Source organism: Coregonus lavaretus, assembly GCF_964263955.1.
Source record: "Coregonus lavaretus genome assembly, chromosome: 16".
Taxonomy (NCBI): Eukaryota; Metazoa; Chordata; class Actinopteri; order Salmoniformes; family Salmonidae; genus Coregonus; species Coregonus lavaretus.
Genome location: NC_140003.1, coordinates 31,031,733 through 31,142,748, shown reverse-complemented (window position 1 = coordinate 31,142,748; position 111,016 = coordinate 31,031,733). Strand labels below are relative to the sequence as shown.

At 44.5% G+C, this 111,016-nt stretch overlaps 2 protein-coding genes and 1 long non-coding RNA gene across 9 annotated transcripts; 2 read left to right on the top strand and 1 right to left on the bottom strand.

Moving 5' to 3' along the window:
- Positions 1–12,950: 12,950 nt before the first annotated feature.
- Positions 12,951–13,307, bottom strand: LOC311143487. The gene is made up of 2 exons (XR_014614416.1): positions 13,223–13,307; positions 12,951–13,119 (listed from the first exon to the last, which is right to left on the bottom strand). It is a non-coding gene; the product is annotated as an uncharacterized lncRNA (long non-coding RNA).
- Positions 13,308–36,704: 23,397 nt separating this feature from the next.
- LOC311143758 (GRIP and coiled-coil domain-containing protein 2-like) lies at positions 36,705–72,558 on the top strand. The gene is made up of 24 exons (XM_084179636.1): positions 36,705–36,902; positions 44,503–44,559; positions 44,661–44,745; positions 44,876–44,943; positions 45,085–45,189; positions 45,298–45,657; positions 45,791–45,948; positions 46,073–47,837; positions 48,191–48,251; positions 48,480–48,679; positions 49,418–49,537; positions 50,029–50,193; positions 50,504–50,608; positions 50,913–51,075; positions 51,276–51,376; positions 51,550–51,627; positions 51,951–52,088; positions 52,684–52,805; positions 52,906–53,082; positions 53,251–53,459; positions 57,170–57,388; positions 59,220–59,359; positions 59,493–59,694; positions 70,200–72,558. The coding sequence occupies exons 1-24, from the start codon at positions 36,897–36,899 to the stop codon at positions 70,271–70,273; spliced, it is 4,878 nt and encodes a 1,625-aa protein (XP_084035762.1). The 5' UTR covers positions 36,705–36,896; the 3' UTR covers positions 70,274–72,558.
- Positions 72,559–73,165: 607 nt separating this feature from the next.
- On the top strand, positions 73,166–107,871 carry LOC311143329 (LIM and senescent cell antigen-like-containing domain protein 1). Of its 7 annotated transcripts, XM_084179164.1 has the most exons (11): positions 73,166–73,415; positions 74,854–74,895; positions 95,772–95,931; positions 97,729–97,795; positions 99,391–99,511; positions 101,151–101,300; positions 103,137–103,287; positions 104,870–104,962; positions 105,678–105,726; positions 105,838–105,913; positions 107,291–107,871. In XM_084179164.1, exons 1-11 carry the CDS (start codon positions 73,378–73,380, stop codon positions 107,403–107,405), a joined length of 1,062 nt encoding a protein of 353 aa, XP_084035290.1. In that variant the 5' UTR covers positions 73,166–73,377; the 3' UTR covers positions 107,406–107,871. The 7 variants fall into 7 exon arrangements, with proteins under 7 accessions (XP_084035290.1, XP_084035291.1, XP_084035293.1 ...); XM_084179165.1 differs by lacking the exon at positions 74,854–74,895; XM_084179167.1 differs by lacking the exons at positions 73,166–73,415; positions 74,854–74,895 and adding an exon at positions 78,342–78,838.
- The last annotated feature ends 3,145 nt before the right edge of the window (positions 107,872–111,016 follow it).

The following is a 111,016-nucleotide window of genomic DNA, read 5'->3' as shown; positions in this document are numbered from 1 at the left end:
AAGGGGCAGCACCGGGCTAAGGGGCAGTACCTGACTAGATGGCGGATCCTGGCTGGCTGGCTCTGGCGGATCCTGGCGGGACGGCTCTGGCGGATCCTGGCGGGACGACTCTGGCGGATCCTGGCGGGACGGCTCTGGCGGATCCAGGCTGGACGACTCTGGCGGATCCTGGCGGGACGGCTCTGGCGGATCCGGGCTGACCGGCTCTGGCGGATCCTGGCTGGCCGGCTCTGGCTGATCCTGGCTGGACGGCTCTGGCGGATCCTGGCGGGACGGCTCTGGCGAATCCGGGCTGACCGGCTCTGGCGGATCCTGGCTGGCCGGCTCTGGCTGATCCTGGCTGGACGGCTCTGGCGGATCCTGGCTGGCCGACGGATCTGGCTGCTCATGGCTGACTGACGGATCTGGCTGCTCATGGCTGGCTGACGGATCTGGCTGCTCATGGCTGGCTGACGGATCTGGCTGCTCATGGCTGGCTGACGGGTCTGGCTGCTCATGGCTGGCTGACGGGTCTGGCTGCTCATGGCTGGCTGACGGATCTGGCTGCTCATGGCTGGCTGACGGGTCTGGCTGCTCATGGCTGGCTGACAGATCTGGCTGCTCATGGCTGACTGACGGATCTGGCTGCTCATGGCTGACTGACGGATCTGGCTGCTCATGGCTGGCTGACGGACCTGGCTGCTCATGGCTGGCTGACGGGTCTGGCTGCTCATGGCTGGCTGACGGATCTGGCTGCTCATGGCTGGCTGACGGATCTGGCTGCTCATGGCTGGCTGACGGATCTGGTTGCTCATGGCTGGCTGACGGGTCTGGCTGCTCATGGCTGGCTGACGGGTCTGGCTGCTCATGGCTGGTTGACAGATCTGGCTGCTCATGGCTGGCTGATGGTGCTGGCTGGGAGGCTGGCGGTGGAGGCGGACCCCAGCCTCGGATAGCAGTCATCACCTCCAGCAGGGCGGCTCCCATCTGCAGGATCTGCTCTTTCTGGTCCCGAACCTGAGCTTCCAGTCTAGTATGGGCTGCGCCGGCTCCTGCTGATTCCATAGCAGGTGTCTGATTCTGTCTGGCGGACGGCTCTGCAGGCTCATGGCAGACGGACGGCTTTGCAGGCTCAGTACAGACGGGCGGCTTATGCAGCGCTTGGCAGACGGGCAGTTCAGACGTCCTAGGACAGACGGCAGACTCTGGCCGGCTGGCGACGCACATCGTGGACCTGGTGCGTGGAGTAGGAACAGACCGGCCCGTACCGGGAACACCCACCACTGGCCTTAACTGGGGATCAAGAACGGACCGGACCAGACTGGGAACACACTTCAGTCTCTCATGCCGTGCCACAACAACTTCCCCCTTTCCACTCGCCAATGGCTCCCGTAATCCGAATGCCTTCTCTCCAGCTCTACCTGTGGCAGCCTCCTGCTGCCCAGGCGCCCAAGCCATGTGCCCCCCCCCAAAAATTTTTTGGGGAGTAACCACGGGCTTCCAGCCTTGACTCCGCGCTGCCTCCTCGTACCACCTCCTCTCGGCTGCAGCCGCCTCCAGCTCTTCACGAGGGCGGTGATATTCCTCCATTTGTGGCCAAGGACCCTTTCCAGCCCGTATCTCCTCCCATGTCCATGAATCCGTTGGAGGTAGGTCCTGTTGCCGCTTGTTACGCTGCTTGGTCCTCTTTTGGTGGGTTATTCTGTCACGATCGTCTACATATGAAGAAGCGGACCAAAGCGCAGCGTTGCGAGTGAACATGATTTATTAATTAACGTACTCACGAAAAACAAAACAAACAAAGACGATGCGTGAAGTCCAATAAACAGATACACTGGAACATGGAACATTTGGAACAATAACCCACAACTAACACCAGAAAACCTACATCTTAAATATGGCTCCCAATCAGAGATAACGAGCCGAACAGCTGACACTCGTTACCTCCGATTGGGAGTCAATGAATACAAACAAGGAAACACAACACCAACCTAGAAATAGACACAACAGAACTCCTCACCTAGAAATAAACGTGACAGACCTGCAAACATAAAATACACCCAAAACCCAACAAACAACATACACCCTGGCTCAAATACACAAGTCCTGGAGCCAGAGTGTGACACAGACAGTGTCGAAGTAACAAAAGTTTATTACAAAAACAGGGGGCAGGCAACTGACAGTTCAAGGGCAGGCAGAGGTCAGTAATCCAGATCAGAGTCCAAAAGGTACAGAATGGCAGGCAGGCTCAGGACAGGCAGAATGGTCAAAACTGGGAAAACAGGAACTTGAAAAAGACAGGAGCAAGGGGAAAACCGCTGGTAGGCTTGACGAAACAAAACGAACTGGCAACAGACAAACAGAGGACACAGGTATAAATACACTGGGGATAATGGGGAAGATGGTCGACACCTGGAGGGGGGTGGAGACAATCACAAAGACAGATTAAACAGATCAGGGTGTGACAGTATGCATTGATCAGTTTAGTGAAGTATGGAACTGGAGAATTCTGACAGCGGCCTGTGCGTGTCATGGGAGGGTTCTGTTTGTGGCTGTTGCGGGTAGCCCATCCAGAAACCTGTTGTCTGGTTGGGGGGTGCCAGTCCGCAAACTGGGAGTTCTGCAGGGATTTAACAAATGTCAAGCAGATCTGTTCCCGTCTGCTCTCCAGGGACATGATTCCCAGGGTTTCGATGTCTTCCCAGTAGCTGGTGTAAGGGATAGTGCACCCAAATTACAAAATTACATAATTCCTTACCCTGTTAGCAGTCTAGGGACAAGTATTGACAGCAATCCATGTTTTGGTTTAGTTTCTCTGGCACTGTTTCCAAATGCTTACGTTTTAGCATTTGTGGCACAAATCCAATTCAAGTCATGGGACCGATATGAGCAATTTTCACACATCATGTCCAAATCATCCAAAAGTATCGTAAAAATGTGCCAGCCATTGCCAGGGAAACTAAACCAAAGCACGGATTGCTGTTATACCTTGTAAATAGACTGCTTACAGGGTAAGGAAACCAATGTGTAATTTTGAAATTTGAATGAACTATCACTTTAAGACTGGATTGAGATAATACTGGGAATATACTACACACTTTATACTGGACAGAAATACACCACAATACTGGAAATATACTACACACTTTATACTGGACGGAAATACACCACAATACTGGGAATATACTACTCACACTTTAGACTGGGAGAGGCAAAAGTATAATTACAGTATATTACATAGAGCAGTTCACAGACTAATGTGATCCAAAACAGGTTCGACAATGATGCTGTGCATGCATTATCTCTATCTCTGTCTATAGGCATTATCCAGAGGATAATCAAGGCAGACTATAACACCTCTTGTTAGAATGAGGAGGACCAGACCTCTAGCTCTCATTAGCCCAGCAGAAGGAAGGGCCTAATTAGATTTACAATCCTACCTGGAACGTCAGGTCAGTCAAGTCTCATAGTGTCAGGTTCCGCAGTGTCATACTGGCATGATGGAGCCTAAGGTATACAACCAGTTGTATTAGCCAACCAGCCACTGGAGAGCTGGTGTGTGCGTGCTGTGTGTGACGTATCGGCGGCTGTGTTTGTTTCTCCAGGCTGTCTCAGCCTGACAGCTCTCCTGCTAGACATCAACCCTAAAGGCTCCCTGCCTGTCACAAACAGAAACTGCCTATTGTCTCACTACTCATCTGGGGGAAAACTCAATTTGTAAAATCCACTCTACGCTTCTAATTTGAAGGCATCATGTCAGCATAGTCCACCAGATATTATGACTTTATATCTTTACTGCTACATGACCTTTTCTTACCCAGAACACCCTGTGTTTGTGTGTCAGCCTGTTCACTTCCTGTTCGATGCAGTCATGTCATGTGAAGGCTCAAGGCTGCTTGTATTTCCTTCTATGACACATGATTGACAGTTGGCCTCTTGCCCACTCCACTAATATTAATCACTTATTGATTTCCTATCACTGACTCTCACACGCTGTGAGTTACAGACCTGGAGGAGAAGACAACCAACACACACACTGTGGCAGAGAGAGGTTTTGATGTGTCTGTTTAGCTGGAAACAAATATTTCGACGAAAGCAACATCTTCCTGTTGGCTTAATGTTGATGCTAAAACACATACAGACCATAAACCAGTTGAAATGAGAAATGTCTATGTTCTACTGAGTGTTCTTCTAAATAACAGTGTCTTCCTAATGAATTCTGTACCGGTGTTTATTACCTTTATATGCATTGATTGTTTTAAGCAGTGGTGGTGTATCGAGCTGCGGTAGAGGAGTAATGAATATGGTGTGTCCAGCCGTGGTCCTACCATTGATCTCATCAATACTAAGTGGCCTGGGGCATATTTAGACCTGATGAGGAGGAGGAGGAGAGGAGAGGAGAGGAGAGGAGAGGAGAGGAGAGGAGAGGAGAGGAGAGGAGAGGAGAGGAGAGGAGAGGAGAGGCTTACTTTGAAGAGATCGTGATTGGGTCTTGTCACGACTTCCGCCGAGGCTGCCTCCCCTCCTTGTTCGGGCAGGCTTTGGTGTTCGTCGTTACCGGCTTACTAGCCACTGCCGCTCCATATATCATCATTCCATTTGTCTTGTCTTGTCAATTACACACACCTAGTTCTTATCCCCTCATTAGTCTGTGTATAAGTGTTCCCTCTGCCCCCCTTGTCCTTGTGGGTGATTGTTTATTTGTGAGAGTAGTGTAGCTCGGTGGAGCTACTCGTACATTGTTATTGCCGGGGTAGATATTTCCCCTGTGCCTGTTATTGTTGGAGCTACCGTTACCTTGTATTGCCAGGGTAGATTTTCCCCTGTGCCTGTTTCGTTTGTCGCTATCCAGCGCTATTTGTGTACGACGGAATAAACTCTGCATTCGGTGATTACCCTCCTGCGCCTGACTCCTTCTATCACACTCATCACATAATCACCCACCCACTATGGAGTCAGCGGGAGAAGAGCGCATGCCTGGAGTCGTGGAGAGGAGAGGACTCGATCTGTCGAGACCAGCTGGGCAACCGGATCCAGCCACCTACACCCCAGCACCCAGAGGGATCCAGATATCCCGACCACGGGCGTTCGACGGGACGGCGGCGCTCTGCCAAGGATTCCTCCTCCAACTGGAGCTTTACTTCTCCAGCATCAGGCCGGCGCCATCGGAGCGGGAGAAGGTGTCCGTCCTTGTTTCCTGCCTCTCGGGGAAAGCCCTGGAGTGGGCCAACGCGGTTTGGAACGAAGGAGGACTACGCGAATCGATCACCCGCCCGAGGGTCGAGAGGCGGGCGAGCGGCTGGTCCACCTGAGGCAGAGGACGAGGACCGCACAGGACTTTGCGTTGGAGTTTCGGACTCTGGCAGCGGGGTCCGGGTGGAACGAGCAGGCCCTGATCTACCATTTCCGGTGCCATCTGCGGGAGGACGTCCGACGGGAGCTAGCCTGCTGGGACACGAAACTGGTGGACATGGCCATCCGTTTGGACAACCTGCTGGCAGCCAGAGGACGTCCGGGTAGGTGTCTGCCCGTTTCCACCCCGGACGACTCGGATCCCGAGCTGATGGAGCTGGGTGGAGCCACCGTCCGAGAGAGCGGAGGACGACAGCGACAGTGCCACTCTGGTGGCACGAAGGGACAGTACACCACACGTCGTAGTCAACGCTCTTTTGGGCCTGGAGGCGGCAGGCAGGGCACTCTCGCATCACCCCAGGTATCGAACACCCACACTCGTTTAGAGCCCTCTGCTGTGCACTGTACCCTACCTATCCACTTTCCCGATCACATGGTAGTTCCCCAGTGTAAGGCGCTAGTCGATTCAGGCGCAGCAGGGAACTTTATGGACAGGGCATTCTCACGCCGTCAAGGCATTTCATTGGTTCCCCTATCCATTCCACTCCCCATCAGAGCACTTGATAGTCGACCATTAGGGTCCGGGTTTGTAAAGGAAGTCACTGTACCAGTCACCATGATCACCCAAGAGACTCATTGTGAGCAGGTTACTTTTTCGATTATTGAGTCTCCTGCTTTCCCTGTGGTATTAGGTCTCTCTTGGCCAGCACTCCACAACACCACCTTCTCATGGCCGCAGAGGGTTCTCACGGGGTGGTCACGAGAGTGTCAGGGTAGGTGTCTAGGTGTTTCCGTTGGTGCAACCACGGTGGAAATGTCACGCCCTGGCTCTGGGGACTCTTATATGTTGAGCCAGGGTGTGTAGGGTCTATGTTTTGTGTTCTATGTTCAGTTTCTAGTTCATGTGTTTTCTAGGTTGGCCGGGGTGGTTCTCAATCAGAGGCAACGAGAATCAGCTGTTGCTTGTTGTCTCTGATTGGGAACCATACTTAGGCAGCCTGTTGTGCACTTGTGATTTGTGGGATCTTGTTCCGTGTTGGTTTGTGTTGTTAACCGAGGACTTCACGTTTCGTTTGGTTGTTTTGTATTTTGTATCGTGTTGCCAGTACACTATTAAAAAGATGTACGCATATCACGCTGCGCCTTGGTCCAATCATTATGACGATCGTGACAGGAAAGTCCAGACGGTACCTCCACCGTGCGCATTCCCCCCGAATACCATGATCTGGCGCACGTGTTTTCTAAGACACAGACAACAAAATTACCACCTCATCGGGCGGGGTAAACCTTTGGGTAGATGCTGTACCTCCCAGGAGTCGTGTGTACCCCCTGTCGCAGGCTGAAATGGAGGCTATGGAAACATATGTCACCGAGTCCCTGGGCCAGGGGTATATACGTCCCTCCACTTCACCTGCCTCCTCGAGTTTCTTCTTTGTGAAGAAGAAAGACGGCGGTCTGCACCCGTGCATTGATTATCGATCACTGAACAAGGAGACTATAAGATTTAGTTATCCTCTCCCCCTCATTCCTTCAGTGATTGAGTCAATGCATGAGGGGCGCTTCTTCACTAAATTAGATCTCAGGAGTGCATACAACCTGGTGCGTGTTCGGGAGGGAGATGAGTGGAAGACAGCGTTCAGCACAACCACGGGGCATTATGAATACCTGGTGATACCCTACGGTTTGATGAATGCTCCATCCGTCTTCCAGTCCTTTGTGAAGGAGGTGTTTTGGGATTTTGGGACATGCTTGGTTGCGGTGTGGTGGTCTACATCGATGATATCCTGGTGTGTTCTGCTACGCGCGCCTACATGTGTCCCTGGTTCGCAAAGTGCTGGCCCGACTGTTGGAAAATTACCTTTATGCCAAGGCAGAGAAGTGTATGTTTTTCCAGCAGTCCGTCTCCTTCCTCGGATACCGCATTACCACCTCAGGTGTGGAGATGGAGGGAGATCGCATTTCAGCCGTGCGTAATTGGCCGACTCCAACCACGGTTAAGAAGATGCAGCGCTTCCTTGGCTTCGCCAACTACTATCGGAGGTTTATCCGGGGCTTTGGCAAAGTCGCAGCTCCCATTACATCACTGTTGAAGGGTGGGGCATCCCGGCTCTGCTGGTCTGCTGAGGCTGACCTGGCCTTCAGCAAACTGCGGGGTCTGTTCACCTCAGCACCGGTACTGGCCCACCCCGATCCATCACTACCATTCGTAGTGGAGGTGGATGCGTCCGAGGTAGGGATAGGCGCTGTCCTGTCTCAACGCTCGGGCACGCCACCCAAGCTCCTCCCCTGTGCCTTCATCTCAAAGAACCTCAGCCCAGCGGAGGAGAACTACGACGTTGGTGATCGGGAGCTGTTGGCTGTTGTCCGAGCTTTGACCGTGTGGAGGCATTGGCTCGAAGGGGCGAAACACCCTTTTCTCGTCTGGACGGACCACCATAACCTGGAGTATATCCGGGCAGTGAGGAGGCTGAATCCTCGCCAGGCCAGGTGGGCCCTATTCTTCACCCGGTTTGATTTTACACTGTCATACATTCCGGGTACGAAGAACTTGAAGGCAGACGCACTGTCCCGGCTGTATGACACAGAGGAGAGGCCCAGAGACAACACCCCCATACTCCCGGCCTCCTGCATTGTGGCGCTGGTGGTATGGGCGATGGATGCGGATATAGAGCAGGTATTACGCACAGATCCATCTTCACCTCAGTGTCCAGCTGGGCTGCGGTATGTGCCTGCTCTTATCCGTGATTGTCTGATCTACTGGGCACACACGTCACCCTCCTCTGGTCACCCAGGTATCGGTCGTACAGTGTGCTGCCTGACCGGAAAGTACTAGTGGCCTACCTTGGCTAAGGACGTGAGGGTGTGCGTCGTCAGAAGGCCAACGCTGACCGCCACCGCATTGAGGCCCCGGTCTTCGTACCGGGGGATTGGGTCTGGCTCTTGACCCGGAATCTGCCCCTCCGCTTGCCCTGCCTGAAGCTGAGCCCGCGGTTTGTGGGGCCGTTCAAAGTCCTGAGGAGAATCAACGAGGTCACTTAAAGGTTATTACTTCCCCCTGATTACCGTATTAACCCCTCGTTTCATGTGTCTCTCCTCAGGCCGGTGGTGGTTGGTCCGCTCCAGGAGTCTGAGGTGCGGGAGGTTCCTCCACCTCCTCTGGACATCGAGGGGGCCCCGGCGTACTCTGTCCGTTCCATCCTGGATTCGAGGCATCGGGTGGGGGGCCTTCAGTACCTTGTGGAGTGGGGGGGTATGGTCCAGAGGAACGGTGCTGGGTCCCGGTGAGGGATATCCTCGATCCCTCCCTGTTGCAGGATTTCCACCGTCGCCATCTGGCTTGCCCTGCTCCGCGTCCCTTCTGGCCGTCCCCGCTGCTGGAGCTGGCCGTCCCCGCTGCTGGAGCTGCGCGTCAAGGGGGGGGGGTACTGTCACGACTTCCGATGAGGCTGCCTCCCCTCCTTGTTCGGGCAGGCTTCGGCGTTCGTTGTCACCAGCTTACTAACCACTGCCGCTCCATATATCATCATTCCATTTGTCTTGTCTTGTTAATTACACACACCTGGTTCTTATCTCCTCATTAGTCTGTGTATACGTGTTCCCTCTGCCCCCCTTGTCCTTGTGGGTGATTGTTTATTCGTGAGAGTAGTGTAGCTCGGTGGAGCTACTCGTACCTTGTTATTGCCGGGGTAGATTTTGCCTGTTATTGTTGGAGCTACCGTTACCTTGTATTGCCAGGGTAGATTTTCCCCTGTGCCTGTTTCGTGTGTCGCTATCCAGCGCTATTTGTGTACGATGGAATAAACTCTGCATTCGGTGATTACCCTCCTGCGCCTGACTCCTTCTATCACACTCATCACAGGTATCAATAGGCATTTGGTGATTGGGAGGCTAAATTCATTGTACTTCTCTTTAACTGCCATTTCCCGAAAGTCAGACTCTTCCCACACTCCATCAAATTTTTCTCAGCTTCAGAAGCATCTGCATTCACAACATTTTGTGTGGTTACCCTTAGATATATTCTCCAGACTTGTGTTGAGGGAATTGTTGATATATTGTCAGATTTTGATTCTGGATAACATTTTATTTGGAAATATGCGCCAAAAATACTGTTTACGTACATGTCTTTAGTATTTTACAGATAGAAAGATGAAAAAAGTATACTGTATCCTCAATCTGCTCTATGAATGTCCGGTCCTCGAGTGTCTTAACAAAATGAAACCCAAATACTTAGGCTGACTTCATCCAGTGTCCAGATTTGTGGTATATGCAAATATGCACATATTTAATGAGATAAATATGGGATGGAGAAAACACACAATACAATATTTCAAAAAAGTTGTAATAAAAAAAGTATTATATTGCTGTCTGTATTCATCTGGTTCATTGTGATTTGATTAAGGGGGGAAAATGACCCTATTTGGGTGTGGTGCCTCTCGTATTTTTCAATGGGTTGAGGTTTTATTTAGCATTGTAAATATATGAATGTTTTAAACATCCACTGTGTAGATTAATACAATGAAAACTGATGCAAATAGTGAGCCTCCCTTTCAGTACAATAAACTCAACCATTGAAAGAAAAACACTGAATCGTTAACACTAGTTGAAATAAACATACATCCCCATATCATCAGTTTCTGTTTCCATCTCCAACAGGCGCTGACTCGTCACGGCAACAACAGTAGCAAGAGTAATGACTCGCCATGGTACTGAAATCAGCTGACCTTCAATGCACAAATTACATTACGCAGGAGAGAGGAGGGGGCGGCCATCTTGGAGAGTGATTTAGGTAATTCCCAGCAGCAGCTCAACTGGGAGGGGAGGGGAGGAGAGGGGGAGGTTGAGGGGCAGGCCTTGGAGCGATGCCTGAGACATAGTGTTGGGAAGGAGTCTGTAGTAAATCAGATCTCTTTTCCACCTCACTGATTCTGAGAAAGAATATAGCAGTTCTGGCAGCCAGGGGAATCAACCCATTACCAGGGAATGGGTTAAATGTTTCCTAAAGAGGGGGTCAATTTCTTCTTAACTAACTCTATACTATCAACAATAATAACAACACACAGATGAGTCTCTCACACCGTTGACACATCTCGCTCTGTCTCTTTCTCTCTCCTTCTTCTAACTCTCTTTCTCTTTCCTTCCTCTCTCTCATTACTCTCCCTCTTTCCTCTTTGCTCCCCTATACTCACCCTCTCTTTCTCTCTACAGTTCCAGGAAAGAAGAGAGCACCTGTTGCCCAGGTCGCTGTCTGTGTATTTACCTGCATCTGTAACTGATATTGGCTTCCTAGTCATTCTGTTCCAGGGGAAACACATTGTGAGAAAGCCTCATCCGTCACACTAACAAACCCCTGGCAGCAGCACAGCTCTCCGCGTGCCCATAATGCTTTACGACATTGTCATTTAAAGATGACACATGATAGGGAAGGATTTAGCTGGCCAATATTCCCCTACACACTCACACAAGCACGCATGCACACACACACACATACACACACACACACACTGTTGGTGCTGCAGACGAGGCAGAGGCAGGCAGAGATGGATGGGCAGCTGCGGAGTGTGTGTGTGTGTGAGTTTGTGTGAGTTTGTGTGTGGACTGTGTGTGTGTGCGTGTGTGTGTGTGTGTGCCCTGACCATTATAAGTGTGAAAAAGCTTAGTGTATTTCACACTGTGAGCTTTTTTACATGACAACCGGCACTGGTTATTTATTTGATTATTTGAGCAGTTTTTACGTTCTCCATGAAGATCTGTCAGTACTTAGAGAGAGGGAGACAGAGAGAGAGACAGACAGAGAGAGACAGACAGAGAGAGAGACAGACAGAGAGAGAGAGAGAGATGGAAGGAGAGAGAGAGATGGAAGGAATGAGGGAGATGGAAGGAGAAAGAGAGATGGAAGGAATGGGGGAGATGGAAGGAGAGGGGGAAATGGAAGGCGAGAGAAAGATGGAAGTAGAGAGAGAGATGGAAGGAGATAGAGGTACAGAGAGAGACAGAGACAGAGACATAGTCCGTAGGACTGACCAGAGGTCCATAAGTCTTTACTGTGCTACCAGAGAGGACATGTTGGCTCTAACTAACAGGACATCTGCTCCTCCACCTCTCATTTACATATCTGACCATAATTAAGCTTTAAGAGACAGCAGAGTTAACGGCTGATACCAGCTCTGCTCTGGAGAGGAGGACTGTTTTCATTTGTCATTGTGGTGTCAGAGGAGACAACTACGCAACTAGCTGGATTTATATGAAACAGAAAGTCCCAAGTCAATCTCTGTTTGATGGCTAAGGGCTATTGTCTACAACTAGCTTTCACAGTCTCAGTCAGAATTAGACGTTCATCCATGTTTCTTAAACGTCAAATTTTGAAGCTCTTCCAAACGTCAAATTCCAAAGTGTTTAAGGTTAAGTTTAGGCATTAATTCTGAATCTCTAAAATCTCAAAACAACTTTCTATCGCTGGATTCGAACATGCAACCTTTGGCACCAGAGGCAGATGCTTAAGTTTAGTCAATAACTCAGAATTTTTAAGGTCAGTGTTATGTTTAGGCATTAACTCCAACATCTTAAGGTTAGGCATTAACTCCGAATGGTTAAGGTAAGGGTTAACAAAAATCTCAAAAACAACTTTCTATCGCTGGATTCGAACACCAGAGGCAGATGCTTACGCCTCACTGTTGCCTATAGTGGCCGGTTTCCACGTCATCTCCAGATGTCCTCCGACATGGATGGACGTTGAATGATGACTTGGTTGTCTAAGGTCCATTCAGGTGAGCTCTAGTAAGGTGTGTGTTTGTGTATGCGTGCGTGGGTGGGTGTGTTTTTAATTGTATTATCCTTGTGGGGACCACTAGGAAAATGGCTATTTTAGAGATATTTTAGGGTTAGGGTTAGAATTAGGGTTAGGGGTTATGTTAAGAGTAAGGAGTTAGGGCTAGGTTTAGGGTTAGGGTTAAGGGGTTAAGGTTAGGGTTAGGGTTAAGGTTAAGGGTCAGGGTTAGGGAAAATATGATGTTGAATGGGAATCAACTGTTTGGTCCCCACAAGGATAGTAAAACAAATGTGCGTGTGTGTTTTGGATGTGGGTGTGCACGTGCGCATGTGTGTGTGTGAGTGTATTAGGGGCCCCTATGAGGGAATATTTCAGGTCCAGCTGCAGTGAAACATCTCACCCCCTGGCCCTCCTGGCCCCACGGCCCCAATTAATGAGAGGAAACAGAATCCAGAGGCACAACACAGTAACACACACTAATTATAAAGCTAAGCTGGAGGGAGACACAAGGCAGGTAGCCTAGCGGTCAGAACGTTGGGCCAGTAACCAAAAGGTCACTGGTTCAAATACCCAAGCCGACAAGGTCAAAATTTGGCGATGTGACCTTGAGCAAGGCACTTAACCCTCATTTGCCCGAGGGGTGTTGTACTACTATGGCTGACCCTGTAAAACACCACATTTTCAATGCACCTCTCTGGTGTATGTGACAATAACACATATATATATATATACACTCAGACAGACTTATAGATACTGTAAACGTAGCCTATGTATGCCAACTGTATTGCTGCCAATAGGTATTTTGTCACGATTCTCTAAAGCGGAACCCAGAAGCAGACCAGGACAAGGTGAGTTGAATGAAGGTGAGTATTTATTTAAAGACTTAAATGTGGAAGCAGGAGAATCCAGGTGACGGAGCTGGCAGTGGAGGTGAGTTGGTGGGAGTGAATGGGCAGATCCAATGATGTTTCTGAAGCCACAGACGACCAGGCAGAGGTGGAGTGAATATTCTGGGAGAGTAACTGTAGACAGAGGAAACGAAGGTGAGTTCACAGCAAGCAAAAAGTAACAGAACAGCAAAACTAACTTTTAGTAATCTGAGGCTGATACGCAGGCACAACATACTGTTCATGGCTAACGATCCGGCAGGGAATGGATGGCAGGTCAGAGCTTATGAAGTGGAGAGGTGATGATCAGAACCAGGTGTGCAGATAGCTGATGAGATGCAGGTGCGGGTAATGGAGAGATCTCCCGCCTTGCTTCATCGCCCGGCAACCAGACAGGGTGCGTTCAGGAAACTCAGGAAAAAAAACTCCAGGACAGAAAACAGGCAACTCAGGCAGAAACCGACTCAGGAAGCGGGATTCATGACATCTTTATGGCATAGTTGGCAGTTCACATGTCCCATGAACACAGTCGCTGGTTCAACTACTGGGGTCTGAGGCTAATACATTTTAATATGGCATGTTCGTGAAAGCACTACATTTGCAAAACTTCTATAACCAAAATCCTTGACCTCACTATAATAGGGAATAGAGTCATGCTACTGTCTTATATAAGGCCCAGTTAGCTTGTAGGGTAGAGAGGAGGAGAGTAAGAGGACATTAGTGCCAGCCTGACCTGCTCCACTCAGCTTCTTACTCTGACACTGCCAGGAAGAAAGTACCAGCTATGTAACAGTCCGTGACTGAAATGACACCCTATTCCCCATGTAATGCTCTTCTTTTGACCAGAGCCCATACAGCCTTCACAAACATTATACAGCCCTCTTCAGCCAAAGTTCCTCAATGTCATAACACAGGGGGAGAGTGTATCTAAAGTGGTGCAGTAACCATCCATTTTATTAAGACAGTTTTCTGCCTGGTATAAAAGCATATGGATTCAGAGCCATCTCATTCTGAGAAGCGGCCCACGCAGGGATGGAGAAAATATTTATGGTTTCCTTCAGTGATGTCTCCTATAATGTAATTACTGCATGGAGAGATAGAGATAGAGAGAGAGATGGAGAGAGGGAGAAAGAGAGAGAGCGACAAAGAGAGAGAAAAAAGAGAGAGAGGGGGTGGGTGGGACAGAATAGTTTGCACACTCATGCCTTCCACTCCTCTCTCATTAATCTCTCTCTCTCCTTTCGTTTGTGCCCATACAGGAAGCCATGGATGTTAATCTGATTGCTGGTTTTGAACACAGAGAGATAATTCAATCTAACAGGGGCTAACCCAGTTACACGCACTGTTACGTATTGGAATAGCCTCTAGTCTGGCAGGTACATGCACACACACACATGCAGAGGAATGGCTGTTGTCGCGTGTGTCTGAAGCAGAGGGGGACGCTGTAGGGGTGTGTGTGTGGTGTGTGTGTGTGTGTGTGTGTCTGTGTGAGAGAGAGAGAGAGAGAGAGAGAGAGAGAGAGAGAGAGAGAGAGAGAGAGAGAGAGAGAGAGAGAGAGAGAGAGAGAGAGAGAGAGAGAGAGAGAGAGAGAGAGACAGACAGAGAGAGAGAGAGAGACAGAGAGAGAGAGAGAGAGAGACAGAGACAGAGACAGAGACAGACAGAGACAGAGACAGAGAGAGAGACAGAGACAGAGACAGAGACAGAGAGAGAGACAGAGACAGAGACAGAGGACAGAGACAGAGACAGAGAAGAAAGAGAGAGAGAGAGAGAGAGAGAGAGAGAGAGAGAGAGAGAGAGAGAGAGAGAGAAGAGAGAGAGAGAGACAGAGAGAGAGAGAGAGACAGAGACAGAGACAGAGACAGAGACAGAGACAGAGACAGAGACAGAGAGAGAGAGAGACAGAGAGAGAGACAGAGAGAGAGAGAGAGAGAGAGAGAGAGAGAGAGAGAGAGAGAGAGAGAGATGGGGGGAGGGGGTCAGTACACACACATCTTAGTGCAGTGTGTGTCCAGGATGGGGCTGCCCTAGATTTCTGCCTGTAGGGTTCTAATATTTGATGATATGTAGATAATGAGTACAAAACGACAAAGACTGGAAACCAATTTAGGATATTTAATAAGGACCGGTCGTGGAACAGAGCACTAACAAGCATAGAGTTCAACATGCTTTTGTTTCAACACACTATCTGAGCAGAGCCCTATAATCCCAGGTAGTTATGACCTAGTAAAAAGGGCACTGACATCTTCACCTCAGAAACCCACCATAGACAGGTTAATATTGGACTGACAGGTCTGCTTCATATAAACAGGGTGTGTGAAGACGACAACAAATGTCTTCAAACACACAGAGAAGAGTATTTACTGTCTCAAACCTTGTTATCCAAAGGAAGAAGTGAATCAAGTGAAAGGGAAAATGTGCTTGGTTTCCAGAAGCAGAGTGATACATCAACCAAATTGAATATATCATAAAATCTACTTCAGTGTTTCATCGGCCGGTCAATGATTTTAAACTCTTTAATAGATAAACATGTCTTCTGAGCATTGATTGATTTGACAAAAAGACATCAAGGAGAGAAGGATGATGTTACGTAATAGCTGGGTGATAGAAAAAGATGGCAGTATAATTCACACAGTACACACACTTACCATGCATAACAGAGGGAACGAATGAGGAGAGAAGAGAAGAGAAGAGAAGAGAAGAGAAGAGAAGAGAAGAGAAGAGAAGAGAAGAGAAGAGAAGAGAAGAGAAGAGAAGAGAAGAGAGGAAGGGGCAATCAAAGACATTGTTCCAGGACTAAGATAACACTGGGAGCCAATGGGACTCCTTACTGAATGAAACTGAATGGAACTCAATGAAACTACTTGACCAGTTGGCTCCGATGTCTACTTCCTGGTCTCTTTATGACACTACCTACTGTCCAATCCCTCTTCGTATAATTTTAGCCCAGGCCAAAGTAACACAGACTCGGTTGCGTCAATGAAAACATCAGTATGGCGCTCTTAGTATGACACTCTCTCTCTCTCTTTCCCTCACCAATGCGAAATTAAAGGGGTTCCTTGAGAAAGGTGGAAGAGCTATTAGTCTCTCAGTCTAAAAATCACACGCACACACAGAGACACACACACACAGGCTATTTGTCTCTCAGTCTAAAGAGGCAGAGCAGGACTAGAAGATCAATACAGATATCTTTAGGCTGCTAATCGGCCTCAAATATATTATGGATGGTAATTCTCACTGGATTAGATGATTTGGGCTGTGTGTGCGCAGCGGTTTCTCTCAATCACAACACACTGGGGAGACGGTTGGTTAGGGATACACTCTTACAGGAAGCCTTATGACTCATATACAGCAGAGAGGCAGATAGTTATTATGGGTTACACTGAATGGCATGCCAAGATGATATATTGCAGGTATTATAAAAATGACTGATTTGTTCAATTGTTCAATGAGAGTGAGCCTGGTCGCGCAAATCAACATTTCAGGAGCAAGCAGCCTTCCATGAACACAAAATCTGCTCACAGTACAGTGGTGCCACATGTGGGGAACCGTATACAACACATCCGCTTTCTCTCCTCATCTTTACCTGAGTGAAACAGTAACTATAATTCTCTTCAATAGGACAAATTTGGTGGTAAATTAGACCAGACAGAGGACACACACACAATTAGAAGACACAGTAATATACTGAACACAAATATAAACGCAACATTTTCAAAGATTTTACTGAGTTACAGTTCATATAAGGAAATCAGTCAATTGAAATAATCTCATTAGGCATTAATCTATGGATTTCACATGACTGGGCAGTGGTGCAGCCATGGGTGGGCCTTGGAGGGCATAGGCCCATCCCCCCCCCCCCCCCACACATTTCTGGGATTTGTTATTTCAGCTCCTGAAACATGGGACCAACACTTTACATGTTGCGTTTATATTTTTGTTCAGTGTAGATAGATTCAGTGAAGGGAGAGCTCTGTTCAGCTGCTGCGTATCGTTGGCTGTTCACGCTAATTGGTGTTTCTGCTCAAGCACATTCAGACAAACACAATAAGGAGAGGACATCATTATTTACCCCACACTAAGGTTCTCTTACTGACATTCACTGGTGCTAAGCAAATTCTCTGCATTAGATCATTCTGGAATCTATCTGTCCAACTACTACCCATGATCACATTGGATTACCATTACACAATGAGTCACAACAGATACTGTATATTGAGAATGTTTTAAGGAGGACTGGTTTTCACTCTCCCTCCCTCTATCCATCTCTCTCTCCATCTCTCTCTTTCTCTCTCTCCCTCTCTCTCTCGCTCTCCCTCCATCTCTGTCTCTCTCCATATCTCACTCTCTATCTATCAGGGTAATTTCTCTAATGGAAAGGTTTGTATTCAGGCCAGATTCCTGCCAGCCAGTAAGCGATGCTCCTTAACTGCTTAAAGAAATATTTAATCCTTCTCCTGCTGAGGGGAAGTATACAGCTGTAGAAAAGTGGTGCAGGACCTTATAATTACAACTCGGTTATACCCCTGTACTTCCTGGTGGGGGTCTCGAAGGGGTCGTGGTGTGTGTGTGTGCATGCGTGAGTGACTATGAGAGAAGTGGTGCCTGCTGCATTAGTTACCAAGCAACACTTTGGTGGAGAGCCATTGGCCAGGAGAGCCACTGGTCAGGAGAGCCACTGGTCAGGAGAGCCACTGGTCAGGAGAGCCACTGGCCAGGAGAGCCACTGGCCAGGAGAGCCACTGGTCAGGAGAGCCACTGGTCAGGAGAGCCACTGGTCATGAGAGTCACTGGCCAGGAGAGCCACTGGTCAAGTGAGCCACTGGTCAGGAGAGCCACTGGTCATGAGAGCCACTGGCCAGGAGAGCCACTGGCCAGGAGAGTCACTGGCCAGGAGAGCCACTGGTCAAGAGAGCCACTGGTCAAGAGAGCCACTTGTCAGGAAAGCAACTGGTCAGGATAGCCACTGGCCAGGTGAGTCACTGGTCAGGAGAGCCACTGGTCAAGAGAGCCACTGGTCAGGAGAGCCACTGGCCAGGAGAGCCACTGGCCAGGAGAGCCACTGGTCGGCCACTGGTCAACCACTGGTCAGCTAAGGTCTCAGTCTGATGAAGTGCCTTTAGCCAGCCAGACCAGCTGGATATACAGTATAAATAGCTTCTGAATCATAAATAAAATGTGTGTATGGAACTCTTCCAACACAACACCCACTCACATCCACATCCTCTGCTAATGTCTGTCTGTTCAACAGTAAATCTTGGCTGGCAGAGTCCATTTCTATACAAGAAGGATGGTATGGGGGCTTCCTTAGGCAGCTTACTGGCAGCATTTGGTTGGGGGGTGGGTCTGGTCTAGGCGAGGGGGGCTGGGAGGGGGGTACTGGTGTTACAGAGACTGAAGTGAGTGGGTGCCAGCGGCTCCATTAACTCTGATTGAAGGTGAGGCAACACAGATTACATTTTCAGTGAAGGTGAAGAGTTTCTCTCTGAGCTCATCAGACAGACAGACAGACACACACACACACACACAAAAACACAAACACTCAGCTTGTCACACACACATGCGGCAGACAAACACAGAGTTATGGGCCGACGATCACAGGCCAGCGCTTCACTGGATTGATGAAGAGCGAGAGAGAGAGAGAGAGAGAGAGAGAGAGAGAGAGAGAGAGAGAGAGAGAGAGAGAGAGAGAGAGAGAGAGAGAGAGAGAGAGAGAGCGATGAAGAGAGAGAGAGAGAGAGAGAGAGAGAGAGAGAGAGAGAGAGAGAGAGAGAGAGAGAGAGAAAGCGATGGAGAGAGTGAGAGAGAGAGAGAGAGAGAGAGAGAGAGAGAGAGAGAGAGAGAGATAGAGTGACAGTGAGAGTGCGAAAGAGAGAGAGAGCGAGAGAGAGAGAGAGAGAGAGAGAGAGCGAGAGAGAGAGAGAAAGAGAGAGAGAGAGTAAGAGAGAGTGAGAAAAACATGTCAGGGAGGATGAAATACTATACAGGGCACTCAGCGCATTACAGCCACAGATATCTGAATATATTGCATGTATGGTAAAGAACATGGGACAGAAAACTTGTTCACAATTAATCCGTCGTAAGAGTCAAACGAGGAAAAAATAGCTAATGTATTTGTGGAACTAACGGTTCTGTCCATTCTAGCGTGGCCAAATAGTGACAACCAATTGATCAACAGTAGTGTGTGAGAGTGGTGAGAGGATACAGACAGAGTGTAATGGGATCCTTGCAGTGATCCTGTACCTGGGTTAGACTACTGAGACTCACAATAGATACGGTGACTCATGCCTCCATCACACTGTGCACTGGACAGCTGTGTCACTAGAGGCTAACAGAGGGATCAGACTGTAAATGGAGAGAATAGAGAATGAAGGAAGAGGGGAGAATGGTGGATGAAGGAGGGGAGAATGGTGGATGAAGGAAGAGGGGAGAATGGTGGATGAAGGAAGAGGGGAGAATGGTGGATGAAGGAAGAGGGGAAAATGATGGATGAAGGGAGAGGGGAGAATTGTGGATGGCGGAGAAAATAAGAGGTAGGTAGGAGGAAGAAGAAGAAGATGGTAAGAAGAAACCAGGCAGTGTTTTTTTTACAATCAGGAAAGGGAGAATGGAGAATGGTGTGTGTGTGTGTGTGTGTGTGTGTGTGTGTGTGTGTGTGTGTGCGTGTGTGTGCGTGTGAGAGAGAGCGCGAGAGAGAGTGTGTGCGTGCATGTGTGTAACACTCCAGTACTGCCCTAATTTGTTTACAGAGGTGTCCTGCAGACCATACGTCACAGTTATGTCTGGCTTTAGCTATTCACATGTCAGTGGAGGCTGGTGGGAGGAGCTATAGGAGGATGGGCTCATTGTAATGGATGGAATGGAATGGGACCACGTTTCACTCCGTTCCATTAATTCCATTCCAGCAATTACAATGAGCCTGTCCTCCTATAGGTCCTCCCAGTAGCCTCCACTGTCACACATAGACAGTCTAGAGTTGATATAGCTGCTACCTTCCTTCTCCCAAATAGGTGAATGCAGGATTTTTTACGGTTAAGTTCAGACAGTAATTCTGATTGGTTAAGGTTTAAGGTTTGGGATAGGGTTAAAACTAAAACAACAAGACGGTTAGGTTTAGGCATTCATTCCGAATGGTTAAGGTAAGGGTAATAAAAAAACTGCACAAAAAAAAAATAACTGTGCAGAGCACTGGGATTGAACCCACGATCCTCGGAGCCGGAGGTCGCTGCTTACACCCATCCGTCATCCCCATCCGCAACACCTTAGCAAGATGTGAGCCTACTTGATGGTAATAGTGCTCACCGTTGCCCCTAGTGGCCGGTATTGAAATAATCTCCCAACATCCTGGGGACCTGGACAAACCTCAAATATTGCATTGGATCTGGAGTGAGTGGCCTGGCTGGAAACATGGGGGTATTACACTGGTAGTGGATGAGGTTTTCATCCCAGAGGGCTGAGATGGGGCGATGATCAACTAACACTCAGATTAAAAGGTGAATATGTATTTTTATTTCTAAACCCCACCTGAGAGGATCCTCAATAATGAGGGGGGACAGAGAGGATGCAGCTAGTTGCCAGACTACTGCCCTGTGGAAGGCCTCACTTGTGGTCACTTCTAACACCTTCGTTTCACATAGAGAAAAAAAGAGAGAGAGAGCTCTTTCTCTATCTCTTTATCTCTCTCCCTCTCCTATTTCCTCTAACTGCTGCTGACCTTCTGCCTTGCTTATTAATAAGACCAACTGAATGGATCTTTAGAATTAGGATCTATTAGCAGAGCAGAGATGAGATGCAGATATTCCAGTAGAAGACCATCAGGAGTCTCCAGGGAGGGACATTGTGATCATTCATTACAGTAACATTCTCTCAGAGTGGCTATTGTGGGACATAAACCGTCTGAGTGGTTCAATTCCCCAGAAATACATTAAAATGTCAGGACATAGCCTATTGGTTATTAATGGTCCTGCCAGGCGCAGGAAGAAAAATGCCAAGCTGGGAATAAATACAGAAGGCTTCAGAAATAAAAGCAGACTGAGTATTCAAGGAAAGTTTAATGCTGCCATAGTGGGTAATAGGGTGAATGATGTAGCCTGGTGTTGCTGTACCAACACAAGTGAGTCTTTGGATTTTTGTCAAATTGACTACCAGTCTCAGTAAGATAATGTTGTATTTCAACATGTAAATTAAAGATAGGCCTGCTGGTATAATCAAGGTTGACCTTATTGTAGTCAACAGCAACTCAATTACAATTAACCAAATTAACAATTAACCTAAAGTCAATTAGGCTAATTTCTCATGGCTCACCATAAGAAAATGATATTCAATGTCACGAATACCAACCTAAGAAAGGTTAGTACACACTTACTGATTAACACTACAATCAGTGGATTGTGTGTGTTTGTGATTGAGCCCCCTGCTAAGAAGAGTTGTTCCAATCACACAGTGTGGGGTCTACTGTACCTTCTCAGTAAGAAAGGGCTAGGGGCAGTGGGCAGGCCTAGGTGGGGTACAGAGAGGACAGGGTCATGGCTCTGCTGAGACAAACTAACAATTGAGCAGAGAACCCAGGAGAGCGAGAGAGAGTGTGTGAGTGAGTGAGTGAGTGAGAGTGAGTGAGTGAGTGAGTGAGTGAGTGAGTGAGTGAGTGAGTGAGTGAGTGAGTGAGTGAGTGAGTGAGTGAGTGAGTGAGTGAGTGAGTGAGTGAGTGAGTGAGTGAGTGAGTGAGTGAGTGAGAGTGAGAGAGAGAGAGAGAGAGAGAGAGAGAGAGGTACATGGAGTTCCAGATGAAGGATTGTTGGAAACTGACAAATGTTTTGTAACTGACTAATTGACTTGAGCAAGTTTTTAGTATGTTTATAACTATATAAGTGGAGCAATTAATGTGTTATGGGTTAGATGGAATGATTTATGTGCAAATGTTTTTGGAGTCCTGAGTCCTGAGTCCTGAGCGAAAGGGACCAACGCCGGCCCGGAGTAGAGGCCCAGAAGAAGATGGTCATCGTGGAAGGAGAGCCCTACTGGGCCCTGGGTTGGGTCCGGTTAAGTGGTAACTTTACAATAGCATTGATAAGAAAGACTATGACCAAACAATGTGCCCTAGACCATATTCGGGAGATCTCTAGAGCCTTAGAGAAAATTGGCAATGCTAAAAGAATTGCGTAAATTGGGTCTGCAAAACAGAGAGGCTCTTGACTATCTTTTGACAGGTCAAGGAGGCACTTGTGCCATCATTGGCGATGAATGTTGTACTTTTGTCCCAGATCATTCTTCTAATATGACTGATCTCGCCGAATACATGTGTTGATGGTATCCTAAATGAAATGATAAAATATACAGACCACAAATTCCAACTGGCTATACTTAAACTCTTTAACATCATTCTTAGCTCTGGCATCTTCCCCAATATTTGGAACCAAGGACTGATCACCCCAATTCACAAAAGTACACAAACAACAAGTGTGCGGTTAAAATTGGCAAAAAAAACACACACACATTTCTTTCCACAGGGCCATTGGGTGAGACAGGAATGCAGCTTAAGCCCCACCCTCTTCAACATATACAGTACCTTACAAAAGTATTCATCTCCCTTGGCGTTTTTCCTATTTTGTTGCATTACAACATGTAATTTAAATTGATTTTTATTTGGCTTTCATGTAATGGACATACACAAAATAGTTCAAATTGGTGAAGTGAAATGAAAAAAATAACATGTTTCAAAAAAATTCAAATAAATAAATAACGGAAAAGTGGTGCGTGCTTATGTATTCACCCCCTTTGCTATGAAGCCCCTAAATAAGATCTGGTGTAACCAATTACCTTCAGAAGTCACATAATTAGTTAAATGAAGTCCACTTGTGTGCAAACTAAGTGTCACATGATCTGTCATCTCAGTTTATATACACCTGTTCTGAAAGGCCCCAGAGTCTGCAACACCACTAAGCAAGGGGCACCACCAAGCAAGCGGCACCATGAAGACCAAGGAGCTCTCCAAACAGGTCAGGGACAAAGTTGTGGAGAAGTACAGATCAGGGTTGGGTTATAAAAAAATATCAGAACCTTTGAACATCCCACGGAGCACCATTAAATCCATTATTTTAAAAATGGAAAGAATATGGCACCACAACAAACCTGCCAAGAGAGGGCCGCCCACCTAAACTCACGGACCAGGCAAGGAGGGCATTAATCAGAGAAGCAACAAAGAGACCAAAGATAACCCTGAAGGAGCTGCAAAGCTCCACAGCGGAGATTGGAGTATCTGTCCATAGGACCACTTCAAGCCGTACACTCCACAGAGCTGGGCATTACGGAAGCGTGGCCAAAAAAAAGCCATTGCTTAAAGAAAAAAATAAGCAAACACGTTTGGTGTTCGCCGAAAGGCATGTGGGAGACTCCCCAAACATATGGAAAAAGGGACTCTGGTCAGATGAGACTAAAATTGAGCTTTTTGTCCATCAAGAAAAACGCTATGTCTGGCGCAAACCCAACACCTCTCATCACCCCGAGAACACCATCCCCACAGTGAAGCATGGTGGTGGCAGCATCATGCTGTGGAGATGTTTTTCATCGGCAGGGACTGGGAAACTGGTCAGAATTGAAGGAATGATGGATGGCGCTAAATACAGGGAAATTCTTGAGGGAAACCTGTTTCAGTCTTCCAGAGATTTGAGACTGGGACAGAGGTTCACCTTCCAGCAGGACAATGACCCTAAACATACTGCTAAAGCAACACTCAAGTGGTTTAAGAGGAAACATTTAAATGTCTTGGAATGGCTTAGTCAAAGCCCAGACCTCAATCCAATTGAGAATCTGTGGTATGACTTAAAGATTGCTGTACACCAGCGGAACCCATCCAACTTGAAGGAGCTTGGAGCAGTTTTGCCTTGAAGAATGGGCAAAAATCCCAGTGGCTAGATGTGCCAAGCTTATAGAGACATACCCCAAGAGACTTGCAGCTGTAATTGCTGCAAAAGGTGGCTCTACGAAGTATTGACTTTGGGGGGGTGAATAGTTATGCACGCTCAAGTTCTGTTTTTTTGTCTTATTTCTTGCTTGTTTCACAAGAACAAATATTTTGCATCTTCAAAGTGGGAGGCATGTTGTGTAAATCAAATGATACAACCCATTTTAATTCCAGGTTGTAAGGCAACAAAATAGGAAAAATACCACGGCAGGTGAATACTTTCGCAAGGCACTGTACATCAACAAATTGGCGAGGGCACTAGAACAGTCTGCAGCACCCGGCCTCACCCTACTAGAATCTGAAGTCAAATGTCTACTGTTTGCTGATGATCTGGTGCTTTTGTCACCAACCAAGGAGGGCCTTCAGCAGCACCTAGATCTTCTGCACATATTCTGTCAGACCTGGGCCCTGACAGTAAATCTCAGTAAGACAAAAATAATTGTGTTCCAAAAAAGGTCCAGTTGCCAGGACCACAAATACAAATTCCATCTAGACACTGTTGCCCTAGAGCTCACAAAAAACAATACATACCTCGGCCTAAACATCAGCGCCACAGGTAATTCCACAAAGCTGTGAACGATCTGAGAGGGCCTTCTATGCCATCAAAAGGAAACATAAAATTCGACATACCAATTAAGATCTGGCTAAACATACTTGAATCAGTTATAGAACCCATTGCCCTTTATGGTTGTTAGGTCTGGGGTCCACTCACCAACCAAGAATTCACAAAATGGGACAAACACCAAATTGAGACTCTGCTTGCAGAATTCTGAAAAAATATCCTCTGTGTACAACGTAAAACACCAAATAATGCATGCAGAGCAGAATTAGGCCGATACTGCTAATTATCAAAATCCAGAAAAGAGCCGTTAAATTCTACAACCACCTAAAAGGAAGCGATTCCCAAACCTTCCATAACAAAGCCAACACCTACAGAGAGATGAACCTGGAGAAGAGTCCCCTAAGCAAGCTGGTCCTGGGGCTCTGCTCACAAACACAAACAGACCCCACAGAGTCCCAGGACAGCAACACAATTAGACCCAGCCAAATCATGAGAAAACAAAAAGATAATGACTTGACACATTGGAAAGAATTAACACAAAAAAACTGAGCAAACTAGAATGCTATTTGGCCTTAAACAGAGAGTACACAGTGGCAGAATACCTGACCACTGTGACTGACCCAAACTTAAAGAAAGCTTTGACTATGTACAGACTCAGTGAGCATTGCTATTGAGAAAGGCCGCCGTAGGCAGACCTGGCTCTCAAGAGAAGACAGGCTATGTGCACACTGCCCACAAAATGAGGTGGAAACTGAGCTGCACTTCCTAACCTCCTGCCAAATGTATGACCATATTAGAGACACATATTTCCCTCAGATTACACAGACCCACAAAGAATTTGAAAACAAATCCAATTTTGATCAACTCCCATATCTAATGGGTGAAATACCACAGTGTGCCAGATTTGTGACCTGTTGCCACAAGAAAAGGGCAACCAGCGAAGAACAAACACCATTGTTAATACAACCCATATTTATGTTTATTTATTTTCCCTTTTGTACTTTAACTATTTGCACATAATATGACATTGGAAATGTCTTTATTCTTTTGGAACTTTTGTGAGTGTAATGTTTACTGTCAAAACATTTGTTTTTGTTTATTTCACTTTTGTTTATTATCTATTTAACTTGCTTTGGCAATGTAAACATGTGTTTCCCATGCCAATAAAGTCCCTTAAATTGAAAATGGAGAGAGAGAAAGCGAGAGAGAGAGATAGAGATAGAGATAGAGAGAGAGAGAGAGAGAGAGAGAGAGAGAGAGAGAGAGAGAGAGAGAGAGAGAGAGAGAGAGAGAGAGAGAGAGAGAGAGAGAGAGAGAGAGAGAAGGAGAAGGAGAGGAAAGGTATATATTTACTGAAGCATTGAAAGATACTACCAGTATGCTACAGTCTCAACTCTCAGCAGTATAAACACACTGCTTTACTACTCACAGCAGTGTACTGTCTGCCTGAAGGGCTGCTTCTATTCCTCCATCTGCCTGAGCCTCTTCACTTAGAGAGGAAGTGTAGCATACTATGATGTTAGACACATAGCTGTTTGAGGAGACTAAAGTACATCTCAATCTAAGCTGAAACGACTTCAATGCTGCCACTACTGCTGAGTGAGGAGCAGAGAGAAGCACGTAGAGTAGAGTGTCTGCTGCTATGGCTCATAGAGCCAGGCACTACAGGCAGGGCTCTTCATTACACTCTAAAGACACACACTGTCACTTCTATCACAGCCGACCACAGCCTGACTGAGTGGAGAGAGAAAAATGGCACCAAAACATTATGAGTTCCCTGGAGAGGGTGGAGAGGGGTGGGAGGGAGGGTAGAGAGGGATGGGGGAGAGCGGGGCTGTGATGGATGGCTGTGTGACCCAGGCGGACGGGGTGAGAAGAGGAGAGGAGGGGGTGAGGCAGCCGTGGGCTTTTATAGTTGAGAGCCCACACACACACACAACGACACCACCTCCTGATCCACCGACCAGAGCGTAGCGAGAATGAACACACACACAGAGAGCGAGACCATGCAGTCCAGTCGTGTCAAGCTGAGAGCGGCTCACTAAGGAGGTTCCGTCAGTGCTCCTTCGCCTCCATGTCAAAACAGACAGACTCCATATTCAACAGATAAAGAAAGCTGCCACGCTACGGGAATACACAAGCAGAGCCGACCTGCCAATCTACCCAATTTAGTCCAAGATTTTTCCAGCCATGCAATTTCATCCAAAATAATCAATGTGATGATGTTGAATCAACGTGGAAAACTGATTGGATTTGCAAAAATTCCGCAATTTAAGGGCATTTCGTATTTTCTTCCCCAAACCTTTAACCTGAAATGTTTTGTTGATTTTACATTGATTTTACATTAGTTGAAAAAACAACCAAATGTAAATCAAAACTAGATGTTGAACTGACGTCTGTGCCCAGGGGGATGCTTATTACCAAGCAGCATCATATTTGAGAAACAAATAGTTTGAAACACTAAATGCCTTAGTCAACAGAGGCCAGAGGGAACATCATCTCTCTGCAAGACAAAAGGAATAAAAAACTAAACCAAACATTAAAAATGTCCGCAGTGTTTGAGAAACAGTTTATATTGCAGACTGTTCAAAGGTATGCTTTGTTTCCATCATAAGAATATATTAATACTTAGTTCCTGGAAGGTGTGATGATTTTTAGGTACAGTAAATAATCTGGGCAGATTGTTCATTGTTGTTGGGGATGGTTGTTATATGGAATGTGGGGCTGGTTATCACCTTCAACTCCATTATAATTTCAACACCATTATAATAAATCCAGTGGTGTAGTGTAGGGTAAACGCAAATAAACGCAGTTTACCCACTTTTTTTTGGGCCCAACAGTTTACAAAACTTTTGCAACAAAATGCATTAAAAGTATAGGAAGCTGAACTTTTTTCACCGTGACCGGCGATCAGAGTTTACCCACCGATTTTTTACCACTACATTACTGATTAAATCCCAAGCTCTTTTGTGCTTGTGCTCCCTTCGTTGCCTCTCTCTCTCACACACATATTCCTTCTGTCACACGCCCATGCACGCACACATGCATGTGCAAACACACGCATACACACGCAAAATGTCATATGTTATCGTTTGATCAAAGAATGACCTAGCTATTTCTAAGACTGTATGCAATATTGCTTCATTTCCTCTTACAAAAGGAATAAGCTACTAGCAAACATTGTGACAACCAATACCATACTGTGTGACATCCAACCCCGCGATGGGGCTGGTTGTCACAAGTGGACAGAGTGTGTGCGATAGCATAAAGAGTGAAAATAGAAAGTCTATAACCTCTTGAACTTTTCTTCACATTTTGTTGTCAGTGCCTCAGAGTTTCATGCATTTAAAGAAGGACTTTTAAGGGGAGTTTCTTTTTGTTGAAAAAAAGTATACATAAAAAATACAACACTGAAATAGTCTCGAGTTATTACTTGGTGGAAGTACCTTTTGCAGAAATTACAGCTGTCTGTTGGGATAGGTCTCTACCTACTTTGCACACCTAGATTTGACAATATTTGACCATTCTTTACAAAACTGTTCAAGCTCTGTCAAGTTCCTTAGGGAGCGTTGATGGACAGCAATCTTCAAGTCATCATGCCACACACTTTCGATTGGATTTAGGTCAGGGCTCTGACTGGGCCACTCCTAACTTTTACCAATTTAATCCCTAAAGCACCCAACAGACTGTACGTTTTTAGCCATTTAAGGAGAGGACAACATTCCACAGGAAACAATCAACAACCTAATGAATTTATTTAAATCAACTGATTTTCCTTATATGAACTGTAACTCAGTAAAGTCTTAGAAATTGTTCCATGTTGTGTTTATATTTTTGTTCAGTGTAAATTCATTAGGCCCTAATCTATGGATTTCATATGACTGGGAATACAGATATGCATCTGTTGGTCACAGATACCTTTAAAAAAAGTAGGGGCGTGGATCAGAAAACCAGTCAGTATCTGGTGTGACCACCATTTGCCTCATGGAGCGCGACACATCTCCTTCGCATAGAGTTGATCAGGCTGTTCATTGTGGCCTGTGGAATGTTGTCCCACTCCTCTCTGCGAAGTTGCTGGATATTGGCGGGAACTGGAACACTCTGTTGTACACGTCGATCCAGAGCATCCCGAACAGGATCAATGTTTGACATGTCTGGTGAGTATGCAGGCCATGGAAGAACTGGGACAGGAATTGTGTACAGATCCTTGAGACATGGGGCCGTACATTATCATGCTGAAACATGAGGTGATTGCGGCGGATGAATGGCACGACAATGGGCCTCCAGGATCTCGTCATGGTATCTCTGTACCTTTAAATTGCCATCGATAAAATGCAATTGTGTTCATTGTCCGTAGCTTATGCCTGCCCATACCATAACCCCACCGCCACCATAGGAATCACAACGTTGATATCAGCAAACCGCTCGCCCACACAACACCATACAGGTGGTTTGCGGTTGTGAGGCCCGGTTGGACATACTTCAAAAACATCTCTAAAACGAAGTTTGAGACAATTTAATGTTAATTTCTCTACCATAAACTATCTGGCAACAGCTCTGATGGACATTCCTGCAGTCAGCATGTCAATTGCACGCTCCCTCAAAACTTGAGACATTGTGGCATTGTGTTGTGTGACAAAACTGCACATTTTATTGTCCCCAGCACTAGGTGCACCTGTGTAATGATCATGCTGTTTAATCAGCTTCTTGATATGCCACACCTGTTAGGTGGATGGATTATCTTGGCAATGTAAACAAATCTTGGCAATGTAAACAAATTTGTGGAACAAAATTTGAGAGAAATAAGCTTTGTACGTATGGAAAATGTCTGGGATCTTTTATTTCAGCTCATGAAACATGGGACCAACACTTTACATGTTGCGTTTATATTTTTGTTCAGTGTAAATATATATATATATATACACACAGTGCATACGGAAAGTACTCAGACCCCTTGACTTTTTCCACATTATGTTACATTACAGCCTTATTCTAAAATAGATTTTCCTCATCAATCTACACACTATACACTCAAACATTTTTGGTAAATTGTTGTTCTTTTTAAAAATGAAATATCACATTTACATAAGTATTCAGACCCTTTACTCAGTACTTTGTTGAAGCACCTTTGGCAGCGATTACAGCCTTGAGTCTTCTTGGGTATGACACTACAAGCTTGGCACACCTGTATTTGGGAGTTTCTCCCATTCTTCTCTGCAGATCATCTCAAGCTCTGTCAGGTTGGATGGGGAGCGTTGCTGCACAGCTATTTTCTGGTCTCTCCAAAGAGGTTCGATCGGGTTCAAGGCTGGGCTCTGGCTGGGCCACTCAAGAACTTTCAGAGACTTGTCCCGAAGCCACTCCTATGTTGTCTTTGCTGAGTGATTAGGGTCATTGTCCTGTTGGAAGGTGAACCTTCGCCCCAGTCTGAGGTCCTGAGCGCTTTCATCAAGGATCTCTCTGTACTTTGCTGCGTTCATCTTTCCCTCGATCCTGACTAGTCTCCCAGTCCCTGCCACTGAAAAACATCCCCACAGCATGATGCTGCCACCACCATGCTTCACCGTAGGGATGGTGCCCTTCTCCCCCGATTGCTCAGTTTGGCCGGGCGGCCAGCTCTAGGAAGAGTCTTGGTGGTTCCAAACTTCTTCCATTTAAGAATGATGGAGGCCACTGTGTTCTTGGGGACCTTCAATGCTGCACACATTTTACCCTTCCCCAGATCTGTGCCTCGACAAAATCCTGTTTCGGAGCACTAGGTACAATTCCTTCAACCTCATGGCTTGGTTTTTGCTCTGACATGCACTGTCAACTGTGGGACCTTATATAGTGTGTCTTTCCAAATCATATCCAATCAATTGAATTTACCACAGGTGGACTCCAATCAAGTTGTAGAAACATCTCAAGGATGATCAATGGAAATAGGATGCACCTGAGCTACATTTCAAGTCTCATAGCAAAGGGTCTGAATACTTATGTAAATAAGATATTTATGTTTTTTTATTTTTAATACATTTGCCAAAATGTAAAAAAACTACTATTATGGGGTATTGTGTGTAGATGAGAGAAAAAAAGTAATTTAATCAGTTTTAGAATAAGTCTGTAACTTAACAAAATGTGGGAAAAATCAAAGGGTCTGAATACTTTCTGAATGTACTGTATACAGGGGGTACCGGTACCGAGTCAATGTGCGGGGATACAGGATAGTCTAGGTAATTTGTACATGTAGGTTGGGGTAAAGTGACTATGCATAGATAATAAACAGCGAGTAGCAGCAGTGTAAATAGTCCGGGTGGCCATTTGATTAATTGTTCAGCAGTCTTATGGCTTGGGGGTAGAAGCTGTTAAGGAGCCTTTTGGACCTAGACTTGGCGCTCGGGTACCGCTTGCCGTGCGGTAGCAGAGAGAACAGTCTATGACTTGGGTGACTGGAGTCTTTGACAATTTTTTGGGCCTTCCTCTGACACCGCCTATTATATAGGTCCTAGATGGCAGGAAGCTTGGCTCCAGTGATGTACTGGGCCGTACGCACTACCCACTGTAGCGCCTTACGGTCGGATGCCGAGCAGTTGCCATACCAGGCGGTGATGCAACCGGTCAGGATGCTCTCGATGGTGCAACTGTAGAACTGTTTGAGGATCTGGGGACCCATGCCAAATATTTTCAGTTAATTAAAACAACGCTTTAATTTCACAGAAGGTATTCATGTACAGCAGAGAATGGTTGGCTGTGAGATGTTGAACAATGATAAACCGGTCCTAATGCTGTCCAGAGACACTTTCAATAAGATTATTGCAGATGGGATGTGATATAACATGACTCAGTATACATACTATACTGGAAACCCACAGTTAGCATGGGATGAGGTGAAGCTAGAATATGTGAAAATGCTTTATGCGCACGTTGACCTTCCCCTTTGCATAAAAAACATTGAAGATTTTCCTGGAGAGAGAAAATTACATTGTGATGCGTAAAGTGCGTCCCATAATCAGACTCAGAAAGAAAGCCAAGTCTGGAGGGCTCCATGTGAGCTGTCTGGCGTTTGGTTTTTAACCACGACACATCAACCTGAACCTGCTGATTGACGGCCAGCCAATAACAGAACAGGAGCTGACAGGGGGGCAGCTGCTGCCCAATGTAGATGGGGCGTACCAGCTGAGGTCATTGCAGAGGAACTGAGAGAGAGACACAACTATACCTGCACTGTCTCCCACCTCAGTCTGGACAACAAGCTGGATGTCAGCTGGGTACCTGAGCCAGGCAGAGACAGAGTCAGCCTAGCTGTGCTTTCAGTTCCACTGACTATGATGGTGGTGATAACTATTCTGCTAAGCTTTGTTGTTTGTGTCAGGAAGAGGAGACACTAGCTCTGAGACATTGTCACAGCTTGCCAAAGTCAATGCCCAAGTGACTGAGCAAATTAGCCTATCTTCAGATTCTGGGACCTGATATATTTGCTGTTGCCGTTAATTAAACTGTTCTTTATACTACCAAACTCATGTCATTTTGGACCCATGTCCTTTTTTTCTCACCTTGTTTTTGATATAACCACAGCCCCTCCTTCTTGATGTACTTATTTCACAAGTTCATAATTTGTATGGATGATTGTAAAGCAAATACTGTATGATATGTATGTTCTGAATGTTTCTGTATGTCTTTTAATGAACTTGTTTTAAATGGTGCAGAGCACATTTACAGGTGTGTTCATGTATGGGAGTTGCTTGATGTTGGGACAGAGATGACTGAGATGAGTGTGCTATTGATCTACGTCTTGGCAGCCCTTCCTCTCTGCCAGGTTCTGACCCCTTTTAATCTTCCTTAGTGCTTCCTCTCTTCCTGGAAACGTAAAGACATTTTTAACATTTCCATATATTCTGAACACTGGTGTCAGTGGTGTCCATCCATGGTCAGAGGGGACAGAGGGGTCTCTGTTACAGCTACATTATATTGAACATTTAGGTACGTCATTTTTTTAAGCTACAGATACTACTATCCTTTTATCACACTGTTGTCAAAGAATGATGCCTCTCAATATCACAGCACACAGGCCTATACAATCAAGAATATATATATTTTTTCTTCCATTAGTTGTTTTAGCAGCAGTAAGATGACCATAGTGACCCTTATGGTAGTTAATCATTACTCTAATGCCCTTTGGTTATACTGTTAGGCCCACTCATGCTCTCCATCCCAACAGGAATCTCATTTACAACCAGCCCTCTCTCTCGCTCTACCTAGCAGCCATGCAGGGTTAATACACTGTATTAATACTCAATGATTAAAACACACTGAAACCATCTCAGGCCACTCTCATAGCTTTTCTCTGTGAATGGATAACACTAACCTTTTCCTGTATGGGCTATCCGGTGGTAATACCCACTGTGTTGACTGGATCGAGTAACTTCACTCCTGGAGCCTGCTGAATAGCGTGTAGGGAATGACAGACAGACGGGTAATGATTTAGTAGCTACATGTACCAATGCTGTCTAGCCTGAGAAACAAATCTGAGGCAGGGCAGGCCCTTTTTTTCATTTGATTTGCGTTACCTAGTCCAGTCTACAGAACATCAATAGTTTCTCGCATCCCACACAATCCCACACCTTGACTGATTGACTTAAAGTCGTTGGTGTATGTAATGGAGATATTTAGGATGTATATGTTTAGCATATGTACACTGCTCAAAAAAATAAAGGGAACACTTAAACAACACAATGTAACTCCAAGTCAATCACACTTCTGTGAAATCAAACTGTCCACTTAGGAAGCAACACTGATTGACAATAAATTTCACATGCTGTTGTGCAAATGGAATAGACAACAGGTGGAAATTATAGGCAATTAGCAAGACACCCCCAATAAAGCACTGGTTTTGCAGGTGGTGACCACAGACCACTTCTCAGTTCCTATGCTTCCTGGCTGATGTTTTGGTCACTTTTGAATGCTGGCGGTGCTTTCACTCTAGTGGTAGCATGAGACGGAGTCTACAACCCACACAAGTGGCTCAGGTAGTGCAGCTCATCCAGGATGGCACATCAATGTGAGCTGTGGCAAGAAGGTTTGCTGTGTCTGTCAGCGTAGTGTCCAGAGCATGGAGGCGCTACCAGGAGACAGGCCAGTACATCAGGAGACGTAGAGGAGGCCGTAGGAGGGCAACAACCCAGCAGCAGGACCGCTATCTCCGCCTTTGTGCAAGGAGGAGCAGGAGGAGCACTGCCAGAGCCCTGCAAAATGACCTCCAGCAGGCCACAAATGTGCATGTGTCTGCTCAAACGGTCAGAAACAGACTCCATGAGGGTGGTACGAGGGCCCGACGTCCACAGGTGGGGGTTGTGCTTACAGCCCAACACCGTGCAGGACGTTTGGCATTTGCCAGAGAACACCAAGATTGGCAAATTCGCCACTGGCGCCCTGTGCTCTTCACAGATGAAAGCAGGTTCACACTGAGCACGTGACAGACGTGACAGAGTCTGGAGACGCCGTGGAGAACGTTCTGCTGCCTGCAACATCCTCCAGCATGACCGGTTTGGCGGTGGGTCAGTCATGGTGTGGGGTGGCATTTCTTTGGGGGGCCGCACAGCCCTCCATGTGCTCGCCAGAGGTAGCCTGACTGCCATTAGGTACCGAGATGAGATCCTCAGACCCCTTGTGAGACCATATCCTGGTGCGGTTGGCCCTGGGTTCCTCCTAATGCAAGACAATGCTAGACCTCATGTGGCTGGAGTGTGTCAGCAGTTCCTGCAAGAGGAAGGCATTGATGCTATGGACTGGCCCGCCCGTTCCCCAGACCTGAATCCAATTGAGCACATCTGGGACATCATTGTTGCACCACAGACTGTCCAGGAGTTGGCGGATGCTTTAGTCCAGGTCTGGGATGAGATCCCTCAGGAGACCATACGCCACCTCATCAGGAGCATGCCCAGGCGTTGTAGGGAGGTCATACAGGCACATGGAGGCCACACACACTACTGAGCCTCATTTTGACTTGTTTTAAGGACATTACATCAAAGTTGGATCAGCCTGTAGTGTGGTTTTCCACTTTAATTTTGAGGGTGACTCCAAATCCAGACCTCCATGGGTTGATGAATTTGATTTCCATTGATAATTTTTGTGTGATTTTGTTGTCAGCACATTCAACTATGTAAAGAAAAAAGTATTTAATAAGATTATTTCATTCATTCAGATCTAGGATGTGTTATTTTAGTGTTCCCTTTATTTCTTTGAGCAGTGTATATATTTTCCCTTTCTGTAATACACATGATTTCCAGTGTTCTGTTTGTAACACTCAGGTCGATGGTCACTAGACCAGATGTGGTATGTTATGAATTAAACTCATATGTTTATACTAGTTATTTATGCCACAGGGTCCCCTGTAGCTCAGTTGGTAGCGCATTGCGCTTGCAACGCCAGGGTTGTGGGTTCGTTTCCCACGGGGGGCCAGTATGAAAAATGTACGCACTCACTAACTGTAAGTCGCTCTGGATAAGAGCATCTGCTAAATGACTAAAATGTAAAAAAAAAAAAATATGTATAAGTACCCAGGAGGACACACATATTATTATTGTATTCTATAGCAGCTGACAAAGTCAGTGCCTTTTGTTTTGACTTCCTACAAGCCTCTTGGCTGGTGATTACAGTATTATTTTGCTGTCGGATTAGGATATAATGGACCTGTCTCCAAGGGGCCAGTTAGACATTTTCTCTGCTTCTGTGATGGAGGTTAGTGCTGGAGGTGTCTCCCTCTTGCAACTTGTAATTAATCTGATTGATTTATGATTTACTTTATCTGCAACTGCTCTTCTATTTTGTTCACCTGGAAATGGCTATTACAGTGTATAAATAACTCATGTTACTTTGAAATTCTGCACTTTTGACTATTGGATAGTCTGAAGTCTGGTAGGCACTATCGAGTAGGCCTACGGCTGTCAGTTTGGGTTACTCAAGAGTCATGAGAAGAAGCTCAGGTATGAAGGTGAAACTTGACTGATTTGTAGAAGTTCAGATATCCCCCTTGTACTGCTATTTCAAGCACATTAGATGTGAAAATCAATGTAATGCCAATACACAATCATTGATCTGGTGGGAAGATGGCGGAAGTGGATGCTGAGTTCGAATCAAGCGGCGCGTCGAGCAAATTTGGTGAAGACGAATGTTCTGAATGGACAACAGTAGCATCAAAAGCTGGAGGAGAAAAAAAATGAAATTGTCTAAAATTGGAGTGGAGGATACATGTGTGAATTATAATGAATCGCTTCTTGTTGGGATGCATTTGTTGAGTAAGGATGCATATGTGGGAAAACCGTTTGAGGTGTCGAAAATGGTGAAGTGCGCGCTTGGAAAAGTGGAGTCTGTCAGAGTGACCAGAAGTGGTCTTATTTTGATTCATTGTATTTCTGAAGAACAGAGGAAGATTGCAATGAGCCTCAAAAGAATCCAGACAACAGAAGTGTTTTTAACTTCAGAGTAGAGCACCCGTCAAAGGAGTCATCTCAGGGGTGACGACAGATGTTCAGGTTGAATACCTGAAGAGAATTCCTGGTGTGGTTGTTGTCTGGCGTCTGACCCGCTGGGTGAATGGAGAAAAATAAGAAAGTCTGTCGGTCCTGTTGTTTTTTGATAAAGAGCAAATACCTACTCATGTGAAGCTTGGTTATGTAAGATACGCCGTAAGAGCTGTAGGGATCATGATCCTGGATTGAGGTGGCAAAAGTTAGAGCGGTCAATCGAATCTCCTATGCGGAAGCGATTAAAAGCATTGAGAAAACAAGTGAAGCTAGTGAAGATATGGTAGTGGATACACCACAGCCTGTAGTACATGTTTGCTTCCAGACAAAATATACCCTGTGTGTTAAAAATATGGATTTTGTTGCGTTCATTGCCACAGTTATAAACTGTACAGCACAAGTCTCAAAGAAGTCTAAGAAACTGGACATTGTTGTGGCTGCAGCAGAAAGGTATTTGGGATTTAAGGATTTTACATCTGAAGATTTGCAAGGGGTACTGGCGCAGGAAGAACCACCCTCCCAGGTTCCCCTAGAGCCTGTGTAGGGATCAGATGTGTTTGATTTTTTTATTTAGCTTATTTTATTTATTTATTTTTTGGTCGTTTTTTCGTTGTTCAGTTTTTGGGGGAATCCTGTTTCCATCCCGAATAGTCGGTGGCGGGGTTCACATTAAATTGTGTGATCTATATAGTGACGTACGTACGGTTGGTTGACGAAGCGGAAATGAGCTGAAGCTTAGCATTTGGAGCGCATCAAAATATTGAAATCCTTTAGTTTTCAAATCGTACAGTAACCAAAGGAACTGTGCAATATAAGAACATATATCAGATATTTAGTTACAGACTACCGATTCCGTTAACGATTGGGTACTTACATTGCGTCGATCAAGATGGAGGTAAGTTTGGTCCAACGACGTCTCCAAGGAAGTGATTGTAGCATGTCTGGCTAGCTGGCATAGCTAACGTTAATACTAGTAATGACAACTAAATCGCCATTGTAACAATAAATTATAGTTAAGTCATACATCTTGCCAAAGTTACTGGTGTAGTTAGCTAGCTATTAAGGTACTGTAATGTTAGCCATGGACAACTAGCTAGCTTTTTCCTTATCCAGAAGAATTCACATGCTTCCGTATCACTAGCTATCTAGCTAGATGAGATTAGCTACGTGATACCTACTCATCGCTTTTGTAGTGTTTACCTAGGCTGCAAAGGTGAGATTGTTGCCTAAGGAATTTGCTATGCATGATGTTTCCGCGCGCGTGTGTGTCAGTGGAGGCTGCTGAGGGGAGGATGGCTCATAATAATAATATGCCATTTAGCAGACGCTTTTATCCAAAGCGACTTACAGTCATGTGTGGATACATTTTTACGTATGGGTGGTCCCGGGGATCGAACCCACTACCCTGGCATTACAAGCGCCATGCTCTACCAATTGAGCTACAGAGGACCACATGACTGGAATGGAGTGAGTGGAATGATATCAAACACATGGTTTTCATACGTTTGATACCATTCCATTCACTCTATTCCAGCCATTACACTCCATTCCAGCCATTATTATGAGCCGTCCTCCCCTCAGCAGCCTCCACTGGTGTGTGTGTGTTGCATTGTTCGAGAGCAGCTTAAAATCCGTGATGCATTGTAGTTAAATTATAACTGACTGATTTAGAAAGTAATAATGAGTAGCTAGTAATGTATGATCATATCAAACTTTATTTGTCACATTCGCCGAATACAACAGGTGTTTACCTTACCGTGAAATGCTTACTTACAAGCCATTAACCAACAATGCATTTCAAGAAAGAGTTAAGAAAATATTTACCAAATAAACTAAAGTAAAAAATAATAAAAAGTAACACTAGAAAATAACAATAACAAGTTTATATACAGGGGGTACCAGTACCGAGTCGATGTAATTTGTAAATACATAGATAATAGACAGCGGGTAGCAGCAGTGTAAAAACAAATGGGGTATTTTATTACTTGTTTTTTTATGCATGAATATAATGGCTCACTGTTCATTGTTGGCATTTCCTGCCTAAGTTTCTGCCTAATGTATGTAGTTCTGTCCTTGAGCTATTCTTGTCTATTAATGTTCTGTAAAAACAAATGGGGTATTTTATTAGGATCCCCATTAGCTGTTGCAAAAGCAGCAGCTACTCTTCCTGGGGTCCACACAAAACATGAAACATGACATAATACAGAACATTAATAGACAAGAACAGCTCAAGGACAGAACTACATACTTTTTTTTTAAGGCACACACAGCCTACATATCAATACATACACACAATCTATCTAGGTCAAATAGGGGAGAGGCGTTGTGCTGTGAGGTGTTGCTTTATCTGTTTTCTGAAACCAGGTTTGCTGTTTATTTGAGCAATACGAGCTGGAAAGGAGTTCCATGCAATAATGGCTCTATTTAATACTGTACGCTTTCTTGAATTTGTTCTGGATTTGGGGACTTTGAAAAGACCCCTGGTGGCATGTCTGGTGGGGTAGGTGTGTGTGTCAGAGCTGTGTGTAAGTTGACTATGCAAACAATTTGGGATTCAGCTTAACTAGGTCTTTCCTTGCAGCACTGGACCACACAACTGGACAATAATCAAGATTAGACAAAACTAGAGCATGCAGAACTTGCTTTTTGGAGTGTGGTGTCAAAAAAGCAGACCATCTCTTTATTATGGACAGGCCTCTCCCCATCTTTACAACCATTTAATCTATATGTTTTGACCATGATAGTTTACAATCTAAGGTAACGCCAAGTAATTTAGTCTCCTTAACTTGTTCAACAGCCACACCATTCATTACCAGATTCAGCTGAGGTCTAGAACTTAGGGAATGATTTGTACCAAATACAATGCTCTTAGTTTTATAGATGTTCAGGATCAGTTTATGAGTAGCCACCCATTCCAAAACAGACTGCAACTCTTTAAGGGTTTCGGTGACTTCATTAGATATGGTTGCTGATGCGTATATGGTTGAATCATCAGCATACATGGACACACATGCTTTGTTTAATGCCTGTAGCAGGTCATTGGTAAAAATAGAAAAGAGTAGAGGGCCTAGAGAGCTGCCCTGTGGTACACCACACTTTACATGTTTGACATTAGAGAAGCTTCCATTAAAGAAAAGTCTTTGAGTTCTATTAGATAGATAGCTCTGCATCCACGATATGGCAGAGGTTGAAAAGACATAACACATACGTTTTCAACAACAGGTTATGGTCAATAATATCAAAGGCTGCACTGAAATCTAACAGTACAGCTCCCACAATCTTCTTATTATCAATTTCTTTCAACCAATCATCGGTAATTTGTGTCAGTCACACATGTTGAGTGCCCTTCCCTATAAGCATGTTGAAAGTCTGTTGTTAATTTGTTTACAGAGAAATAGCATTGTATTAGGTCAATTTTTTTCAACAGTTTGCTAAGAGCTGGCAGCAAGCTTATAGGTCTACTGTTAGAACTAGTAAAGGCCACTTTACCATTCTTGGGTAGCGGAATTACTTTGGCTTCCCTCCAGGCCTGAGGACAAAGACTTTCCTCTAGGCTCAGATTAAAGATATGACAGATAGGAGTGGCTATAGAGTCAGCTACCATTCTCAGTAGCTTTCCATCTAAGTTGTCAATGCCAGGAGGTTTGTCATTATTGATCAATAACAATAATTTTTCCACCTCTCCCACACTAACTTTACAAAATTCGAACTTGCAATGCTTTCATTATTAGTTTTTTTATGCATGAATACGATGGCTCACTGTTCATTGCTGGCATTTCCTGCCTAAATTTGCCCACTTTGCCAATGAAGTAATCATTAAAATAATTGGCAAAATCAAATGGTTTTGTGATGAATAACCCATCTGATTCGATGAAAGATGGAGTTGAATTTGTCTTTCTACCCATAATTTCATTTAAAGTGCTCAAGTTTTTTTCCATCATTCTTTATATCATTGATCTTGGCTTCATAATACAGTTTCTTCTTTTTGTTGAGTTTAGTCACATCATTTCTCAATTTGCAGTAAGTCAGCCAGTCAGATGTGCAGCCAGATCTATTAGCCACTCGTTTTTCCCCATCTCTTTCAACCATACAGTTTTTCAATTCCTCATCAATCCATGGAGCCTTAACAGTTCTAACAGTCAATTTCCTAACAGGTGCATGTTTATCAATAATTGGAAGAAGCAATTTCATAAATTGATCAAGGGCACCATCTGGATGCTCATTATTAATCACATCAGACCAACAAATATTTTTTACATCATCCACATATGAGTCACAGCAAAATATTTTATATGATCTCTTATACACTATTTTAGGCCCAGCTGTTGGAACTTTGGCTTTCCTGGATATAGCCACTATATTGTGATCACTGCATCCAATGGGTACGGATACAGCTTTAGAACAAAGTTCTACAGTATTAGTGAAAATGTGATCGATACATGTGGATGATCTTGTTCCTGTAGTGTTTGTAAACACCGTGGTAGGTTGATTAATAACCTGAACCAGATTACAGGCACTGATTACAGTAAGAAGCTTCCTCTTGAGCGGACAGCTTGATGAAAACCAGTCAGTATTCAGGTCCCCAAGAAAGTAGACCTCTCTGTTTACATCACATACACTATCAAGCATTTCACACATTATTTAGATACTGACTGTTCGCACTTGGTGGCCTATAGCAACACCCCAAAAGAAAAGGGTTTAGATGTGGCAAGTGAACCTGCAACCACAGCACTTCAGTAACACTTGACATAAGATCTTCTCTAAGCATTACAGGAATATGGCTCTGAATATATATATATATATATATATATATATATATATATATACATACATACATACATACATACATACATACATACATACAGTGGGGGAAAAAAGTATTTAGTCAGCCACCAATTGTGCAAGTTCTCCCACTTAAAAAGATGAGAGAGGCCTGTAATTTTCATCATAGGTACACGTCAACTATGACAGACAAATTGAGAATTTTTTTCTCCAGAAAATCACATTGTAGGATTTTTAATGAATTTATTTGCAAATTATGGTGGAAAATAAGTATTTGGTCACCTACAAACAAGCAATATTTCTGGCTCTCACAGACCTGTAACTTCTTCTTTAAGAGGCTCCTCTGTCCTCCACTCGTTACCTGTGTTAATGGCACCTGTTTGAACTTGTTATCAGTATAAAAGACACCTGTTCACAACCTCAAACAGTCACACTCCAAACTCCACTATGGCCAAGACCAAAGAGCTGTCAAAGGACACCAGAAACAAAATTGTAGACCTGCACCAGGCTGGGAAGACTGAATTTGCAATAGGTAAGCAGCTTGGTTTGAAGAAATCAACTGTGGGAGCAATTATTAGGAAATGGAAGACATACAAGACCACTGATAATCTCCCTCGTTCTGGGGCTCCACGCAAGATCTCACCCCGTGGGGTCAAAATGATCACAAGAACGGTGAGCAAAAATCCCAGAACCACACGGGGGGACCTAGTGAATGACCTGCAGAGAGCTGGGACCAAAGTAACAAAGCCTACCATCAGTAACACATTACGTCGCCAGGGACTCAAATCCTGCAGTGCCAGACGTGTCCCCCTGCTTAAGCCAGTACATGTCCAGGCCCGTTTGAAGTTTGCTAGAGTGCATTTGGATGATCCAGAAGAGGATTGGGAGAATGTCATATGGTCAGATGAAACCAAAATATAACTTTTTGGTAAAAACTCAACTTGTCGTGTTTGGAGGACAAAGAATGCTGAGTTGCATCCAAAGAACACCATACCTACTGTGAAGCATGGGGGTGGAAACATCATGCTTTGGGGCTGTATTTCTGCAAAGGGACCAGGACGACTGATCCGTGTAAAGGAAAGAATGAATGGGGCCATGTATCGTGAGATTTTGAGTGAAAACCTCCTTCCATCAGCAAGGGCATTGAAGATGAAACGTGGCTGGGTCTTTCAGCATGACAATGATCCCAAACACACCGCCCGGGCAACGAAGGAGTGGCTTCGTAAGAAGCATTTCAAGGTCCTGGAGTGGCCTAGCCAGTCTCCAGATCTCAACCCCATAGAACATCTTTGGAGGGAGTTGAAAGTCCGTGTTGCCCAGCAACAGCCCCAAAACATCACTGCTCTAGAGGAGATCTGCATGGAGGAATGGGCCAAAATACCAGCAACAGTGTGTGAAAACCTTGTGAAGACTTACAGAAAACGTTTGACCTGTGTCATTGCCAACAAAGGGTATATAAAAAAGTATTGAGAAACTTTTGTTATTGACCAAATACTTATTTTCCACCATCATTTGCAAATAAATTCATTAAAAATCCTACAATGTGATTTTCTGGATTTTATTTACTCATTTTGTCTGTCATAGTTGACGTGTACCTATGATGAAAATTACAGGCCTCTCTCATCTTTTTAAGTGGGAGAACTTGCACAATTGGTGGCTGACTAAATACTTTTTTCCCCCACTATATATATATATATATATATATATATATATACATATACATACAGCAACACCTCCCCCATAAGCATTTCTGTCTCTTCTATAGATGTTGTATTCTTGTATTGCTACTGCTGTATCATCAAATGAATTATCCAAATTAGTCTCAGAAAGGGCTAATATATGAATGTTATCTGATGTTAGGAAGTTATTGATTTCATGAACTTTATTTGTAAGGCTACATATAGTAATATGGGCTATTTTCAGCCCTTTCCTGGGTAGCTTATCAGAGATAGACATAATACTGGAAAGGGCAAACAAAGCAAGATAAAAAAAATATACATTCAGCAGTCCATTAATCAATTGGCGTGTCTGTGTGTGTGCTGCGGGGTTGAAGCTACGAACCCATAGGCTTGGCTCTCTCATCCCTTCCAGGCTTCTGGGAGGGAGGGTGAACAATGAGCCTGTCATAGCGGATGTAAGCAATGTCCCCACGCGCTCAGGCAGTTTTCATGGCTGGGATAAGTTCTTTCCTCTTCTGGGGCACCGCTTCAGGATAGTCCTCTTTGAGAAATATATACGTTCCTCTAAAGTTCTTGGCTCTTTCCAGAACAGAACCTCAGGAACTTGACCAGTATCGGCCTGGGCCTGTCACCTGGGCTGGTGGTGGGTTTTCCAGTCCTGTGGGCACGCTCCACCTCAATCTTCCTGTGGTCTATCTTCAATTTCTCAGAGATCATTTCCCTCACTTGGTCCTCAGACTACATCCAGGTCTCGTGGAGATTCTGCAATTCTGTCCACAACCATGTTGTTACGCCTTGATTGTCCCTCGAGATTTATCCGTCGTTGTTATCATGGATTCACAGACAGAACTGATGTCCTCTCTCAATGACTTACAGATTGCTGTAATCTTGCCGTTCTCCTGTTTCAACTCATCGAGCTGACCCTGGGAGAACTGCAAACTGTTCTTTAGGTGCTGGACCTCTCTGGTCTGGTCGTCCATTCTTTTATTAGTCGAATCCATCAGTATTTGGACAAAGCAATTTTCTTGTTGTTGTAACAACTGCTTAGTGGAGCGGGACGAGAGTTTCATGTTCCTTGGTGTCCACATCACCAAGACAGTCGTGAAGAGGGCACTACAACACCTTTTCCCCCTCAGTACACTGAAAATATGTTTTTTTTTGGGGGGGGCATTTGATTAATTGTTCAGCAGTCTTATGGCTTGGTAAGGAGCCTTTTGGTCCTAGACTTGGCACTCCGGTACCGTTTGCCGTGCGATAGCAGAGAGAAGAGTCTATGACTTGGGCCTTCCTCTGACACCGCCTAGTATATAGGTCCTGGATGGCAGGAAGCTTGGCCCCAGTGATGTACTGGGCCGTACGCACTACCCTATGTAGCGCCTTATGGTCAGATGCCGAGCAGTTGCCATACCAGGCGGTGATGCAACCGTTCAGGATGCTCTCGATGGTGCAGCTGTAGAACTCTTTGAGGATCTGGGACCCATGCCAAATCTTTTCAGTCTCCTGAGGGGGAAAAGGTGTTGTCGTGCCCTCTTCACGACTGTCTTGGTGTGTTTAGACCATGATAGTTTGTTGGTGATGTGGACACCAAGGACCTTGACACTCTCGTCCCGCTCCACTACAGCCCCGTCGATGTTAATGGGAGCGTGTTCGGCCCTCCTTTTCCTGTAGTCCACGATCATCTCCTTTGTCTTGCTCACATTGAGGGAGAGGTTGTTGTCCTGCCACCACACTGCCAGGTCTCTGACCTCCTCCCTATAGGCTGTCTCATCGTTGTCGGTAATCAGGCCTATCATTGTTGTGTCGTCAGCAAACTTAATTGTGTTGTTGGAGTCGTGTTTGGCCACGCAGTCGTAGGTGAACAGGGAGTACAGGAGGGGACTAAGCACTCACCCCTGAGGGGCCCCAGTGTATCAAAGGTGATATGTAGATCATTCAGTTGGCAGTCGTCAACTGCAATTCAGTCAATATCGAACAAGGTGTGTGTGTGTCGTAACTGTATCCTGTTTTATGTAATAGTTTTTTTCTCCACAATAGCAGGACACCAGCCCAGGGTTTGTGGCCTCATCACCTCCAGCTGGCGCTAAGTCAAAGGTGCAGCAAATAATGCTTTCTATGTCTTACTTTTACCTCTGTGTTACTGTTACCTCTCTGTCTTACTGTTACCTCTTTGTCTTACTGTTACCTCTATGAAGTTGGACACGCTGTCCAAGGATGACCTCATCAAGTTTGCCAAGAAGCAGATGGCTGCCATACAGAAGATGAAGTCCAAATGTGCAGGTTCATGAAGCATCTGTCATACACTGTTTACCATTCAATGTTGTGATCATTGATAAATCAATACAGTAGCTAGTTGGATTTCCTTTTGTAATAATTTTTGTCCTTTCTGTTTCTCAATATTTTTTTCCAGATTTGGAAACGGAGGTTGACACCCTCAAGTCTCAGCCAAAAGGCAATTCAGGTGACTCCATCATACAGGTTTGTGGTCTTAAATTCTTACATGAGAAAATTAATAAGCTCATGCTTTGCAGCTGCTGAAGTGCTTTGGAAGTGTTTGTCAGTAATGTGTTTTCCATTCTATTCTGTTGAATTCTGTAGTATTCTATTCTGTTCTACCAGGAGCTGACCGAGAGGATGAGTGCCTTGCTGCTGGAAAAGGCTGAGACCCAGCAGAGTGCAGTGTTACTGCGGAAGGAGAATGAGAAGATCAAGCACCGGGAACAGGTAAACTGCCAGACCAATGGTCACCTACCCTGGCCCTGGATAACTACAGGGTGTTCAGCCTTTTGTTCCAGTCCAGCTCTAACTTTGTTTTCTGTTGAATATGACCAGGATGCAGTAGGGAAACTGGCCACCCTGCTGGGAGAGTTGGACCAGGCCAAGGAAGACCACCAGAAGAAAATAGCAGCCTTGGAGAAGAGCCTGGACGCATCCCAAGCCAAACACAAAGAAGAAGTTGAATTCTTCCAGAGGCTTCTGAGGGAGAAAGAAGAGAGTGACAGAGAGAAAGAGAGAGAAAGAGAGAAAGAAAAGCAGAGAGAAAGGGAAGACTCGGGCGAGAGTGTAGAAGCCGTAAGTCGCAGCCTGGAGTCACAGATCCTGAGTCTGCAGACGGAGCTATCTGCAGCCATGGAGCGGAGCGCCCAGGAGGCTGCAGCGCTGCAGGAAGACCATCAGAGGGCACTGACAGAGGTTAGTTGAAAAGTAGTGTACGAAAAATGTCACAAACGAAAAACCCTTACACTGTTGTAAACTGACAGTTGATGAAGACCTTCTGCTTTAAATGTTGCAATAAACTGTGTGTGTGTGTTTATTTTACTTTCAGGCCCAGCAGGAAGTAGAGAACCTGAGAGAGGAGTTGGCTCAGCATAGTGTGCAACATGAAGAGGAGCTGAGAGCTCTGGAGGAGGACTTTGAGATGGAGAGAGAGAGACTGCTACTCCTCCAAGAGGAGCTCAGTGAGCAGCTGGCTCTCAAAGACAGGTGGGTCATAGTGCTACACATTGAGGATGGACAAGAAGAGTCATACAATGTACAGTAAAACGCTTTGAGCAACTAGAAAAAGTGCTTTATTAATCCAATCTTCTTCCTTTTCTTGTTATGACAGCTTCCTGCAGGATGTGCAGGAGGAAGAGGAGGAGCCTAGTGGCCGCAGCTCAGGGATAGCCAGGATGTTGGAGCTGTCTGGTGTAAGTCAGATTGATGCCAGTGATGGAGAGACTGAGCGCGGACAGCTCCGATCTGCCCTGGAGGACCAGCAATCACAGAATACCATGCTGCAAGACGAGCTGATCTTCCTGGGCAATGTGAAGACTGAACTGGAGGCGGAGCTTGAGAGGGTAAGGGAGGAGTTTCAGACAGAGAAGGAGGAACTAGAGTTTAAGATCGAAGAGTTGCTGATGACCCGGGAGGTTGCGACCCCTGACGTAAATATGACCCCTAACCGTGACCTTCTGATCCTTGCAACCCCTAACCGTGAACTTCAGGAGGCTCAAGCGTTCACTCAGATCCAGCTGAGCGGCCCACAGAGAGACCCAGTGGACAGCCTACCTGCCAGCCCTTCTAGCCCCAGACAGAGCCTGTCTAGCCCTGTCCCTGGTGCAGACCACCAGAGCCTGACCCTGCAAGAACAGCAGAGATTGATCCTGGAGGTCCAGGAGCTGAGGGCCCAGTGTGAGACCTTAGCCAGGGAGAAGAGCCAGGCCGTGGGTGAATGTGAGTCCCTAGCCAGAGAGAGGAGGCAGGTGGTGGCAGAATGTGAGTCCCTAGCCAGAGACAGGAGCCAGGCGGTGGCTGAGTACGAACGCACCAGAGACATCCTGAGAGGCCTGGAGACTGAGCTAGGTCATAGGACCGGGGACATCGCCAGACAGTATGAAGCTATGAAGGAACAGGGGGCTTCTGCAGTCCAGGAGCTACAGGAGAGAGTCACAGGGCTTACTGAGGAGAGAGATGGTCTGGTGGAGAGGGTGAGAGGGTTGGATGAAGACAGAGCGAGCCTGCTGGAGAAGGTCCAGGGCCTAGAGAAGAGGCTGGAGAGCTTCCTGGAGCAGACACAGGCAGCCGAGGGGCTGAAGGAGCAGCTGCAGACGTCTCTGGAGGAGAAGAATGCGTTAGCCCTCGAGCTAAAGGACTCCGTAGAGGCGCAGACAGTGTTAGCCTCTGAGCTAAAGGCATCTCTTGAGGTGCAGACCGCGTTAGCCGTAGAGCTAAGGGTTTCGGTGGAGGATCTGATCAGGCAGAACGGGGAGATCGTCTCTCAGCTGCAGATGAAGGAGAGTGCTGTTCAGGAGTTAGAGGAGACACTTAATGTGGTGAGCACAGCGAGAGACATAACACTGTCAGCACTGCAGGACAGAGAGATGGAGGTGGTGAGGTTGAGGGAGGAAAGGGAGAGGGAGGTGGAGGAGAGTCAAGGCCAAAGAGAGGAGGTGGCTGAGCTGCAGGCTCATATAGAGGAGTTAGAGAAGGAGAGGAGCCTGCTGAAGAATAATCTAGAGGAGGTGCAGAGGGAGAGGTCTGAGAAGGTGCAGGGGAGCCCAGGGGAGGAGGTGGAGGAGCTGCAGGCTCGTATAGAGGAGCTGGAGAAGGAGAGGAGCCTCCTGAGGAGTAATCTGGGGGAGGTGGTGGGAGATACTGAAGCTCTACAGAGAGACCTGAGGGAGATGAAACTGGTCAATGAGAAGATGAGAACAGAGAACCAAGAACTACTGACACAAGTCAGCCAGGCTACAGAGACACTGGCAGACCGAGAGAGGGAGGGAGAGGTGGAGGAAGAACAGGCGGAGAAGGAGAGGAGAGAGCTACAACAGCAGCTAACAGAGAAGGACACCGTGATATCTCAGTTGAGAAGTGAGATGGCTGGCTTACAGGTGAGTTCTTCTGGCTTCTTTCCTTCTCAACATGCACACACCATCTAAAGGACAAAAAGGGATTGCTTTTTTGCCCCCAGCTCTTTTCCCAAGCTATGGTTTGTCAAAGTGACTGCTGTGGTATTTTTCATTACATTTACATTTTAGTCATTTAGCAGACGCTCTTATCCAGAGCAACTTATAGTTAGTGAGTGCATACATTTTCATACTGGCCCCCCGTGGGAATCGAACCAACAACCCTGGCGTTGCAAGCGCCATGCTCTACCAACTGAGCTACAGATTTACTTTTCCTCCCTCTCTTTCCCTTCCACCCTCTCCCTTCCTCTCTCTCTGTCTCTCTCTCCCCCCACTAGTCTACAACCCAGTCTCCTGTCTCAGAGGAGAACACAGCCAATGTGTTCACTGAGAAAATTGGTACGTTCCTAATTACTACTGTCTAATGGAGAACAGAACAGGAATCTAATGTGTAATAATCCTATGACAGATGAGCAATACAAAAAATGTCATTCTTGTTTGTTTTTAGATCTTCCTAGATGCTTATTAAGCTCATATAAGAATGACAGATGCAAAGTGCCAATCATTTGAGGGATTCTGATTCTTCCAATGATCTGTGTGTGATGATGTCTCATCCCTCCATCTCAGCCCTGCTGGAGAAGGAGCGCAAAGAAAAGGATGAGAGGATGAATAAGATCAAGGCGGTGGCTGTGAAAGCCAGGAAGGAGCTGGACACCAGCAGGAAAGAGGCTGTGTCTCTAAAGGAGGAAGTGGAGGTGTTGAAGGCTGAGAGAGAGAGGGTGACAAGCTCAATGAAAGACATCATCCATGGAGCAGAGGGATACAAGGTACTACTCACCCGTAACCCCTGACCCTTAGCCCTGACCCCTCACTACATCCCTACCTTATACAGAATGAACAACACAGAAATCAATAGTGAATTGCTTATTTGGCTGGTGGTACAAATCTGTTTCATTGCAAAAAAACACCTGAAGAGATGAAGAGGAAAATAAGTGTATTTTCCCCTAATGCTCTAGCTTGCTGGCCAGGGCTGCTAAGTGTGTCTGTTCAATAGGGAGCTTTCTGTTTGTGTTTCATTTAGTATAATGCACAACAGCCACATTAAACGGGTTCAGACGGTTGTCTTTATGAATTGGCTTTGGAAGCCATTAGAGATTAAATCACTCTTCTGTGTTTAATGGGAGTTTTGTTCTAGACCTGAATGGATGAATACCCTGTCACTGTAGAACAGGCAGCTTGATATATGCGCAGGTGTTATTCTGCATTATAAACTGGGTGGTTTGAGCCCTGAATGCTGATTGGCTGAAAGCCGTGGTATATCAGACCATATATTTAGAAAACAAATATTTTTACTGTTCTAATTACCAGTTTATAATGGCAATAAGGCACCTCTGGGGTTTGTGGTATATGGCCAATATACCATGGCTAATGGCTGTATCTAGGCACTCCACGTTGCGTCGCGCATAAGAACATACCACACCCCCTCGTGCCTTATTGCTTAATTAAGCTGCACAATGCCTATTCAATAATGAATGTGTTTATTATTAAGTGTATGTGTGTTACAGAACTTGCAGCTGGACTACGACAGGCAGACAGAGGAGCTGGATAAGGAGAGAGAGAAGGTGGAGGGAGCTGAGAAACAGATCTCCGAGCTGACCAAACGACTCAACACTGCCGTACAACAGGTAACACCGACACACACACTACAGTCTCACACACAATCCATGCTCAGAAGTCATCCAGCGTGCTCAACCAGACTGACAGTTTCCCCCCCAGTCCAAATACAAACTGTCCATTAGTTCATTCTTTTTAATTCCTCCTTTTCTTATGATTATATTTTTCTCTTCCTAATTGTCTGTTTCTAGTGAAGTAACGGAGTGTGTGTAAATTAAACAGTGGCTGGTTCCATCTGCTGTTGTAGCGTTGTCAGTCTACTGAGACAGATGCTGGTCTTGGCTGTGTGAGCTGAGAGCTCCCCTGGGACAATACAGACTGGAAATACAGACAAACTCATAACAGTGTCTGAGACTTCCCTGGATGTCTTTGTTAGATATGTTTACCTGATGTGATGTTATTGTTGATGTGTATTCTGGCTGGCTGATTATATGGCCAAGGGGACTGGTGTTTGCCAAGAACTCATGAGTGATGTTTGAGTGAATGCGTGTTCTGTGTCCAGCATGAACAGCTGTGGTTGGAGAGAGAGGACCTGATGACTGGGTTGGAGACTCTTAGGAGTACAGTGAGACAGATGGAAGGACAGACAGCAGAGCTACACAGACAGACAGACACCCTGAACAGAGACCTGCAGGCTGAGAGACTACTGAAGGAACAGAAGACAAAGGTGTGTGTGAGAGAGAACTATCTTAGTTCAATGCACTGATTGTAAGTCGTGCTGGATAAGAGCGTCTGCTAAATGACCTAAATGTGTGGACACGTTTTACTATACTTCTGAGTACCAGAAGTCCACACAAGAATAGTAAACCAACAAAAATTCAAAGAAGTGAGGAAATTTTTTCCAGTCATCGCTTCTAGAAAGGCTATTTTAGGCTTAGGGTTATCTTTAGGGGTTAGGGAAAATAGGATTTTGAATGGGAATCAATTGTTGGTCCCCATAAAGTCCTCACAAGTATAACTGTGTTGTGTGTCTCCAGGAGCTGTCGTTGTTGCAGAAGGAGGTAGAGGAGCTGACAGTTCAGCTCCGCAGACAGAAGCAGCAGTCTCAGCAGACAACACAGGAGCTGGAGCAGCTACGCAAGGTACACAAATACCCCCCCCCCCCCACCCCCACACACACACACACACGAACATGGCAAGGCCACTCAAATAAAGAGCTGGTAAAGCCCTTACTTCTAACCCTCACCGGGAATTGTGTGTCGTGATGTTGTGTGTCGTGTTGCCTCTAGTCCTAAAAAACAACACTCAGAATCTAGCAGGATGTCAAAGTAACAGTTTACCCTCAAGCACTGGAAGCTGCTTTTCCATTACTCATACTAAGATTTGTGTAGAAATGGGATTCAGTGTGTGTATATGTTGTGAATATGTGTGTTTTTGTCTTTCCAGGAGGCCCAGCAGAGCTCGTTGTTGGACATGGAGATGGCAGACTATGAACGCCTGGTCAAAGAACTCAACACTAAACTGTCAGAGAAAGACGTGTGTGTGGAGGAGCTGAAAACACAGATAAACACACACACACAGCAAGAAGTCTCACTCAACCAGGAGATCGGTACACACAAACACTGATCCCTACCATTCGCCCCACTGACATACTTTTTTTACAGCCAACCCACTAACTGAAGAAGCAGCACTAAATCAGTTTACTGCAAATCAAAGGCCTATACGTCTCTATAATGTGTTTCATTCATTATAACAATGGCCTTTGTGCTGTAATCCATTCTTCTAACCTGTTTCTGTGTGTTCTCCCAGAGGGTCTGAAGTCCCAGCTTGACCAGGGGGAGGACAAGAGCTCCAAGATGAAACAGCTGCTGGTGAAAACCAAGAAAGACCTGGCTGACACCAAGAGACAGGTCAGACCCCAGGGACCTGATTACCTGGAGTACAGGGAGAGGGTCCCAGTGGATCACATTTTAGTCAAATGAGTGTTTACAGTGTTCTGTAATACATTGGAGTTGGTTTCCTTGAATGTGTAGTGTCTGTGCACATAAATAGTGTATTAATAAGTGTGTGTTTGTGTGTGCAGGAAGCCATTCAGATGATGACGCTGGCCTCTCTGAAGGGAGAGCTGGAGGCACATCAACAGCAATTGGAGAACAGCAAGGTAAGATGGCAGTCCCTGAACCCATTCAGACAGACTTAATGTGTTGTGAAATCTGTTGTGAATGTATGGTAATGTTTTTAAAATGGTATAACTGCCTTAATTTTGCTGGACCCCAGGAAGAGTAGCTGCTGCCTTGGCAGCAGCTAATGGGGATCCATAATAAATACAAATACAGACACCTGAGCCTGCAACAAGACAGGACTTTAAAGGTAACACCCTGTGTCTGAAAGGGGTAATGGATGAGTACATACTGTGTCACAATATTATCTGTCCCGATGTGTTGTATCAGTTATTATATCAGTGGCTCTTGTGTTCTTGTATAGATCCAGTGCTGTGAACTGACTGCGGAGCGCCACAGACTGCAGGAGCAGCTGAGGACTCTGACTGAACAACAGCAGAGAACAAGCAGCTCCTTGCAACACAGACTGACCACACTACAGCAGGAGGCTAACACTGCCAAGGTACACACACACACACCATCCTACATCCAGTTCTCTCCTCCCTCTCTCTCATCTTATTCTCTCTCTCTACCTTCCATTTATCTCTCTTCTCCGTTCCTCTACCCTAAACCCTATCTCTCTCCTTCGGTCTCTCTCTTTCTCTCTCCTCTCCCTCTCATCCTCTCTCTCAGCTCAGGCAGTAGAAATAGTGTTATGGATTTCTCATCAGTTGAGTGTTGGTGTGCAGCTTTGCTAAATGGTTGAAACCAAACATTATGGGGGTGTCCCCCTGGGGTCTAGTGGGTGATGATGAATGGTACGGTCTGGCTCCACGGTAGAGGAAGTGCTGCTGGGTTGCCTACCTCAGGGATGTACACACTAACACTGTACTATTCATTACAATACCGATACACTGGCACACACAATACACCGTCATATTAATTAACTGCTGGTCTGCAGAAACACAACTACATGCAGTTCAGGGTGAAAATACAGATGTAATATGAAAACCGGTATCACATAATATGTGCTTCTAATATATGTGTGCTTACAAACAGTGTTAGGCTTTTAATTAAGTAAAACATAAATTAATGTGTGATGTGAATGTTATTTCCAGGCTGAGCTGTCATCTGTCACTGCTGAGTTTGACAGCTATAAGGTCAGAGTTCACAACGTCCTCAAACAACAGAAGAACAAAACCTCAGCACAGAGCGACGGAGACGCCACTAAACAGGAGAGGTATAGCTATAGATTGTGTGTGTGTGTGTGTGTGTGTGTGTGTGTGTGTGTGTGTGTGTGTGTGTGTGTGTGTTATATGATAATAATGTGTGTGTCACAGGGACCAGATGGAGTCCATGGTGGACCAGTATAAAGCCAAGCTGCAGGACAGTCAGCAGAGTCTGGCCGTGAGCACTGCAGAACTACAACAGCTCCAGATGGAACATGACACACTGCTGGAACGACACAACAAGATACTGCAGGAGACCGTCACTAAAGAGGCCGAACTCAGAGAGAGGTACGGGTGTATGTGTCCCTGAATACTTGTATTAGCTCTCAGAGCTAATGTTTTATATCAGTCTGTTAACAGTCAACTGAGTCCACAGTAACAGCCCTCATCTTCAAAAACCCCTGTTTCCCCCTCTCCCCTTCTTCTGTATTTCATACTCCCTCGCTTCCCCCCCAGACTCATGTCTCTCCAGGCTGAGATTATGTCAACGCGGACAGAGCATGCTCAGACGGTGGGTCAGCTAACCTCGCAGGCCGAGGCCCAGCGCTCAGGGTTCAGGGAGCAGATCCGCCATCTTCAGGACGAACACAGAACTACAGTAGAGACCCTGCAGAACCAGATGACCAGGCTGGAGAACCAACTGTTTACACTGCAGAAACAGACCAGTAAGACAGGAGGGGAGGGAGAGGAGAGTAGAGGGAGAGAACATGATTTGGTTGAGAGAGGGAAAGAGGAAAGTGGGGTTTTGGAAAGGATGAGAGAAGAGGGGAGAGAAAAAGACAGGAAGGGGGGTGAGTGTTGGGTTAAAGAGGGAGAGGGGAGAGTGGGAGATGGATGGAGGCCAGGGGAAAGGTAGCGCGAGGGGTTGTGAGTAGGGCTGTGGCGGTCATGCAAAAGACTGCCGGTCTCACGGTAATTGACCGTTAATTAACATAAACACTTTAGCATCTCCAGGCCTCCACACTGTAATCACCAGCCAAGAGGCTTGTAGGAAGTCAAAAAAAAAGGCACTGACTTTGTCAGCTGCTATAGAATACAATAATAATATGTGTCCCCTCCTGGGTACTTATACATTTTTTTTTTTTACATTTTAGTCATTTAGCAGACGCTCTTATCCAGAGCGATTTACAGTTAGTGAGTGCATACATTTTCATACTACATTAAAAAAAGTATAATAAATCAATTTAATATACACGTAACAATAAATCCATTATTTATTTTAGTCAGGTCTAAAGAAACATGATATGAAGAAAATGCATTTCAGAAAAACAGAATATGAGTTGGCCTACTGTATGTTATCTGGTTATTCTCCATGCCATATGATGTAGGCTTGTTCATTTAGCTGACAAGATATGCTTATAAGTCCCATGCCATTATTTTATTTTATAGTAAGAAGAATATAATAGATTTTTCCCATTACGGAGCAAGTGTGCGTACTACATGACTATATTGCGCGTAAAAGTGATTGAAACAGGTCTTGCGCTCTGTTCCTTGCCTCAGGCTGCACAGCTGTTCTCTCATCAAGTGATATACACCCATCAAGTGATATACACCCATCACACTATTCTAAATGTAATATTGTCTTTACTAATATGTAAAATTAGTTTAGATTTAGAATGGCCCATTATCAAATGGGCAGGGGGGCAGTGTAAAAAAGACATGTCATCTGTATGCACTCAAATAGGGAATGGAGGCCATGAGCTTTCCCACCAGTCCGTTTTGTAGGCTACTTCGGTTTTATAGTGGAGCATGTGCTTTAATATGAGCAGCAGAAAAATAAATACAAAAACACTTATTTCACTCCAGGCATCAACCACTGTTTGAGGAGCATGCTCTCGCTGCCCGACAGGTGATATTCCACCCAGACTCTGTACGCCATGGGCTCTCCAACCCTGTCCCTGCAGCTACCCAGTGCTTCATTTGGGAAACCAAGTGAAATCTGTTCAGGAACATCGATAGTAACGTGGTTTCGCAACGAAATATAATTCATTAAACTGTTGACAGCCCGTCTGCGCGCTCAAGAAAGGAATAAAGGAGTGAAAGGAGGAGATGGAAACACATGGTGGTGAGATTCTGTAGCTAAAGGTAATGTGTCAGCCTATTCATTATGAAAATATAAAAAATTCCCTATCACTAGGCTATTCAAATACAAATTCACTAATTGTAGGCTAACTGTAAGCCGCCCTGCACAATCCATGAACCAACAGCATCGCCTAGGGCTATATGTTCTCTCCCAGACTCATGGATATACATTTTGGAGCATAGCATAAGGTAACCGGTCCATCCAATATGCATAATAATACTGGCCACACTCAAAGGCTAGACCAATTACGTGTCAGACAAGTGTTTGATGTGATTTTCGATTGCATTTGCACTGTTCTTGAAAGTGACGACAAATGCAATTATGCATGTAATGCTTTATTATAAAGGTGCATGTTTTCGCCAAACTTGAAACTCACCTGCAGCCTATGTATGCCAGTTAGGCTCTACACCGTTATAAAGCGGATTAATGTGCTTAATTTAAAAAAGTTATTTGGCCACTTTAGTTGTGATACAAACCTTATCAAAACATATACTGTAGGTCTATGGGCTAGGCTACATGAGGTGTGTGACTATGATTTGAAAAAGTCAAGAGAGAAAAAGGCATGCACTGTTTTTTGCCTTACTGTACAAGCTGGCCATCATTCACAAGTGATAATACATAATTCACTAATATTGTCACCCATCAGACTATTCTTAATTTAATGTTTTCTTTACATATACTATATAGTATGTGTGGGATTTGTTTTGATTTAGAATGGACCATTATCATGCACCTGTCTAGGAACAGGGGCATAAACAGTAAATAAATACAAAGTCATCTATGCACTTAAATAGCAACTGGAGGACGCTTTTCCTGTGGTTCATTTTCATGCCAGCCAGGTAGGCTATACTCCTGTTGTAAAGTGAAGCAATGTGCTTAATATTAGGAAAGTTGATAATTAAATATAGTAGGCCTAGCCTATAGAAAGCTGATGGGATGCTCCTCTTAATAGAGGCCATCAAAACTGTTTTTTATCAAGCAATTGCATAGCCTATAGAAATGTTGCGCAACATGAGCTCATGGGCTCTCATGAAGTGTTTGATTAGATTTTCAAATACATTTGCAATAGAGTGCTGATTACCAGGCAGTTAGCAAGTTTGGTAGGCTAATCACCATCAGCAGCATCAGAGCTCGGAGAAGCCTAATTACCTTGGAATAAACGGTCACGTGGAATTTGACTGCCGTCATGACTCGTGACCGCCAGTGTGGCGGTAATACGGTCACCGTAACAGCCCTAGTTGAGTATGAGAGAGCAGAGCTGAAAGAGCTAATATATCACCTCCCATACACCTGGTCTCAGGAGCCACTCAGAGTAAACACACACTCTCTTTCTCGCCCCCTCCCTCTGTCTCTTCATCTTACTCGTCCAGTGTTGTAGTGCAGCTGTGTAAAGATGGGACACACTTCATCTCAGCAGCCTAGCCAGGTGTTAGTTAGTATGAAGGGTACAGAGAGCCCATCCAGCCTTAACCAGCTCTGCTCTGCCTGCCCCTCTGGGTGGCACTAGCACACTGGCATCTGGAGAGCCTGGTCATTAGTGCCACCCTAACACACATAGTTGGGCCAAGCAGTACTTCTGGAGACAGCAGGGCTGGATCCCTTCCTATAGTCTTAACTAGCTTCCTCTCCTTGTCTCTCTTCCTTCATCTGAACTGTAAAATGTTCTAGATTTGATTGAATCTCAAAGTGAAAATGATGTTAACCTCAAGTGCAAATTATGGTCAAGAGGTTCCAGAGACTCTGCGTGTGTGTGGACACGTTTTACTATACTTGTGAGTACCAGAAGTCCACACAAGAATAGTAAACCAACAAAAATTCAAAGAAGTGAGGACATTTTGCCTGCCCTGACTTGTAAAAAGGCTGTTTTTAGGTTTAGGGAAAATAGGATTTTGAATGGGAATCAATTGTTGGTCCCCAAAAAGTCCTCACAAGTATAGTAAGACAAAGCTGTGTGTGTTCTCTAGGGTGTGAAGGGCAAGGTGGGCTGCAGGTGGTTCTACCCACACGTCTCTCACGCTCTCTCAGTCCATCAATCAGACACTGCCCACGGGCACCTGCCCTCTCTCTTTCTCTGCCTCTCTCTCTCTCTCTCTCACACACTCAACACACCTACCTGTGAAATCTGCTATTTTTCAGCACAGTTAAAAAAAAAAATCATCCTCTGTTTATAAATGTATCCCCCAGTCTTCTATGCTTCTGGATTTCACACTCGTGAAATAGGGAATTACATTGTTGCTCTCTGCCCAGCATGACTGTATGATATGTGTTGCCTTCCTCCCCGTCTCCCTCCAGGTCCAGCTCCAGTCCAGACCAGTCGTAAACCAGTGGTGGACCGCCGGCCCGTGGACCAGGGGGGAATGGGGGGGCTGGGCCTGGGCCTCAGTGATCTCCAGTCCATGGCTAGAGAGGAGGGGGAGGGCATGGAGACCTCCGAGACAGAGTCCCTGTCACCCACACACACACACCTACCCTCACTGGAACACCTACTCACCTCCCCAGACCCCAAACAGGGTACGTGTGCATACAATGCATTCGGAAAGTATTCAGACCCTTTTACTTTTTCCACATTTTGTTACATTACAGCCTTATTCTAAAATGGATTAAATCAATATTTTTCCTCAATCTACACACAATACCCCATAATGACAAAGCAAAAAAATAGTTGTGTGTAAAACTGAAATACCTTATTTACATAAGTATTCAGACCCTTTGCTATGAGACTTGAAATTGAGCTCAGGTACATCCTGTTTCCATTGATCATCCTTGATGTTTCTGCAACTTGATTGGAGTCCATCTGTGGAAGATTCAATTGATTGGACATGATTTGGAAAGGCACACACCTGTCTATACAAGGTCCCACAGTTGACAGTGCACGTTCCTCCTGTAGCTCAGTTGGTAGAGCATGGCGTTTGCAACGCCAGGGTTGTGGGTTCGATTCCCACGGGGGGCCAGTATGAAAAATGTATGCACTCACTAACTGTAAGTCGCTCTGGATAAGAGCGTCTGCTAAATGACTAAAAATGTAAATGTCGGAGCAAAAACCAAGCCATGAGGTCGAAGGAATTGTCCGTAGAGCTCCGAGACAGGATCGTGTCGAGGCACAGATCTGGGGAAGGACACCAAAAAATGTCTGCAGGATTGAAGGTCTCCAAGAACACAGTGGCCTCCATCATTCTTCAATGGAAGAAGTTTGGAACCACCAAGACTGAGGGGGAGAAGGGCTTTGGTCAGGGAGGTGAACAAGAACCCGATGGTCACTCTGAAGGAGCTCCAGAGTTCCTCTGTGGAGATGGGAGAACCTTCCAGAAGGACAACCATCTCTGCAGCACTCCACCAATCAGGCCTTTATGGTAGAGTGGCCAGACGGAAGCCACTCCTCAGTAAAAGGCACGACAGCCCGCTTGGAGTTTGCCAAAAGGCACCTAAAGGACTCAGACCATAAGAAACAAAATTCTCTGGTCTGATGAAACCAAGATTGAACTTTTTAGCCTGAATGCCAAGTGTCACGGCTGGAGGAAACCTGGCACCATCCGTACGGTGAAGCATGGTGGTGGCAACATGCTGTGGGGATGTTTTTCAGCGGCAGGGATTGGGAGACTAGTCAGGATCGAGGGAAAGATGAACGGAGCAAAGTACAGAGAGATCCTTGATGAAAACCTGCTCAGGACCTCAGACTGGGGCGAAAGTTCACCTTCCAACAGGACAACGACCCTAAGCACACAGCCAAGACAACGCAGGAATGGCTTCGGGACAAGTCTCTGAATGTCCTTGAGTGGCCCAGCCAGAGCCCGGGCTTGAACCCGATCGAACATTTCTGGAGAGACCTGAAAATAGCTGTGCAGCGACGCTCCCCATCCAACCTGACAGAGCTTGAGAGGATCTGCAGAGAAGAATGGGAAAACTCCCCAAATACAGGTGTGCCAAGCTTGTAGCGTCATACCCAAGAAGACTCGAGGCTGTAATCGCTTCCAATAGGTGCTTCAACAATGTACTGAGTAAAGGGTCTGAATACCTATGTAAATGTGATATTTCAGCTTTTTATTTGAAATAACTTTGCAAACATTTCTAAAAACCTGTTTTTGCTTTGTCATTATGGGGTATTGTGTGTAGATTGATGAGGGGGAAAAAACAATTTAATCAATTTTAGAATAAGGCTGTAACGTAACGTGGAAAAAGTCAAGGGGTCTGAATACTTTCCGAATGAACTGTACATGCATGTCTCCAATGGCTACAGAGTTGTTGGTTTGATTCCCACAAGGGACACTTATTTTACATACTGTGAACTGTGTCTTCGAATACAACTGTCTGCTAAAGCACCATTTGTTTGTGTGATTGGTTGTAGAGCCGTTTGTGTGGCAGGTGGAGCCGACTAAAGAGGAATTGAATCAGAAGTTGACCACAGCTACACGCAGTATGGAACACATGAACAGTCTACTGCATGAAACAGAGGCTACCAATGCTGTTCTGATGGAACAGGTCAATGTACGTACACACACACACACAGTACTGATGAAACAGATATTCTCTCTTTCACAGACTCTCTCTCACTTACATATACAGTGCTCGCTCACACATTCATACTTGTTTCTTTGTGTACTTCTTCTTTCTTCTCTAGCTGTTGAAGTCTGAAGTGCGTCGTCTGGAGCGTAACCATGAGAGAGAGAAGAGTGTAGCCAACCTGGAGTATCTGAAGAATGTCCTCTTACAGTTCATCTTCCTGCAGTCAGGCAGTGAGAGGCAGGCTCTACTCCCCGTCATACACACCATGTTACAACTCAGCCCTGAGGAGAAAAATAAACTGGCTGCTATCGCAATGGGTGGGTAAACACACACACTGTAAACGAACATGCATATATGTGTATGTATGCATATATGTGTATGTATATGTATGTATATATACAGTGGGGGAAAAAAGTATTTAGTCAGCCACCAATTGTGCAAGTTCTCCCACTTAAAAAGATGAGAGAGGCCTGTAATTTTTATCATAGGTACACGTCAACTATGACAGACAAAATGAGAATGTTTTTCTCCAGAAAATCACATTGTAGGATTTTTTATGCATTTATTTGCAAATTATGGTGGAAAATAAGTATTTGGTCAATAACAAAAGTTTCTCAATACTTTGTTATATACCCTTTCTTGGCAATGACACAGGTCAAACGTTTTCTGTAAGTCTTCACAAGGTTTTCACACACTGTTGCTGGTATTTTGGCCCATTCCTCCATGCAGATCTCCTCTAGAGCAGTGATGTTTTGGGGCTGTCGCTGGGCAATACGGACTTTCAACTCCCGCCAAAGATTTTCTATGGGGTTGAGATCTGGAGACTGGCTAGGCCACTCCAGGACCTTGAAATGCTTCTTACGAAGCCACTCCTTCGTTGCCCGGGCGGTGTGTTTGGGATCATTGTCATGCTGAAAGACCCAGCCACGTTTCATCTTCAATGCCCTTGCTGATGGAAGGAGGTTTTCACTCAAAATCTCATGATACATGGCCCCATTCATTCTTTCCTTTACACGGATCAGTCGTCCTGGTCCCTTTGCAGAAAAACAGCCCCAAAGCATGATGTTTCCACCCCCATGCTTCACAGTAGGTATGGTGTTCTTTGGATGCAACTCAGCATTCTTTGTCCTCCAAACACGACGAGTTGAGTTTTTACCAAAAATATCTATTTTGGTTTCATCTGACCATATGACATTCTCCCAATCCTCTTCTGGATCATCCAAATGCACTCTAGCAAACTTCAGACGGGCCTGGACATGTACTGGCTGAAGCAGGGGGACACGTCTGGCACTGCAGGATTTGAGTCCCTGGCAGCGTAGTGTGTTACTGATGGTAGGCTTTGTTACTTTGGTCCCAGCTCTCTGCAGGTCATTCACTAGGTCCCCCTGTGTGGTTCTGGGATTTTTGCTCACCGTTCTTGTGATCATTTTGACCCCACGGGGTGAGATCTTGCGTGGAGCCCCAGATCGAGGGAGATTATCAGTGGTCTTGTATGTCTTCCATTTCCTAATAATTGCTCCCACAGTTGATTTCTTCAAACCAAGCTGCTTACCTATTGCAGATTCAGTCTTCCCAGCCTGGTGCAGGTCTACAATTTTGTTTCTGGTGTCCTTTGACAGCTCTTTGGTCTTTGCCATAGTGGAGTTTGGAGTGTGACTGTTTGAGGTTGTGGACAGGTGTCTTTTATACTGATAACAAGTTCAAACAGGTGCCATTAATACAGGTAACGAGTGGAGGACAGAGGAGCCTCTTAAAGAAGAAGTTACAGGTCTGTGAGAGCCAGAAATCTTGCTTGTTTGTAGGTGACCAAATACTTACTTTCCACCATAATTTGCAAATAAATTCATTAAAAATCCTACAATGTGATTTTCTGGAGAAAAAAAATTCTCAATTTGTCTGTCATAGTTGACGTGTACCTATGATGAAAATGACAGGCCTCTCTCATCTTTTTAAGTGGGAGAACATGCACAATTGGTGGCTGACTAAATACTTTTTTTCCCCCACTGTATATACATACACACACAGCTAGGGGAAAAAAGTATTTGATCCCCTGCTGATTTTGTACGTTTGCCCACTGCCAAAGAAATGATCAGTCTATAATTTTAATGGTAGGTTTATTTGAACAGTGAGAGACAGAATAACAACAAAGAATCCAGAATAACGCATGCCAAAAATGTTATAAATTGATTTGCATTTTAATGAGGGAAATAAGTATTTGACCCCCTCTCAATCAAAAAGATTTCTGGCTCCCAGGTGTCTTTTTATACAGGTAACGAGCTGAGATTAGGAGCACACTCTTAAAGGGAGTGCTCCTAATCTCAGTTTGTTACCTGTATAAAATACACCTGTCCACAGAAGCAATCAATAAATCAGATTACAAACTCTCCACCATGGCCAAGACCAAAGAGCTCTCCAAGGATGTCAGGGACAAGATTGTAGACCTACACAAGGCTGGAATGGGCTACAAGACCATCGCCAAGCAGCTTGGTGAGAAGGTGACAACAGTTGGTGTGATTATTCGCAAATGGAAGAAACACAAAATACCTGTCAATCTCCCTTGGCCTGGGGCTCCATGAAAGATCTCACCTCGTGGAGTTGCAATGATCATGAGAACGGTGAGGAATCAGCCCAGAACTACACGGGAGGATCTTGTCAATGATCTCAAGGCAGCTGGGACCATAGTCACCAAGAAAACAATTGGTAACACACTATGCCGTGAAGGACTGAAATCCTGCAGCGCCCGCAAGGTCCCCCTGCTCAAGAAAGCACATATACAGGCCCGTCTGAAGTTTGCCAATGAACATCTGAATGATTCAGAGGAGAACTGGGTGAAAGTGTTGTGGTCAGATGAGACCAAAATGAAGCTCTTTGGCATCAACTCAACTCGCCGTGTTTGGAGGAGGAGGAATGCTGCCTATAACCCCAAGAACACCATCCCCACCGTCAAACATGGAGGTGGAAACATTATGCTTTGGGGGTCTTTTTCTGCTAAGGGGACAGGACAACTTCACCGCATCAAAGGGACGATGGACGGGGCCATGTACCGTCAAATCTTGGGTTAGAACCTCTTTCCCTCAGCCAGGGCATTGAAGATGGGTATTCCAGCATGACAATAACCCAAAACACACGGCCAAGGCAACAAAGGAGTGGCTCAAGAAGAAGCACATGAAGGTCCTGGAGTGGACTAGCCAGTCTCCAGACCTTAATCCCATAGAAAATCTGTGGAGGGAGCTGAAGGTTCGAGTTGCCAAACGTCAGCCTCGAAACCTTAATGACTTGGAGAAGATCTGCAAAGAGGAGTGGGACAAAATCTCTCCTGAGATGTGTGCAAACCTGGTGGCCAACTACAAGAAACGTCTGACCTCTGTGATTGCCAACAAGGGTTTTGCCACCAAGTACTAAGTCATCTTTTGCAGAGGGGTCAAATACTTATTTCCCTCATTAAAATGCAAATTAATTTATAACATTTTTGACATGCGTTTTTCTGGATTTTTTTGTTGTTATTCTGTCTCTCACTGTTCAAATAAACCTACCATTAAAGTTATAGACTGATCATATCTTTGTCAGTGGGCAAACGTACAAAATCAGCAGGGGATCAAATACTTTTTTCCCTCACTATATATATATATATATATATATATATATATATATATATATATATATATATATATATATATATATATATATTCAGTTGAAGTCGGAAGTTTACATACACTTAGGTTGGAGTCATTAAAACTCATTTTTCAACCACTCCACAAATGTCTTGTTAACAAACTATAGTTTTGGCAAGTCGGGTAGGACATCTACTTTGTGCATGACACAAGTAATTTTTCCAACAATTGTTTACGGAGAGATTATTTAATTTATAATTCACTGTATCACAATTCCAGTGGCTCAGAAGTTTACATACACTAAGTTGACTGTGCCTTTTAAACAGCTTGGAAAATTCCAGAAAATGATGTCATGGCTTTAGAAGCTTCTGATAGGCTAATTGACATAATTTGAGTCAATTGCAGGTGTACCTGTGGATGTATTTCAAGGCCTACCTTCAAACTCAGTGCCTCTTTGCTTGACATCATGGGAAAATGAAAATAAATCAGCCAAGACCTCAGAAAAAGAATTGTAGACCTCCACAAGTCTGGTTCATCCTTGGGAGCAATTTTCAAATGCCTGAAGTTACACGTTCATCTGTACAAACAATAGTATGCTAGTATAAACACCATGGGACCACGCAGCCGTCATACCGCTCAGGAAGGAGACGCGTTCTGTCTCCTAGAGATGAACGTACTTTGGTGCGAAAAGTGCAAATCAATCCCAGAACAACAGCAAAGGACATTGTGAAGATGCTGGAGGAAAGAGGTACAAAAGTATCTATATCCGCAGTAAAACGAGTCCTATATCGACATAACCTGAAAGGCCGCTCAGCAAGGAAGAAGCCACTGCTCCAAAACCGCAATTAAAAAAGCCAGACTACGGTTTGCAACTGCACATGGGGACAAAGATCTTACTTTTTGGAGAAATGTCCTCTGGTCTGATGAAACAAAAATAGAACTGTTTGGCCGTAATGACCATTGTTATGTTTGGAGGAAAAAGGGGGTGCTTGCAAGTCGAAGAACACCATCCCAACCGTGAAGCACAGGGGTGGCAGCATCGTGCCGTGGGGGTGCTTTGCTGCAGGAGGGACTGGGGCACTTCACAAAATAGGTGGCATCATGAGGAAGGAAAATTATGTGGATATATTGAAGCAACATCTCAAGACATCAGTCAGGAAGTTAAAGATTGGTCGCAAATGGGTCTTCCAAATGGACACTGACACCAAGCATACTTCCAAAGTTGTGGCAAAATTGCTTAAGGACAACAAAGTCAAGGTATTGGACTGGCCATCACAAAGCCCTGACCTCAATCCTATAGAACATTTGTGGGCAGAACTGAAAAAGTGTGTGCGAGAAAGGAGGCCTACAAACCTGACTCAGTTACACCAACTCTGTCAGGAGGAATGGGCCAAAATTCACCCAACTTATTGTGGTAAGCTTGTGGAAGGCTACCCGAAACGTTTGACCCAAGTTAAACCATTTAAAGGCAACGCTACCAAATACTAATTGAGTGTGTGTAAACTTCTGACCCACTGGGAATGTGATGATGGAAATAAAAGCTTAAATAAATAATTGTTTCTACTATTATTCTGACATTTCACATTCTTAAAATAAAGATAGGGAATTTTTTCTAGGATTAAATGTCAGGAATTGTGAAAATGTAAATACATTTAAACTCAGTTTTACATTTTACATTTGGCTAAGGTGTATGTAAACTTCCGACTTCAACTGTGTGTATATATATACAGTGGGGAGAACAAGTATTTGATACACTGCCGATTTTGCAGGTTTTCCTACTTACAAAGCATGTAGAGGTCTGTAATTTTTTATCATAGGTACACTTCAACTGTGACAGACGGAATCTAAAACAAAAATCCAGAAAATCACATTGTATGATTTTTAAGTCGTTAATTTGCATTTTATTGCATGACATAAGTATTTGATCACCTACCAACCATTAAGAATTCCGGCTCTCACAGACCTGTTAGTTTTTCTTTAAGAAGCCCTCCTGTTCTCCACTCATTACCTGAATTAACTGCACCTGTTTGAACTCGTTACCTGTATAAAAGACACCTGTCCACACACTCAATCAAACAGACTCCAACCTCTCCACAATGGCCAAGACCAGAGAGCTGTGTAAGGACATCAGGGATACAATTGCTACAGGACAATAGGCAAGCAGCTTGGTGAGAAGGCAACAACTGTTGGCGCAATTATTAGAAAATTGAAGAAGTTCAAGATGACGGTCAATCATCCTCGGTCTGGGGCTCCATGCAAGATCTCACCTCGATGATCATGAGGAAGGTGAGGGATCAGCCCAGAACTACACGGCAGGACCTGGTCAATGACCTGAAGAGAGCTGGGACCACAGTCTCAAAGTAACACACTACGCCGTCATGGATTAAAATCCTGCAGCGCACGCAAGGTCCCCCTGCTCAAGCCAGCGCATGTCCAGGCCCGTCTGAAGTTTGCCAATGACCATCTGGATGGTCCAGAGGAGGAATGGGAGAAGGTAATGTGGTCTGATGAGACAAAAATAGAGCTTTTTGGTTTTAACTCCACTCGCCGTGTTTGGAGGAAGAAGAAGGATGAGTACAACCCCAAGAACACCATCCCAACCGTGAAGCATGGAGGTGGAAACATCATTCTTTGGGGATGCTTTTCTGCAAAGGGGACAGGACGACTGCACCGTATTGAGGGGAGGATGGATGGGGCCATGTATTGCGAGATCTTGGCCAACAACCTCCTTCCCTCAGTAAGAGCATTGAAGATGGGTCGTGGCTGGGTCTTCCAGCATGACAACGACCCGAAACACACAGCCAGGGCAACTAAGGAGTGGCTCCGTAAGAAGCATCTCAAGGTCCTGGAGTGGCCTAGCCAGTCTCCAGACCTGAACCCAATAGAAAATCTTTGGAGGGAGCTGAAAGTCCTTATTGCCCAGCGACAGCCCCGAAACCTGAAGGATCTGGAGAAGGTCTGTATGGAGGAGTGGGCCAAAATCCCTGCTGCAGTGTGTGCAAAACCTGGTCAAGACCTACAGGAAACGTATGATCTCTGTAATAACAAACAGTTTTCTGTACCAAATATTAAGTTCTGCTTTTCTGATGTATCAAATACTTATGTCATGCAATAAAATGCAAATTAATTACTTAAAAATCATACAATGTGATTTTCTGGATTTATGTTTTAGATTCCGTCTCTCACAGTTGAAGTGTACATATGATAAAAATTACAGACCTCTACATGCTTTGTAAGTAGGAAAACCTGCAAAATCGGCAGTGTATCAAATACTTGTTCTCCCCACTGTGTATACACACACACACACCCACACTGGGTCAAAAGTTTAGACACCTACTCGTTCCATTTTCATTTTTTGGGGGACTATTTTCTACATTGTAGAATAATAATGAAGACATCAAAACTATGAAATAACACAGATGGAATCATGTAGTAACTTAAAAAGTGTTAAACAAATCAAAATATATTTGAGATTCTTCAAAGTAGCCACCCTTTGCCTTGATGACAGCTTTGCACACTCTTGGCATTCTCTCAACCAGCTTCATGAGGTAGTCACCATGAATGCATTTCAATTAACAGGTGTGCCTTTTTAAAAGTTAATTTGTGGAATTTCTTTCCTTAATGCGTTTCAGCCAATCAGTTGTGTTATGACAAGGTAGGGGGGGGGGGTATACTGAACATAGTCCTATTTGGTGAAAGACCAAGTCCATATTAAGAACTGCTCAATTAAGCAAAGCGAAATCATTACTTTAAGACATGAAGGTCAGTCAATCCGGAAAATGTCAAGAACTTTGAAAGTTTCTTCAAGTGCAGTCGCAAAAACCATCAAGCGCTATGATGAAACTGGCTCTCAGGAGGACCGCCACATGAAAGGAAGACCCAGAGTTACCTCTGCTGCAGAGGATAAGTTCATTAGAGTTACCAGCCTCAGAAATTGCAGCCCAAATAAATGCTTCAGAGTTCAAGTCACAGACACATCTCAACATCAACTGTTCAGACGGGACTGTGTAAATCAGGCCTTTCATGGTTGAATTGCTGCATAGAAACCACTACTAAAGGACACCAATAAGAAGAAGAGACCTGCTTGGGCCAAGAAACACGAGCAATGGACATTAGACTGGTGGGAATTTGTCCTTTGGTCTGGAGTCCAAATTTGAGATTTTTGGTTCCAACCACTGTCTTTGTGAGACGCGGTGTGGGTGAACGGATGATCTCTGCATGTGTAGTTCCCACCGTAAAGCATGGAGGAGGAGGTGTTATGGTGTGGGGGTGCTTTGCTGGTGACACTGTCTGTGATTTATTTAGAATTCAAGGAACACTTAACCAGCATGGCTACCACAGCATTCTGCGGTGATACGCCATCTGGTTTGGGCTTAGTGGGACTATCATTTGTTTTTCAACAGGACAATGACCCAACACACCTCCAGGCTGTGTAAGGGCTGTTTTACCAAAAAGGAGAGTGATGCAGTGCTGCATCAGATGACCTGGCCTCCACAATCCCCCGACCTCAACCCAATTGAGATGGTTTGGGATGAGTCGGACGGCAGAGTGAAGGAAAAATAGCCAAGAAGTGCTCAGCATATGTGGGAACTCCTTCAAGACTGTTGGAAAAGCATTCCAGATGAAGCTGGCTGAGAGAATGCCAAGAGTGTGCAAAGCTGTCGTCAAGGCAAGGGTGGCTATTTGAAGAATCTCAAATATAAAATATATTTTGGTTTGTTTAACACTTTTTTTGTTTGTTTACTACATTATTTCATAGTTTTGATGTCTTCACTATTATTCTTTTAATGTAGAAAATAGTAAAAATAAAGAAAAACCCTTGAAGAGTAGGTGTGTCCAAACTTTTGACTGGTACTGTATGTCCACACACACACCCATCGATTGCTCAGTGTGAGTAAAAGGTCAGTGAAATTGCAGAGATATCGTCAACATTCTATGTAGGTCAACACCGGAATGTATAGTAAATACTGTGTTGGTACTAGGGCTGTTGCGGTGACCGTATTACCGCCAAACCGGCAGTCAAATTCCACGTGAGTGTGTAGTCACGTTAATTGTCATTAGTAGCCTACCAAACTTGCTAACTGCCTGGTACTCAGCACACTATTGTCCCTCTAATCACTCTGACATCAATGCAAATATCTTCGAAAATCTAATCAAACACTTCATGAGGCCATGAGCCCATGTTGCGCAACATTTCTATAGGCTAGGCAATTGTGTGAGAAAGCGTGATGGCCTCTATTAAAAAGAGGATCCCATCAGCTTTCTATAGGCTTACTATATTTATTTCTCAACTTTCCTAATATTAAGCACATTGCTGTTCTTTACAACAGAAGTATAGCCTACCCGGCTGACATGAAAATGAATCATGGGAAAAGCGTCCTCCATTCGCAATTTTAAGTTAATAGATGACATGTATTTTTTTCCCGCTGCCCCTGTTTCGAGACAGGTGCATGATAATGGTCCATCCTAAATCAAAACAAATTTCACACATATTATTTAGTATATGTAAAGACAATATTAAATCAAGAATAGTCTGATGGGTGACAACGTTAGCCTATCACTTGTGAATGATGCCCAGCATAAGAAAAAGCCTTTTTTCATAGTCGCACACCTCATGTAGCCTAGCACAAAGGCCTATATGTTTTTGATAAGGTTTGAGGCCAAATAATGTCTTAATTGAGCACATTAATCCGCTTTACAAGGGGTTATAGAGCCTAACTGGCATACATAAGCAGCGGGTGAGTTTCAAGTTTGGGGAAGATTATTTTCACCCAAAAATGCACATTTTATAATAAAAGCATTACATGCATAATCGCATTTGCGGTCACTTTTGATAATGGAGTTTTCCTGCTAATGGAACATTCCCGCTTATAGCCTACTGTCATGTGTGCATTGCTGCGCTTATAATGTGAAGAAATAGCCTAATAGTTTATCAACATTTTAAACTAAACGTTCTGATCTGTTGTGTCAGCCACATTGCATACATTTTTTTAATTATTTTTTTTATGCTAGTGGTGGTATTAATTTGGGATCTATTGCATCCCACAACTGTCCCAGACTATGTTTTGGAATATCTATTTCTCGCACAGAATAGAATAGGTTGACTTATGTACTATGGGGGATAGTAGATTGACATAGGCTAGTGCTTTTGCTGTTCGTTAGGCCTACTCATCTTGTTGGCTGACAATGTAAATGTGGACAGTTCTTCCAATATCTTCAATATGCACCTCGGAATTGGATAAGGACGCGCGCAGTTGCGTCCCCGACGTGTCTGTCTTCACTTGTAGCCTGTGAGAAATACCCGATCACGTGATGGAGAGCGCGCGCTCAGGGAGGAGGGCACAACAAAGGCATGGATTTTTTTAGGGTGCATTACAGCCACAAAGGGGACGCCGTCGTGAAATTCAAGGCATTATCAAGTGCTTGTCAAATTGTGAATGAGAGACTAAGGAAGTGTGTACAGCCTGCGCAAAAAACAAAGCAGAGCTCATGCCTTTCAAGCAACTTTTTTCAAATCATCATTAGAATCTCATCATGCAGCCTTACAATGTATTAAAAATCAAAACATATAGCCCAACGTTTGTAGAACAACTAAAGTTACATTAATAACTCTAAATTAAGCATATAGGAGTACCTATTTCTTTGTTAACCGCTCAACACAGAAAAGCCGCATGTGCGCACTCCCTCAAATCGTTTTGAGAAAATGTTTATATTTTATTCAGCTTTGTTCAATTGTAATCTTCATACTATAAATGAATGCCACGGAATTCTAAGCAAATCTTGTCTGTTAAATGAACTAGTGTAGCCCACAGCCATTTGGCATAGCCACACCAGGACCTAACATAAGCACAACTCAGAGTATGCTATTCTGTTCTTCTGAGAGAGACTACATTTTCTTCATATCATGCTTCTTAAGACCTGTCTAAAATAAATAATGGATTTATTGTGACAGTGTAGGCTATATTACATGGTTTTATTATACTTTTTTAAATGTAGAAGTTCCAAAGGTCTGCATCAGTGGCTTGTAGGCTATGTGTGGAAGGCAGGAGATGCTAAATGTGTTTGTTAATTAACGCTCAATTACCGTGAGACCCACAGTTATTTGCTTGACATTGACAATCACCGGCTGATGAAATTTCGTGACTGCCAAAGCCCTAGTTGGTACTGCAGTGTCTTTCCTGTATTTCTGACCCGGCCTCTTTCTGCTGCAGGTGAGGAGGAAGTGGGAGGAGCTAGAGGCTCAGGATGGACCTCCTACTTACACAGCTGGTCAGGCATCAGATGAACACACACACATCAACGAATGTCGTCTTTCTACCTGCCTTCACTTTCATCTGGTTAATATGTCTGATCAACTGGAGTTATTAAAAAGTCTTTATATATTGATGATCATCCATCTACTTGAAAAAAAAGCCAGTAGTCAGCAATGCAAGCCAGTACTATTTTTAGCTGATGGTACGTTACTGAACCATTCATGATGGGTTAATTCACCAATACCTAACAGTCATTACTGGGATTATTTTATAAGATTGATTTTGTTGCTTGTAACAATCAATTCCAAGCAACGCTTAAGTTTTACAACAGTTAAAGAAGTGAACTATGACTGTTTTTACAGATTTGACCACCTGTTTTCATTGCTCACTCATTATAGGTCTGATACAGGGCAGCAGGTAGCCTAGCAGTTAAAAGGCGCTGCATGGTCAATCGGACATCTGCATTGGCCGTGCAGCATTTAAAGTGATATGGCCTCTGCAGAAGTCAGGGCATTCATACTTCTTGCACTTCGGAGAGCAGCGCAGAGCTGTTGTGAAGGAAGTTGTCAAGGAAGTGAGTTTGTGTTTATACAGGACCTCCCGCCCCCACCTACCGTCAACCAGTCATGTCAATGCAGAGCTATATGGAACCCTCCACATTGTTAATACATTTGGGAGGCACACGGCAATGTGGTACGGAGCTTAGTTTGGCCTCTTCATGCCTCCGGAGGCTCCGCAATTGTCACATCCTACATACGGAGCCTCCTACCACATTTTCGGATCAAGCGCAAATTTGCTTTAAGAGTGTTGGGCCAGTAACCGAAAGAATCCCAGAGTCGACTAGGTGAAAAATCTGTTGATGTGCCCTTGAGCAAGGCATTGAATTCTAATTGCTCCTGTAAGTCGCTCTAGATAAGTGTCTGCTAAATGACAAAAACATTTTTAAAATGTAATGCGATGAATTGACAATATTCACATGTTCTAATTCACACCTGTTTCATTTATTTTGATGTATCGATATTACATACCAAAGGATGCTCTGGTAATATGTAGGTACATAATCTGTAATTGGGAACATCTTAAATATATGTAAATATACACTGAGTGTACAAAACATTAAGAACAACTTCCTAATATTGCGTTGCACCGCCTTTTGCCCTTAGAACAGCCTCAATTTGTAGGGGCATGGACTCTATAAGGGATGCTGGCCCATGTTGTCTCCAATGCTTCCCACAGTTGTCAAGTTGGCTGGATGTCCTTTGGGTAGTGGACCATGCTTGTTGCAGTTCTTGACACACTCAAACCGGTGCGCCTGGGCCTGGCACCTACTACCATATCCCGTTCAAAAGCACTTCAATATTTTGTGTTGCCCATTCACCCTCTGAATGGCACACATACACAATCCATGTCTCAAGGCTTAAAAATCATTATTTAACCTGTCTCCTCCCTTTCATCTACACTGATTTGAAGTGGATTTAACAGGTGACATCAATAAGGGATCATAGCTTTCATCTGGAATTACCTGGTCAGTCTGTCATGGAAAGAGCAGGTGTTCCCAATGTTTTGTACACTCAGTGTAAATATAGTAATTACTATCTATTTACTGTGTAATGACCATGTTATTAAAATGTGAGGCTGCTTGTTTTCCAAGTTAACCAAACATGCAGAAATGGTTCTGGATATCAATGGTTGGGTAAAATACCAGCCTCTGCTTTGCTCTGTAGTCCCATTGGCGTGCTTTATATCTGAAATTGCACCCTAGTTCCCATATATTGGAAATAAGGTGCCAATTCAGATTTGCCCATCTCTTACCCAGGGTTATATGATAATATCATTGTTCTGTATCATTCCTAAGGCAGCTGTTTATGCTTCTTATTAACGAATGAGGCCAGATTGGGGGGACCAGTAATACATGGGAATAATGGAATGTACTTTTAATGAATCATTAGGGAAAGTATTGTGTTAATGATGAAAATAATGTTATTTTAAAAGATTATTGGGCTATAGCCTAAGATTAAAAATTATTACTGATTTTGTTGTACACTGGTGAGGGTTTCCAGTCCTCACCGTTTGGTTGAAGTTGATGTCTTGTAGTACTCCAGGTTAAGAAGTGTTTTACAAAAGGACAAAAAAATCCAAATGTAAGCTTACGTTTTAGATCTACCATTTTATGAAGAGACCTGCAATAAGTAGCCTAACCACCATCCTTATTCTTTAACTGTGAATAAACACTACAATTTAAATAAATATTTACTGTGTTAAAGATTTTAGTTCATTGAATAAAGTGATCTGGAGTGAAAATGTCCATTATAACACACACTCATTCTGTACCTCCTCTGTATTTCTAAGGGATAGCCTAGAGAAAGATCTTCCAGATGTTTTCCTCGTCTCATTCGGGAAATACTTCCTTTTAAGGAAATATTTTCCCAATTACATGACGTAAGCACAATGAGCACTAGTAGGCTATGTATTTTAAAGTTATAGACACTAATGTAGCCTGTCTTATGGTTGAATGTAATGTTTTGTTAATTTGACCGAATGCTTATTAAAACATAAAATAGGCTACACTTTCGAGGAGCGCCCTATTGAGCCGCGTTATTTTCTCCAATGGCACGCAGGAATGATAGAACATTAGAGGTCAAATTCCTGTGAAATAGTTTGTCAAATATATATTTTTTACTGGTGCTGCTCGGGAAGATTTCAGCGCACATCCCGCCATGTTTAGCTGGAAAATATGTTGAAATCGACCTAAACAGCGCAATGAAATAAGAACAGTTAGTGCATGAGGGTTGAAGTTTTCCATTACATGTATTTATAGGTAGGATATTAACCTCCTGATATGCATCTGTCTCGTCGGTATTTACAGTAAAGGCTTGCCTACTGTGGTCCCAACATGGATGACTTGACTGAAATGTGAAGTTCAGAGAGGGCGGGTCTAGTCCGGTTAAATTACATTTTAGCGCAGGAGCCAGACCAATGACTGTACACAGACAGAGAGAGAAACAGGCGAGGCTCATTCGCCATTACAAAGAAAGTGTCGCTTGTAAACAGTAGTCTGTCTAAAATAAATCTCCTCGAGATCCAAACATCTGGAAAGAAAGAACCACTGGAGACGAACCCCCCTACAGTCCAGAAGATGTTGGGGGTGGTTGAAGAAATGACCAACGGCAATGGGTGAGTACTGAACAGAAAATAACTGTATGATGGTCCAAATCTGCTTCTATAAAGAGTTTGTAGACAATTATTCGCAGTCTGACTCTTGACAAACAAAACTGCAGCCTGTTGCGTTCAATGACCTGGCTCAGCGCTGTCTGTCTGTGGGGTGTAGAGTTGCGCACAGAAGAGTTGATGCAGTGTAGTGTGTGATCACTGGTGAAACAATGTAACAATCACAACGCGGCCTACTTTCGTTATAGAGTTTATTTTTATTAAATTTTTAATTTAACCTTCATTTAATTAGGCAAGTCAGTTAAGAACAAATTCTTATTTACAATGACGGCCTACCCCCGCCAAACCCAGACGACGCTGGGCCAATTGTGCGCCGCCCTATGGGACTCCCAATCAGGGCCGGATTGTGATACATAAGATAGCCTACTGAACAACATAGCCTACTGAACAAGTAACCTTCTATCTTATGTAACCATATCAAATGTAACATATCATACTAATTTGAGTGTCCCGGATTTACATTTACTATGGTACGTCTAGTCTACCAGACTAGGCTGAAGTAGCCTAGGCCTGGGACCATCTGACAACTTGTTGTGGTCATTAGGACAACAGTGTTTAGGCTGTGTTTACACAGGCAGCCCAATTCTGATATTTTTTTCACTAATAGTTTTTTTTGCGAATCAGATCTGATGTGAAAAGAGCTGATGCGATTGGTCAAAAGACTGGTCAGCCTATGTAAATTCAGCCATAAAGGTCCAGCCCTAAGTCTGTAGTATACTGACATACAGTACAGGCCAGGAGCTGCATTTCCATGCTGTCAAGGTCTGACGCAGTGAATGTGATGATGCTATCTCCCTCCATCCAGTTGTTAGGGGTTACTGTAGTTCCATTCTGCCCCTTGAGACACTTTTCAGCAGATCCACTTCCTGTCCTGTTAATTAAATAAAGTAACCACTAACGTGTGTGTTACTTTATTTAGATCCAGTATGAAAAAATGTATGCACTCACTAACTGTAAGTAGCTCTGGATAAGAGCGTCTGCTAAACGACTAAAATGTAAAAATTTAGATCAAGGGATCTCTGCTCCTATCAGGAAGGACACCGTTTTATCCTGTACTAGTTCACCGGGCCACATTCACCCAACACACATACAACGGGCTCTGTGATGCATTTTGTCTCCCCTGCACTGCCTGTCTGCCCCCACAAACATTCACACACACACACACACACACACACACACACACACACACACACACACACACACACACACACACACACACACACACACACACACACTGTATATAACTTCCTGTCCTGAGCTGCTGTTGGGGGAAGTGGGATGGATGGAGGAAGGGAGGGAAAATTCTCTCTAGTCTCCTGAGTGTCTCTCTCTCTCTCTCCCCCTCTCTCTGTCTCTCTCTCTGTCTGTGCTCCACCCTGACTAGGAATGAGCTCTGTGGGAACATTGGACATCAGAGCTACTGTCGGTCAGATATTTATACATTTATACATTTGGTATACCTTGTTTTTTCTTGGAATTGTGCATATTTGTACTTTTCCTGCCCAGTTTATTAGCAGTTTTGACCTTTAATATAGTAGAATTTCTGGCAAGGGCCTGAATAAACTAGGGCCTTAGTAGTATGACAAGTCTTAGCAGATTCTGGATTTAGACTGAATCATGTCTGTTTACACAATCAAGGCTTACCAGGCAGGTTCCCAGTCTCTGTCTTGCATTAGAATGGCATAGAACATTATTAGTCACAAGTTCCTAGCATGACATTGAGATAACGGTGTGAAATATTTCTGGAGCTAATGTAACTATTTAGGTCTCAGGCAAGGTTACTCATCACGTTAGCAATGGTTCACCAAACCGTTACATTTGCACTTACTTGGCTAACTCCCACATTTCAGTCTCCTTTTCAGTCTGTGTGGGTTCATGTGTACAGCGCACTCTGGTGGTCACAGTAGACAACAGCAGTGGTGAAATGTGTTGAGAGGAGCAGTGGCTCTGCTTCCCAAATGTCTCTGTGCTGTCAGTCTGGTATTGTGAGTGATCCAACACAAAAACCTATTCCTGGTATCTTCCTGTGACCCACACAATAAACAAAGATCATATGCACACAGCACACTCCCTCCCTAGCCCTGACCCTACTCTAGCCCCGACCCTACTCTAGCCCTGACCCTACTCTAGCCCTGACCCTACTCTAGCCCTGACCCTACTCTAGCCCTGACCCTACTCTAACCCCAACCCTACTCTAGCCCTGACCCTACTCTAACCCCAACCCTACTCCAGCCCTGACCCTACTCCAGCCCTGACCCTACTCCAGCCCTGACCCTACTCTAGCCGTGACCCTACTCCAGCCCTGACCCTACTCTAGCCCTGACCCTACTCCAGCCCTGACCCTACTCTAGCCCTGACCCTACTCTAGCCCTGACTATGGCCGTAGTGATACACACAGCCAGCTTTCTCCACCCCTATCCCTGTCCTCAATCACTGAACAGACTGCACCCTGTGAGTCAGTCAGCCACCAACACTCAGACACACACACATGCACGCATACACAAACACACACACACACACACACACACACACACACACTCCATCATCACGCCAACCACAGGCAGGCCTTCCAGGCAGCCAAATAGGAAGTGATGTGGGTGAGCAGAGCGAGAGATAGCAACAGACACAGTAGAAGAAGACACAGTAGGGACAATAATAACAACAGCAACCTCAGAGCAGCCTAACAAAATACTTTGGTAAGACATTCATATTTTGTTATAGTATTCTGTTTCTTCTACATGCAACCTACACAATCTGCAGTATCAGATCAAGTATTGATTGTTGAATAAAGTATTAGTGTGTTTGTAGCTCAGTAGCCCACTCTTCATCTTAGTTATGTTAATTCAATGTCTCTTTGAAAGAAATGTCAAAATAAATTTCCAACCAGATGGCTGCAAGATCTGAGGGCAGTGTTAGTCTATAAGACTGCAGTACCTGTGATATCCAGAAAGTGGCAGTACCTTCATGTTTTGGTAGATTTGGACATTCATTTACTTGGCTTTCCTCCAATGGCTGATACCACTCTTATTTGTCTTGGCGAAATCTATGCAGAAATCACATGTTGTTCCATAGAAATAATGAATTATATCTGGGAAAGCAACCAAGTAAATCTCACGGACAGTTGATCACAGTACTCAACTGTGTCAGTGTTGCAGTCAGTCAGTTAGAAAGTGGCGTGCGGCCTACACCCCAGCTCTATCCTCTCAACTGGTACTGGAATGTAGTGGCTACAAAGGCAGCATTAAGAGGACCTTAAGGGGAGGTTTGTGCATGTGTGCGTGTAGTGAGTGTCTTTCAGCCAGTCATCACATTCCTGCTGAACATGGTTCATTATCGTACCCAGCTGATATCCCGATAGCCTCTGGCCTCTCAGGAGACTAGAGAGACTCTCACTAACTGTGAATGTAATTTTGGGCATTAGCCTACCCGCTAATAATGATCATAAGATGCACTTTTATTATGATCGAATTACAGCAATCATCCCACAGGTTAGATATTTTATAGTGAGCCTGTTGCAGCTAGTTTGTCATATAAATGTAATAGTTGCAATCATGCTTGAATTTCATGTAAATTAATGTTCTGTGTGTGTGGAATATAGTGCAGGTTAAGGCAGGCTAGTGAAGGTGAAAGCTGCTGGGTGTGTTGACTCTAGAGACAGAACTATCCTTAGGGGATGGGTATCTCTCTCTTCACACACACACACTTCACTCTCTCACTGTATTAGCCAATAACATCCTCTGAGCAAGAGGAACAATATCAAATTAAAGCGTTAATAATAACATAATAATATGTTGAAGGCAGACTCACAACACATCAACACTGAGTAAAAGGCAAGTATACCACTTCATTACATTTCAATCTTCTTCATTTTGGACAGTTGTGTTTTCCCTGTGTGTGTCATTGTTCAGTTACAGTAGACCCATACCGTCAAATGTTTTAGCCAGTCTAGTACTCTGCTACACCAGGGCCTGCCTGTGTCTGTGGTCCTCTGTGTAGACCTCTCTTTGCTCCGCTCTCTGTCTGTGTGTTTATTTGTTTGTGACAACTCTTTATTTGCTGTGATGTTACAGGTCGTGTATGGCTCTCTTACCCTAATGCAAGTGTTTGATTGGGTTGTTCTCATGTTGGTGTAGAGATTGACATTGGTCTGATATGGGTGGGGTTAGGGATTGTGATATCGGCTGCAGTAACATGAATTGACACACACACACACTAAAGTCCCAAACAGGAAGAGGAAAAGGTGTTATTGTAGGATCAGAGTAGCCATCACTCTGTCACTACATCATAGTGACCATGTAAACTCTGAACTCTTCTGGCATGGCTCTGGCCCTGTGTGTGTGTGTGTGTGTGTGTGTTTGCTCTGTGTGAAGAGTTCAGTGTACAGTTTTACAAATGTGCTATGAGGGTGTGAATACATAGGGAGCTGAATACACAGTACACACAGAGGTTGGATAGGTTCATTACTTGGGGCTCCAATGGCGCTGTTTGGTATCTGAGGAAATCTGTGAGGATGAGATAAGTTCTATTATGTAATAGTCCTTATGAATACATCTATATTGTCAGTTTAGTTAATCTATGCTGATATTTATTAGTATTTACTACAGATCCCAGGCCTGTGAAGTGGCCACTCTGACTGTTTATGCTTTTATCAATTAACTGAACAATGGGCAGGAAACACACTGCCCTCTTCTATCACAGAGACCTCCTCTCTCTTAGGCAGACTGATGCAGAGACAGAGAGAGACTGGGGACAGAGAGACTACAGGAAGATAGAGAGGCTGCACTGTAGACAATTTATCAACAAGTTATCAACAACATATCAACAGAGACTAACCGTCATGTTGGATTGATCAGTGGAAGGGATCTCTCTTTCTTTCTTTCTTTCTTTCTTTCTTTCTTTCTTTCTTTCTTTCTTTCTTTCTTTCTTTCTTTCTTTCTTTCTTTCTTTCTTTCTTTCTTTCTTTCTTCTACTCTCTCCCTCCTCCCCCAATCTCTATAATCAGTCCAAACAGTTGCCTTTTGAAACTAAAATTAGAGTTTCTATTGGACAAATTCAGTTAGGTCCCTCCCCGTTTTGTTCCGTTTGCTTCCGTTTAAGAAACGTTTTGCAACGGAATCGGCGTAATGAATATGCCCCTGCCTTAAGGCTGAGGATTGGGGCGGAGCGAGGAGCTGATAGGTGTGTTGGATCAGAGCCACACCCCTGATAGGTCATTCCTATGGATGTGTGCCTGGCGGTGTGTGTGTATCAGAGATAGAGGGAGTGTGGAATGTAGTAGCCTGCTGTTCCAGGAGAGAGAGGGGACTCTTCTGCCAAGGGCTTCCCAGGTGTGAGCTGCTGTTCTGGGCTTGGAGAGGAGACTGGTGCAGGTCAGTGGTGGTTGTCGGCCTGTCGAGCCTTGGAACTTACTGATCACACACACGAGGAGGATTACTGACTGTGAGTGTGTATCCGTGCCCTGGTGGACGGAGGGAGGGGAGGGAAGGAAGGAGGGATGAACTCTCTGCGGCTGAAGGAGTTGTCTAACTCAGACCTGTACAGACGCAGACAGGAGAGACCTGACAGCTATGGCAGCATGGCTACTAACAGCCTCAGGTGAGACTCCTCTCTCTCTTTACCTCCCCCCTTTCTCTGATTTTTCTCTATTTGATCAGACTGCAGAGCAATCAGGCAGCAGGTCAGAAAAGTGTACTGTAGTGGGGGATAGTTAGGGTTAATACTTGGGTACATTTGATGAGTCACCATCTGTTGGTGTCCTTTGTGTTGTAGAGAGGCAGAGAACCTGGTCTGTGTGGCCTGATAGTATGACTGTGAGGTGACGCCTGTGTAGAGTGTATGTTAGCCTCAACGAATCTGAGAGTGGAAGACTCCTCTCTCGTCTCTAACATGTAGGCTCACTTTTTGTGAACAGTCCCATCGCTAGTCAGACTGTTGAATAAACTTCAATTGAACGTATTTACCTGTTGTCCACTGATTTTGTCCTTATGTAGGAGGTAATCTGAGACAGAATATCCACAGAGTAGCGTTTTTAACCTGACTTTCAGTACGCTGGTCTGTATGGCGGTTTGTATTTCTGGTTTTAATTTTCAATGCTGACGCAATTCGCACGCTACTTGCACAATATGTCAACAATGGCCGAGTTTAACCGAAGCACAGACCAAAAAAAAAGGCTGTCCCACGCAATCAGCTGACACATTTCACAAGCACTTCCAGCTGATTGCGAGGGAACCCGCTTTGGTCGACAACGTTTGGTTACATTCGGCTATTGTTTACATATTGTTCATCACGTGAAATGCATCAGGAGATGAAAAAAACAAGCAACAGAACCTACCGGCGCCGCAAAAAGTTGGGTAAACAACACTTCCTACCGCCAAAAGGACCAATAGCATGGACAACCTGTAAAGTACATTTTAAATATCATCGTATTCAACATTCTGTCTTGTAGAGACTATTGTCTTTTTTACAGTGACTTCTTTCAGATTGATATTCATGGAGTAACCATGATAACAGTCTGATGTTTAGACAACGTGTATGTAAACTTTGGTTATGGGTTGTGTGAGGATCCTGTCTGTGTCCTGAGGGGGTTTAGAACAGGGGTGTATTTATTAGTCAGATTCTGTTGCGAAACGTAAAACGTTTGCAACGAAAACAAGAGTTTCTATTGGACAAATTCAGGTTGGGCCCGCCCCGTTTTGTTCCGTTTGCTCTGTTTGCTTCCTTTTGGTTCCTAGAGTAAACGGTTTCCGTTGCGAAACATTTTGCAACAGACAAAACGTTTTGCCATGGAATCAGACTAATGAATACACCCCTGTCCTCACTGTTCCAGCAATACCTACTGATAGGCATGTTGAAAGGGCAAAAGAGTGGCTGTTTTTAAAACAAGGTACCAACTTTGGAAAATAGCATCCCTATTCTCTCTATCAATCTCTTCCTGCTCTCTTTCTCTCTCTTCTCTCCCGGCTTCTACCTGCCCCTGGGGCGGCAGGTAGCCTAGCGGTTAGAGCGTTGTGCCACTAATCAAAAGGTGAAACATTTGTCAATGTTACCTTGATCAAGGCACTTAACCCTAATTTGGTCCAGGGGCACCATACTACTATAGCTGACCCTGTAAAACAACAGATTTTATTGCACCTATCCCCCCCACCTCTCTTCACCCCTGATCCTGCAATGATTAGAGGTCTGTAATGTCAGGAATGCAGACATAGCTCTTTAGAGGTGACCTGAGAACGACAGATTACTGCTAGAGAGAGAGAGAGAGAGAGAGAGAGAGAGAGAGAGAGAGAGAGAGAGAGAGAGAGAGAGAGAGAGAGAGAGAGAGAGAGAGAGAGAGAGAGAGAGAGAGAGAGACAGATTACTGCTAGAGAGAGAGAGAGAGAGAGAGAGAGAGAGAGAGAGAGAGAGAGAGAGAGAGAGAGAGAGAGAGAGAGAGAGAGAGAGAGAGAGAGAGAGAGAGAGAGAGAGAGAGACAGAGACAGAGACAGAGACAGAGACAGAGACAGAGACAGAGACAGAGACAGAGACACAGAGACAGAGAGAGTGTGTGTTTGGTCAGCAGAACTGAGCTAGTGACAGAACAGAACATAAGGTCACCTGGTCTCTCTGCTGTGACATCATTGGCTGTAGTGGTGTGTCCCTGCTATGTGATGTGTCCTTCACATATGACCATGCAGCTCGCTTCCCAGGTTGCAACACATCCTCCCAAACCCTCACTCCTCCTTTCACTCAGCCGTCTGCCATCAGCAGGAAATGGAACACTGAAATCATGCCAGTAGGGCAGAGGGGCAGGGCAGAGGTTTTATGAATGTTAGGAAAAAAGGCAAAACAGGGAGGGTAATGTGTGAGATACAGTACACTTAGCACAAAAATAACATCTAAAAAGAGCACCTACATTATACTTTCTTCCACTTTTCTGAGCTGTTGGTTTGTGGTGTACAGCCACATGTTTTCCCCTTGTTGTTGTGTAGCATGTAATGCCAATACAGCCCTTATATTTCTCCATTAGGGGAGAGTGGGATAAGTTGAGCCAAAGGGGTATGTTGAGTCAACCTCGTTTCTAGGAAACCATACACAAAATTAATAATTTGACCTAATATTTAGAAAGAAGTCATCATTTTATGGAGTCTGTGAAGGAGGAAACCACATGGAAAAAGTGGTAAGCAAGTTAGGTCCAAAAAAAAGATTTTCTCCAAGTCATCCTTGTAGCTGTGTGGGCTAGTATAGTCAAAATGCTTGCCTTGGGGTAAGTTGAGTCAATGGCAAGTTGAGCAAATGTAAGTGTTTTCTTCCCAGGTGTAATGGAGTGAATTATAGCTAAGATATGAGGTAACAACAGGGCCTGGCCTATGTTAAGTGTTCCAAAAAGTACAAAGTGTATGTTAGGCGTTAAGCCTGTGTTAAAATATGCTTTTAATGCAGTTATTAAAAGACAAAGTGATTATGTTGAATTGTGTTTGGGAAATAAAGATAGACATAGTTTTAAAAAGGTAGTGGTAATATTTAATTCAGTACAGAAATTTGTAGGGGGCTTAATTTACCCTGTCCCATGGCTCAACTTACCCCATACCTGGGGTAGGTTGTGCCAAGAGACCACTTTTTTGGGACAAGCTATGTTTTCAAAACTGTAATGTTTACATGAATTCTGATTATTTCCATGGATACACAACATCCTGAAATATATGTAGATATCTTTGTTAGAAAGAATACTATATTTCCCTTGACAGAGTGATGCTGAATGTAAAAAAACGGATCAACTTACCCCACGCTCCCTTACCATGGCTACTGTTGACACAGCCAGGGGGAGAGAGGGGTTTGTTTGGTTATCATTCTCCTTAGTGCTAGCAGCCTTAGCTTGTAGCTCCAGTCTGATCTGTGTGCGGAGCCCTCGCTGAGACCATAACTGCCTCAGCGTTGTCTAGGAAACATACCTGTCAAACTCAACGTTCGCCTCTGGCAGGGAGGGCAAAGTACACAGTTACAGTTGTGTTACAGTATGGCTATCACAACTAAACAATAACTTTGGTTTTAGAAATCATTAGCCTGGAAGCCTGGAAGATTCCTGGGGAGCCAGAGTTTTCCAGGTGGCCTGGGGCGACTCGGGAGAGTTTTGGAATTTATAGGGGGCCTTGGGAGATCCTTGTGGAGCCTGTAGCTGGGGTAGTTTGGGACGGCCTGGCCTGGCGTTGCCTGGGAGAGTGTGTGAAGGTATGTCAGAACCCTGCCTCTGGCCCTGGCCCAGGTGTGGAGTACTCTGGTTGAGCAATGAGACCTTGCAGCTGTGCTGTTGCACCACTTTCTCACCAACAGGAAATACCATCACCATAGTGATTTATACTGCTATTCGGTTTGACTTCGTAATACCATGCCTGTCTGACAACACATCTGTAAAATACTGTACTTCCTTTATTTATCTCACCAGTGCTGTGTGTGTTAGTGTGTGTTGCTGTGTGTTGTCTTGCCAATCAGAGTATTTACTCTAGAACGTGCACTTGACAAACTAACCCCAGAGAGACTGTTTGTAATACCTTCCCCTTCAAAATACCTAACTAAGCCTCAGACTAAACTGTTATTCATCATGTATCCACAGCCAGGGTTGGTATAAAATAAACTTTTATATTAGCTTTAAGGTCAGACTGTCCCTCTTCGGTCACAGCAAAGTCTTCCTTTGTTTGTATTATCTCTGTATTGATGTTAAACCCATCTAAAGCTGCTTTTCTCATCATCATCATCACAACTAGATGAATTTTCTCACAGTGCAGTCAACTCCTGCATCCTGGAATGTTTCTTGTCACCTCTATCTGTACTTTAGACCCCCAGGTGGCAGGGTTTCTCTCTGTACTTCAGACCCCCAGGTGGCAGGGTTTCTCTCTGTACTTCAGACCCCCAGGTGGCAGGGTTTCTCTCTGTACTACAGACCCCCAGGTGGCAGGGTTTCTCTCTGTACTTCAGACCCCCAGGTGGCAGGGTTTCTCTCTGTACTTCAGACCCCCAGGTGGCAGGGTTTCTCTCTGTACTACAGACCCCCAGGTGGCAGGGTTTCTCTCTGCACTTCAGACCCCCAGGTGGCAGGGTTTCTCTCTGCACTTCAGACCCCCAGGTGGCAGGGTTTCTCTCTGTACTTCAGACCCCCAGGTGGCAGGGTTTCTCTCTGTACTTCAGACCCCCAGGTGGCAGGGTTTCTCTCTGTACTTCAGACCCCCAGGTGGCAGGGTTTCTCTCTGTACTTCAGACCCCCAGGTGGCAGGGTTTCACTCTGTACTTCAGACCCCCAGGTGGCAGGGTTTCTCTCTGTACTTCAGACCCCCAGGTGGCAGGGTTTCTCTCTGTAGTTGGCCCTGTCCTGACTGCTGTTTACTGGAGCCTCCTCTGTATGCCTGTTGTTGAGAGTAACCCTGGATTCGACCTGCAGGAGAGAAAGCCCAGGGTGAAGTTATCAACATATTAACAAGTTGCTAATACCCAATAGGGGCTAGGGGTCCATTTGTAGGTGACCAATATAATGTAGCTCAACAATTGCAGAAATCATACATTGATGTCAATTGAAGATTTGTGTGGATACTCAGGTAATGTGCATGGATCTCAGGTTAGGAATCAGGCCGTTTAGTTGGTTTGTTAGATGGTTAGACACTGTTCTTCAAGCATATTTGTTTTGTAAAATGTTCAGTGGACATCTTTGAAAGTAGTCCTTGTGCGTAGACTTGTATGGTTTGTTTATTTTTGCAATCGTTGGTTTTTGTTTGGCATACTTTTTAAAGTGAAGAATTGGAGTCTCATCATCATTCTGTTACCATGTAATTGCCCATCTCTTTAGAGTCCTGTAGAGCCATGTCCCAATGCAGAGAATGCACTCCAGAGCCATACTGTCTGCTGGTGACAGTTGCTAAGGACATTTTTAGGCCCTAGCCCCTTGGTGCCCCTCTGGGTGGCCTCATTAATTAAAGGCTACTGGTGAGGTGACACACACACACACACACACACTGATATCAAGTGAACACACAGACATTTATACATTCGCAAACATCTTAGCTCACTTACACATTAACACTTACACACACTCTCCCAGTCTGGATGTGTGTCAGTCAGATGCTGTATTTGTTTACTCTCCCCTATTACCTCAGAACAGGCTGTACTACAGGCCCTACACGCGCCTACCACAGGAGGTCGGTGGCACCTTAATTTGGGAGGACGGGCTCGTGGGAATGACTGGAGCGGAATTAGTGGAATGGTATCAAATACATTAAACACATGGTTTCCATGTGTTTGATGCCATTCCATTTGCTCCGTTCCAGACATTATAATGAGCCGTCCTCCCCTCAGCAGTCTCCACTGACACACACACACTGATATACACACAGAGAGAGAGAGACATCATGTAAATATAAGCTCCAGTTCTGACAGGATCTATAGCCTGTGAACAGCTTTAGTAGAGTGGATCTGGCAGAATCTACGATCACAACCCCCATGCACCCCCGTCCAACTCATAGCAACCTTCTCTCTCTCTCTCTCTCTCTCTCTCTCTCTCTCTCTCTCTCTCTCATAATAAACCTCCATATGGGCTTCATGGGAAATGCAGGGATTTGGCGGGCTAGAGGCTTTCTCTCTGTCCCTTTCTTTCTCTCTCATTTTCGTCTCGCCATCTTTCTCTCTCTCTCTCAGACAAAGGCTGAGAAAGAGAGAGAAGCTTCACCTGTTGTCGTGGAATGTGAACAGTGCAGTCAGGAATAGGCTAGGGCCTGAACAACAGAGACACGACCACATAGAAACTCTCCTCTCTACTCCTCAGTATAATCAGTATGCTGTAATCAGGGTGGCAGCTTAGTGTTTCCTGTTTTTGTCCCGCCCATTGTCCTGTCAGTCAACACCAGTGGTTCCCAGTCTGTTTCCTATGACCATTTAAATCCATTCTTTATCTGGATCAGTAGTGAGAATAGAAGGACCCATGTTGTGTGTGTGAGTAAGAACCTACTAGCAGTAAGTCACACACCAGCCTCTCTCACCAGGGACAGGAAGGAGGGTAAAGCTGGCCCCCCACATACACTGGGGCTGGCGTCAGCTGCCAGAGCCTGGTTTGGAGATGAGAATTTCCCAGGCATCTATTTGTAGAATGATGGAAACACGCAGTAGATTGGAATAGCAGAGAGGAATGCCTCTGCCCTCCTGGTTTACGGTCCAACACTCTGTGGAGAGACGCACATGTCCACAGTACTCCATGCTAGAGAGACACACAGGCTTACACACAGCATTGAGATTTGGAGCTGGGACACTGCCTTGGTTTTAAAGTAATTGAAGGGGTTTTCAGAGGGACAAATAGTTTGTTTTTCTTACAGAGGATTAATATGTTCCCACTGAATCAGAGTTATTTGAGCGTTTCCTGTAGATTTATTCTCCTGGCCTTTTGGTGGTGTAGGAGTGTCATTCATTTAAGGAGGGGCAGTCAGAGCAGTAAGATGTGATGAATTTTGCCACAAAAACAACTATCAATCATTCTGATGGCATAGAGCAAATAATAATATTAATAATTTAGTTTACATTTTTGTAATTCTTTTCTGAACGTGTTTATTCACTAGATTAGAAATGGCAGAATATGGATGAGATTACTTTTATCTGTTCATAATGTTTTCATTTGGCAGAGTTCATGTTTCATTCCTTAATCTCCCTTGAGCAAAACACTGAGTTGCTCAACTCAGCCTGTAGTGTTTCTGACTCGGATTCATGTGGTGGATCTCCCTGAGAGCAGAAACACACACATTTATGACATAAGCCAAACCATCTGTATCTCTCCTGGAGCTGTGAAATCACAACATATCTCTATAGGTGACAATGTACAGAGAGAATGTGTTATACTGTGTATGTGTGTGTTACGACAGCCCATTGCCTGGACCGTATCTATGAAAGGAATCGCAGGACCATGTTGTCTGATGCGAAAGTTAAAGGGATATTTATTACAAATACATAATGTTTATTTATTACAAATACATGGCCCTCAGGCTGAAAATATAACACACATGGTGCTGGGGGCAATAAGAAGGCCTCCTCTCGGAGAGTGGCCCGGAACCCAGGAGACCTGAAGACCCACCCCATAGCACCCAAATATAAATATATATATATATATATATATATATATATATATGCACTTCCCCATCGGTCACAGGTTCAGCTCATCACCTGTGATCAGGGATCTAGGGAGGAAAGAGAGGGAACAGAGAGAGAGCAAATGATAACACAAGATAATGACAAAACATAACTCCCATTCATTCCTATTTAAGAATAACAGGTCAGGGTGTAATGATGAAAGTATGCATATAACTGTACATTGATGAACTATGGATTATGATACAAATGTATCTACTGACCAGTGGAATAAAGGATAAACACATAACAATATACATTCATACATCCACTCATACTCAGCCCCCCTTTTAGATAGAGATGGCAGGCACCCCGTGAAGTCTCCCTTCACTGTGTGTGTGTCCAGTCACCTCTGTCTGCTCTAGTCCGGTGGCTGGGTGGGCTCTTAGTTTGAAAGACACACCCCTTAACAGAGAGAGGGAGGGAGGAAGGGTGACACAGAGGAGAAGGGAGAGGTAGGGCAAGAGAGACAGCGTCTAGAGACAGGGTGTGTGTGTGAGAGAGAGCGTTGAGGGAGGGTGAAAGGGAATGAGAGAGTGTGAGCAAGGGAGAGAAAAAGAGAGAGAGGGAGGTAGATCAGGGATCTGTGTGAAGTCAGGTCAGTCAGTCAGTCTCCTTCTCAGTCTCAGTGCTGCTCAGACCATCTCTCTGGACTGCTACTCCTGCCCTTTGGATTGGATTGTTCTGAGACTGAGTGTTTGGGAAAGAGCTTGTATTTAAAGGATAGGCCTGGGGCAGTGTGTCTTGGACTGGGAGCATGTACTAACTAGTATTTGGACTACCGAGTCGTGTCCTATGGAGGTTCATGTCCAGAGTCGGCCTCTGCCACCCACCATTCCGGAGAATGGGGCGGCCCCTGACCCTGAACCCCACACGGAGGTCAACGGTCATCATCATGCCAACGGTGGGGAGGCAGAGCTGCCTGTCTCCAAGTCTCAGAGGAGACGAAGCGATGTCAAAGTCTACAAGGAGTTCTGTGACTTCTACGCACGCTTGTAAGTCCCGGAGCCATGATACATGCTACACACACTAGGGGAGGAAGTGTGTGTAACAGGATTGAGTGGATCCTTGGTGTGGATCTCTGAAATCACCTGTGTGATCCAGTGATAGCATTACAGATCTGTATAACATCTGAGTAGTATAAATTATTTTAGGTTTAAACCCACTTAGTTGATTTATGGTTTAAGGTTATCACAATTGACTGTGGTTGACCTTAGTTTGTAAAAGCGTATTGGAAATGTTAAGAATGTAAAGAATTCTGGTATTAGGATGTGAATAATTCTGGTATTACAGCAGTTTAAGGAACAGTTGGATGATCTGAATTCTATAAAGTGTTATTTGACATGAACACACAGTTGGCTGGTTTCATGCTCCAGGTCATGGTACCATGGTATGGTAGTAGACAGTGGCTCAGAGACCCTGGGCTATTTTAATGTTGGGGGAGTTTGTTATGCAAAGTGAAATATGCCGGTAGGCATGAGAACTATGTGTCAGTGTATGCGTGCGTGCATTTGTGTGTGTGTGTGAAAGGAAGGGATCTAGGGGATGAGGGCAGGCTAAATATATGTTAGCTTTTTTTATGTTGTGCCCCTGTCAATAGTGAGAATGGGTGTTACTCAGATAATGTTGGCCATTGGGGGTAATGTTGTCAGCATTAGAAGTATTATCAGTGAAAAACTTGAGTCAGTGAATATGTCTGGAATGCTAATCATTAGCAAGCCTATAAGGAAGTGAGGCTCACACAGTTTGAAGCTTTGACTTATTCGGGGAGGCTAAGTCCGATCCTTAGATGCCTCAGATACTCTAGCACAGACCATATAGTATCTTTCAACCGATGGGACAGAATAGCCATTAATAATCCAGTATGGTTAATAAAACAGAAGCTCTGATTTGTCAGCCTCTCTGACGTGTGATGACAACCTGGTCATTTTATAAACATGAGCACTAGAGACAACAGGGTGGGTCATAAGATCAAAACCCCGTGAAACATTATGATACCGGTCTGTCTCCCTCCCTCTCTCTCTCCCTGTGACACAAACTCACTAAGTTAGTATCATGAAGTATTTACCAAGCAGCTCAGCACCTCCTTTAATAGTCGTTCTGTCTTCCTGTCTCTGGGGGGAAATGCTTGAGGCTTTTGTCACTTCCTTCCAGCAAGGCCAGAACAGGGCTTCTGAGTCCTTCCTTCTGTCTGATGTCACGCCAGGGTCCTGACAATATGGCGCCCATACGTACACACATTACATCAGACAGTGTGATGATAGCTGTAGAATAGCTTGACGGAACCTCTGCATTGATTCCACATCTTGTGACAATACATTCTGTGTGCTCTGGAATGTAGTGAGTTACTGTAGTGGTGATCCTGCTGTAGGATGTACAGCTGCTATATGATGAGATCGGAAGGAAGACAAAAGAGGGACGTAATATTGAGAGAAAGAAGGTGAGGTCTCTCTCTCTCTGAGGGGAGAGCAGTGCCATATACAGTGGGGGAAAAAAGTATTTAGTCAGCCACCAATTGTGCAAGTTCTCCCACTTAAAAAGATGAGAGAGGCCTGTAATTTTCATCATAGGTACACGTCAACTATGACAGACAAAATGAGATATTTTTTTCCAGAAAATCACATTGTAGGATTTTTAATGAATTTATTTGCAAATTATGGTGGAAAATAAGTATTTGGTCACCTACAAACATGCAAGATTTCTGGCTCTCACAGACCTGTAACTTCTTCTTTAAGAGGCTCCTCTGTCCTCCACTCGTTACCTGTATTAATGGCACCTGTTTGAACTTGTTATCAGTATAAAATACACCTGTCCACAACCTCAAACAGTCACACTCCAAACTCCACTATGGCCAAGACCAAAGAGCTGTCAAAGGACACCAGAAACTAAATTGTAGACCTGCACCAGGCTGGGAAGACTGAATCTGCAATAGGTAAGCAGCTTGGTTTGAAGAAATCAACTGTGGGAGCAATTATTAGGAAATGGAAGACATACAAGACCACTGATAATCTCCCTCGATCTGGGGCTCTACGCAAGATCTCACCCTGTGGGGTCAAAATGATCACAAGAACGGTGAGCAAAAATCCCAGAACCACACGGGGGGACCTAATGAATGACCTGCAGAGAGCTGGGACCAAAGTAACAAAGCCTACCATCAGTAACACACTACGCTGCCAGGGACTCAAATCCTGCAGTGCCAGACGTGTCCCCCTGCTTAAGCCAGTACATGTCCAGGCCCGTCTGAAGTTTGCTAGAGTGCATTTGGATGATCCAGAAGAGGATTGGGAGAATGTCATATGGTCAGATGAAACCAAAATATAACTTTTTGGTAAAAACTCAACTCGTCGTGTTTGGAGGACAAATAATGCTGAGTTGCATCCAAAGAACACCATACCTACTGTGAAGCATGGGGGTGGAAACATCATGCTTTGGGGCTGTTTTTCTGCAAAGGGACCAGGACGACTGATCCGTGTAAAGGAAAGAATGAATGGGGCCATGTATCATGAGATTTTGAGTGAAAACCTCCTTCCATCAGCAAGGGCATTGAAGATGAAACGTGGCTGGGTCTTTCAGCATGACAATGATCCCAAACACACCGCCCGGGCAACGAAGGAGTGGCTTCGTAAGAAGCATTTCAAGGTCCTGGAGTGGCCTAGCCAGTCTCCAGATCTCAACCCCATAGAAAATCTTTGGCGGGAGTTGAAAGTCCGTATTGCCCAGCGACAGCCCCAAAACATCACTGCTCTAGAGGAGATCTGCATGGAGGAATGGGCCAAAATACCAGCAACAGTGTGTGAAAACCTTGTGAAGACTTACAGAAAACGTTTGACCTGTGTCATTGCCAACAAAGGGTATATAACAAAGTATTGAGAAACTTTTGTTATTGACCAAATACTTATTTTCCACCATAATTTGCAAATAAATTCATTAAAAATCCTACAATGTGATTTTCTGGATTTTTTTTTCTCATTTTCTCTGTCATAGTTGACGTGATGAAAATTACAGGCCTCTCTCATATTTTTAAGTGGGAGAACTTGCACAATTGGTGGCTGACTAAATACTTTTTTCCCCCACTGTACACTGAACAAAAATATAAATGCAACATGCAACAATTTCAAAGAGTTACAGTTCATATAAGGAAATCAGTCAATTGAAATAAATGCATTAGGCCCTAATCTATGGATTTCACATGACTGGGAATACAGATATGCATCTGTTGGTCACAGATACCTTAAAAAAAGAAAATGTAGGGGAGTGGATCAGAAAACCAGTCAGTATCTGGTGTGACCACCAGTTGCCTCATGCAGCGCGACACATCTCCTTTGCATAGAGTTGATCAGGCCCACTCCTCTTCAATGGCTGTGTGAAGTTGCTGGATATTGGTGGGAACTGGAACACGCTGTCGTACACGTCGATCCAGAGCATCCCAAACATGCTCAATGGGTGACATGTCTGGTGAGTATGCAGGCCATGGAAGAACTGGGACATTTTCAGCAGCCAGAAATTGTGTACAGATCCTTACGACATGGGGCCGTGCATTATCATGCTGAAACATGAGGTGATGGCAGCAGATGAATGACACGACAATGGGCCTCAGGATCTCGTCAAGGTATCTCTGTGCATTCAAATTGCCATCGATAAAATGCAATTGTGTTCATTGTCCGTAGTTTATGCCTACCCATACCATAACCCCACCGCCACCATGGGGCACTCTTTTCACAACGTTGACATCAGCAAACCGCTCGCCCACATGACGCCATACACGCTGTCTGCCATCTGCCCGGTACAGTTGAAACCAGGATTTATCCATGAAGAGCACACTTCTCCAGCGTGCCAGTGGACATTGAAAGTGAGCATTTGCCCATTGTAGTTGGTTATTACGCCGAACTGCAGTCACGTCAAGACCCTGGTGAGGACGATGAGCTTCCCTGAGACGGTTTCTGACAGTTTGTGCAGAAATTCTTTGGTTGTGCAAACCCACAGTTTCATCAGATCATCCCGCAGGTGAAGAAGCCGGATGTGGAAGTCCTGGGCTGGCGTGGTTACACATGGTCTGCGGTTGTGAGGCCGGTTGAACGTACTGCCAAATTCTCTAAAACGACGTTGGAGTCGGCTTATGGTAGAGACATGAACATTCTATTCTCTGGCAACAGCTCTGGTGGACATTCCTCCAGTCAGCATGCCAATTGCATGCCAATTGCACGCTTGATATGCCACTTCTGTCAGTTGGATGGATTATCTTGGCAAAGGAGTAATGCTCACTAACAGGAATGTAAACAGATTTGTGCACACCATTTGAGGGAAATAAGCTTTTTGTGCATATGGAAAATTTCTGGAATCTTTTTTTCAGCTCATGAAACACGCAACCACCACTTTACATGTTGCGTTTATATTTTTGTTCAGTGTAATATATATATACAGTGAGGGAAAAAAGTATTTGATCCCCTGCTGATTTTGTACGTTTGCCCACTGACAAAGAAATGATCAGTCTATAATTTTAATGGTAGGTTTATTTGAACAGTGAGAGACAGAATAACAACAAAAAAATCCAGAAAAACGCATGTAAAAAATGTTATAAATTGATTTGCATTTGAATGAGGGAAATAAGTATTTGACCCCTCTGCAAAACATGACTTAGTACTTGGTGGCAAAAACCCTTGTTGGCAATCACAGTGGTCAGACGTTTCTTGTAGTTGGCCACCAGGTTTGCACACATCTCAGGAGTGATTTTGTCCCACTCCTCTTTGCAGATCTTCTCCAAGTCATTAAGGTTTCGAGGCTGACGTTTGGCAACTCGAACCTTCAGCTCCCTCCACAGATTTTCTATGGGATTAAGGTCTGGAGACTGGCTAGGCCACTCCAGGAACTTAATGTGCTTCTTCTTGAGCCACTCCTTTGTTGCCTTGGCCGTGTGTTTTGGGTCACTGTCATGCTGGAATACCCATCCACGACTCATTTTCAATCCCCTGGCTGAGGGAAGGAGGTTCTCACCCAAGATTTGACGGTACATTGCCCCGTCCATCGTCCCTTTGATGCGGTGAAGTTGTCCTGTCCCCTTAGCAGAAAAACACCCCCAAAGCATAATGTTTCCACCTCCATGTTTGACGGTGGGGATGGTGTTCTTGGGGTCATAGGCAGCATTCCTCCTCCTCCAAACACGGCGAGTTGAGTTGATGCCTAAGAGCTCCATTTTGGTCTCATCTGACCACAACACTTTCACCCAGTTCTCCTCTGAATCATTCAGATGTTCATTGGCAAACTTCAGACGGGCATGTATATGTGCTTTCATGAGCAGGGGACCTTGCGGGCGCTGCAGGATTTCAGTCCTTCATGGCGTAGTGTGTTACCAATTGTTTTCTTGGTGACTATGGTCCCAGCTGCCTTGAGATCATTGACAAGATCCTCCCGTGTAGTTCTGGGCTGATTCCTCAACATTCTCATGATCATTTCAACTCCACGAGATGAGATCTTGCATGGAGCCCCAGGCCGAGGGAGATTGACAGTTCTTTTGTGTTTCTTCCATTTGCGAATAATCGCACCAACTGTTGTCACCTTCTCACCAAGCTGCTTGGTGATGGTCTTGTAGCCCATTCCAGCCTTGTGTAGGTCTACAATCTTGTCCCTGACATCCTTGGAGAGCTCTTTGGTCTTGGCCATGGTGGAGAGTTTGGAATCTGATTGATTGCTTCTGTGGACAGATGTCTTTTATACAGGTAACAAGCTGAGATTAGGAGCACTCCCTTTAAGAGTGTGCTCCTAATATCAGCTTGTTACCTGTATAAAAGACACCTGGGAGCCAGAAATCTTTCTGATTGAGAGGGGGTCAAATACTTATTTCCCTCATTTAAAATGCAAATCAATTTATAACATTTTTGACATGCGTTTTTCTGGATTTTTTTGTTGTTATTCTGTCTCTCACTGTTCAAATAAACCTACCATTAAAATTATAGACTTATCATTTCTTTGTCAGTGGGCAAACGTACAAAATCAGCAGGGGATCTAATACTTTTTTCCCTCACTGTGTGTGTATATATATATATATATATATATATATATATATACAAAAGTATGTGGACATCCATTCAAATTAGTGGATTCTGCTATTTCAGCCACACCCATTGCTGACAGGTGTATTGAATAGCTCAGTTACTTTCAACGTGGCATCGTCATAGGATGCCACCTTTCCAACAAGTCAGTTCGTCCAATCTTTGCCCTGTTAAAGCTGCCCTGGTCAACTGTAAGTGCTGTTATTGTGAAGTGGAAATGTCTAGGAGCAACAACGGCTCAGCCGCAAAGTGGTAGGCCACACAAAGCTCACAGAACGGGACCGCCGAGTGCTGAAGCGCGTAGCGCGTAACAATCGTCTGTCCTCTGTTGCAACGCTCACTACCGAGTTCCAAACTGCCTCTGGAAATAGCACAAGAACTGTTACCACAAGAACTGTTAGTCGGGAGCTTCATGAAATGGGTTTCCATGGCCGAGCAGCCGCACACAAGCCTAAGATCACCATGCGCAATGCCAAGCGTCGGCTGGAGTGGTGTAAAGCTAGCCGCCATTGAACTCTGGAGCAGTGGAAACGCGTTCTCTGTAGTGATGAATCACACTTCACCATCTGGCAGTCCGACAGACGAATCTGGGTTTGGCTGATGCCAGGAGAATGCTACCTGCCCCAATGCATTGTGCCAACTGTAAAGTTTGGTGGAGGAGGAATAATGGACTGGGGCTGTTTTTCATGGTTCGGTCTAGGCCCCTTGGTTCTAGTGAAGGGAAATCTTAATCCTACAGCATACAATGGTATTCTAGACGATTCTGTGCTTCCAACTTTGGGGAAGGCCCTTTCTTGTTTCAGCATGACAATGCCCCCGTGCACAAAGCGAGGTCCATACAGAAATGATTTGTCAAGATCGGTGTGGAAGAACTTGACTGGCCTGCACAGAGCCCTGACCTCATCCCCATTGGAACGACGAGTGCGAGCCAGGCCTAACTGGCCAACATCAGTGCCCGACCTCACTAATGCCCTTGTGGCTGAATGGAAGCAAGTCCCCTTAGCAATGTTCCAACATGTAGTGGAAAGCCTTCCCAGAAGAGTGGAGGCTGTTATAGCAGCAAAGGGGGGACCAACTCCATATTAATGCGCATGATTTTGGAATGAGACGTTCTACGAGCAGGTGTCCACATAATTTTGGTCATGTAGTGTGTGTGAGTTTGTGTTTGCGTTTGTGTGTGTGCATGAGCGTGTGTGTCTCCTAGTCTCCTGGACACACATTGGAATTCTGACCTTTTAAACAAAGCAGCCCTCCCTCCCTCCTTCACCTCCTGCCTCTCTTTCAACAGGCTGTTTGGAGAGACAGCTCCCTGGCTGTCATTGAAAAACCCCTCTGTTATCCATTAAGTCTGGTGACATGAACGTAGAGTTTGTGTGGGACTAGGAGTAGCAGCCTGCCCTGTAGCTCTGAGATGGAGAGAGATGCCCTTATTTGAACTAATTCTCTCCTCCCTACACACACATACTGTACACACAGTGTCTCTCACTATGGCTACAAATGTAAAAAAATGTTTTACCTGCTGTTCCTTGGCAGGGTTTGTGCAATATTGGCTCCGATTGGGCCACACACACACACACGCACACACACATGCACACGCACACACACACTCAGTGCAGGGTCTGGCTGTGACTGTAGAGTGTGCATCTCTGTTGATACAGTATGTGTTAATTCAGGACAGATGGGAGGGCGCTTCTCCCTGTTTCTCAAAACACAGCATCTAGATTTTCCTTCTCCGCCTGAGGCTATGGTGGGCAGAGATGGACCAACAAACACACCAGAGGTTACTGTGGGAACTGACCTGAGAATCCATATGTGTGTACGTGCCTGTATGTGTGTGAGGGAATGTGTGATCTCAGCTCTCCTCACTCATTTCCCCCCACCCTGATCTCCAAACCCTGAATACAGCCTCCTGCTGGGTGTGTTGTGTCAGAGAGAAACTATTCTTTCTGTACGATGGGTGATGAATGTACTTCAGCCGTGGTGTGGCTGCTGATAAAACCTTGCCAAGAGGGTTCTACACTGTGTTCATTGTGACGTTACTCTATGACCTGTTCTTTCCCCTTTTAGAAAAGAGAAGAATAATACTCATGATAACACTCTGGGCACCTTTCTCACCGCTCTCTCCTCTCAGCAACATGGCCAATGCCCTGGCCAATGCGATGTGTGAGCGCTGTAAGAGTGGCTTTGCCCCGGCGGAGAAGATCGTCAACAGTAACGGGGAGCTGTACCATGAGGGGTGCTTCGTCTGTGCTCAGTGCTTCCAACAGTTCCCTGAAGGTCTCTTCTATGAGGTGACATTCTCTTACTATACCCCTGTCAACATCATACCCTCTCTCTTCCCTCTCCCTCTCACCATCATACTGTATCTTTCCTCTCACCATCAGACCCTCTCTCTTTCCTCTCCCTCTCAACATCATACTGTCTCTTCTCTCTCCCTCTCACCATCAGACCCTCTCTCTTTCCTCTCCATCTCAACATCATACTGTCTCTTCCCTCTCCCTCTCACCATCAGACCTTCTCTCTTTCCTCTCCCTCTCAACATCATACTGTCTCTTTCCTCTCCCTCTCACCATCAGACCCTCTCTCTTTCCTCTCCCTCTCACCATCAGACCCTCTCTCTTTCCTCTCCCTCTCAACATCATACCCTCTCTCTTCCCTCTCCCTCTCACCATCATACTGTCTCTTCCCTCTCACCATCAGACTCTCTCTCTTCCCTCTCCCTCTCAACATCAGACCATCTCTCTTTCCTCTCCCTCTCAACATCATACCCTCTCTCTTTCCTCTCCCTCTCACCATCAGACCCTCTCTCTTTCCTCTCCCTCTCACCATCAGACCCTCTCTCTTTCCTCTCACTCTCACCATCATACGGTCTCTTCCCTCTCCCTCTCACCATCATACTGTCTCTTCCCTCTCACCATCAGACCCTCTCTCTTTCCTCTCCCTCTCAACATCAGACCCTCTCTCTTTTCTCTCCCTCTCAACATCATACCCTCTCTCTTTCCTCTCCCTCTCACCATCAGACCCTCTCTCTTTCCTCTCCCTCTCACCATCAGACCCTCTCTCTTTTCTCTCCCTCTCAACATCAGACCCTCTCTCTTTCCTCTCACTCTCACCATCATACGGTCTCTTTCCACTCCCTCTCACCATCATACTGTCTCTTCCCTCTCACCATCAGACCCTCTCTCTTCCCTCTCCCTCTCACCATCATACTGTCTCTTCCCTCTCACCATCAGACCCTCTCTCTTTCCTCTCCCTCTCAACATCATACCCTCTCTCTTTCCTCTCACTCTCACCATCATATGGTCTCGTTCCTCTCCCTCTCAACATCATACGGTCTCTTTCCTCTCACTCTCAACATCAGACCCTCTCTCTTTCCTCTCCCTCTCAACATCATACTGTCTCTTTCCTCTCCCTCTCAACATCAGACCCTCTCTCTTTCCTCTCCCTCTCAACATCATACTGTCTCTTTCCTCTCCCTCTCAACATCAGACCCTCTCTTTTCCCCCTCACCATCATACTGTCTTTGCCCTCTCACCATCAGACCCTCTCTCCACTCTTCCGCTCTACCTCACCCATCTCATCCTATACATTGTCCAGCCTGAAATAAACCCTAAGCCCCTTGTCCTAGAGACAATTATTGCTTTAGCCTCCCTCCTGTCACAAATTCGATATTAGGTATAGTGTATTAGCTGGATCGACTCCCAAACTCACAGCACTCCTCCCAATGCATTACTGGCCCATTAGAGGCTTGTCTCTGGTGAGATATCCCTCTCTCTGTCTGGCTGGTCAGTGGCCAGCAGAATAGACAGGAGGCCAGACACATCTCCAACTGACCCTAGGGATCCCAGAGCTCTTCCCTGAAAGGGAGATCAAAGCCACAGACAGATCTGTAGAGGTATAGGTGTATCTATGGCTACTGTATGTTCTAATCAATGACATGCTTATGTTCTGTATTGATTGATCCAGAAGCGTATAGACTGTAACTACTAAAATAAGTGTATTTTCTGACTATAAGACAATAGTTGCCTGCCCAGCTGGCCCATCCAAACTACACCTAAACTTTATTGAAACAAACTTTTTTTCTGCAGTTTGAGGGCAGGAAGTACTGCGAGCACGACTTCCAGATGCTGTTTGCTCCCTGCTGCCACCAGTGTGGTGAGTACAGGAACTGCACCTACATAGCAGCACGAGATTCGGTTTTTATTTAGTCACATGCACAGGGTCGCAGATGTAGTTGCAGTGTACAGTGAAATTCTTAAGCTCCGAGCTCCAACAGTGCAGGTGTGAATGAAACAATAAAATAATAGTAATATATACAGTACATATATACAGTTGAAGTCGGAAGTATACATACACCTTAGCCAAATACATTTAAACTCAGTTTTTTCACAATTGCTGACATTTAATCCTAGTAAAAATTCAGTGTTTTAGTTCAGTTAGGATCACCACTTTATTTTAAGAATGTGAAATGTCAGAATAATAGTAGAGAGAATGATTTATTTCAGCTTTTATTTCTTTCATCATATTCCCAGTGGGTCAGAAGTTTACATACACTCAATTAGTATTTGATAGCATTGCCTTTAAATTGTTTAACTTGGGTCAAACGTTTCGGGTAGCCTTCCACAAGCTTCCCACAATAAGTGAATTTTGGCCCATTCCTCACTTCAACTGCAACAACTGCGGGTACACATGCAAACAATATAGAAACAACCAGTGGTGGAAAAAGTACCCAATTGTCATACTTGAGTAAAAGTAAAGATACCTTCATAGAAAATGACTCAAGTAAAAGTGAAAGACACCCAGTAAAATACTACTTGAGTAAAAGTCTAAAAGTATTTGGTTTTAAATATACTTGAGTATCAAAAGTAAATGTAATTGCTCAAATATATAAAGCATAAAAGTAAAAGTATAAATTATTTCAAATTCCTTATATTAAGCAAACCAGATGGCACAATTCTCTTGTTGTTTTAAATTTACGGCTAGCCAGGGGCACACTCCAACACTCAGACATCATTTACAAAGGAAGCATGTGTGTTAAGTGAGTCTGCCAGATCAGAGGCAGTAGGGATGACCAGGGATGTTCTCTTGATAAGTGTGTATTGGACCATTTTCCTGTCATGCTAAGCATTCAAAATGTAACGAGTACTTTTGAGTGTCAGGGAAAATGTATTTGTGGAGTGGTTGAAAAACGAGTTTTAATGACTCCAACCTAAGTATGTAAACTTCCGACTTCAACTGCAAACATCTTAGTGTTTTGTTGTGTGAAGGTCATGTTTGGTCTCCTTTAACCCTGCTTCCTTCACCTTGAGCTCTAAACACAACTGTGTAGACTTCTACCGTCAATTGCTTTTGCTTGAGTTTTTTCTCTATATATATTAACTAGGGCCGGGACGGTACCAGTATTGCAATATGTTTTTCCATGGCAAAAAAGACAACATGAAGCAGACCCACGAAGCAGACCAAACTCTTTGGTCATTTAAAAACCTGCTGTATATAAAATATTGTGTGCTTTAGCTTGGAAAACAGAATGTGACTCTGGATGACAACATAATGATGTTTGTTTCCAACATTAGGGCTGTTTTCCTAAAGAAATTAAATCCACTTCATATTTTGTTTCCTTGCCAAGATACTAACGTGTATTGCGATACTGGTATCGTCCCGGCCCTAACATTAACATGTGTGTGCAGGGGGGATGTTATAGTCTTGCCAGTGTGTTGTCCCTGACTTCCTTCTTCTCTTCCTCCTCCCAGGGGAGTTTATCATTGGTCGTGTGATCAAGGCGATGAACAACAGTTGGCACCCTGACTGTTTCTGCTGTGACCTCTGCCAGGCCGTGCTGGCTGACGTGGGCTTCGTCAAGAACGCCGGCAGGTCAGTCCAGAGACCTGGGCTGGATCACTGATCAGCCATTACTGATCTAACACCGGGGGACAGCAACTTTTCCACTTCATAGCTTTTAGAAAGCAAGGAGAAATCACACACACTGTTTACACCCCACAATAGTTTTAATGTAGCCAGTAGCGGTGCGTGGGTATAATCACTGGAGAAGCCAAGCCAGAAAAAAAAGACATATTGCAACCTATGTGTTGTGATAATTGCATTGTTTGCTCTATAACCTCTTAGTTCATATGCCTTGTGACCGTGATATATAGGTCTAAGGCCGAGACAATAAGAAGACACAGTGGCAGAATAAATTCAACCCACACCTTTGTTTTATCACAAAACCGGAGAGCAACCTCTGTCCGGTGAAGTCCACAAAGCATATTGCATGTAACAAACAGTTACATGACCTACAGCATGGTCAAGTAAGTTAATGTTTCCGATATATTCAGACCACTAAACAACTATTGATTTAGAACCACAGAGAGTTACCGCAAGTTGCAAAGAAAACATGAGCTGCCTCCACTATTCCAGCACCATTTCATCTTCAACATTTCAACATCATCAAATCACCTATGCTTAGTCTAATACCGTGACAACTAAAAGATACCAAAAAATATTTAGCCCAATCAACGTAACCTAAATATGATGTGGCTGTCCATGGTTCTGATTTCTGTGTGTGTGTACGTGCGCATTCATGCAAGTAAAAAAAACATGTTGACTCACCCTATTTGTAGGGAAACGCCAATGCCATCATCCTCTCTAAACGGTCTATCACTCTGTCATACAGTACACGCTTTCATTTTTTTGTTGTCCTAGGCTACCTGGCTAAAAGTCTTGCTCGCTAGCCTAACTTCCTTTCATGGGCAACAGTTAGCTAGTTAACATTAGCCTTCTACATATAGCAACATATTGAACTTCCATCCTCTCAGGCCAGGGGCACAATGTATGAATTTATGCTTGGATCAGAATTGCTATTATAATCATTGGCCAGTACAGAGAATTAAGTAAAACCACAAGTCGAAATTCCTATCTCCGTACATGGCTAATTTAGGAAAGGGCCAATTTTACCTAGCTAGCCACCGGAGGACAACAACACAACGAGATGCACAACGAGTTTCTGTCAGTGACGTATGCCTTCGATGCGATGTGATTGGTGTGAAGCCAAATCCAAACTAGCTTCCCTTGACACTTTTTTTGGTCCGCCAGCACCATTCACAGTTGAGCTCACTCAGTTTAGCTCAACGCTGATTGGCTATTATTCTATTTATTTTTTATCAAGGGAGGCCGAGTGCTCGCTTTGGGCGGCAACAATGTCATACTCTTTAGGACCAGACAGCATCAGATAGATGGCCTACACATACAGAGACAGAGGGGCGCTGTTTCGCTCGCTCGGATGCCTTCTCTGGTGAGATACATTGTCTCCTGCGAATTGAAGGATAATTATGAGACACAGAGAGATGAAAGATAAATTATTTTCAAGTTTTTTTTATTTATTTATTTGTCCATTTCTTGAGGAAGCCTGGCTTCCCTTGGCATCCATGAATACGCCACTGAATGTAGCAACATTATTTCAGCCTCTGGGTCAGGCTGATCTCATTCTTTATTAACATGTATCTCTCTCCCTCAGACACCTGTGTCGCCCGTGTCATAACCGTGAGAAGGCCCGTGGTCTGGGGAAGTACATCTGTCAGAAGTGTCACGCCATCATTGAGGAGCAGCCGCTGCTGTTCAAGAACGACCCCTACCACCCCGATCACTTCAACTGCAACAACTGCGGGTACACATGCAAACAATATAGAAACAACCAGTGGTGGAAAAAGTACCCAATTGTCATACTTGAGTAAAAGTAAAGATACCTTCATAGAAAATGACTCAAGTAAAAGTGAAAGACACCCAGTAAAATACTACTTGAGTAAAAGTCTAAAAGTATTTGGTTTTAAATATACTTAAGTATCAAAAGTAAATGTAATTGCTCAAATATATTTAAGCATAAAAGTAAAAGTATAAATTATTTCAAATTCCTTATATTAAGCAAACCAGATGGCACAATTCTCTTGTTGTTTTAAATTTACGGCTAGCCAGGGGCACACTCCAACACTCAGACATCATTTACAAAGGAAGCATGTGTGTTTAGTGAGTCTGCCAGATCAGAGGCAGTAGGGATGACCAGGGATGTTCTCTTGATAAGTGCGTGAATTGGACAATTTTCCTGTCCTGCTAAGCATTCAAAATGTAACGAGTGCTTTTGAGTGTCAGGGAAAATGTATGAAGTAAAAAGCGCATTATTTTCTTTAGGAATGTAGTGAAGTAAAAGTTGTCAAAAATATCAATGGTAAAGTAAAGTACAGATACACCAAAAAATGACTTAAGTAGTACTTTAAAGTATTTTTACTTAAGTACTTTACACCACTGGAAACAACTCCGCAAACTTTATATACAACCACTACACAACCGAAACACTATATTTATACAACCTGCATACAACCTAAACACAACCACTGCTAAATCACCACACAAACTTAACACACCCGTTACACAAACCTAGTGGTCTGTATACAACCACTAACATATCTTTACTCAACTTCTACACAACCTAGTATAAACACAACTTTTACACTAACCTCTATGCAACCTATACACGTACTGTAGCCTGTCAGTGGTTGAAACTGAAGAGCTGTTATAGACAGGGTTTGTTCTCTGTAGCAGGGTGGGCCTCCTCAGGGTTGGGTTCACTAGAGTTTACCCCTGTACAAGTCAGCCAAAGGAGAAAAGAGAGGGAGGAAGCTCAGGGAGAGAGGGAGGAGGAGGAAGAGAGCAGAGGTAGGAGGTGGAAGAGGAAGATATCAGGGAGAGAGTGAGTGACGATAGAAGAATGATTATCTGAGTAGCTCTTTTAGATGGCAGTTGAGAGGCACCTCCAATCTAACCAAACCTTTCCTGTAAGACTGTCTGTTCTTAAACAAACCTACAGTTGTCAGCCTGTCCCATGCTTGAGGCAGAGGTTGTGATAATGAATATTCAGTCAGGAAGTCAGTGCAGGCGACTCATTCCCCTATGCATCACTGACACTGGGTGTGTGTTTGTGTTTTGAATACAGTGCACTTATTATCCCCTAATAAGGTAGAACTCACCAAGACCAGGAAGCACAGAGGGGCACACTGTTGGCAGGATGCTAAACAAAACAAGCTTAGCCAGCATCCCACACAGACACACATCCACAAACACACACACACACATTTGCACACACACACACACATCAGGGAACACCAGATTAGGCAAGGAGCTGACTCAGTGATGACTCATACTAACACATTGAATATCACAGATCGAGAAGAGAGGTGTGGTCAGCAGCATTCCGCTGTTACAGTTCTTCACTACTCCATTACTCAGGGGCTGCAATATCTACTGGTTTTAGATTTTATCACTTGCTTTTAGTCTTTAGTTTAGCTATTCTATCTGGGTAACCTGGTGTCTCAGGTCACTAACATGAATTGATTGATCACTGTCAGTATTCAAAACTGAGCTAGCTAACACAATATTCATGTTCTCCAAAACGATGGAAAAGAGTGATGGAGTTAGTTATGATGTAATGGTCCCTCCTCTCCCCCTGTAGTAAGGAGCTGACGGCTGATGCCAGGGAGCTGAAGGGAGAGCTGTACTGCCTGCCCTGCCATGACAAGATGGGTGTTCCCATCTGTGGCGCCTGCAGGAGACCCATCGAGGGCCGTGTGGTCAATGCCATGGGCAAGCAGTGGCACGTTGAGGTATGATGACATCACTTATACAATATGGACCTGTTCAGTAGTGATGGGAAGTTCGGCTCTTTATACTGACTCTGATCTTTTCAACTCGTTATAAGAACAAATCTTTCGACTCATTTGATTCATTTGATTCAGTAATGCCCAGACCATGCAGGACCCCCTACCGGCGAACGATGAATTGAAAACTCAAATGAGAATCATGATTCTACAAGCCGCAACCGGACTATATTGTGAACGACACTTGACGGAAGGCAATTATTGAGTGCGCGAGGGAGATGGGCACAATATCATTCCCGTACTGCAGCAGCCCCTCGAACGATTCATTCTCGAGTTTGAGTTGTTGAGCAGAGGCAGGCTGTGTATGTTTACAAAGCTGTGACCATCATAACATTCAATAATCAATGTATTGCATTAATTCTTGCACTATGCGATCAATTATCAGTTCTAAACATGCCTTTTTCTTCTCTATGCTGCCTGCAGCATGATCTATTTTCCTGCACGCACATGATAGACAGTTGTAGGTCGGAGCACATCTCTGGAGTCGCAGAACCGGAGGAGTGTGTATCAATCCTGCTGTAGGAGTCATTGCGGCCAGCAGGTCAAACGAATGACAAATGAACGATTTACTCTGAAAAATGAATCATCACTCTCCAGTCAGTACAAATAGTTTAAAAAGAACAAATCGTTCACGAAGAGCACATCACTACTGTTCAGGAGGTTGCAACGTTATGGAACAGATCATTCAGATAGAAATGTATTGTATATGATTATAGTATTTTGTAACATGACATGATTATTTCAAAGCAGAATACTTTTTTTTTTTTTTTTTTTTTTTTAAAGCAGAATACTTTATTATCTTCGATATACACTGCTTTATGTCTGTCATTGTCTCTGAATAACTATAATTCCTCAGAACATCAAAGTAGAAATGTATTCAAGGGAGTTTGTATGTGTAATGAATGTTATTCTAGCCTCCTCTGTGGTGTTTCTACCCTGCTCTCATATCATCTCTGTGGCCATGTTTGGATTATCTCAGAATGAAGGACATCCTTCCTCTTTCTTTCCCTCTGCCACCCCTCTGTTCATATCTCTGCTGCCTTCTTTCCTCTCTACTTTTCTCCTACTTGCTATCACTCCTCTCCCATCCTCTTCCTACTCCTCTCCTCCCTCCCTCCTGCAGCACCATGTGTGTGCTCTGTGTGAACGTCCGTTTCACGGCCACCTGTATTATGAGCGTGGGGACCATGCCTACTGTGAAAAACACTTTAACATGGTGAGGGGTTAGTTAGAGACTGAGAGGAGACCTGTGCTGGCTGCATCCTGTCCTGCTCTGTCTGTGCTCCATTCTGCCCCCTGGTGGAATCTCCCTCACAGACACACAAGGCTCCTGTCTGTCTGTCTGTAGGGGTGAGTGCTTCACAGGGGTGCGCTCCTGCCCTGCTGCTGCCCTCTGAACCCACTAATCTCAGACTAGACTAGACTGGATTGGTCTGAACTGAGCTAGACGGAACTGGATTGAACTGACCTGTGCTGTTCTGTCTGTACTAACCTGTTGTGTGGGGCCATGTTGTGTGTGTGTTTGCAGCATTTTGTGTGTGCTAAGTGTGAGAAACCCTTCCTGGGCCATCGCCACTACGAACGCAAAGGACTGGCCTACTGTGAGACTCACTACAACCAGGTAACGTAGGGGAAGGCTGCACACACAGCCCAAGGGAAGAGAAGTCACACAATCACATCTCTACTCAGTAACTTAATCCAATCCAGGCACCTTATTCTATTTATCTTTGAACAAATCTTTGAACATAAATAATTAACCTCCCGAGTGGCGCAGTGGTCTAAGGCACTGCATCGCAGTGCTAGCTGTGCCACTAGAGATCCTGGTTCGAATCCAGGCTCTGTCGTAGCCGGCTGCGACCGGGAGACCCATGGGACGGCGCACAATTGGCGTCGTCCAGTGGAGGGGAGGGAATGGCCGGCAGGGATGTAGCTCAGTTGGTAGAGCATGGCGTTTGCAACGCCAGGGTTGTGGGTTTGATTCCGACGGGGGGCCAGTATGAAAAAAAATTATAATGTATGCACTCACTAACTGTAAGACGCTCTGGATAAGAGCGTCTGCTAAATGACTAAAATGTAAAATGTAACATGAATATGAGCCTGAAGAGAATGATTGCGTCTTGCTGTATATAATGTGAGACCTCCATTCTTGTTTAGTTTTATGGGGCCATCTAGTGGTAGATGTATAGTATTTATCTCTATATTATTGGTGCTGATGCAACAAAATACTGTGGACATTGTGAAGTAAATTGCATGGTTGTTTTGAAAAATACAGTAAAGAAATTGTCATTTGTAAACAAGTGAATTTTGAGGCTCTTGACTCCTCTCCTCTCCTACAGCTCTTTGGAGATGTCTGCTATCACTGCAACCGTGTCATTGAGGGTGATGGTAGGATATTATATTACATAATCTAATATCGTCATATTAAACACATATTGTATGTCATATTAGTGTATACATTACTTGTTATGAAATGCGTGTTTGTGTTGTGTGTTCCAGTGGTGTCAGCCCTGAACAAGGCATGGTGTGTCAACTGCTTCGCCTGCTCCACCTGCAACACCAAGCTCACCCTAAAGTAAGTCAGGCTGACTGCGTTAACACAACAAAAACATCCTGTGTTCCCACATTGTCTTACATGGTTTTAGACTATCTTTGAGACTAGGGTTTCTGAAGCATTAGCACTGTCCTCTTCTGTCTCTATCATCTGTCTCTACAATATGTGTTCCACTGTACCTGTAGCTTTTCCATCTACCTGTGTCATCCTATATTCTCTCTGTCCCTCTGTTTCACTTGTCCCTGTTTGTCTGTCCATATCCTCCCTCCTCTCTCCTCTTCTCCTCCTACCTCCTCTCTCCTTCTCCTCCCTCCTGGTCCTACCAGGGATAAGTTTGTAGAGGTGGATCTGAAGCCTGTGTGTAAACACTGCTACGAGCACCTGCCAGATGACATGAAGCGTCGTCTTGCCAAACAAGAAAAAGAAAAGAAGAAGAAAATGCCCATGTGTCTGTAAACCTCTGTCCTTCCTTTCTCCTCACTTCCACTTTCCATTCATTGGTTAGTTTTCATCTCCTTTCATTCTCTTTTTCCTGTGTTGTGATTTTACTTTCATGGTTTCGTGTTTCCTATCTATTTTTCATCCGTCCATTCTGACAAGTCAGTTAAGAGGGTTTTAGACACAGAGATCAAATATGTGTTAAACATAAACTTTGAGTCATTCATTTTTGATTACTTCACATTCACCATCACTGTAATTGATCCGTTTTAGAGTAAGAATAATCAAGAGAAGTAGAGATTAGCTACAGATCATAAATAATTACCGGTACAGGTTTGTAAAATCGCCTAAGCTGTTCTTTGCATCAGTGCCGGTTTCCCGTGCAGTGTTGACCATATTTAGAAACTCTGCAGGAAATGGTTACTCTATATGGCCATTTCTCAGCCAGACACACTCTTGGCTTAACATAATAACGTAACTCTGTAATAATCCGACCAGAAGTTCTCTCTGATCAGTTGGTTGAGGCTAGAGGCATGTACAGTACGGTAGTGTGTATTTCCTCAGATCAGTGTAAAGAGAAGGCTTTGTTCACCAGTTCCTGGTTTGTTTATGGTTAAAACACTAATCCTTTCCTGTCTCTGTGTACTGGATGGTTGGCTGTGTGACTGGCTGTCTGATTTTTACAGGCCCCAATGTGTTTCACATGTGCTCTCGCTGCTAAAGCCTAAACACTGTAGAGTTGAATATGCTCAAAGGACCTCTTTCCAGGAGCAGGAGGGAGAGGGGGAAAGAACATGAGGGAGAGATGGAGTGGGGGAGAGGGAGCAGGAGGGAAAGAGAGGGTGCAGGAGGGAAAGAGAGGAAGCAGGAGGGAAAGTAGTGCTTGAGTGTAGGACTCTTGATATAGATGAATGAAAGTCAGAACCCTGCTCATACAGTATCTTTGACTCTGCCTTACAGGAACAAGTTTGTGGAGTTTGACATGAAGCCGGTGTGTAAGAAGTGTTACGAGAAGTTTCCTCTGGAACTTAAGAAGAGGCTGAAGAAGCTGGCGGAGACCGTGGGCCGGAAGTAGACAGACACAGACACAGACACAGACACAGACACAGACACAGACACAGACACAGACAGACAGGAAGCCTATAGTCACTAGATGGCCAAGCTAGAACGGACAAAAGTGATATCATCAGAATGTTTGAGCAACCACATGAGCTATTTGTTCTTGGTGTAAGTTTAGGGATTAGGGTTAAGGTTATGTTGATGAAAATCACATTTGCAGTTTCCTTCAATCTTTTCATGCTTGGCCAAATAGTGGCAACCCATGAGCAGAGAGACAGACTGTACACAAAGAAGGGTCCTCCCCAAATCAGTGCTTTTGTCTAAAGACATATTCATATTAGATTAATATTTATCCTTGAGATGCGTATCTCATATATTTAATTGTTATTTTAGCTTAAAATGTCACTTCAAAACCCAACTTATTTAAGTATGCATCAGTGTCCTGGTATTTCATCATATGAATAAAGAGTATTAATAAGGTTGTTACTGCCACTGTGCTGGTCTGTTTCTGCCTTAGCCAACTACTTTATCATTGTCATGCGAAACAAGTAGAAACAGACAGACACCTGGGCTATGTTACTGATGCTACTCACAACCACATTACTGTGCAGCAGAACTGGGTCGAATATGTATGTGTGTGTGTGTGTGTGTGTACTATATATGTATATGTATGTGTATATATGTATGTATATATATATATATATATATATGTGTATGTATATGTATGTGTATGTATATATATGTGTGTGTGTGTGTGTGTGTGTGTGTATATGTGAATATGTATGTATATATATATATATATACACACACATATATACATATACATATGTGTACAGTGGGGGAAAAAAGTATTTAGTCAGCCACCAATTGTGCAAGTTCTCCCACTTAAAAAGATGAGAGGCCTGTAATTTTCATCATAGGTACACGTCAACTATGATAGACAAATTGAGGAAAAAAATTCCAGAAAATCACATTGTAGGATTTTTAATGAATTTATTTGCAAATTATGGTGGAAAATAAGTATTTGGTCACCTACAAACAAGCAAGATTTCTGGCTCTCACAGACCTGTAACTTCTTCTTTAAGAGGCTCCTCTGTCCTCCACTCGTTACCTGTATTAATGGCACCTGTTTGAACTTGTTATCAGTATAAAAGACACCTGTCCACAACCTCAAACAGTCACACTCCAAACTCCACTATGGCCAAGACCAAAGAGCTGTCAAAGGACACCAGAAACAAAATTGTAGACCTGCACCAGGCTGGGAAGACTGAATCTGCAATAGGTAAGCAGCTTGGTTTGAAGAAATCAACTGTGGGAGCAATTATTAGGAAATGGAAGACATACAAGACCACTGATAATCTCCCTCGATCTGGGGCTCCATGCAAGATCTCACCCCGTGGGGTCAAAATGATCACAAGAACGGTGAGCAAAAATCCCAGAACCACACGGGGGGACCTAGTGAATGACCTGCAGAGAGCTGGGACCAAAGTAACAAAGCCTACCATCAGTAACACACTACGCCGCCAGGGACTCAAATCCTGCAGTGCAAGACGTGTCCCCCTGCTTAAGCCAGTACATGTCCAGGCCCGTCTGAAGTTTGCTAGAGTGCATTTGGATGATCCAGAAGAGGATTGGGAGAATGTCATATGGTCAGATGAAACCAAAATGTAACTTTTTGGTAAAAACTCAACTCGTCGTGTTTGGAGGACAAAGAATGCTGAGTTGCATCCAAAGAACACCATACCAACTGTGAAGCATGGGGGTGGAAACATCATGCTTTGGGGCTGTTTTTCTGCAAAGGGACCAGGACGACTGATCCATGTAAAGGAAAGAATGAATGGGGCCATGTATCGTGAGATTTTGAGTGAAAACCTCCTTCCATCAGCAAGGGCATTGAAGATGAAACGTGGCTGGGTCTTTCAGCATGACAATGATCCCAAACACACCGCCCGGGCAACGAAGGAGTGGCTTCGTAAGAAGCATTTCAAGGTCCTGGAGTGGCCTAGCCAGTCTCCAGATCTCAACCACATAGAAAATCTTTGGAGGGAGTTGAAAGTCCATGTTGCCCAGCGACAGCCCCAAAACATCACTGCTCTAGAGGAGAATGGATGGGCCTGGAGGAATGGGCCAAAATACCAGCAACAGTGTGTGAAAACCTTGTGAAGACTTACAGAAAACGTTTGACCTGTGTCATTGCCAACAAAGGGTATATAACAAAGTATTGAGAAACTTTTGTTATTGACCAAATACTTATTTTCCACCACAATTGGTGGCTGACTAAATACTTTTTTCCCCCACTGTATATGTATATGTATATATGTATGTGGAGGCTGCTGAGGGGAGGACGGCTCTAATAATGGCTGGACTGAGCAAATGGAATGGCATCAAACACATTGAAACCATGTGTTTAATGTATTTGATACCATTCCACCTATTCCGCACCAGCCATTACCACAAGCCCGTTTTCCCCAATTAAGGTGTCACCAACCTCCTGTGATATACACTACCATTCAAAAGTTTTAGAACGCCTACTCATTCAAGGGTTTTTCTTTATTTTTACTATTTTCTACATTGTAGAATAATAGTGAAGACATCAATACTATGAAATAACACATATGGAATCACGTAGTAACCAAAAAAGTGTTAAACAAATTTTATATTTGAGATTCTTCAAATAGCCACCCTTTGCCTTGATGACAGCTTTGCACACTCTTGGCATTCTCTCAACCAGCTTCACCTGGAATGCTTTTCCAACGGTCTTGAAGGAGTTCCCAAATATGCTGAGCACTTCTTGGCTGCTATTCCTTCACTCTGTGGTCCGACTCATCCCAAACCATCTCAATTGGGTTGGGGTCTGGGAATTGTGGAGGCCAGGTCATCTGATGCAGCACTCCATTACTCTCCTTCTTGGTCAAATAGCCCTTACACAGCCTGGAGGTGTGTTCGGTCATTGTCCTGTTGAAAAACAAATGATAGTTCCACTAAGCCCAAACCCAGATGGGATGGTGTATCGCTGCAGAATGCTGTGGTAGCCATGCTGGTTAAGTGTGCCTTGAATTCTAAAAATATCACAGAGAGTGTCACCAGCAAAGCACCATAACACCTCCTCCTCCATGCTTTACGGTGGGAAATACACATGCAGAGATCATCCGTTCACCCACACCGTGTTTCACAAAGACATGACGGTTGGAACCAAAACTCTCCAATTTGGACTCCAAAGGACAAATGTCCACCGATCTAATGTCTATTGCTCGTGTTTCTTGGCCCAAGCAAGTCTCTTCTTCTTATTGGTGGCCTTTAGTAGTGGTTTCTTTGCAGCAATTCGATCATGAAGGCCTGATTCACACAGCCCCTCTGAACAGTTGATGTTGTGATGTGTCTCTTACTTGAACTCTGTGAAGCATTTATATGGGCTGCAATTTCTGAGGCTGGTAACTCTAATGAACTTATCCTTTGCAGCAGAGGGAACTCTGGGTCTTCAATTCCTGTGGCGGTCCTCATGAGAACCAGCTTCATCATAGCACTTGATGTTTTTTGTGACTGCACTTGAAGAAACTTTCAAAGTTCTTGACATTTTCCATATTGACTGACCTTCATGTCTTAAAGTAATGATGGACTGTCGTTTAT

Coding starts and splice junctions, on each gene's coding strand:
- LOC311143758 (XM_084179636.1), top strand. Junction 51,076..51,275: donor CTCACTCAACCAGGAGATCG/GTACACACAAAC, acceptor GTGTTCTCCCAG/AGGGTCTGAAGTCCCAGCTT. Junction 57,389..59,219: donor CTCCCCAGACCCCAAACAGG/GTACGTGTGCAT, acceptor GATTGGTTGTAG/AGCCGTTTGTGTGGCAGGTG.
- LOC311143329 (XM_084179162.1), top strand. CDS start 87,390: ATGGAGGTTCATGTCCAGAGTCGGCCTCTGCCACCCACCATTCCGGAG. Junction 99,512..101,150: donor TTCGTCAAGAACGCCGGCAG/GTCAGTCCAGAG, acceptor TCTCTCCCTCAG/ACACCTGTGTCGCCCGTGTC. Junction 104,963..105,677: donor GTGAGACTCACTACAACCAG/GTAACGTAGGGG, acceptor CCTCTCCTACAG/CTCTTTGGAGATGTCTGCTA.